At 49.4% G+C, this 134,483-nt stretch overlaps 10 protein-coding genes and 1 pseudogene across 30 annotated transcripts; 5 read left to right on the top strand and 6 right to left on the bottom strand.

Annotated features, from left to right (window-relative positions):
• Window positions 1–342: 342 nt before the first annotated feature.
• On the top strand, window positions 343–4,106 carry PPOX (protoporphyrinogen oxidase). Of its 4 annotated transcripts, none has more exons than XM_041003232.1 (13): window positions 343–769; window positions 855–949; window positions 1,071–1,205; window positions 1,305–1,453; window positions 1,648–1,780; window positions 2,077–2,221; window positions 2,316–2,506; window positions 2,922–2,982; window positions 3,153–3,271; window positions 3,352–3,462; window positions 3,553–3,702; window positions 3,800–3,842; window positions 3,928–4,106. In XM_041003232.1, exons 2-13 carry the CDS (start codon window positions 863–865, stop codon window positions 4,068–4,070), a joined length of 1,467 nt encoding a protein of 488 aa, XP_040859166.1. In that variant the 5' UTR covers window positions 343–769; window positions 855–862; the 3' UTR covers window positions 4,071–4,106. The 4 variants fall into 4 exon arrangements, with proteins under 4 accessions (XP_040859166.1, XP_040859167.1, XP_040859169.1 ...); XM_041003233.1 differs by having other exon boundaries at window positions 344–769; window positions 1,338–1,453; XM_041003235.1 differs by lacking the exons at window positions 343–769; window positions 855–949 and having other exon boundaries at window positions 1,134–1,205; window positions 1,322–1,453.
• A 124-nt stretch (window positions 4,107–4,230) lies between these two features.
• On the bottom strand, window positions 4,231–11,418 carry B4GALT3 (beta-1,4-galactosyltransferase 3). Of its 7 annotated transcripts, none has more exons than XM_041003239.1 (8): window positions 11,338–11,418; window positions 10,362–10,507; window positions 9,719–9,993; window positions 9,004–9,239; window positions 7,944–8,134; window positions 7,714–7,836; window positions 5,146–5,250; window positions 4,231–5,019 (listed from the first exon to the last, which is right to left on the bottom strand). In XM_041003239.1, exons 3-8 carry the CDS (start codon window positions 9,978–9,980, stop codon window positions 4,746–4,748), a joined length of 1,191 nt encoding a protein of 396 aa, XP_040859173.1. In that variant the 5' UTR covers window positions 9,981–9,993; window positions 10,362–10,507; window positions 11,338–11,418; the 3' UTR covers window positions 4,231–4,745. The 7 variants fall into 7 exon arrangements, with proteins under 7 accessions (XP_040859173.1, XP_040859176.1, XP_040859174.1 ...); XM_041003242.1 differs by having other exon boundaries at window positions 9,719–10,016; window positions 10,362–10,436; window positions 11,338–11,409; XM_041003240.1 differs by having other exon boundaries at window positions 10,362–10,436; window positions 11,338–11,409.
• A 10,340-nt stretch (window positions 11,419–21,758) lies between these two features.
• Window positions 21,759–28,328, bottom strand: ADAMTS4 (ADAM metallopeptidase with thrombospondin type 1 motif 4). Its single transcript, XM_041003351.1, has 9 exons — window positions 27,684–28,328; window positions 26,237–26,560; window positions 25,887–26,019; window positions 25,244–25,414; window positions 24,353–24,639; window positions 24,058–24,244; window positions 23,608–23,783; window positions 22,581–22,756; window positions 21,759–22,185 (listed from the first exon to the last, which is right to left on the bottom strand). Exons 1-9 carry the CDS (start codon window positions 28,326–28,328, stop codon window positions 21,759–21,761), a joined length of 2,526 nt encoding a protein of 841 aa, XP_040859285.1.
• A 3,410-nt stretch (window positions 28,329–31,738) lies between these two features.
• NDUFS2 (NADH:ubiquinone oxidoreductase core subunit S2) lies at window positions 31,739–44,580 on the top strand. Of its 2 annotated transcripts, XM_041003173.1 has the most exons (14): window positions 31,957–32,072; window positions 32,636–32,742; window positions 39,070–39,260; window positions 40,727–40,847; window positions 40,990–41,102; window positions 41,320–41,394; window positions 41,559–41,636; window positions 41,783–41,868; window positions 42,101–42,220; window positions 43,077–43,206; window positions 43,401–43,496; window positions 43,638–43,721; window positions 44,132–44,189; window positions 44,357–44,580. In XM_041003173.1, the coding sequence occupies exons 1-14, from the start codon at window positions 31,978–31,980 to the stop codon at window positions 44,392–44,394; spliced, it is 1,392 nt and encodes a 463-aa protein (XP_040859107.1). In that variant the 5' UTR covers window positions 31,957–31,977; the 3' UTR covers window positions 44,395–44,580. The 2 variants fall into 2 exon arrangements, with proteins under 2 accessions (XP_040859106.1, XP_040859107.1); XM_041003172.1 differs by lacking the exon at window positions 44,357–44,580 and having other exon boundaries at window positions 31,739–32,072; window positions 44,132–44,350.
• Window positions 44,581–45,103: 523 nt separating this feature from the next.
• FCER1G (Fc fragment of IgE receptor Ig) lies at window positions 45,104–48,537 on the top strand. Its single transcript, XM_041003174.1, has 5 exons — window positions 45,104–45,273; window positions 47,411–47,502; window positions 47,659–47,694; window positions 48,028–48,048; window positions 48,168–48,537. Exons 1-5 carry the CDS (start codon window positions 45,225–45,227, stop codon window positions 48,228–48,230), a joined length of 261 nt encoding a protein of 86 aa, XP_040859108.1. The 5' UTR covers window positions 45,104–45,224; the 3' UTR covers window positions 48,231–48,537.
• A 2,375-nt stretch (window positions 48,538–50,912) lies between these two features.
• APOA2 (apolipoprotein A2) lies at window positions 50,913–51,999 on the bottom strand. Its single transcript, XM_041003299.1, has 3 exons — window positions 51,918–51,999; window positions 51,540–51,672; window positions 50,913–51,151 (listed from the first exon to the last, which is right to left on the bottom strand). Exons 1-3 carry the CDS (start codon window positions 51,967–51,969, stop codon window positions 51,034–51,036), a joined length of 303 nt encoding a protein of 100 aa, XP_040859233.1. The 5' UTR covers window positions 51,970–51,999; the 3' UTR covers window positions 50,913–51,033.
• Window positions 52,000–53,052: 1,053 nt separating this feature from the next.
• On the top strand, window positions 53,053–58,774 carry TOMM40L (translocase of outer mitochondrial membrane 40 like). Of its 3 annotated transcripts, XM_041003229.1 has the most exons (10): window positions 53,053–54,411; window positions 54,634–54,880; window positions 55,164–55,231; window positions 55,522–55,614; window positions 55,907–56,008; window positions 56,154–56,259; window positions 56,447–56,569; window positions 56,672–56,748; window positions 56,948–57,050; window positions 57,179–58,774. In XM_041003229.1, the coding sequence occupies exons 2-10, from the start codon at window positions 54,766–54,768 to the stop codon at window positions 57,316–57,318; spliced, it is 927 nt and encodes a 308-aa protein (XP_040859163.1). In that variant the 5' UTR covers window positions 53,053–54,411; window positions 54,634–54,765; the 3' UTR covers window positions 57,319–58,774. The 3 variants fall into 3 exon arrangements, with proteins under 3 accessions (XP_040859163.1, XP_040859164.1, XP_040859165.1); XM_041003230.1 differs by lacking the exon at window positions 55,907–56,008; XM_041003231.1 differs by lacking the exons at window positions 55,522–55,614; window positions 55,907–56,008.
• Window positions 57,932–65,996, bottom strand: NR1I3 (nuclear receptor subfamily 1 group I member 3). 8 transcript variants are annotated; one of them, XM_041003228.1, is made up of 8 exons: window positions 65,992–65,996; window positions 61,909–62,021; window positions 61,436–61,566; window positions 60,173–60,342; window positions 59,818–59,957; window positions 59,448–59,593; window positions 58,946–59,051; window positions 57,932–58,105 (listed from the first exon to the last, which is right to left on the bottom strand). In XM_041003228.1, the coding sequence occupies exons 2-8, from the start codon at window positions 62,013–62,015 to the stop codon at window positions 57,976–57,978; spliced, it is 930 nt and encodes a 309-aa protein (XP_040859162.1). In that variant the 5' UTR covers window positions 62,016–62,021; window positions 65,992–65,996; the 3' UTR covers window positions 57,932–57,975. The 8 variants fall into 8 exon arrangements, with proteins under 8 accessions (XP_040859162.1, XP_040859156.1, XP_040859158.1 ...); XM_041003222.1 differs by lacking the exon at window positions 65,992–65,996 and adding an exon at window positions 59,248–59,364 and having other exon boundaries at window positions 58,946–59,066; window positions 61,909–62,284; XM_041003224.1 differs by lacking the exon at window positions 65,992–65,996 and adding an exon at window positions 59,248–59,364 and having other exon boundaries at window positions 61,909–62,284.
• LOC121171539 lies at window positions 62,860–75,349 on the bottom strand (annotated as a pseudogene). Its single transcript, XR_005886147.1, has 2 exons — window positions 75,304–75,349; window positions 62,860–63,571 (listed from the first exon to the last, which is right to left on the bottom strand). The product of XR_005886147.1 is annotated as a carnosine N-methyltransferase-like (transcript).
• A 4,399-nt stretch (window positions 75,350–79,748) lies between these two features.
• PCP4L1 (Purkinje cell protein 4 like 1) lies at window positions 79,749–110,291 on the top strand. The gene is made up of 3 exons (XM_041003268.1): window positions 79,749–79,757; window positions 108,577–108,631; window positions 109,239–110,291. Exons 1-3 carry the CDS (start codon window positions 79,749–79,751, stop codon window positions 109,379–109,381), a joined length of 207 nt encoding a protein of 68 aa, XP_040859202.1. The 3' UTR covers window positions 109,382–110,291.
• A 15,600-nt stretch (window positions 110,292–125,891) lies between these two features.
• On the bottom strand, window positions 125,892–130,654 carry MPZ (myelin protein zero). The gene is made up of 6 exons (XM_041003298.1): window positions 130,517–130,654; window positions 128,170–128,336; window positions 127,732–127,945; window positions 127,371–127,506; window positions 127,119–127,179; window positions 125,892–126,998 (listed from the first exon to the last, which is right to left on the bottom strand). The coding sequence occupies exons 1-6, from the start codon at window positions 130,581–130,583 to the stop codon at window positions 126,897–126,899; spliced, it is 747 nt and encodes a 248-aa protein (XP_040859232.1). The 5' UTR covers window positions 130,584–130,654; the 3' UTR covers window positions 125,892–126,896.
• Between the last annotated feature and the right edge of the window lie 3,829 nt (window positions 130,655–134,483).

Here is a 134,483-nt window from a genome sequence, read left to right as displayed (position 1 = left end):
TGGGCGGCCCAGTCTCCCGTAGGCCCCATCTGTTGCTAACATCAAAAAGCTGTTTGTGGATCCACCTCCCTGAGGACTGGCTCCAGTGTCCCTATCTATTCTCTCTATACAACCAAACCTCATGAGGCCCTGCCTCCAGGGCTGTCACCCTTATCTGGATCTGCCTGGGACGCTGGAACGGGAGAATGCAGGATTCAGCCCGCCCCACGAGGGCTCCCCCCACGCCAAGTGCAGGGTAGGTTATGGCCACTCTTCTCCCGTTTGGCACCAAAGCGGTTAACCTGTAATTCTACAAGGCAAGTCCGGCACGCCCCCATTGCCCCGTCGGGCGGAGTCATCGTCCCTTCCGTGTTTTCATTGGTGGATGTAAGTCAGGGCCTTCGGAATCCACCAATCCCAAGGTAGAAAAAGCAGGGACGGGGGCGTGTCGCGAGAATCCGGTGGACGGAGAGTCGGAGGGGCCGCAGGGCTTGGGGGCGGGAGCAGTGGGCTGCAAGCACCTGTTGGCCTGGTGAGGCTCGGGCGGCTGACCCCTCCCGGGGGCGGGTCGTCCGCATCCCTGCAGGAGCCCTGCAGAGCCCGATAGCGTGGGTGTGGCCCCTATCGCCCGCCCGGTGGAGTGAGCGCCGGCGGGGTGAGGCTGGAGGGCCCACACCGCCTGGTTTGCTCCCACTCTGCTGCCTCTCGTGCAGGAGTCCGGGCCCTTGGGCCGGGACCTCGTGCTTTCACTGAGCCACCCGCGCGCGCTTCCCGGGTTTCCTCCGAAACGGTGAGTGGCCGGCCTGGAACGCGGGCCCGACGGGAGCGCGGGGCGACCCTGATCTGCCTGTACGTCTGTCCTCCCTTGCCCGCAGGCTTCCCAATGGGTCGCACTGTGGTCGTGCTGGGCGGAGGCATCAGCGGCTTGGCCGCCAGCTACCACCTGAGCCGAGCCCCGCGCCCCCCTAAGGTGAGTGTTTCACCCGTTGGCGAGGGAGCATTCCCCTGCAGCCAGAGCTGGGTGGATCCTGGCCCGCCCTGCACCCCCGCCACTGCAGGTGGGGCCGCAGTGTCGCCCTCTCATTTGCCAGGTGGTCCTGGTGGAGGGCAGTGAGCGTCTGGGGGGCTGGATCCGCTCAGTCCGAGGGCCGGGTGGTGCCATCTTTGAGCTTGGACCTCGGGGAATTCGGCCGGCCGGAGCGCTGGGAGCTCGGACGCTGCTCCTGGTGAGAGACACGGGGCGTCGGGGTTGTGGAGGGGCTTTCGCCAGGCAAAGGAGTCGCGGGAAAAGGCGTGTGTACTTGGTGGGTGAGACCTTGCCTTAGCTTCTCCCCTTCCCGAGGGCGTGTGGAGAGCAGATTTCCGAGCTTGGCTTGGACTCTGAAGTGTTGCCTGTCCGCGGAGACCATATAGCTGCCCGGAAGAGGTTCCTGTATGTGGGCGGTGCTCTGCACGCCCTCCCCAGTGGCTTCAGGTAACGCCGGCACTCCCTCACTGCGCAAGGTGCTTACACATCCCTCAAATGCCTTCATTTCTTTATTGGCTTGTCAACCTGCCAGGCAATAGCGGAGAATGAAGGGAAATGGTCCCTTGGGCGTGGGTGTTGAGAGAGGAGGGGAGAACCACGAGTAACCCCTCCTCCTCCTCACTGTGCATTCCTCCGCGCAGGGGGCTCCTGCGCCCTTCACCCCCCTTCTCCAAACCTCTGCTGTGGGCTGGTCTGAGGGAGCTGACCAGTCCCCGGGGCAAAGAGCCTGATGAGACGGTACACAGTTTCGCCCAGCGCCGCCTTGGACCTGAGGTGACCCTGCTCGGAGCCCCATGCCTCTCCCCTCTGAAACCTCCTGCAGGGATCCCTGCTCAGACCCAGGCCCCTAAGGGCTCCGCTGTACCACCTGGGGATACCCACTCCTCTTCATGTCCAGAAGATCCTCCAAGCAGTGTGGCAGTGGATGTCTTTGCTTCTTCCCTTCTTTCTGTTAGAGGGGTGGGGAAGCTGCAAGTCGAACCCTCCCACCCCCATTCCCTAGTAATCAGGGGCTGTGGAAATGAGCTCAGCTCATTCCTTGGCCTCTCAATTCCAGTCTCACCCTTAAGGTGGCATCTCTAGCCATGGACAGCCTCTGCCGCGGAGTGTTTGCAGGCGACAGCCGTGAGCTCAGCGTCAGGTCTTGCTTTCCCAGCCTCTTCCAAGCTGAGCAAACCCATCGTTCCGTTCTCCTGGGGCTGCTACTGGGGGCAGGTGAGGGACACGTGGATTTAAGGACAGCCAGAGTGAGGGGCTGGAGTGGCAAGGGCTGCTACCCTCATGGTCCTTTGCTTCTGTTTCACCACAGGACGAAGTCCACTGCCAGACTCAGAACTCGTGCGTCAGGCCCGGGCGGAACGCTGGAGCCAGTGGTCACTCCGGGGTGGACTGGAGACGTTGCCCCAGGCCCTCAACACCCACCTCACCAGTCGAGGAGTCAGTGTTCTCAAAGGCCAGCCAGTCCGTGGGCTCAGCCTCCAGGCAGGAGGGCGCTGGAAGGTGGGTTGCTCCCTGGTTAACTTGTATCAGTGTATCTCTCTGTGGCTGAGTGGGTCATCAGGCTAGGGCTGAGAGGCCCAGAGTTACTCATTGCTTTTGCTGCCTTGGATGTTGCTCAGATATGGGCTACCTCTAGTTCCTGAGCCTTGTTCATGAATCCCTTCAATGCATGTGCATGGTTAGAAGCTGTGCTTTGAGGTGGCTTGGGAGGTGCGGGGGAAAGGGACCATGCAGTTTCACTGCTGACTGCTGTCTGGCCTCCCCTCCCAAGGATCAGAGGGGTGTTTTTGTGCAGACTACACAGTCACTCAGTGTCTTCTTCCTGGGTCCAGATCCAGGCTGTCCCACCACTCGAATGCATCAGAAATTGAGTTCTTATGATCTGTGTCTCTTTCCAATGTTTTCGTCCTCTCAGGTGTCTCTTGGGGACAGCAGTCTGGAGGCTGACCACATTATTAGTGCCATTCCGGCTCCAGGTAACAGGATCGCCACCTTCGCCTTCTCCATTCAACATAGGCTGTGGCTATAACCTTCTTGGGCTGGGACCACCCCGCACCCACGAACTGGCCAGCCCAATGGGAGCTGAACTCCAAAGAAACGGCAGTGGGGACTCCTCCCAACTTGCGCCTCCTCTGGTCTCCCACAGCACTGAGCAAACTGCTGCCTGCTGAGGCCGCGCCTCTGGCTCGCGTCCTGAGCACCATCACGGCCGTGTCAGTGGTGGTGGTGAATCTGCAGTATCAAGGAGCCCAGCTGCCTGTGCAGGTAGGACCTGGAGGACAGGGGCTGCAACACGGGTGCCCGGGAGCCCTATCATCCTAACCCACGGATTTCTTTCCCGCCAGGGATTTGGACATCTGGTGCCATCCTCAGAAGACCCAGGCATCCTGGGAATCGTGTATGACTCAGTGGCTTTCCCTGAGCAGGATGGGAGTCCCCCTGGCCTCCGAGTGACTGTGAGAAAAGAAAACTTGTTGAGTGGAATTTCCAGAGGGTTCCTTTCCACCCGTGCTCAGGCCGGGTCAGTGCTCTGCTTCCTCCCTTAGGTGATGCTGGGCGGTTCCTGGCTACGCGAGCTTGAGGCCAGTGGCCGTGTCTTATCTCAGGAGCTGTTCCAGCAGCAGGCCCAGGAAGCAGCCGCCACACAGTTAGGGCTGAAGGAACCACCAAGTCATTGCTTGGTGCATCTCCTCAAGGTGAGCTGGCCAGGGACTGGTATGCTTGTCACCAGCTGTCAGCCAAGGCCTGGGACCTCAGTCATAAACTTTCCCCTATATCCTCTCCTCTTCCCAGAACTGCATCCCTCAGTATACACTAGGACACTGGCAAAAACTGGGTGAGTTTGGGAAAGCAGCTGGGCTGAGGAGGGTATGGGAAATCAGACCCCTGACTATAACACTCCTCTCCTCCTTTCCTTCCAGAGTCAGCCATGCAATTCCTGGCTGCTCAGAAGCTGCCCCTGACTCTGGCCGGAGCCTCCTACGAAGGGGTTGCTGTCAATGATTGTATAGAGAGCGGGCGCCAGGCAGCAATCCGTGTCCTGGGCACAGAAGCCAAGAGCTGATCCCAAGCTCCCAATGAGGAAAATAAAAAGTCCTTGGTATATAGTTCAGTCTGGCTGTTGTGTCCCTGGAGGGCATAAGGACAGAATGTGTGTAGGTTTGGGTGGGGGGATGGATAGAGGCTGGTAGAGTCTGCCTGGGATGTAGAAAGCAGGAGCAGAGGCAAGACAAAGTCCTTTATTAGAAAATATATCAAAATCCCAGCCCCCTGAGTCAGGAGCAGAAGAGGCAGCTGCTCTAGCCCGGGCAGACGGTGCCCTGGGAGGGGCTTCCTTCACCAGGCAACTTCCCAGGAACCATAAATAGAATAAATATTCACAGAGGTCCCAGGAGAAGCCAGATTGCTCATGGAAGAGACTGTTCTCCATGGAAGAAGAAGAAGGGGCTCGGGGTCCAGCCCTGCTCCTATCCCAGGGCCCAGGGACCCCCGGGGACTTGTCACTTAAAATCATGACATCAAGGATTCACAGTCATAAACCCTGGCAGGTGACCCTAGGAGGAGGGCGTTCCACCCAGGTCTAGAGGAGCCCAGCTCCAGTCCAGCAGTACGAGGCTCCCGGCAGAGCACTCGAGTTCAATGTCCTCACATCCCTCTGAGAGATATGAGGGGCTGAGGGGGGCGGGGCAGTGCAAGCCCTCTGACTGGTTCATGATCAAGGTGGACAGGAAGGAGAAAGTCAGTGTGGACCACTGGGCGCTGTGTGGTTGGCAGTAGGTAGCAGGCCGGGCCTGACTGGGGGCCGGCGCTGCAGCATCTCCTGTCGGAAGGCCTGGGAGGAGCCAGGCGGATAGCGGGGACCAGCAGCAGCCTGCGGACCCCGAGGGTCAGTCCCAATGTCTGCGGTGATGTTGGTGTAAAGAGGACCCAGTTCTCGGGCCAGCAATCGGTATGTCAGCGAGTTCATCCCGTCTTGTGTCCAGGAGTTCTGAGTCCGGACCAGGAGGTCAAATCTGAGGGTTAGAGGTTGGAGACTGAGACCCAGAAAGGGAGAACCAGGATTCTTTAGGAATTTCCTGGCCGGGGCAGCAGAGCCCTGTGGCTCCAGTAGCCATTCCCCGGCAGTCCTCCCTCCCTACCTGTGGGGATTTTCCTCGTTGCCCTTATCTCCTCGGTGCTTCACCATCTTATAGTGTCCCACAGATGCTGGGGGCCGAGAGATCTTCATGCCAGCCAGGCGCACCCTGTGGGGAGAGGGAGCGGCTCTTGGAGGGTGCCAGGGGACGAGAGCTGCTGACAGGCAGACAGCCAGAGCTCAGGCCAGCAAGGAAGGGGTTACATGTGTCTGTACAGGAAGAGCAATGCAGTTCCCAGTTAGGTGGAAAAGATGTGAAGGGTAGACACTCTGAGGCAGATGTGGCCCACTAACAGGCCCTGAACTTACAGAGAAGGAGAGTGAGCTCTTGTGAGGACAGATGGAATATGTCACCTTTAATACCATGCCCACTCAACACCCCAACCCAGGGTATTCTCGCCTCCTAGGCCCTGGAGGTGGCAACACAGATCATCTCGTTCCTGGCCACTAATGTAATCTGACCACAAGGAGTGGCATGCCCCCTGCCACACGCAGCTCCCTCACCCCTTCTGCTCCCCAACTCTCCATCCCTGCCAGAGGCCCACATGGGTCTGCAATCCCCAAACCCTCGCCTCTGTAATAAACAAGAGAAAAATGAATGATCTTGTTATTAAATAATAATAATTAAAAGAAAAGGTGTGAAGGAGAGAAGAAAATCAAGCAGAGAAGGAAACAGCAAGAGGCTATGTCAAGGCTGGATGTTTGGATCCTCAAGGCCCGGTGCTGGGACCCTGGGACAGCTGGCAGGCGTGGGTCTGTACCTCATAATGTGGCCTCCTGAACAGTTTCCAGGAGCTGCCCTTGTAGGAAGGACATGAGAGGCCATTTTGTTAAAAGGATAGGACAAGACTGAGTGTGGCAGATCAAAGCTCAGTAATTCTTTGGAACACTGACAGAGCTACCCCAACAACCATATTAAAGTAAGGGGCGAGGGCCCGGCGGCGTGGCCTAGCAGCTAAAGTCCTCGCCTTGAACGAGCCGGGATCCTATAAGGGCACCGGTTCTAATCCCGGCAGCTCCACTTCCCATCCAGCTCCCTGCTTGTGGCCTGGGAAAGCAGTTGAGGACAGCCCAAAGCTTTGGGACTCTGCACCTGTGTGGGTTACCCAGAAGAGGTTCCTGGATCCTGGCTTCAGGTCAGCATAGCATCGGCCATCGCGTTCACTTGGGGAGTGAATCATCGAATGGAAGATCTTCCTCTCTGTCTCTCCTCCTCTCTGTATATCTGACCTTCCAATAAATAAATAAATCTTTAAAAAATAAATAAATTAATTAAGGGGCGAGTGGTGTTGTGAGGCAGCACGTTAAACAGCTGCCTGGAAGCCTGCAGGCTGTATCTCACATCCCATGTTGGAGTATCGGTTCAAATTCGAACTACTCCACTTCTGATCAAGTACGTGGGTCCCTGCACCCACATGGGAGACCTATGGCATTCTGGGCTTCTGGATTTGGCCTGGCCTCAGTAAAGATCTACTAATGGATGGAACATTTGCCGTCTCTCACTGTTTGTTTTTTTTTTTTAAGATTTATTTATTTCTTGGAAAGTCAGATATAGAGAGGAGGAGAGACAAAGAAGATCTTCCATCTGCTGATTCACTCCCCAAGTGGCTGCAACAGCTGGAGCTGTGCTGATCCGAAGCCAGCAGCCAGGAGCCTCTTCCAGGTCTCCCATGAGGGTGCAGGGTCCCAAGGCTTTGGGCCATCTTCAACTGCTTTCTCAGGCTAAGAGCAGGGACCTGGATGGGAACTGGGGCCTCCAGGACACGAACTGGCTCCCATATGGGATCTCAGTGTGTGCAAGGCAAGGACTTTAGCCACTAGGCTACCACGCCGGGCCCTCACTGTGTGTTTGTATTGCTCTTTCAAGCAGATAAAAATAAATTATATATATATTTAATGGAACTGGATAATCAGGACCTAAATAATTCTTGATACCCAGGGCGAGAAGCGAAGGCAGCCTGGCTAGGAACTGAAAGAATGACCACATCTGGCGTTTGCTGGGTGCTTTGCATACATTCAGAGGATGGGAATTCACATTGGTATGTCATCCCAGAGGACGCAAGGGGGGAGGGCACGCAGCAGTTCCAGCATACCAAGCACAAGTATTCACACCACAGTCATGAATCTAGGTCAGCTAAGGCTGAAGGTTAGAATGTTTCACATGCTAAAATTAAAAAAAAAAAAAAAAAGAGTTGGCCTCATGCCAATGGCAAGACCTTTTTTTTTTTTTTTAAGTGATTCTGAGCTACACAGATCAGAGCGGCTGCTCACCCCCACCTCCACGCCTCACGAAGCAGTCTGGGCAGGGGGACTAAATTGTCTCAAGCCCCTTTCCAGTTCTGGACTGCCTGACACTGTTTCCTACTAATCACACCTCTCCCATGCATATAACCCACCAGACCGACAGATCAAAGCCTGACTGAGTAGACCAAGGCTAAGGGGAAGCAACGGGCCGAGTGTAGGGTGTGCCAGACCTGGAGCCCGAGGAGTTGAAGGGCTATGGCTCTAGATGGCCTTAAAGGACAGGACCCCTGGCTGGGATGGGAAAGGAGGTGACGGCAGGAAGTCTGACCTGGTAGCGATGTCATCGTCCTCACCACCCCAGCCCCAGTATTCGTTGGGGAAGCCATTTATCTTCAGGTACTGGTCAGGAGTGAGCGCCGAGACCCCTCCGAAGTATTGTGGGTACGGGAGGCTGGAGAGTGAAAGATTCTTTAATCCTCGAGCCTTCTGGGGAGGCATCCATGCCCACAGTCCTCTGGGCTCCCCTCCCCCCTCCCTCTCACCCTCTCCTCCCACTACCTGTATCCAAACTTGTTCATGGCAACAGCAACGTGGCGGGGCCCACGGGGGTCACACACATACAGGTTGTGGTCATTTTCTGGCAGGAGGTCCACGTCGTGCAAGAATAGACAGTCCCACTCTTCATCGCGCAGGGCCTCTCGCACCCCAACATTCAGCAGCTTTGCCCTGTTAAATGTTCCATTTCCAGCCTACAAGACGACAGCGGAAGAGTATCAGGCCATGTCTTTGTTAGCCTTGAGAAGAGAGGACTGAAGAGAAAAAGCATTCAGAGGATGTCAAAGTTGAGAGCGGGGCAAGCCGGATGACGAGCAAGGCAAGCTGTTTCATTTTTTCCATTAGTCATTAAACAAATTCTTGCATATCAGTATGTGCCTGACAACCTACCCACAGGTGGAACAGCTAGTAAATTACTGCCCTTTGCCTCATTTTTAAGAGAGTAAAATACCTTGCTCAAGGTCACCCATGACACATTCAGCAGAACTAGCATTTTAGACCAAATCTACTACAAGTTACTCAACAAAGGAGAAATCAAGGAAAGGCATGGGACAGTGAGGATATCCCAAACAGGATAAGAAGTGTGAGATTAATAAGTCTGGGGCCTGGCACAGTAGCCTAGTGGCTAAAGTCCTGGCCTTGCACACGTGCCAGGATGCCATATGGGTGCCAGTTCTAATCCCAGCAGTCCCAGTTCCCATCCAGCTCCCTGCCTGTGGCCTGGGAAAGCAGCCGAGGATAGCCCAAAGCCTTGGGACCCTGCACCTGTGTGGGAGACTTGGAAGAAGCTCCTGGCTGCTGGCTTTGGATCAGCACAGTTCCGGCCACTGCAGCCACTTGGGGAGTGAATCAACAGAAGGAAGATCTTCCTCTGTCTCTGCTCCTCTCTGTGTATCTGACTTTCCCATTAAATAAATAAATAAATCTTAAAAAACAAAAACCAAGTCTAGAAGAGTAGGGCAGCTGATTCTCCACAGTCAACAGTTTGACCTCCAAAAGTTATTCCAGCGACCCATGAGAGTGACTTCCTTAGGAAAGAGTATGGAGTGGTGCTCAGAGGTACCTGGTGGATGACATAGATGCCATAAGCAAGCTGCTGGCGCTGCAGGAAGGGGTGCAAGTGGTAGAGCAGCAGACGCAGGTGATGCTCCCTGGCACGATGGGGCACAATAATGGCTGTCCGGGAACGAGGTTCACACCCTGCTGGGTGGTATCGGCCCCCTGGTTCCACCCGGGGATTCCGTGCCACAATCTCTGCCAGCGATGGCACCGGGCTAAAGGACACTGACACAGGACCCACTGTTGGGAAGAAAGGGCAGTGTCAGGGACCCGAAGGACAAGGAGGAAAGAATGAATAACAGTGCCCTAGTGGCTGTGTTCTGGGGTTCACTTAGAAATCTCCTAAGCTTGGGTTCCCCCATCACTGGGACAACACACCTCCTCTGTCCTCTTATTTCAGTGTAATGTTCTGCCTCACAAGGTTGGAATCTACAGCTGGGGGAGGGAGAGAACAGGACTTCCAACTAAATCATTAAACCAGGGCTCATCTATAAGGGAAATAATTCCTAGCCTGGAGCAGCAAGGGCCCATAAATGGGCAGGCAGTGGAACGCTGTGACCCAGAACAAAGGGGGTGGCAGGGAGGTTCTGCATTCAGTCACCTCTACCTTATTCCCAGCCCACCATCAGAGTACATTCCACTCCTACCATTCCATGCTTGCCCCAGGCTGTCTGTGCCCCGCAGCCTGTCCTTTGATTCCCCTTTTCTTTGACACTCACCTAGGAGAGGAGACCGTTCAGGGCAGTAGGGCAGACCTTGAGGAGCCAGAGGACCCCCTGGGGCAACAGGAGCCCCAGGCAGGTGACTGAGATTGCTGTAGACATCACGGGGGTGAGAATAGTCAAAGGTCGGGCCCTGTTCTCGGCCAAACAGGGCACTGAGGCTTCGGAAGCCCCCCAGTGACAGGTACATCATGACAGCCAGCTGGGAGCCCACGAGCAGGGCCAACGTGCAAGGCCGCTCCAGCAGCCTCCGCAACATCCTGGGCTGAGGTCTAGGGAAGGAGAGAGGGGAGCTCTGGGGGTGGGCAGGAAGCCAACAAGCCAAGCAGGGCAATCAGTGAGTAGGGATGAGGGTGATGTCCAGGGTCAAGAACAGGTACAGACAAGGAGCTTACAGGACAGGTGCACAACCATACAAGGGAAACAGTGTAACCACCAGCTGCCCTGCCACCAGTCACTCCCAACCCAAGTCTGACTCCCCCACCTCTCCCCAGCCACTCCCACCAACTACACTCAGTAACCAACTTCCCAAGAATGCTTACATCATTTAAGTCCCCAAATCCATGTCAAAGAGTGTCTGGAGAACCCCTCTTCTGACTGTAGAGTGTGTGTGTGTGTGAGGGGGGAGAGATAGACTCACCTAGGTTCACGCTGTCTTCTTGGGGATCATGGGGACTCCAGGGGGGTCCGGGGGGGTAGAGATGTGAGGCATTATCTAGAATTGGAAATGTCACACAGGACAGAGCAAGGCCCCATCCAGCACTCCCACAGCGAATCTTGGGCCAGCTGCAAGAGAAGTGGTTATGGATAACCAGCCACCTGCCTGGGCAAAGATCAGGAAGAAGGTGCAGGTGGTTTCTCAGCAGGGGAAGTGAGGGAAAGAGGGAAAAGTGGTTGGAACAAAAGCATCAGACTACGAGAGAACACTCGCCTCCTCCTGCCTCGTGCTATCCTAGAGCGGCAATCAGGTTCCTACTTAACCACCCCCTACCCCAACTCCAACAAGCCATTTGTCTGGGGACACGGCAGCTAATGGAGGAGACTGAACCCCAATCCGAAAGACTGTGGCGCGGCCTCAGGAGAACTCAGGGCGAAGCAGAAAACAGGCTTCTTCCGCTCTTCACCTGCTAGGGAGCCAGTTCCTCAGGTGCAGGGTGCCTGACCACCTGGGACCTGCACGCAATCGGTCCCAGAGTGCAGGGGGAGCAGGAGCAGGTGGGGGTGAAGTCCTCTATCTTCCCTACCCTCCCTGTCCTGGAGAGGGGATGAGGAAAGCGCTGCTGCTCAAGGAGAATGGGAGAGAGGGAGCTGAGGCCGAGGCAGCCGGGATAGGGGGTGGGGGCAACACCTGGGCGGTCTCACCTGGAGGGGCGTGGTCAGCGCTCTGCAGGGGGTTAGAACCCAGTCGGGTCGCAGCACGTTCTGCCCAGGCTCATCTCCTCTTGCGTTTGCCCTACCTTGCAGCCTGAGCCCATCCGGCCCCCCGTCCAGATTTCCATCTGAGATCCAGTCCCTGCTCAAGGTTGTCTCTAGCCTTTATCTCAAACTTCTCACCCTCTTGACCGCCCGGACGTTTCTGCGGGGCCTCATCCCTCCACCGTCCCCAGCCCACGCACCTCGTCTTCTCCCCGTCATCACCGCCACCCCAACAGCCGGGCAGGTTTCGCTGCAGCCATCTTGGAAGCGGGCGCTGCGGGCGGGGCCTCGCGTCACGGGGCGGGACTGGGGGGCGGAGCAGCAGGGCCGGTAGGGCTCGGTGGTCCCAGTGTCTGATTTTTGGGGGGTTGGGGTCCGAGCGCCTGGTCGGTCGTTCCTGGTCGGTTGCGGGGGAAGCTGGGTGCTGGAATCAATGCGAAGGAGAGCAGAGGAGAGAAGACTCCTCTGCAGACTCCTGGTGGAATTCCATTTTCCACCCTTCAGAATTTTGCAATCAGTAACTCAGGTCCTTGGTTTCTCCTCAGGCCCGAAACCGACCGAGAGGCCGACGGGACAGTTTCTGGGTTTCAGATAACCTCAGTGGCAGCCGCAGCCGCAGCTGGCTGAGTCCCTCTCCTGCTATGTTAGCGGCACTTCTTAAAGCCTGGCGTCACTTTAGTATATAAATCGTTTCTTGATCAGATTCAACGTTGCACTTTGTTCCTGGTTTTCTTCAGGTCCTGAAACAGAATCGGTTGCATAATGAAACAATGAAACATTGAAAGTGGAGGAAAGAGCAGCGTCTGCTTTAATATAAAAATGTGCTTCCCCAGATATCAGAGTTGCACATTGGTGTGCAACATGTTTCATCTTGTGGCTCCCACTGCCTCCTGCCATATTGTGCACCTTAGCTGATGTTGGCTCCAGGGACACAATACAAGGCTGGATCAACTCCGTGTCTGCCCTAGAAAGACACATGGGTGCATGGAGGATGGAGGGATGTGAACAATATAGTGTGACAAAGGATAACTCAGAAATGACACCCATTCACCCATGGAGAGTCCGGGAAAACTGCCCAGAAGTGACAGTAAGGCGCCCCAGGGGCTTGTCTATAAGCATGTTCTTTTCATTTGATAAGGTTCTGTTCTCATGGGCGTTCAACTACCACACGGTGTGGGTAACTGGCCTGCATGTAAATTGTCCTGTCTGCTACAGTTCAGTTAACTTACTACATTGTTGGGTATGGTGGGTTGGTTCTCTATTTTCCTGTTCATTTTTGTGTTTGTAATCTGAAAAAAAGTGTGTCTGGTCTGTTCTCTAGGTTTCCTCTTGTACCAGTTACAACATTGCCACTTCCTTCTTGAGTTTAAAAAAGTAAAAAAAGGGCCAGGCGCGGTGGCTCAAGTGGTTAAGGTCCTCACCTTGCACGCCTGGGATCCCATATGGACGCCGGTTCTAATCCCGGCGGCCCCTCTTCCCATCCAGCTCCCTGCCTGTGGCTCGAGGAGGCCCAAAGCTTTGGGACCCTGCACCTGCGTGGGAGACCCGGAAGAGGCTCCTGGCTTCAGATCGGCATGGCATCAACCATTGCGCTCACTTGGGGAGTGAATCATCGGACGGAAGATCTTCCTCTCTGTCTCTCCTCTATGTATATCTGCCTTTCCAATAAAAATAAAATAAATCTTTTAAAAAAAAAAAGATCAAGGCACTTTCATTTTTCTGGTATTGATAAACCTGTCTCCTGAACTGAACCTTAGACAGGCTGCACTGAGTCTCCTTTATTATTAGGTCTTGACCTTGGGCCGGTCTAACAAGTTTTAGAGGAATCCTGCTAAGTCAGTTTATCAAGAAACCTTTCCCTCCCCCCACATCTAATCACTGTCACCTGAGGTCAACAGGAATCTTGTTCCTGTTAGGCAAGAAATTCCCTACCCTTGATGCAATTTTCCTTCCATCCATTGGCTTCTCCTGCTCAGGCACTGTATAAATCCCTCCTTTGGGCTGGTGTTGTGATGCATGTTCTAATGCCAGCATATCACATGGAAACCGGTTCAAGACCTGGCTCCTTCACTTTCCATCCAGCTCCCTGCTAAGGACTAAGAAAAGCAGCGGAGGATGGCTCAAGTCTTTGAGCCCCTGCACCCACACAGGGCACCTGAATAAAGCGCCTGACTCTGGCCAGGTGCTGGCTTATTGCAATCATTCCAGCAGTGAAACAGCATATGGGAATTTGCTCACTCTCTGCGGTCCCTCCTGTCTCCCTCTCACCCTCACTCCCTCCCTCTAAAAAGGGAGGAAAATTTCTTGGTTCTCCTTTATGCAGGTCAGCTACATGGCGCTTCATACATTACAAGATCAAAAATGGATGCTTTAAGCTTGGTATTTGGCCTATTTGCTTAAGACACTAATGAAGGGGCCAGAGCGATGGCTAAATGGCTAAATCCTCCACCTTCAAGCTCTAGCATCCCATAGGGGCGCTGGTTCATGTTCCAGTTGCTCTGTGTCCAATCCAACTCTCTGCTTGTGACCTGGGAAAGCAGCACAGGATGACCCAAAGCCTTGGGGGCCTTCACCTGCACAGGAGACCCAAGGGAAGCTGCTATCTCCTGGCTTCTGGCTTCAGATCGGTTCAGCTCCAGCCATTGTGGCCATCTGGGGAATGAGCCAACTAATAGAAGATTTCTCTCTGTGTTTCCTTCACTCTGTAAATCTGCCTTTCTAATTTAAAAAACACTAATGAAAACACGTGTCCCATATCATAGTGCCTGGAGATAATACCTGGCTGCAGAGGCTGGTGCCATGGTTTAACAGGTTCAGCCTCCATCTGAGGCGCCCATCCCCAGCTGCTCAAATCTCAGCTGCTCTGCTTCCCCTTCCAGCTCCCTGCCTGTAGCCTGGGAAAGCAGTCAAGGATGGCCCAAAACCCTAATCCTCACCCTTGGGACCCTGCATCCAAGTGGTAGCTCCAAAGAAGCCTCCTGACTCCTGGCTCTGGATGGGCCCAGCTCCAGCTCTTGTGAGCATTTAGGGAGTGAAACTGCAGATGGCAGATCTTTCTCTGTCTCTCTGTATCTCTCTGTAAATCTGACTTTCAAATTAAAAAAAAAAATCTTAAAACAGAAACAAAACCTGCTTCAGCTCCTGCCTCTGGCTTTCTGCTAATGCAGACCCTGAGAGACAGTGGTGATGGTTCATATGAGTGGGTTCTGGCCCCCAGTGAGGGGACTTGGATCAAGTTCCCAGCCCCTGGCTGTCTCTTCCTCATAAATAAATAACTTCTTTTTAAATTTTTATTTATTTGAAAGGCAAAGTGGCAGAGAAAGAGATATTTTACCCTCAGTTCACTCTCCTTGTGGCTGCAACAGAATTGGGCCAGGCTGAAGCCAGGCGCCTAGAACTCTGTCTGGATCTCTCCCATGGATAGCAGGAACACAGGAAGTTAAGCTGTCTGCTGCCTTCCCAGATGCATTAGCAGGAAGGCTGGACTGGAAGCAATTGGGATGCTGGAGTTATAGGTGGCACTTAACCCTGTGTACCACAATGCAAACCTCAGTTTGCAGGTTTCATGGTCAGGTTAGTTTTGGCCTGTTTTGTCTGGGAGGCTGAATGAAGAATTGCTACTCTGTAAGATAATGGCAAGGTTTTGGTTAGTTCTGTTTTCTTTCTTTCACTCCCCCAGTGGTCACAACAGCTAGAATTGAACCAATCCAAAGCCAGGAGATAGGAGCTTCTTCTGGGTCTCCCACACTGGTGCAGGAGCCATCCTCGACTGCTTTTCCAGGCTACAAGCAGGGAACAATATAGTGGGAAGTGGAGCAGTTGGAACACGAACCAGTGCCCATATGGGGTGAGAATTTAGTCATTGAGGTATCATGCTAGGCCCTTGGTTCTATTTTCTAACATTGTAGGGTTTGGTTACACAATCCAATTATTTATTTATTGAACAAATAAGTGAAATAACAATTCTCAGTGGGAGGATAGATCAATTAATTTATTTTACTCTTCATACTTATTTTCAGGGCATTTAATGTTTTGTTGAAGACTCATTTGTTCTTTTTTGAAAGGCAGATTTTACAGAGAGAAGAGACAGAGGGAGAGGTCTTCCATCCACTGGTTCACTCCCCAAATGGCATCAATGGCTGGAGCTGAGCAGATCTGAAACCCAGAGCCAGGAACTTCTACCGGGTCTCATGTGAGTGCAGCGTCCCAAGAACTTGAGTTGTCCTCTTCTGCTTCCCCAGGCCATAAGCAGAGAGCTGGATCAGAAATGGAGCATTCAGGACACAAACTGGTACCTGTATGGATGCCAGCACCAGATGGTGGAGGATTAACTTGTTGGCCCAAGATTATTTTTTAAAGTGCAGTTAGAAAGAGTAGCAGTTGAGCGAGAGCGAGCAAATGAAAGAAATATCTTCTATCTACTTGTTCACTCCCCAGATTACTGTAATGGCCAGAACTGAGCCAGATGGAAGCCAGGATCATGGAGTATCATCTAGTCTCCTTCATGGGTGCAGGGCCATCTTCCATTCATTATCAGAGAGCTGGATCTGAAGTGGGGCAACCGGGACTCGAACTGGTGCCCATATAAGATGTTGGCATTGCAGGCAGAGACTTAGCCCACCCACAATGGTGGACCCAAGGGTAAAATTCCTAAGTTGTTTATCTTCTCAATGAATATTTGCATCTACAGTATCATGTATCTCTCTATGAACTTGGATGTGTGTATGTCAGAGTGTGCCCCTGTGTAAGCTTGTGGGGCCTGTTGCTGATTGATCAATTGTGAAAGATGCATAAATCCACTTCCTATCCCTGCCTTTCCTTCCTGGAGCTACTTAGTATACTGGGCCTGTCCCCATATAAGGTCCATTCTGGGGAAGGTGTTCAGTGTTGTTGCTCTCTGGCCTCCTGACCCCCCTCCTTCTTTCTCAGCATTTTTAGAACTGATGGTTTCCTCCAGCTGTCAGCTGGTTACTCTTGTTGCCAATGATTTTGGCTTTTCCCCAGCAACAGCCAATGGGGGAGATCTTTAATTGGCTCAGAAGCATCCTCTTAGTCAATAAAATGTTAATACATGAAAACCTACTTCCTTTCTTTTTCCTTCTCCATTAGCCCCAACCAATGAAATGCTGATTTTGTCACCCACCCAGTGTCAATCTGGTACTGTGGAAAACAAAATACTGTAATACTGTACGGAGATTATGGAAGCGGGGCCAGAGACAGAATGGGAGTGTAAATACCCATGCCATAGCATTCTGGCTCTCCCATCTCTACCGCAAAAATAGTGCTTGGACAAATGCCCAGATTTCCTCTGCTCTAACCACAGAAACAGACAATCTCAGTGGAAGGAAACGCTTAGAGAAACTGGTCCAACTTATTTATGGCTTCAACCCCGTCCCTACGTCAAACACACGCACACCACTTGTCATCCCGTAAAACGCCTGTCCAAAATCGGCTTGGACTTCTCTCTGAGGACGGCATTCCCTCGTCAGCTGTTGGCTCTCCTTTGTCCGGCTCCACACTGTGCCCTGTGTTCCCTCACTAAGATGAAACTGCCTCGTCTCAGTGCGTCTTTCCCCCTTGTTAAGCTTTCTTTTCCTGCCAGAACTTGGTGTGCATTCCAGCTCAGGCCCGTGAATGCTGTCAGCAGACTGCGTGGACAAAGGTCACCTTGGCCAGTCCAGGGAGGCACGCTCTCCCCACATTCCTAGCAAGAACTTGCTGGACTCCTGACTCCAGGACTGAGGATTGAGAGCAAGGTCTGATTCTTCCAGATCTCACCCGGGGTTGAAGGCTACAATGCCCATTGCTTCTTCTTGAAGAATTAACTCTTGCTGCCCCCCTTCCACTCTATACTCCCACCCATCTATCCAATCACAGATATGGTCTATATAATCAGTCTCTTTCTGGGGAAAAAAAAAAATTCATTACCAGTAAGAACCCTACTCAGCAGACAAAAGGCTTCTTAAAATAACACTTATAAGTGACCAACTTTGTGGTGTGATGGATAAAGCCATCGCCTGCAATACTTGCATCTCACAGGAGTGCCTATTCATGTCCAGCTGTTCCATTTCCAATCCAGTTCCCTGGAAAAAGTAGCAAGAGATGGCCCGAGTAATTGGGCCTTAGCCACCCACATGGGAGACCCGGATGAAGCTCCTGGCTTCAGCCCCGCTTCTGCTATTGCAACCATTTTGGGAAGCGAGCCAGTGGATGAACACTTCCTTCTGCCTCTTGTTATCTCTCTGCAACTCTCGCAAAATACATAAATCCTTTTTAAAAAATAACATATGGGGCGATACTGGTGTGATACCCTAGTGGCTAAAGGCCTTGCATCTGCTGGGATCTGATATGGGTGCCAGCTCTAATCCTAGCTGCTTCACTTCCTTTCCAGCTCCCTGCCTGTGGCCTGGGAAAGCCATAGAGGATGGCCCAAAGCCTTGAGACCTCACACCTATGTGGGAGACATGGAAGAAGCTCCTGGCTCCTGGCTTCAGCTGGGCTCAGCCATGGCCACTTGGGTAGTGAACCAGCGAATGAAAGATCTCTCTAAATATCTCCTTCTCTCTGTAAATCTGACTTTCAAAATAAATAAATAAATAAATAAACATTTTAAAAAAGATTTATTTATTTTTATTACAAAGTCAAATATACAGACAGGAGGAGAGAAAGGAAGATCTTCCCTCCGATAATTCACTCCCCAAGTGAGCTCAACGGCCAGTGCTGAGCTGATCCGGAACCAGGAGCCAGAAACTTCCTTCCGGGTCTCCCACGCAGGTGCAGGGTCCCAAGGCTTTGGGCCTTCCTTGACTGCTTTCTCAGGCCACAAACAGGGAGCTGGATGGGAAGCAGAGCTGCTGGGATCAGAACCAGCGCCCATATGGGATCCTGGCGCGTTCAAGGTGAGGACTTTAGCCGCTAGGCCACACGCAGGACCCAACTTTTTTTTTTTAAATAGCACATATGAAAAGTGATTTACAAAGGGTGTAAAGTGATTTATAAGTGTGAAAGTGATTTACAAAGGGTGTAAAGTGATTTACAAGTGTAGAAGTGATTTGCAAAGGGTATAAAGTGATTTACAAAGAATGACTGTGATTTCTCTGGGATAGTGAGGTGGACTATGACCTTTAGATGCTTCCTTGGGTCCTACCCAAGGTTCACCCTCTTTTTTTGTTTGTTTTGTTAAATTTCTATTTTGAGTTTTTGAATTTTATGGTACAATTTCATATAGACTGGGATTCCCCCCCACCAAGCTCCTACCCCACCTGAGAGATTTTCCCCATGTTGCTACAGTAGTATAGTCTTTCATAAGGAGTCTGTAAGGACTTATTCCAATATCCCACCCTGGACCCTGCGCCATTCCTTCTTCCTCACAGCTCACAGAATTCGCGCCAGTCCAGCCATCCACCAATCAGATGTAACCTGGCATTCCACCTGATAATCTCACCCCCAATCTCCCAGCCCCTTCCCCAACGCCACCCACTCACCAATCATCCCCAGGCATTCACCTGCAGGCACCAATCCCCTGGGGCCTTGACCTCAATCCCTCCGAATCCCCGCCCCCCACACCTGGCAGACAAAAAAGGCCCCCAGGTGCGGTTCTTTCTCTCTTGCTCTCTCGGTTCCTCTCCCCTGCTCTTCCTCTCTCTTCTCCTTTTTACCTCCCTTCCCCCCCTTCCCCTGTTCCTGCCTCACTCGGTTCTCTCTCTCTCTCTCTCTCTCTCTCTCTCTTTCTCTCTCTCTCTCCCTCTCTCCTTCCTTGTTCTCCCCCTCCCCCTCCTCCCCCCTTTCCCCTTCCCCTATTCCTGCCCCGCTGGAATAAACTTCCTAAGATAATGTCGTTGCGTCTGGTGTTTTCAGCTCACGGTAAAGAACCAGGTTGCGGGAATTAGCTGCGCGTAAAGTATCGTAATACCCTATGACCTAGAACTAGAACTCTAACATTCTTCTAAATAACTAACAGAGTCAGAATTCCATCAGTCTGTTATTTAAGGGTTCACCCTCTTTTAACCTCATAGCCCAGGTAGCCTGGGACCTCATCCCTACCGGGTTCTTTTGACCCCCTAGCTTAGAGTTCCTCTTGTGGCCCTGTTGTTTCTCTGTAAAGAGAATTCTCGTGGATTCAGGGTGCACTCCCCTGTTATCCCTGTCACAGAGCTCTGCTTACTGTACCAGAAGTGCAGAGTGCTGAGAATCACACGTCCATAACGGTCCAGTGTTGCTAACCTGACCTCATCCCATCCCCTTGTTGGTAAGAGCACCAGAGAAGAACTGAACATTCAAGCATAGCAGTGGGAGCTGCAATTACTGGGGAAGAGAATGTGGGCGGTCTCTTTCTCCTACTGCGCAGGGAACAGGTGCTATGCCCCGTGGGGTACAGTACAAAGCCCCAGGTGAGGCGCTGTTGGTTGAGAACTAGCTTAGCCATGCCCAGCTCCAGAGGGCACAGTACACCTGCCAGGGCTTTCCTCAGCCCCACGGGCAGTGTCCAGCAGCCCAGCTAGAGGTTGCCATGGCAGTTAAATGCCTTTGGTTTCTTCATTTCCCCCACTTTTCCCATTTCTCACTCCAAAATTTCTTTTTGTTGTGTTGTTAATTTTATCTATAGTTCCTCCCTTATCTTCACGTTGAGCCTTGTCTCCTGTCCCTAGCAGTCCCGTTCTACCACTTAGAACTCCACTTTGTCGCAGTTGACCTGCCACTCGACCACTCCTTTTCTGTCTACGACATATGCAGGACTGACCAAGTTCTTTCTCAGGAAAAGTTGCCAGGGCCAGTGATTTAGCAGGTAAATCCGCAGCCTGTGGCGCTGGCATCCCATATGGGTGCTGGTTTGAGCTCCACTTCTGATCCACCTTCCTGTTAATGTGCTTGGGAAAGCAGAAAAGGATGACTCAACTCCTTGGGCCTCTGCACCCATGTGAGAGACCCGGGAGAAGCTTCTGCACCTGACTTTGGACTGTCCCAGGTCTGGCTGCTGTGGCCATTTGAGGAATGAACATGCAGATGGTAGCTCTATCTCTGTTTTTTCCCTCTCTCTGCCTTTCAAATAAATCAACTAATCTTTAAAAAAAAAAAAAAAAGTTGCCTGCTCCAATGGGAGAGCAGAGCTTCTCCAGGACCCTAGTACCCCTCGGTTCCTCTGCCACTACGCCTGGCCCCTCACCTCCTGTCCTTTCTCACATCTTGTGCGCTGTTTCTCTTATTTAATTTCATTCTAACCTCACGTCACAGAAGAAAGCTTTTTGGGCTTACACTGGCTGATTCTGGGGACACTGTCACAGTCAATGAGTTGCCATAAGACTAACCTCTCACAGAGTCCTAGCCCTCACCATTCTGAAAATCTTAATTTTCGTACCTAGAACAACCCTGTGGGACAGGTGTCAGTGGTCCCATTCAGTGTATGTGTGTAGCCCAAGGCTGTGCGTCAGACTCACCCAGCGCCACCCAGGCTGAACTGCAGCTCTGGTTCTGTGAGCCCCAGCTCTAACGCGCTGTCTTCCCCACATTGCCCCCATCCCCTCCTCCCCTGGCACCGTCACTATGAAGTGCTTGTTGGTGTTCACACAGTCTTTTTTGTTCTTGTGCACCGTGTGTGCAGCCAAGCGTTTCTGGTGTCTCCTTTGTGGGACTGGGAGCCTCCAACCAGAGACGAGGCACGCATTGCCTTGTCTCTGATCAAGCCTTGCCAAGCACAGAACCAAATCCGGCAGGCAGGCAGGCATCACGGATGTGGCTCTCTGCCACCTTCAAGTACGTGGCAGACCTCTGCAGAGTAGACGTGGGCAGAAAGGTGATAATAACCAACAGCAGGTGTCACATGTTGAGCACTTGCCAAGTGCTGGGCATTTATGCTAGCTCTTTATTTACATTACTTAATCCTTGCAACACATTGCTAATGGAGGTATTATTATTGGCAAATGAGAAAACTAATGCTCAGAGATGTGGGAGCCACGGTGCAGCCCACATCTGTCTGACTCCAAAAAGGAGTACATAAATAGCAGAACTCGACTTACATAATAAAAATATGATCACCTCTCACTCCCCGGAGGCCTGTCCTGCCCATGCCTTGTTCTCCTCTCCCTGGAAGTTAACACTCAGGGACAGGGAAGCAGGGTAGGTTGCACACCTCCCACACCAGCACACACATGTTTTCGCACATGCACACACACACACACACACACACACACACACACACTCAGGTAACTTCTGATAAGCACCACCACCCCAGATTTCCTGGCTAGGGTGGGGGCTGTAAGGGGTGGGGGTTAGCTGCCCCAGGACCCCAGTCCTCATCCCCTTCCCTGGTGCTAAATAAAAGTGAATAAATACTAAATAAATACAACGAGGATCCAGGCCCACCCTGCTTTCCCCCTCCCTCCTGTGACCAGCAGGGTGAAGGGGACAGTTTAGATAAAGGGGACTGTCTGCCAGTTTCCCCCGTGCATCTGCCCACCAGGAAACCAGGGCAGGGCCAGCCTGCGCGTTGGGCCGCGGGGAGCTGCGGGACTCACCCTGGGGTCCCTCCTCCACTGTGTCTCAGCAGGAGGCAACCGCGAAGCCCCCTTGTCCTGCTAGTTAGTTCAAGGCCCGGTGCCCAGAATGGGCAGCCGGGATGGTGAGGTTATTTTCTGCCTGCCCAGGAGCGCCGCCGGAGGATCTCCAGAATTTGTGCCCTGCGGTGCAGCCAGTCCTGGGGCGTGGGACGCGGCGCGGAAGGGGCCGGCCGGGGCACGAAGAAGCTGTATCGGAGACGCGCGTTCTGGGGGTTGCCGGCCACCAGGACCTGCAGTGTCAAGGGCTGGGCCAGCGGCCCGTGGCCCGACAGCGTCTCGGAGGCCGCGGTGGCCCCGCTGTAGCGCAAGCTGACGGCTCCGGGCAGCACCACGTCGGTAGCGGAGGGTGTCAGGGTGTATTCACCGTTGAGGGCGTAGGAGCCGTCGGAGAGCTTCAGGGCCAAGTAGATGCTCCGGGGGCTCGGGGCTCCCTGCTGCCGGACAAGGATGTGCGTGGCTCCCGCCGGGATGGTGACCACGTTGTTGTATCCGTACCTGTGTGTGGAAGGACTGGATGAGGAGCCAACATCTTCCCAATGGCTCAGCCTCCGAGAGCAGTAACCATCTGACAAGTGTGTGGATTCGAACTGCCTGCAAATGTGCGCTCTTCTCTCTGGACTCTGAGGGGCCCTTCTAAGTCCTGCCTCTTGGTGCCCTGCCAGTTTCCACTCTCTCCCTCAGAGCTCACCTCCCACCAAGTCTTCCCTGATACCCACAGTGGTCCCCAGCTTTCTGCACCCTGGGGCACACGGAGCTGCAGCCACCTCTGTCTCCCAGCTAGATGGTGGGTGGCTCTTGGGGACCAACAAACAGCAGTGGATGAGTCTGCCTGTATACACCGGGCCCCTGTGTCCAGGAGGATGGAGGGAAGAAGCAAATGAGGCAAGAACCTGAATTTCTTGAAGGAACCCGACTGCTTGCTACAGCTGGAGCCGTCACCGCCACACACCATGCACTTATCAAACTTCTTCTTGGAGCCGATGATGCGGTCACAACCGGCATGGATGCAGCGGCCCTGGACGCAGACGGAAGAACTGTCCGGAGAACAGGGGGTCCCGTCCACCACCTGAGGAGACGAGAAGGTGCAGAACAAAGGGTTTTTCCTGATTCGAGAGAGCAGTGCCTCATCAGAAGAGCTCAGTGAGGTAGGGATGTGGGTGTTGGGATGGCAAAAGTAATTGTAAAACCGCCCTTATCCAAGCACTGGCTGAGAGTCAGGAGGTGTGACGGAGACCACACAGCCGCTATTTGAGGTTTCCAGAGATGAAACTCTGAGGCTAGAAAGATGCAGACTCTGGCTAGAGGTTTCACGGATGGCCAGCCGAGCAGTTACAGAGGGAACTGCGGGCGAGGCCTGAACTTGACAGTACCATCCCCAGACGGACACAAGGGGGCGCCCAAACCGCAGGAAATCCGCAAGGCTAAGGGCGAAGGGAGCCAAGCACCTCCAGCATTTGGCTTCCTCTTTCTTCAGCCTTCAACCCACCCCCTTTACACAGGGGTCAGGGCAGGGACGTTGGTGGTCTCCAGGAGGCCTGCCCATTGAGGGACTGGCCGCGTGAGCCGAACAAGGCTCCCACGGTGAGTGTGACAGGGTCAAATGGACCTGGGATGGCAGCGCGTTCACTCAGAGGGCCACACATTGTTACCAAACGCTGCACTCAAAAGTGATAAAGAGAGGAAAAGAAACAGAGCAGGCTGGTCAGCCTCAGTGGTCAGTTATCCAGAGTTTGGAGTTTGTTTTTGCCAATGCAAGGTTTTCACGAGTCTGCATGACTCGTTCCTTCTGGCACAGCCTGGGGAACGCCAGTGAGCATGGTGGTTGGTACTGGTTGTTGCAGGGTTATTGACAGCAGGGAGCAGAGGGGCCATGAGCACATGCGCGCACAGAGGTGCCAGGGACAGCCCGCTCCTCACCCTTGGTTCCAGCACGTAGTAGTAGCCGAGTGCTTGGGTCTGGCAGGTGAGTTTGCACTGGTCCCGGGCGGCCACACCCGTGTAGCGAGGGACCCAGTCCATGGGCCCTGGGAAGTTCTTGAAGAGGTCAGTACGGTGGTTGTAAGCTGCACACTGCTCCTCACGGAAGGTCAGTGCTACCAGGAGGAGATATGGACAGTCAGGGTTCCTCTCTTCTCGCTCTGCCCACGAGCCTCTCCCTGTCCCCAGCCCTCAGGAGACAGCTAGCCACCTCCTTCACCACAAGATGTCAGGGCAAGTTCCCATGGGGTGGGGGAATGACAACCCCCAACCACAGAAGCAATCGATACCTCCTGGGTCCCATCTGCAAGGGGTGGTCCTTCTTGCTTCATCCCCTTCCCCACACATCCTGGGGGGTTTTCATCTTTCCCAGGCCCCAGCAAGACTCACCTGAGCCGGTCGGGCAATTTTCAGTGTTGCAGGAGCGGAAGCGGGTACGGCGGCCCTCACAGTACTTGCCACCATTCTTTGGCACAGGCCTTGTACAGTCCCGGGAAGAGAACTGGACGCCACCCCCGCAGCTCCGAGAACAGTCACCCCACGGTCCCCAGGGGCCCCAGCCACCAGCCTGTGGAATCTGTGGTGGCACAGAAGGGAAAGGGGAGGGTGGTAAGGGCACTACGACCTGGACTTAGGACCAGTGCCCCCACGCCCTTGACCCCAGTCTCCTGCCCTGGGCTCTCACATTGAATTCCTGGAGCTGGTCCACATGGAGGCAGCGGCCCCCCATGCAGGCCTGCGCGGGTCCGCAAGGGGTGCCATCGGCCCAGGGTGAGTGTTTGGTCTGGCACATGGCATGGCCGTTGAGGTGGCCAGAGCACCAGAGGGCGGCACAGGGTGGTGGCAGCTGTGGACAATGGTGTGAGTCGGGCCCGAAGGTCAGCTGGCACTGGCGGTCGGCGTCATAGTCCTTGCCAGGGAAAGTCACCGGCAGATGCAGGGGAGCCTCCGGCTTGTCTAGGAGACAGTGTCCTACGAAGGGGGTTGGGCACTGAGTCAGCAAGGGCTTGAGAAGGACAGTTAGCACTACCAGCTGAATGCCCAGAGCTCCTGGGGGGCCGGCTTGCTGTCTCCTGGGGGCTGGCAGAGGCTTTCTGCAGCAGCTTCAATCTCTGGGCTGCTGAGTGTGGCTAAATGCTTGGCCAGCATCGTAGCAAACATTCCCACTGTTGTACGCACTGTACACACCTGCTACCACTCCAGCACGCTCACACCTCTGCATGCATCTGGAGAACACAGGACAAAGCGCCTTCCCCTCCTCTTCTCTCATCACAGCTTGTCAAAGCTGTGCCCAGTGGCAGCCAGCCTGCTCTTCTTGCATACTTCATTGACTGACAAAGCCTCCTCACTCCCTTGCCAGCTGGCCCGTGCAAGTGTTACACAGTGCTGGCCCTTAGAAGGGCAGATCTAATTCCATGGAGCCAATGCTCTCCTCCCTGAGCTGTGCTAGCTCATCGTGGAGGAGGCGGGAGCCCTGTAGAGACAGCAGCCTTGTTCACCCCACCCCACACTTGTGGCTAGCAGCTGTGAGAGTTGGGGGAGGGTAGGGGGCGGGGGGGCAGGGACAGGTGCTCACCGTAGCCATTGTCCAGGAAGTTGGTGATGAAGTGGGCACTGCAGGGGGACCAGGGCTCCTCAGGATCTACGTGTGCCATCACGGGTGCCATGACATGGCGGGAGGTACTACTGTGCCCATTCAGATCGGTGCACTGCTTGGAGTTGTCGTGTAACATGTTGAAGACATGGCCTGCGACAAGACAGAGGCTCTGCTAGTCCCCCGTGGGTCCCCTCTCTGTGCTTTAAGGGGCTCCCACTGTCAACTGGGTGGCAGCTGTAGATCCATTTCCTGCCCCCCCTCCCATCCCCTGCTGGCACTCCTGGGCTCCTTAGTACGGGACCATGTCTGCTCTGTCCTCCCTCTCTCAAAGGGTAGCCCCCCCACCCCGCCCCGTAGCCAATACTCTCAACCCTGAAGCCACTCATTCCTCCACTGACTTCACTGCACACACAGAGCCACAGGTCTTTGTCATTTCATAGGAAAAGCTCAACATCTAAATGTTTCTTTATAACCAAAGCAGAGAAGGATAAATGACCCTGGACCCAGGTCTGGGAAGGGGAAGAAACCCCTTGGGACTCCCTTGGGACTCCTCACTCCCCCTGTACCCTGTTCCCTAATCTTGTTTTCATGCAAGCCCCAAGCACCCCATCCTCCACCTTACCCAGCTCATGAGCCGCTGTGAAGGCTGACTGGAGTCCATCATCCTCCACCACAGCACAGCTCCGAGCAGGGTCACACACGGTGCCAACATCAGCCATGCCCAGAGTGTCGCAAGTGGAGACCCCGCACAGGTCCTGCAGGTAGGTCACAAGAGGCATGTGAGAAGTCAGGACAACAGGCTAAACTGGGCCAACACCCCAGATGAGTGGGTACCCGGGCACTCAGTACCAGCCCCACATAGGCTGGGGCCAGGAGCTGGGCTGTCCAGTTCTGGGGCATCCCATCCCCACGTGCTGGAGCAGGGCAGGGCGTGGCCTGGGCCTGTAGCAGTACCAGACAATGGGCCCTTACCTGCCGGGTAAACAGGATGGCCGTGTCAAAGTGGTCCGGGTCCGAGTCGTTAGGGGTGTTGAGGCCCCGCTGCCAAGCACAGAAGCTGCGTAGGGTCTGGGCAGCACTGGGCCCAACCTGGGGCCCCTCCTCGCCTGACCCCAGAATCACCAGTCGGGTCACCACCAGGTTGACGGGGTTACGGATGCTTGGGTGCTTGAAGGCCTTGGCCGCCGCTGCCATGACCGTCAGCAGGTAGCGCTTCAGCCCCGCGCCGTGAAACGCAGCCATCTTGTCGTCGGCTACCACCAGGGTCTCCACGAATCTACTCAGCGACGCGAAGCGCTGGAGAGGAACAGGATCCTGAAATAGCCTGCCAGACCCCACAGAGTCGCTTCTCCCCTCCCTCGCTTCCTGGGTCTGGAACTCTGCTGAGCTGGCCAAGGCTCCACACCCCCCTCCCCCCACACCCATGGGATTCCTCACTCACGGGTCTGGCTCGAGACCTCCCCCAACCCCCACCCCCAGTCCCAAATCCCAGGGCTTTTGCGTTAACTCTTAGGAATCAGCTGTCAGTTCTGAGAAGGGGAAGGGTGGGGTATGCCACGTCCCAGGGCCGTGTGGGCCCCCGGGAGGTGGAAAGCAGCTGTGACTGCTGGCCTCCTCCCCGGGGAGGGGCTTTGGGGTCTCCCAGGCCCAAGTGTGGCTGGGGCCTGCAGGCCGGGGGCTGGAGGGCTGGGCTGCAACGTGTCTACCCTGTGTGGTGGGAGGAACGATTCAGTCAGCAGCCAGGGCCCGGGCCAGGGCCAGATCATAGCGTGGCGGGTGTGGAAGCAATGTCTGGTCTGGATTAAAGCGCGAGGGAGAGAGGGAGGAGGGGAGTGGGAGGGAGGAAAGGATGGAACCTTAGTTGGCCGGGCTGTTGGTCCGAAGTGTGGCAAGGGAACTGACCAGAAGGAAGGATGCGGCGCCTTGCCTGCCCTGCCCACTCCTGTCCCCGTTTGCCAGGACCATGTTAAAGGCAGCACCAGCAGCCTGAGTCCCACCCCTCGGACATCAGTCATCACTGCTTTAGCCGGAGGCAGGGGTGAAAATTATTGGGCAGAGAACCAAGTCAAGGCCAAAGCCAAGCCCAGCGGCAGTTAGGAGAGCTTCATTGTGGAGGTCCATGCCAGAAGGGGAAGCCAGGGCCAGGCCGGGGCACGGGAGGGTGGGGGAATGGTTAGTCTGACCCACTTTGGAGGACCCTCGGAGAAGATCCGTGGCCCTGTTCGTACAGGGCTGGGGCAGGGCAAGAACAGAGCCCTCCCCAAGAACGGAGGGCAGCGGAGAGAGATAGGCAGGCAGAAAGAAGGGATGGACATGGAATGAGCAGAAGTGGAAGTGGGTGGAGAGAGGGTGGATGGGGGTCAGTAGGACAGACGTGGTGGGAGAACGCAGCAGGACACGGGGCTCTGGGGCTGCCTACCTTGGCTCTTCGGGGGCCGGGACCAGGGTTCCCGGGAGGGGCCTTGACGTTGCACATGGGCCCCTGGCCACTGGCAGGACTCTTCCGGCGTAGGATGTGAGCTCCAGGTCCCCCAGCAGAGTTAAGCGAGCCCCCTTCCAGAGGCTCCAGGTGAAGTTCAACCCCTCGATACTGCAACACTCCCAGCAGGGCTCCCCCATCCCAGTGAAGAGAGGCCACCGATTCTGGATCACCGTTGATAGTGCCGGTCAGGTAGGTGCCTGGCTCCGCCCCGCCCAGCAGCTCGGGCGACCGGCCCAAGTATTGCACTGTCAGCCCCTCGACCTGCACGCCGGGATCCTGTTCCAGCTCTAGCAGCAGCGTCTCCCCAAAGGCCGGCAAGCGGTATAAGAGCCTGGCAGAGGCACCCGGGCCAGGAGGGACGCTGCCGTTGAGCTTCTCTGGAAACACGATCTCCTCTTCCCGGGGGAGGAGGCTGGCTGGCCAGGCTGAGGGCAGGAAGGAGGCTAGTAGTAGCGGCAGCAGCGGCAGCGGCCACACCAGTCTGGAGCGGCGGGGCCCGGCAGGGATCGGCGGGCGGGGCTGGACTCCCCACAGCCAGGGCCCCGCCAAGCTCCTCCCGGGATGCAAGCCCGCTCGGGACATGGTACTGGTGCTGCAGCTGAGAGGGACTGAGGCCGGCCGTCTGGGGGCACCAAGTCCTCCACAAGCCTGGGCTCTGCAAAGCTTCTCTCTGCAGCCCCCGGAGGCTAGGCTCCGAAGCAAGAGTTTTCAAAGGGGCTGGAGGACCTTCAGAAGAAGTGGAAAGAATGTATCCCTTAGGCTTAGGGAAGGTGCCCCGGGGGTCTGCTCCTCCGGGTCTCTCTGATCCTGTGCTCCCCTCTCCTGGATCTTTGTCTCCCTGCCCGTGTCTTCTGCAGCTTCTCTGGTCTCTCGCTCTCTATGACTCTGTCTGGCCCTGCCTCCCCGCGCCGTGCCTTTGTCTTGGCCTCTCCGTCCTGTCTGTCCCGTGTCTGTGAGTCTATGGGTCTCCCCCTTGGGCTGTCCCCAGCCTGTCCAGCTCTTTTAAGCCTCCAGAGCTTCTGCGATTGGCTGCTCTGTAAGCCACTCAGTCGGGAGCTCTGGCGGTGGGACGCACATGCATGTATCATTGCTTCCCCAAATCCCTAGTTTTTGTTTTGCTTACAAAAAAAAAAAAAAAAAAAAAAGTGGGACTTGCCCAGAGGAAGGGAATCTCTTAGCAACCGGATGGCTTATGGGCACCGGGCCAGCTGATGACATCGCCTCTTCCCAAATCCCACCATCAACTCAGCTGCCTCTTCCCCTTTCTGGTGCACCAGAGCCCCCAGGGGAGGAGGACGTTGGGGGAGGAGGGTAAGGAGTCAGGGCAAAGGGCCTGGCCAACGGGGCAGAGAGAGTCACAGAGTCACGGTCCTGGGAGAATTCCCGCTCCTACTGTCTGACCCCAGTAACCCTTGCCCCCTTTCTCAAGCCTCCTTCCCCCAGCTTCCTGCTTTCCAGGGTGAAGGTGAGGGAAAGATGGCAGGAGACAGGTGAGGACCTTTCTAAAAGAAAACACAAGAGCCAGTGATGGGACGGTTACTGCCCAAAGGCAGGTAGGGTGAGACTTCTTGGAAAGGACCAGGCGGATGGCCAGCAGGAGGGGCTAACAACTTTCCTTGGCATAGAAAGAGGATTCATGGCGGCACCTCCTAATGATTAGGTGTCTTTGTGGGACTCCCCCTTCCTGAGTTGCCAGCAGCCAGCAGCAGCTAGGCAGCCCCCATTGCCCCTCAGGGCTTCTCCTCCACACTTGCTGATCCCCCTCTAGTTCCTTCCCCCAGTGTCTCTGCCCCTGCTCCTACCCACTCCCAACTGCCCTCACCCTGCCCCCAGCCCCGAGCCCTGGCAAGGCTAGCTCTCTCAGGAAGCCAGGTTGGCACAAGGAGGGAATCCCCACCTGGCTTCCTCCTCCAGTGTCATTTCGCCCTGAGAACACAATGGTTCCGGTTCCAGGACTAGCTAAGGGATCTTTTATTTCTCATTGCCCGCCGGGCAGGGAGAGAGTTGGAGGCAGCCACCGCTGTGGGTTAAGGGGAAATGAGGGTTAGAAGAAGAAACAGGAATCTGGCACCTGGGGCAGGGGACAGTGGCCAGGGAGGAAGAGGCAGCGCTGGAGGGAATAAGTACAGGATTCTTGGGGCTTGGACTTGGATGGGGATTTAGGAAAGAGGTCTTGGGGAATGGACCCTCCAGGTAAGGAAGTAAAGAGGGCTTCAGGAGTGGGGGCACTCTCTGCCCATCGCACCCCATGGCCACTCCTTTCCCCAGGAAATCCCCAGGAAGGAGAGCGTGATCAGTCATCTCCTCCCTTTCCCAGGATGGGCCCCCTCCCCGCCACCTCTGGCTCCCCTGCCCTATTCATTGCCTGGTCACCTCCTGTCCCCCATATCCACCACAATACTTCCTCCCCCACTCCCTTCCTGCCCAGGTCACTAGTATCTGCCCCATGCCCATCACTTCCCCCGCTACCCACTGCCTTGTGCCTGCCAGACTGGTCTCTTGTCCCACTACATGCTCTGACTGTTCCTAAACAGAAAAGGCCGGGGAGGGTTCTAGGGAGCGGGAGGTGGTGGAGGAGGCTCAGACAAGGGAACAAGGTCCACAAGACCACAAGGGACAGGGGCAAGAGGAGCTGTCACCAGAGGACTCTTACTGCCCCATCCCACCCCCCCATCGGAGATGAGGACAAAGGGGATGACTTAGCAGCCAGAGACAAAGGGCTTCAGAGTCACAACAGCAGTGTGTGTGTGGGTGTCGGCAGCAGGGAGCGGGCACAAAGCAGTCAGTGTCCTGGGCAGCCCCCCAGGAACCCTCACCCAAGTCCTGGCTCGAGCTGCCCCAGGGCCAAGCAGTCCAACACCTATCCTGACTTTTCCCAGGCTGGGATTAAGGCAAAATAAATGCAGCTCCCTCATTTCCCCCCATCACCACATCGGCTGTTGAAACTGCAGAGGGAAAGAAGGCCCTGGGAAAGGGGATGAGGCAGGCCAGGGGACCAAGCTCTGCCTGGGCCTCTACAGGGGCTCCAACATCTGCCCCCAGGGGGCATGGTCAGTTCCCACAGCCAGGGATCTGGCCCCACCCTTTGGTCCGGTTCCCATTAGGTCAGTTCCCAGGCTAGAAGTCTGGCTTTGCCTTCTCTACAGTTAAGGATTCTGTCTCCTCCACTCCCCTGGTCTGTCTGCCCCACCCAGCTGCGCTGCTGGTGGGCTGCGTCCCAGGGACCCTGCCTAGGGGAAGTCTGGGGCAGGCCTCTTTGCAGACTCAGGGTGGAGGCCTGGTACACGGGTGGGTGGCCCAGCTGGAGCTGGCTTAGAGTGGGGGGAAGCCAGGAACCTGCCCTCCAGGCTGAAAACCCTTTGTGCAGAGCTGGGATGAAATGCTTGGTCCTACTACATGTCTGTCCTGCTGTCCACTCCAGGGAAGGGCTGTGGCAGAGTCAGAATGATCCAGGATGGAAATAGGACGGGAGCCCTCTTTAAGGATGCCTCCAGGATCTGTAGGTTCAGGATAGCGGGAGGGAGTGGGGGTTATCAGGGTCAGTCAGAGGACCTCAGCTCTCCCATCTGGCAGGAGGTGGCTCCAATATTCCCAGGCACCCCTCCCCCTCCAGGAATGCTGGTGGCCTTGGCGTCTACTCTTTTTTTGTTTGGGCTTGGCAGCAGCTCTCAGACCCGCCCAGCCCCACTTGGGCCCCATTTCCCTATCCCGATTCAGGACATCTGGAAAATTAGCTGGCTTTCCCGGCTCCAAGTCTTTGGGATTCTGCGATGGCGAGGTAATTGGCAAAGTCTGGGGCTATCCCAGAAGGGCAGGGCTCAGACATAATTGGAAAGCAAGACTACAGCAGGAGGGTGGCCAAAGCGGAAGACAGCAGGCAAGGAACCCCGTGCGAGTGCACGCCACGACGGGGAGCGAGGGCGCTTTCCAAGACGTCCGAGGCGCCTTGACGAGAGCGCGCAAGTAGCCAAGTTTCGCTCGCTCCCGCCTAGAAGAGCCAGCTGGGAGTAGTAACCCGGAAAATGCCCTCAGTAAAGATGACAGCAATCACTGTTGTTTAAGCCTTAGTGAAGCCGACGCATAGAACCCGGATGTTGCCAGTTCGCTATAGACGATCCTGCCAGTTTCCAAGAAGGCCGATATTCGTTGTGTCAATAGGAGAGAAGCCCATAAGGAGGCGCGCGGGAGTCACTTCCGCCCGGTTCTCCTCTCAGGCTGCAGCCCGAGTAAGATGGCGGCGCTGAGGGCGCTGTGCAGCCTGCGAGGCGCCGCGGTCCAGGCGCTGCGTCCTGGAACTGGCGTCCGACTACAGATTCAGCCCAGCAGGTGAGACCAAGCGCATCCCCAGGACTAAGTGTTTTCCACTCTCGGGACTTTCTCGCGGACCTTGTTGACCTCCTAGAAAAGAATGACCCAGGCCTGTGACTCCTCCCTCGCTCATGCCCGATTTTCGGCCCCAAGCTGCGGTTGCGTCCACTCCAGCCATCAGCGAAGGGGGGTCTTGATGTGTTTCTGCCAGGAGTGCAGTTAGTGCAAAGTGGGAGTCGGCCGCTCGCCCTGAGAGACTCGGGTGCCCTCTCCTGTCACACCTGAGCAGAACTCTGCAGAAGTGCAGATGCCCTTCCCTTGGGAGGTTAGCATTGACCTTGAGCAAACGGCTCTGGCCTGTGATGGAAGCAGGAAGGACTTGCAGGGTGATGCGTGCAGTGATCGCAGGAACGCGTTGTTAGCGGCAGTAAAGCTGCTGTGGAGTTGAGCCGTTACTCGAGCTCTGTGTCAGGGACTTGCATTGATGGGACAGTTTTCCTGGGGCCTCCTAGGAATGAATGGGAACCGGGGAAGGAGGTGCTGCACAATGTCCTAACTAGGATCGTCCTTTAACTCTCCAGAGGTGCTCGGCAGTGGCAGCCAGATGTGGAGTGGGCAGAGCAGTTTGGGGGTGCTGTTATGTTCCCCACCAAGGACACAGCCCACTGGAAGCCTCCACCTTGGAATGGTGAGTGCCCAGACTGCGGTTTCAAACTATACCTGTCCCCACTCCAGACAGCTTCGTGATTGGCTTCTGAGCCCTCCGTTGTGGGAAGGTTTTTGCTCCTTCCTTCTTTGGCCCTTCGACCACACAGTGCAGCAAGCCTAATGGTAGTGATAATATAGCTAGAAAAGGAACAGAAGGGCATTCCAGAAAAAAAAAGATGTTGACTGCAGCCAGCAATCCAGGGGTTCCCATCAAAATTACATCTTTTAAAAAAATTATTTATTTGGGCCCGGTGTAATAGTGTAGCGGCTAAGTCGTAGCTTCGAATGCACCGGGATCCCATATGGGCACCGGTTCTAATCCTAGCAGCTCCACTTCCCATTCAGCTCCCTGCTTGTGGCCTGGGAAAACAGTCGAGGACGGCCCAAAGCTTTGGGACCCTGCATCCAGCGTGGGAGACCCGGAAGAGGCTCCTGACTTCGGATTGGCTCAGCTTCAGCCGTTGTGGCTGTTTGGGGAGTGAACCATCGGATGGAAGATCTTCCTCTCTGTTTCTCCTCCTCTCTGTAAATCTGCCTTTCCAATAAAAATAAATAAATCTTTAAAAGAATTATTCATTTGCAAGGCACAGTGACAGAGAGAAGGAGAGATTGACATCTTGCACCTGCTGGCACGTTTCTCGAATGTCCGTAGTAGTTGGAGCCCTGTCTCCCACAGGGTGCTGCTCTCCCAGGCACATTAGCTGGAAGCTGGTTTGCAAGCAGAGGAATTTGATCTGCTACTCCAATGTGGAGTGCTAAACCTTTTGCACCGCTCCACCTGTCCCAAATTAAAAACTTTAGCCTTAACTTTTTCTGGGTTCAGTTTATTTGCATGTGCCTTTCTGCGCAAGGTAGTTTTCCCACTGGTGCAGATAAAATCTTCTGAATTAGAAACCATTTTTTCCTCATCAAAGCCGGCTCTTTTGACTTCTTGATTTTTATCAGGACTGTTATTCTCCTAATCCTTCAGGATTGAAAGTGTTTTTGTTTGTTGTTTGTTTATCTTTAGCTCTTGTATGTTTCTCTCTTTACTCTCTCTCTCTTTTTTTTTTTTTTAAGATTTATTTATTTATTGGAAAGTCAGATATACAGAGAGGAGGAGAGACAGAGAGGAAGATCTTCCGTCCGATGATTCACTCCCCCCAAGTGAGCGCAACGGCCGATGCTATGCTGTCTGAAGCCAGGATCCAGGAACTTCGAACTTCTTCTGGGTCTCCCACATGGGTGCAGTGTCCCAAAGCTTTGGGCTGTCCTCGACTGTTTTCCCAGGCCACAAGCAGGGAGCTGGATGGGAAGTGGTGATGCTGGGATTAGAACCGGCGCCCATAGGGGATCCCGGCGCCTTCAAGGCAAGGACTTTAGCCACTAGACTACACTGCCGGGCCCTACTCTCTCTTTTAAGATTTTGTTTTTATTTGGAAGGCAGATTTTTTAGAGAGAAGGAGAGATGGAGGTGATCTTCCATCCACTGGTTCACTCCTCAAACAGCTGCAATGGACAGACCTGAGCTGATCTGCAGCAGGAGCTTCTTCCTAGCCTCCCACATGGAATCAGGGTCCCAAAGCTATGGGCCATTCTCTATTGCTCTTGTCTAGCCATGGCTGTTGCAGACATTTGGGTAGTAGACCAGTTGAATCAGAAGTGGAGCAACCAGGGAATGAACAGGTGATTAGCCAATACCACTGCATCCTGCCTCTCCTACTTTTATTGTTTTTTCTAAGATTTACTTATTTTTATTGGAAAGGCAGATTTACAGAGAGAAGGAGAGATAGAGACTGGTTCACTCCCCAAGTGGCCACAAAGGCCAGAACTGAGCCAATCAGGAGCTAGGAGCTCTTCCAGGTCTCCCACCTGGGTGCAGGATCCCAAGGCTTTGGGTTGTCCTCTGCTGCTTTCCTAGGCCACAGGCAGGGAGCTGGATGGGAAGTGGAGCACCCGGGACATGAACCAGTACCCATATGGCATGCTACACTTGGAGGATTAGTTAGTTGACCCATTATGCTGGGCCCTCTTGACTCTTTCAAAGATTTATGTATTTGAAAAGCCAAGCTAGAAAGGGCCAAAAGACAAAAAGCCAAAGAGATCTTGCATCCTCTGATCTACTCCCCAAATGTCTGCAACCGCCGTGGCTGGACAAGACTGAAGCCAGATCCCAACAACTAGATTCCCTATGTGGGTGGCAAGGGCCCAGATACTCCTCAGGCCATTTGCTTGCATTTCCTTAAGTGCACTAGTAGGGAGCAAGATTGAAATGCAGAAACTGGGGGGGTTCCAGCGTGGCTAATGGCTAAAGTCCTTGTCTTGCACATGCAGAATCCCATATGGGTGCCAGTTAATGCCCTGGCTGCTCCAATTCCCTTCCAGCCCTCTACTTGTGACCTAGGAAAGCAGTAGAGGAAGGCCCAAAGCCTTGGAACACTATACCCGTCTGGGAGATCCGGAAGAAGCTCCGGGCTCCTGGCTTCAGATTGGCTCTGTTCCAGCTGTTGCGGCTACTTGGGGAGTGAACCAGTGGATGGAAGATCCATGTCTCTCCTTCTCTGTAAATCTGTCTTTTCAATTTAAAAAAAAAAAAAAAGGAAGGAAAGAAATAAGGAAATAAATGGAGCAGCTGGGACTCAAGCTGGTACTTGCATAATGGATGTAATTGTCCCAGGTAATGGCTTAATCTGTACCCCAGTACTCCCAATAGTGACCCCCCGTGTCTCTAATTTTTCTTGCTCTTCATGTTTCTGTCCCAAGAAGTCATCAGACCATGTAATGACTATGTAATTTTTTTTAGTGATTTCTGTATTTATCTGAAATACGAGTTAGAAAGGGAGAAGACAGATTGTCTATCTGCTTGTTTGCTCCCTAAATGTCCTGGGCCAGGGTAGGCAGGAGGACCCTGGAGCTCCACCCAGGTCACCCATGGAGGTGGCAGGGGTCATCTTCTGCTCCCTTCCCATGCACGTTAGCAGGATGCTGGATCAGAAGTGGAGAAACTAGGAGTCCAAACAGTGTGCTTGTGGGATGCTGCCATCATAGAGGGTGGCTTAACCCCCTACAATGTCAGCTGCCGGGTAGTGCTTCCTATTTGGTCCTCTCTGCCTTCTAATCTTTACTGCCATCACTCCTCATCAGATTTATCTTGTATTAGAGCTCGAGTGTTTCAGGAATCTGTTCACTGGGCTTCTGCCATTGCTGCTGTGCCGTTTCTGGTTATCTTACACAATGTCATCAAATACTGTTTTACCATGTCCAGTCTGACTTGGTCCATCACTGCTGCTACAGTTTCACTGAGGCGAGCCTGCAATTCCCCGACAGAATCTGTTCCCAGAACAGATTCTTTCATGTTCTGGTGGGTGCGGCAGCCCAGCCCCTGCTTTGCCACTTGGCAGTGGGTACTGTGGCCTAGCCAAGCCAAGCATAGCTTCCAGTGCCAGCTTGCGTGAGAGACCCAAGTCTCTCACATGGAGAGGTGCGTTGGCCTGACCTAGACATGGCCTCAGCTCCCTTGTGTACCTATGGGTGCAGTGGCCTAGTCTGTGCAAGACCCCAGAAAGCATTCCCTGTCGAACATGCTCTCGGCCACTCCCGGACCCCTCCCCTGGGCAGTGTGCAGCACTTCATCACATGTGCTGGCCCAGAGTTGCCCACTTTCCCTACCCATCCAAAAAAAAAAAAAGGCAATGCTGGTAGAGTTAACACAAATTTGGTATTAACCAGGGCCAGGATGCCCACGAGCTAGTGGTTGCTTTTCTCTCAACAGTGTAACACTTGCCTAGGTACAAGGCACCTTAGGCAGTTGCCTACAGCTGGGGTATATTTTACCATGTCATTTGTTCTTTTGCTTAAAAAATTTCACAGCCAATTCCAAAAACAGTAATAGGGGCCAGCACGATCGTTCAATTAGCTAATCCTGCACCTCCAAGTGCAGCATCGTATATGGGCACTGGTTCGTGTACTGGGTGCTCCACTTCCCACCCAGCTCCCTGCTTGTGGCCTGGGAAAGCAGTCGAGGACGGCCCAAAGCCTTGGGATCCCGCACCCATGTGAAAAACCTGGAAGAAGCTCCTAGCTCCTGACTCCTGGCTTCAGATCAGCTCAGCTCTGGCCGTTGGCAGTCATTTAGGGAGTGAAGCAGCAGACTGAAGATCTTTGTCTCTCCATCTCTCTGTAAATCTGACTTTGCAATAAAAAGTAAACAAAACAATTTTTTTTTTAACCTGTTGCAAACAGAAGTTTATTTGCGAAGGGACCAGATGAGCAGGGAAGGGAGGGAAGGGGAAAGCACCTCCAGAGAGAAAACCAGGAGGTAGGGTGCCTCTCAAAAAGAGGAGGGAGAGAGAGCAAAAGTTTGTGTGTTTGTTTGTTTGTTTGTTTTTAAGATTTATTTATTTAAAAGGCCAATTTTGTAGAGAGGAGAGAGAGAGAGAGAGAGAGAGAGATCTTGGGCCATCCTCTGTTGCTTAAGCAGGGAGCTGGATTGGAAGTGGATTAGCTGGGAGACGAACTGATGCTCATATGGGACGCTCACATTACAGGACAGAGGATTAGTGTGCTGTGCTACCACACTGGCCCCATGCTAAGTATTTTGTAATACATTATTTCCATTAATGCCTGCAACAATCTTGTGAACATATGTGGTGTCCCATTTAGGTGTAATTTATGGTACTGAGAGACTAAGGTTTGATTAAGGACACACAGGCGGTCTTGTAACTCAGATCTGACTCCAAAGCCCATGGTGAAATATTTTGGTTGAAAGGTGAGCTCTTGTTTTAAATCTAAAATGCACTTGCCAGTGAATAAAGTGTCTGCAGCATTTCACAATATTGTAAGGGGTCAATAAAATGATGAAGTGTCTGGCCCATGTAAATCCGCTGAAATGTTACTTGTTACTAAGGTTACTGGGGTTGAACCATTACCCTCTATCGCCTCTTCACCTACTTTTTGGAAAGTGTTTATACAAGTTCCCCAGATACTTAACTCCCTTCCTCCCAAGATGTTCTTGTGTTGATGTCAAATCCTGGAATGCCTCTTCTCCCCTCTACTTCTCTGAATCATTTCCTGTATCTAAGAATCACTTCGCAGGCTACTTGGGTCATCAGCATCGCATATCAGAGTGCCTGGGTTCAAATCCTTCCCCCACTCACAATCGCAGCTTCCTGCTAACGCACACCTTGGTGATGGCTCAGGGTCCATCAGGGTCCCTGTTACCCAGGTGGAAGACTTGGGTTGCAGAGGTTTGGGGAGCGACCCAGTAGACGGGAGTTTTTCTGTCTCTACCTTTTGAATAAGGGAATACAGTTGAAGAAGAACCAGCTCAGAACCAGCTCATCTCGTGTCCACATGCAGTGTTCAGAGTGGTCTCTTCCTTTAGAGAGCTGATGACTAGAGTGGGCGTTGGGCCTAGCGGTGGAGATGTCCGCCCCCGCTGTCGGACGCCTGTGTTTGAGTCGCGGCTCTGCTCCCGATTCCTGCTTGCTGCTCATTGGCAGCAGGTGTGGACTCAGTGGCTGGTACGCCTGGATCGATTGAGCTCCTGGCTCCGACTTTGGCCTGGCCAGCTGAGCCCTAGCTTTTGTGGACATTTGTGGAGTGAATCAGCAGATGGGCGCTCTCCTACATGTTTGTGTGTATCTCTGCCTCCCAAGTAAATTAAAAGCAAAAAAAAAAAAAAAAAAAAAAAGGCAGCAACAACAACAAAAAGAGCTAATAGCTAAACCATTTACTTGGTAACTTAACAAATGTGACTTACTAATTTTTCATGTGTACTTATTTCCCAAATTAAACTGTACGCTTCTTGGGGATAGAAACTAACCTTTAATCATCTTAGGCATTGAAGTCCAGTTTCTTAACTGGCTGGCCACTCTTCAGGTCCATTTGAGGGAGAGTATATCATAGTAGTTAATGTGGGTCCCACAGTTGAATAGGCAACATTCAAATTTCCTGCTCTGTTTCTTAACTAGCCCTGTGGTCTGGAAACCATTGCAGCCCTCTGGCTGGTTATTCTAATAAAATGGGGATTGTAATACCTGCTGCTGATGGTTGCTCTGAGAATCAGATTGGTTGAATAATAAAGTTCTTACAGTAGTAAACGGCAAGCTGGCACACGGGAAGGGCTGTATTCAATAGCTGTTAGCATTATTAAAAAGGTATTTGAGAGACATGGGAAGAGGGTTTAGCTGTAGTGATCCTCTTCCTGCTTCCATTGGAAATGAGGACATTTACAAGATCTGGAAGGCCTGTGGGGAGAGGCTAACTCCTTCCTGTCTCTCGTGAGTTCCTAAGGGGATTACTGTTTGGACTATTTCCTACTTCTCAGATGTGGACCAGCCCAAGGATACAATGGTGTCGAACCTGACCCTGAACTTCGGGCCCCAGCACCCGGCAGCCCATGGAGTCTTGCGGCTGGTGATGGAGTTGAGCGGGGAGATGGTGCGCAAGTGTGACCCTCATGTCGGGCTCCTGCACCGGGGCACTGAGAAGCTCATTGAGTACAAGACCTATCTGCAGGTGTGGGGACGAACTGGGGCCTGCAGCGGGGAGGGAGATGGCAGGGGTAGCCCCCTGAGGTTAGAAGGGCGCTGTTCGAGCGGGGTGGGGGCGGAAGGGACGTGGCAGGGAGTGCTTGAGCCACTTGGGTTTAGTTTACCTGGCAGCCATCGCTTGGAGCCAGAGTGATGCTGGCTGACTTTTGGCTGGCCCCTTCACATGTACTCTCGTGCCTCAGTTTCCCTCTTCTCTCACACGAGTGCGTCAGAGTTGATGCTCTTAAGGGCAGAGAACGAGGAAAGAGACGTCAGATCTGTAGAGTCCACAGCTGACTCTTGTATCAGCTAGCTGTCTGAGTTTGTTTTTGAAACACTCAGTGAGTCAGAGGGATCAGGAGCGGGTCTGTGACCAAGTGTGCCGTCTTGAGGAGAATTGCGTGACTCAGCTAGTTGGAGGTCAGAGAGTTGGGTTGGGGCTAGGGACCTGAAGTTTTTCTTACAGTCATAAAGAAAGTCCTGGTAACAGGGTGGTGGAGTTAGGGTCCAGCCCTAACACGGGGTAGGAGTGGACAGCCTGTCACGGAAGGTGGGTCTCCTGGGGAATCGGCACAATGATGCTTGCTAGTCCCCACACTCGTGGGTTAACGCACGTCACAGTGACTCTGGGGCAGGAACGGGCTGTCCCAGAGAGGGAAATTTTAGCTCCACCTTTTTCCTGGAAGCCAAGGCCACTGCAGCCGACAGCCAGGCCCTCACTTTCTTAACATTCTGGGAAGGACCATGCCCGCCTGGTACTCCATCTTTCCTCAAGCCCCCTCTCCCGGATAGGCCTGGGACAAAGCGCCTTCCTCCTGTGTAAGAGACTGGAAGGAGGGAGACTCAGAACTCCCAAGGCACTCATCATCCACCGAGGCGCCCCTCTGGCCAGGGGACCGTTGACAGTGGTGTGCTGGCGCCTGTTCTTACTGGCTCGCAAGAGCCCGCTTGTTAAATGTTGAGGAATTTTATGAGTTAGTTGCTGAACACAACCACTATTAGTGACTCAGTTATATAACAGGCTTATGATTTAATACATGATCTAAAACAAACAAGATAAGAAAAGCTGAAAGCTCATCACCTTCAGGCTTCTGCGTTTTTCTGTGCCGAGTCCTTGTATCCGTATAGTGGCCACACTGACCAGTGCTGCGACTATTCTGCCTAGGACTGTATTCTTACATAATATCAATCTCAAAATTAGCCATAGTTTTCCCGTGGCACACTGGCACACGTGAGAAATCAGGATCCTGTCCTACTCAGGAAAGCCAGTCTAAACATTTGTCAGCGTGCCACTGGTTGCCGGGGTTTGGTTCCGCCCGGCCGGGGCATCTGGTTGAGAGGGGTTGTGCAGAGTCGGCTTGCGATGCCCGCTAACAGCAAAGCTTGCAGCAGCCAGGTTGTGGGGCCCCCCCAGGCCTGCTGGATGTGACCCAGACCTCTCCCCTCTCCCAGGCCCTCCCATACTTTGACCGACTGGACTACGTGTCCATGATGTGTAACGAGCAGGCTTATTCTCTGGCAGTGGAGAAGTTGCTGAACATCCAACCCCCTCCCCGGGCGCAGTGGATCCGAGGTACGCCTGGCCCTTTCCAAAGCCCGCTGAGCACGGCGCAGCGCCCCCTTGCCCGTCTCTGAACCCAAGCATGGTGGTAAGACCCCAGGCTCCTCACCCTCATCGTTGGCCCCTAAACCCTCTCGTATTTACTCCTCTCCAGTGCTCTTTGGAGAAATCACGCGGCTTCTGAACCACATCATGGCTGTGACTACGCATGCCCTGGATATTGGGGCCATGACTCCTTTCTTCTGGATGTTTGAAGAAAGGGAAAAGGTAGGAGAGGGGTGGAAGGCTAGTAATAGGCAAGGAAGTACGGGAAGATATGAAAACGTTGATAACGGGAGAAGAAGGAATATTGAAAACTTGGGTTGTTTGCTTAGGGACTCTGTTGTGGTTGAGCACAGGCAGTCAGAAGGTGGGGGAGTGAGCCCAGGTTGTTGGCCTTAGGGGTCCAGGACTTTGTCACTAATTCCCAGTGTGTCCTATCAAGATGTTTGAGTTCTATGAACGAGTGTCCGGAGCACGAATGCATGCTGCTTACGTCCGGCCAGGTGGAGTGCATCAGGTGAGTGGGCTCCGTTCCTGGCCTGTTCCCTTGGCGGCCACAGGGGGGCAGTGCTGGCCAGTGGAAAGGCTGACTGAGCACACCCGGCATCCCCTGGGGTGTGGGAGCTGGCTTACCTTGCTGGAGCCTGTGTTGGGTTTAGGATTACCTTCTTGGACTTCTAGGACCTCCCCCTCGGGTTGATGGATGACATTTATGAATTTTCCAAGAACTTCTCTCTTCGGATTGATGAGGTGGAAGAGGTAAGATAGAAATTGATGGGGGGTGGGGGGGGAGGAGGCAGGATCTCATTTTCCTCAAATAGGGCTTGTAGGCTTTTAGTCACCAGTGGTAAAGAAATACAGAGATATTTGAAGAGTATGAACACACCAGCCTTCTTGATCAATAGATGCTGACCAACAATAGGATCTGGCGGAATCGGACGATCGACATCGGGGTTGTGTCAGCAGAAGACGCCCTTAACTATGGTTTCAGGTGGAAGGACTTGTGCTTCTCTCCACGGGGGTGGGCTGGGGGCGGGGGCGGGTTGGCGGCGATCCGGCCTAATGTCTTGGCTCACGGCGATGTTTGATTCCCTTCTGACCATGCTCAGGGTGGACGTCCCATGGCTGAGGAGGGTCGGGAGATGAGACTAAGGAATAATGTGTCTGCTTTCTTGGGTTGTGGAGAATGGTCCTTATTTCCATCCCCACCCCCCTTTGCACAGTGGCGTGATGCTGCGGGGTTCAGGCATCCAGTGGGACCTGCGGAAGACCCAACCCTATGATGCGTATGACCAGGTGGAGTTTGATGTTCCTATTGGGTCTCGAGGAGACTGCTATGATAGGTAAGGCCCTTGTCCCTTCTCAGCTCACTGTCTAGCTGCTTTCTCCCCTGCCTTTTACTTTTTAAAGATTTGTTTGTTTTTACTTTAGTCAGAGTTATCTATAACATTGGAGATAGGGGGAGAGACAGAGAAAGAGAGAGCTCTTCTGTCCACTGGCTCACTCCCCAAGTGGCTACAACAGCCGGAACTGGGCTGGGCCGAATTTGGGAGCCAAGAGTTTCTTCTTGGTCTCCCGCATGGGTCCTGCCCAACTTTTCTTTGCTACCTTCTTCACCGTGCTTCTATTGGAGCACATATGTGAGCTAAGCGAGGTTGCTTGCCAAAGCGCTTTGCACGTTTGTGGCATCTTAATTTACCCCTACATTTTTCCTGTTTTAGAACAAGTTTAGACTGCTTGTTACAGCTGGAAGGGCTGAGGCATGAAAGCCGGGGATTACTCTGGGATGATTCTGTACGAGTGGTTGAGATTGGAGTATTCTGGATGCAGTGTTCCGGTTGCTGGAGTCTAAGCTTCACATGGCTCTTCTGTTTACTGACACTTGAGGAACGTTTGCTGTTTTCCTGGGTTTGACTTCATTTGCCTCTTACTCATTCTTAATCCAAAAAGTGCTGCAGGGGATAATTAAAGAAGGGAAGTACTACAGTTGGTAGTCTGAGAAATCAGGAGAGGATTACGAGAAAGACTCAATAGAATTAAAGTTCTTCAGGTTTTATGTAGGCCACCAAGCAGCCAAGAGTGAGGAAAGTTTACCTGACTCTTTGGCAGTTGGCTAAAGGTCATCCTCCGTAGCCCCAGACCCGCTGCTCTGACCGACCGCCCAATCCCTTGCTCTGAACCCCGTCTCATCCACTTCAGGTACCTGTGTCGAGTGGAGGAGATGCGCCAGTCCCTTCGAATCATCCTACAGTGTCTGAACAAGATGCCTCCCGGAGAGATCAAGGTGGATGACGCCAAAGTGTCTCCACCGAAACGAGCAGAGATGAAGGTTGGCTGCAGGGAGAGGGCAGTGCGGGTGTGGGAGCGAGGCCGGGGGCTGGGGAAGAGCATCCCGCAGCTCTGCTCTGGCGTGCCGTGTCTTCTCACTGACTTACGTGGGTGTTCAGTCTCCCTGAGGTGGAGGTTGTTTTCTGTGGCAGAGCGTGGCTCTCATCTGCTCACGTCCCTTCTTCCTCTCCTCAGTCTTCCATGGAGTCCCTGATTCATCACTTTAAGTTGTACACTGAGGGCTACCAAGTTCCGCCAGGGGCCACGTACACCGCCATTGAGGCTCCTAAGGTAAGGGGGATGAGGGAAAGGACGAGGCTGTACATGGAGTGTACACATGATGACAGGTGTTCACCAGTGCGAGAAGATGGGGTTTGGTGTCAGAGAAAGATGTTCTATTTACCAACGTGCCCAACCTTCCTTCTTGGACAGGGCGAGTTCGGGGTTTACCTGGTGTCTGATGGCAGCAGCCGTCCTTACCGGTGCAAGATCAAGGCTCCTGGTTTTGCCCATCTGGTAAGAACCAATCCCAGCGAGTCTTAAGAGTTTTTAAACATTTGTGTTGGTTTATTTGAAAGATAGAAGTGGGTGGGGAGAGAGAGCAGTAAACGCAGAGAGAGCCTCCATTCCCCAGTTCATTTTCCAAATGGCTGCAATGGCTGGGGCTGGCCCGGGGCAAAGCCAGGAGGTAGGAACTCCTGTCCGTGTCTCGCCTGTAGGTGGCGGGTCTGAAGCGCTGCTGGGACCAGCACCCAGGCACTTTGCTATAGGATGCTGGTAGCCTGAGTGGCGTGTTAACTGCTGTGCTAGACGCCCACCCTGTCCAGTGCTTTTAACAGTTTATTGATCGAGGTTGAGAATTTGGTGACCACCCTTTCTCCTCATCCCTCCAAGTTCTGTCTAACACTCTTGCTCCCTCTTCCCAGGCTGGTTTGGACAAGATGTCCAAAGGGCACATGCTGGCAGACGTCGTTGCCATCATAGGTAGGAGGACTGGACAGAGGGGTTTGGGACTCCCATTGGGGCTGTTGACTGTGTCTTGCTCAGTCATCACAGACTGTGGCATGAACTCAGGAACTCCATCTCTCCGGGCACAGTCACAAGTGCTGAGCCTTGGCTAACAGCGCTTTCCTGTCCATCTCCTGACCTAGGCACCCAGGATATTGTGTTTGGAGAAGTAGATCGGTGAGCAGGGGACGTGTGCTCTCCCTGGATGATCAGCGTCCGCTCTGGAGCCTGTTCTTCCCCGGAAGTGGGGCTGTGCGTGTTTATCTGTGTCTAACAGGTGCATGTACGCTCAGCTGTTGGGCTTTTTGTGCATGTACCAACAAAGCAAAAATTATAACAATAAATTAGCCGCCTTGCGGTCCCTATGCCTACAGTTCTGATGTGGTTTTTGTTTGTTTTGGTATCTTACTGTCCTTCACCCTGATATGAAGCTTTGGAGTTTCTGGTAGCGCTCTGTTTCTCCTCCTGGATTCGGGTCTTGACAATTTTCCTGTTCCTCTCCACCCCCTTCTTGGACTCTTGTATGTTCCACTTCTCCATTCCCCCATTTCCTCTTTCGCCTTAGTGCCCTCCTGCCCAGACTTTCTCGGTGCTCACCCAAACTGGTAAACTCAAATTAGGGCTGGGGGTGAAGTCCCAGATTAGAGAAGGGGCTGTGCTGTTACCTGAGTGATCTTGAAGGAGCAGTTTGTCTCAGATCCTTATCTGAACAGGGGTGGAGTGAAAGGGGGAGGTAGACCACCTCTCTGTAGTCTCGCTGTGTCACTAATGGGGAGGGTCGGTCCCTGCAGGGCTGGAGCTTCGGGACCCATGTCTCCCAGCTCCCCTCTTCGGCCCTTCCGGGAGCCGCCCGGTCTCTAGTGCAGGAAGGGGAAGGGGCCGAAGCAGAGGGGAAGGCGTGGCAGGAAGGGGGGAACTCTGTGGTCAGGGAGCCACTGGCAGAACACAGCTGCGCAGTGCTGGCTCGGCGACTGGCCCATCCTGGCTCGCATAGCCTCAGCCCTGGCCAAGATGATTCCCGCAGTGCTCTTGCTCTTGCTCCTGTTGGTTGAACAAGCAGGTGAGGGGGTCTCAGGGTTGGGGAGCTGGGCTGCAGGGCAAGAATATGAAGGCCAAGTTGAGCATAGGCGGAGGAAAGCCAAGAGCGGGCAGGTGGGTGCTGAGGGGGACACGCAAGCCTAGCATCGGGATCACAGTCCCCTCCTCTGTTGTCCACATCCTACTTGTTCCAGATGAGCTTTTTGCCTTTAGAATTGGTAAACCGTCAGTCTGGCAGCAGAAAAGGCCAGTAGTGTGGCACGAAGAGCTAGCTGGTCTGCGGCAAAGCTCCATTCCTCACGATCAGCGTTTCCATGGGGTAGCCTTGGTCTTGTCACTAGCAGGTTACATGCACAGAGCCCCCTTTAGGGAGGCAGGTGTAGCCAGACCCCTGACAGGGCTGTGTCTCTGGGTCACTGCTTCCATGCCATTCTGTTAGCAGCTTGGGGAAGCTGGGCTGCCCGATCCACCCAGTTTTAGATCTGAAAAGCTGAGTAGAGGCAGAAATGGGAAGGTCTGAGCAGTTGTAAGCAGTCCCTATGTGTGTGTAAGAGCGCTCACTTTTTGCTCGCTTTGGTGCTCGAAGGGTGTCTATGGCACCCGGGTGCTGGGCAAGGAGGCCTAGTCAAGTTTAAGGAAATTGTAAGAGAAGACCAAGGTGGAGCTCCAGTGACCACGTTGAGAATCGGGGAGAGGGGTTCCAGGAGCTGCTGGTGTCTGCTGTGGGCCGAAGGGGAGACGGGCCCCGAGCCGTGAACGCAGGCCCTGAGTAAGTCACTTAGCTTTTCCATGTACTGATCTTGTCGTAAAATGGCGATGATGTGTCCCTTGCAGGGTAGTTTTAAGACTTGTGCAATACGGGGTGTGTCAAAGCGTTATAGGACAAAAAAAACCAAAAAAATACTTTGGCCATGTCACTGTTTGACCCATGTGGGTCACAGTCCTTCTGAGAAAGTCAGCAGGAGTCTCAGGAGCCCAGGCCCTGTGTGATTTTTCAAATTGCACAAAACTTCCCCTCAGAGGCCCAGGGTGAGTAACAGGGCAGAGGAGCAGGACATGGAATCCGTACTTTGTGGTCATTCCCTTGCGCTCAGGGCCATCCTCCTGGCTTGTGTGCAGCAGCTGGCCGTGGCGAGTCGAGGGCTAGGAAAGCTGACTCGGGTTTTTACACATTGAACTGTCTCTCTGGGACTGAAAGCCATGAGGCTGAGGCTAGGAGATGACCAATAATAGAGTAATTGCCCTCCCTCCCTCCCTCCCCCCAGCTCACATCCTTCCTGTCCAGCCCTCAGCCACAGGTCACAGGACCCGGCAGAGACTCCCGTGTGGTTTCTTCGCTGAGATGTGCCACTGCCTCTCCCTCCCCCTGCCCCTTGGGCTGAGGTTTTGGTGTTGGCCTAGTGAGCGTGGATGTGTCCTTTGGGGAGGATGAAATGCTCAATGGCGCCTGCAGAACCCACAGCAGGAAAAAGAGGCTGGGGGAAGTCCTCAAGTCTGTCTGCTGTTGTCTCTTCTTTCTCCCCTTCTTCATTCTCTCCTTTGCCTCCTTCTCTTTTCTTCCTTCCTCCCTTCTTTGATGTTTAAAATTAGTTTGAAAAACAGAGTTACACAGAGAGAGAGAGATTGCTTTCATCCGCTGATTCACTGTCCCTAGGGCCACAGTGACCAGAGTTGGGCCAGTCCAAAGCTGGGAGCATCTTTCTGGTCTCCCATGGAGGTGCAGGGGCTCAAGCACTTGGGCCATCCCCCCATGGCTTTCCCAGCTTATTAGCAGGGAGCTGGATAGGAAGTGAAGCAGCAAGGACATGAACTGGTGCCCGTATAGGATCCTAATGCTTGAAGGGACCTGAGCTGGCACGCTGCTGTGGGATGCTGGTGTTACAAATGGGGGCTTAACTCACTGTGTTACATTGCCATCTTCAAATCCCCAGTTTGTAATTCCTGTAAGTTCCATCACACTTACAACCTTCCCCTTTCTTTGAGTGAGAGAAAAAGGGAAAGGCAAGCGAAGCCTGGGTCCAGAGAAGATTTAAGTTTCTTGCCATAGGGGGCTCCTTTCCAGGCCCTGTCCTACCTCCTAGAGGCCTCACCCTTCCCCGCTCTGAGCACCAGGGGGTCCCTGGTGTGCTGACCCCCATGGGTACCCTCTGTCTCCTCAGCGGCCCTGGGAGAACCCCAGCTCTGCTACATCCTGGATGCCATCCTATTTTTGTATGGTATTGTCCTCACTCTGCTCTACTGTCGGCTCAAGGTAAGGCAGGACGGGCTGAGGGCTACAAGGGCTGGGGGTGGCAGTAGCGATGTGGGTTTGAGAAAGGGGAAGAAAAGGGGCTCCCCTATGAAATATGGAAGGAAGAGGGCTAAGCCAATAGCTTCCCCATTACTGATTAGTTTTCTTCTATTCCAGATCCAGGTGCGCAAGGCCGCCATAGCCAGCTATGAGGTATGGACCTTCCCATGGCCTCAGACTCAGTCCTCCTGGGACTCTAGTCCCAAACCCAAGACGCAGGCGTGCGTCTCAGGTCTTGCCATCTCACACTGCCACCCTGCCATATAGCCAAGCCATGGTTAAACATTTGGCAAATGACAGAGAAGAACCAAGCATGGGATCATGGATGAGTGTGTTTGTAGTCAGGTGGGCGGAGGTGTATTCATGACCTAGTGTGGCCTGGAAGTCCAGCTCCCCTGGGCACACACTGCCCTGGGTAGGAACGGCGGGAGGCTGAGGGACCCTGAAGCAGGTGTCTCTAACACCATGTGCCTTTTGTTTTTGCAGAAATCTGAGGCCGTTTACACAGTAAGTGAACCTGCCTTCTTCTCTTGGGAAGTCAGCAGACGAGGGTGATCTTTGGAAGGGGCAAGGGCTATGGGAGTGGATGGGCTTCATTCCTGATGGTCCTTCACTTCCACCTCCAGGGCCTCAGCACCCGGACCCAGGAGACATATGAGACTCTGAAGCATGAGAAACCAGCACAGTAGCTTTGGAACAGTTGCCTTTGGTTATGGCCTTCTTCAGCTTCTAGTTCCCCTCACAGCCCTCGTGGTTGGTCCCGCATATGCCTCCATCCTGACTATGCCAGCTGGCCCTACTCTGTAACCATGCTGAGCCCAAATTAATGTACCTCAGTGGTTTCTCTTCCCTGTCAAAGACTCAGACTCTGCTTGGTGATGTTGATAATCTAGTCTCACTTCTTTGCCCCAACCCTTCTTTCCCAATCCCCAGCACGGGCTAACTAATGGCAAGGGAGTGTACCCAATAAAGCTGCCACAGACTTGGCTATATTCATTCATGTATCATGTAGCTATGCGGCCTTGACTAAGCACTAGGCTTGATTCAGAACAGAGACAGTCTTGAGTAAGGCAAGCTGAGCTGCTGACCTCACAGATCTCACCGTCTAATAGATTTCAGAAGGGCTATTTTGTTCAACTGAGGGATGAATGCAGGGTTTGGCAAGAGGATGAAATCTGTGATCACGAGCTGTTCTGGGTCAGAGCTGGAGCAGGGAAACTAGAAGCATGTACAGACCTTAAGATCTAAGATACGATTTCTACACCCAGCATGACATTCTGCATGTCATAACTGAACCTAGGTTGGACTGTGGGTAGTCTACTCAACCCCCCATAGTCACCAATACAAATAGACCCAATCTTGTGTGTGTAGAAGAAATACTGTGAACAGGGCTGTGTGAAGCTCCTTGGAACATTGTTGTTGTTGTTTTTTCAAGTGCACAAGGATGGTTTATTCAAGCTCAGCACATCTGAGCCTGGGGTCTTTGTTGAGAGCAGGCAGCTGGCCAACGGACAGGCCAGCCAGCTGGCTGGCACCAACACCCTTTACCAGAGTTTGGCCCCGAACAGCACATTCATAGGGTTTTTATAGGGGCAGTCCACAGTAGCTTGAAAAGGGGAAATTCACACTAGCCTGCAAAGTGAGGGGAAAAACCACACATTCCCTATCTATCTCGGCTGGCCAGCCCATGCCTCCAGCAACCAAAGTAAGCACCCACTTAATTACTTGGAGCCACCTGTGAGATAACCAGACTTAGGTGGGCCTTGATTTGTAAGAATTGGGACCCATCAGTGCTAAAGGTCACATAGGCCATTTAGCCTGCAAACTCACACAGTCTCTTAACAGCAATGAGCCATGAGCAAATAGTTGGGATTTTGACACTGAGGTTCTTCATTCCCCCATGTTATTGTTGTTTTAAGATTTATTTATTTTGGGGCCCGGTGTGGTGGCCTAGCGGCTAAAGTCCTCACCTTGAATATGCCGGGATCCCATATGGATGCCGGTTCTAATCCCAACAGCCCCACTTCCCATCCAGCTCCCTGCTTGTGGCCTGAGAAGGCAATGGAGGACGGCCCAAAGCCTTGGGACCCTGCACCCGCGTGGGACCCTGCAGGAAGTTCTTGGCTCCTGGCTTCAGATCACCACAGCACTGGCCGTTGTGGTCACTTGGGGAGTGAGTCATCGGAGGGAAGATCTTTCTCTCTGTCTCTCCTCCTCTCTCTCTATATATGACTTTGCAACAAAAATAAATAAATCTTAAAGTAAGATTTATTTACTTTTATTGGAAAGGCAGATTTACTGAGAGCAAGAGAGACAGAGAAAGATCTTCCATTCACTGGTTCACGCCCCAAATTGTTGCCAAGGCCAGAGCTGAGCTGATCTGAAGCTAGGAGCTACTTTCACAGGCCACAAGCAGGGAGCTGAATGGGAAGTGCAGCAGCCAGGACGTGAGCCAGAGCCCGTATGAGATGCTGGCACTTGCAGGCAGACAAGTACCAACTAAACCATCCCACCAGCCCTTTCTTGGAAAGTTTTAAGGGAAAACTGAATTTTCTTTCTTTTTTTCAAATTTTCTACAAAGTTTCTGTTCCTTACTTATAGGAGTCCTTTTTCTTTTCTTTTCTTTTCTTTTTTTTAAGATTTATTTTTATTGGAAAGGCAGATATACACAGAGAGGAGGAGACAGAGAGGAAGATCTTCCATCTGATGGTTTACTCCACAGGCAGCCATAGTGACTGGAGCTGAGCCGGTCTGAAGCTAGGGGCCAGGAGCTTCTTCCAGGTTTCCACATGGGTACAGGGTCCCAAAGCTTTGGACAGTTCTCGACTGCATTCCCAGGCCACAGGCAGGGAGCTAGATGGGAAGTGGCGCTGCGGGATTAGAACCAGCGCCCATATGGGATTTTGGGCGTGTTCAAGGCAAGAACTTTAACTGCTACGCTTGTGCTGGGCCTAGAAAACTGAAATTTCAGTGAGTTCTGAGGCAAGATGGACCTTAGAGTGCCAGGTGGGGTTTAGAAAGAGAAGGAAAGACAGAGAGAAAGATCTTCCATCCCCTGCTTTACTTCTCAAACGGCTGCAATGTATGCAGCTGAGCTAATCTTAAGCCAGGAGCCAGGAGCTCCTTCTGGATCTCCCATGTGGACACAGGATCCCAAGCCTTTGGGCCATCCTCTACTGCTTTCCCAGGCCAAAAGCAGGGAGCTGGAAAGGAAGGGGAACAGCTGGGACATGAATTGGTGCCCATATGGGATGCTGGCACTTGAAGAGGGAAGATTAGCCAATTGAGCCATGGTGCAGTCCCCTCCTTTCTCTTACTTCTCCCCCACTACCCTACTTCTCACAGTCCCCTAAGCACACCACACTCACAGCTTGACTCCTTAATCATTTATTGTAGGAAACATGGATAGGTAAGGAGGGGAGGCAGGTGCAGGGACTGGGCAGTGGACGTTCAAGGGGCCAACTGGAGTTGGAAGACAATGATGTGGACCCCTCATTGGGCAGTGGGCTGCTTCTTGAGGTTCATGAGATTGTTGAAGAAATTGACGAGGTCAGTTCCGGCCTTCTTGATCAAGGGCGTCAGCTGCTCCTGTGTCTTTTCAAAGTAAGCCCTGGATGGGGAAAGGTTAACAGGTGACCTGCGGGCATCCTAGGCACTGTCAAGGTCATTTTGTTGGTGGAAAGTCAGAGCAGACTGAACCACATGCCCAGATCCTTGAGCCTGGTCCATCCTGGCATGGCAAACACCAAGGAGGAGAGGCAAGCCCTCGGGACAGGCCCCAGAGATGCCAGTTCCCACTACCACTATCTGTCCGGAAGGTGCATGAGATCTTTGGGTGATAAAGAAATTTATCTGTGCAATGTAAGTTTAATTCTCCCTAACCCACATCCTTCTGTTCAGTTCCTGCAGGAACTTCCAGCTCCCCCCACCCACGCACCTTTTTCTTTTTCTGCATCCTCAGCCCCACAGCCCTGGAACTCCCTTCCGCAAAGACTTACTTGGTCTGGGTCTGAAGCTCTGGGCTCTTGGCCTTTTCCATGAGGTCCTTGCCAAAGCCGGCGAAGGTCTCCAGGTACTGAGAGAACAGGCTCTGCAGATCCGGCTCCCTTGCCTGTCTTCGAACCAAAGCCCCTGTGCAAGAGCATGCACACACACACACACACACACACACACACACACACACACACAATTTCAGCTGGGTTCTTGAATCGTGGCCTCCTGTTACCAACCCCAGCTCTCAGCCTCCTCCCCAAGTTGGCTTCCAGCTGCTTCTGTGGGTGGGTTTTCTGGGAACCCCAGGCTGAGGAGCTGAGGCAGAGGGGGAGCCACGACTGCCAGCACCTGCTCCCTGGTGCCCCTCCCTGGGTCACACCCACCTTCAAGGCTACAGATGGTGAGCAACAGCACAGTCGCTGCTAGCAGCTTCATGGTGGTGATGGTGCAGAGATGGTCTAGAAGCAGTCTGAAGACAAAAGGGACACGGAGGCCAAAGGACTCAGCCCCTCCTCCAGATCTTGTCCCCAGTGCCTACCCGGTTGCTTCCATTGCTACAATTTCAGCCCAGTCTTCTCTGGATGCTGGTCCCTTACCTTACTTCACACCGCTGGATGTCCGTTGCTGTCAGCGCCCCGGCTGGCAGGAGAAGCACGGGGTTATATGCCTGAGGCTTCTCCCACCCCCTATCAGGTGACAGACATTGTATGGAGACTCATGGGGTGGGACCATGTTGGAGTAGATAAGTTGGAGCAATGGGGGAGGAAGGGCAAACGCAGGTTTGGGAGGGGGGCTACGGCGATGTGGGGGGAGGCAGGGAGTACAGTCCTTACTGGAGGCCCAACACTGTGTCCCAGGTCTGTCTGAGATCCAGTCTTGTGGAGTTTGGAGCTAGCGGGCGGTCTTTGGAGTTGATAACAGTGGCCAGCAGCATCCCCCCACTGTTTCTCTGAGGCCTCTGACCTTAAGCCATTACCCCTTGACAACTTTAGTCCATGAGGGGTGTTAGTCGCCTTCAGTGCCACATGACAGAGAAGAATCAGGGAACAAAGGGAAGGAGTTAAAATCAGGGTGCAGCTTTCCTCTCTCCTTTTAGGAGGTATCCCTTCTACACCCCTCCCTGGTGGTGCTTTCCCGTTTCTACTTCTTTTCCCATTTGCCTGTTCACTTTGCAAATAAAACCTTCCTGGGGTAAAATAGAGGGGTGGAGGGAGTAAACCTAGTGCATTGGCTCCATTGGCTAGTCTTCCCTCTAAGCATCAGACCCCATATTGGCACCGGGTCTCCTGGCTACATGCTCCCTGCTTGTGGCCTGGGAAAGCAACAGAGGACAGTCCAAAGCCTTGGGACCGTGCACCAGAAGAAGCTCTTGGTTTCTGGCTTCAGATAGGCTCAGCCTCAGATAGACCACAAGGGCCACTTTGGGGAGTGGACCAGCAGATGCGAGGTCTTTGTCTCTTCTTCTCTCTTTAAATCTCCCTTTCCAATAAAAATTAGTAAATTAAAAAAAAAAAAAATCAGGGTGGGGAAGTGGAAAATGGGTACCAAGGGGCATGAGGGCCAGGGTCAGAGGGCAGCTGTGAGTGGCCGTGTCCCTGTCCCAGTTAATGTGTAATGAGGGGATATGGGTGGGGGTGGGGTGGAACCAGAGCCCTGATCAATGTGAATACCCTACTCTCAACTAAGCCAGTTCTGGAAAAACAGCCCCTGCTGTCCCCTCTCTGCTGGACGGTCCTATGAAAGAGGCAAGTAGGAAGCTTCCACCAGGATAAAGGTTGAAGGTTTTCTGGTCATCTGGTCACCTTATCTGTAGCTAGTCAACACTGAGTCAGCAGGAGCATCCTCAGCCCTCCAGCTAAGACCCTGGCCTGGATTTGAGGGAGGGCAGAGGTTTATCCCAGCTCAAAGCACCAGGGTGAAATCAGCTAAAGAGATAACAGAAGTATTTGTGCCTTCACCCTTTTGACCTCAGAACCCATTCCTATAGATCTGGCACACTCCAGGGAGACCTTGGGGGAGGTGTGGGAGCTAGGAGAGAGGGGAGTGAGCAGAGACCCCCAAATCTTACTCCGACTCCTGCTGTTCCTCTGTGGAGACTGGGGAACTGGAAGCTCACGCCACTGGCTTGTCCTAGCCCTGCGGTGGAGAGAGCCTTGGGGTGGAGGCCCATTCTTAGATTTTTGTGGCCAACGCTTTCTGCGGACTCAAAGCGGGAAGGGTTAAAATGAGAGTAGCCATTGCAGGAAATAATTGCTCCCGGTTTCACAGTAACTGCTTGTTCTAGAGGGCCAACTTTGATAGGCTTTGGACTGTCCAGAAGGGAGGTGTAGGTCCGTGCCCGGGGAGAGGGCCGAGCTTGGGTAGTACTCATCTCGTGAAGAGAACTATGGGGCCCCACGGGAAGCTGGGGGAGCCCTAAGGTCCAGGATTCTTCCAGGTTATTTTTCCCCACTTTTTTCGGGTTGGAAAGAAGCTTCAGCGGCTCGAGCTGTAAGACTGCTCCCCCTAGCGTCCGACACCCTCAAAGGCTCTCGGCGACCTTCGAGAGGCCTGGCGGGCTAAGGCCCGCTACTTAAGTCTAAGGAGCCACCAATCAAGTTGTGCCCGCCTCTGCAGCACGGAGGCTGAAGCTCCCGGGCTCTCAGACCTGCCACTCCTCCTCGTCCTCCTCTCCCATTGGATCCCGGGAGACTGAAGCGCCGGGGAGGGTTGGGTCTTTGCTATCTTTTTTTTTTTTGCCAGGGCCAAATATGGCGCCCGTGGCCATGCTAGAGATGCAGCATGAAGCTGCAGTTCTGCCATCACTCAAGATGGCTGCCCCCATCAAGATGACCGGGGTGTGCCGGGAGGAAAGGGGCAGCTGGACGGTCTGAGATGGTAAGGATTCCTGCTCCCTTGTGGGTCTGGTCTTGGGGCCTGGAAATGAAAAGTGGAGAGGCACGGCAGCTAGGTGCGGTGTGCCATCGAGGCTGGGATTACACAGATTGAGAAAGGACAGAGGGGTGACAGGTGGGGTGACGGATCAAAGATCTGGCGGGAGTGTCCCTGGGGTTCATCCTTCCCTGTTGCTGCTCGTTCATTCTACTGTTCCTTTTCCAGGTCTAGCGTCGAACCATGTGGAAGTTTCTGGGACTGGGGAACCAGAGGATGAAGGGTGGCACCCGGGGTGGATAGAGGGTGCAATAGCTTCTTTTCCCAGGCTAGCCCTCCCTCCCTGTCCTCTGGGCTAAAATGGGGAACACATTGGGCCTGGCACCGCTGGGAACTTTGCCCCGCCGGAGCCCCCGCCGAGAGGAACCTCTGCCCAACCCTGGGAGCTTTGATGAGCTGCACCGACTGTGCAAAGGTGAGACGTTGGCATTCGGGTGTGTAAAACTGAAGGGCCAGAAGAGGGGAAGGTCCTGAACGCAGGTGTCCATGAGTGGGAACGGAGAAGGAAGGGAAGCTCGCAGCTGGGGCATGCGGCCGCAGGGAGGCTCAGGTGCTCAAGTCCAGTGGAACGTTTTCCTTGCTGGACTTGAAAGGAGGTCATGCCTCCAGAGTGCTTCCTGTGGGGCTGAAAGGAGAGACGACCTTCCGGGATAGGCGTTCTTGTCTGTGGCTGTTCCATCCCTCTCCTCCCCCTCCAGATGTATTCCCAGCACAGATGGAGGGAGTGAAGCTCGTTGTCAACAAGGTGCTGAGCAGCCATTTCCAGGTGCCCCATTTCTTCGGCCTCTCCTTACGTTCCTCCCTGCCCACATCCCTGGGTCCTTGTCTCCTGTCTCTCCTAGTCCAGCCTTGGCCAGGCTGTGTGGGACGAATGAGGAGGACATGAGGTCCTCTCTAGCCTCCTGACCTCCCTTGCCTATGGGACTTGCTGCCTGGTGACTCTGCATAGACTGGACTATTTGGGATTCTCCTCTGGATGGGGGAGAGGATGCAGGGTGGCTGAGGGGTGCGCATGGAACTGGCAGACACTCTCCTCATGGGCTCCTCTCTCCTCAGGTGGCTCACACAGTGCACATGAGTGCCCTGGGTTTGCCAGGCTATCACCTCCATGCAGCCTACGCAGGGGACTGGCAGCTTAGCCCGACGGAGGTGAGGGCCCTCCACACACGAGAAAGCTCCCTGATTGTCTGTTTGGGACTCAGGCCTTGAGGAAAAAGAAATGTGTGTGTTTGTGTGTGTGTGCGTGCGCGCACGCAAGGATGGGAAATGTCTTCTGAATGGGAGAATTGCAGAAATACTTAACCTGAAGTGCCAAGAGTTTGGATTTGTGTTTCCACCAGGGGGCGCTGGATACTACGACCGAAATCCTATAGTATTTGGGTTTAGGCTGAATGATGCCCCATAGACACACTTCAGCCTCTCTTTCTCTACTCTTCAACAGGTGTTCCCCACTGTGGTAGGGGATATGGACAGCAGTGGCAGCCTCAACGCCCAGGTCCTGCTTCTCTTGGCAGAGCGGCTCCGAGCTAAGGCTGTCTTCCAGGTGACCCCCAGTTCCTGCTTCCAACCTCGAAGGCCCTCCCTCCTCCTCCAGGAGTGTGTTGCCCTGGAGGACCCAGGGGAGGAATTGAGAGGCCACGATGACCCCAGAGAGGGAGGGCCACTTGACTTGTTGCTCTTCCACCCAGACTCAACAGGCCAAGTTCCTGACATGGCAGTTTGATGGCGAGTATCGGGGGGATGACTACACCGCCACTCTGACCCTGGGAAATCCTGACCTGATTGGGGAGTCGGGTAAGCCACCAGGATTATCTTCCCTGTCCACTTGCTAGTGTGGCTACACCTTACTGTCTTTCTGTTTGGCTTAGAGATTAGAAAAGGAACGTTCCACAGGCAGCCTGGGGTTGTTGGTGTGAGGGTTTGGCTTGGACTGTTGTCTCTGTGTGGCTGACATCCTGTGTCTCCCCACTCCCCTCCGCAGTGATCATGGTCGCTCACTTCCTGCAGAGCCTCACTCATCGGCTGGTGCTGGGAGGAGAGCTGGTCTACCACCGGCGGCCGGGAGAAGAGGGGGCCATCTTGACCCTGGCTGGGAAGTACTCAGGTACAGGGCGAAGTACGGTGGGCAAGGGCAGGGGTGTGTCTGGGCTTTGCCTGTGTCCTCCACTGACACCCGTGTCTCCTTGTGCTTGGGTTTTTTTAACAGCTCTCCACTGGGTGGCTACATTGAATGTGGGTTCAGGTGGGGCCCATGCAAGTTATTACCACAAAGCGAATGAACAGGTGAGGCTGCGGCTCTCCCCTTCTCGCCCCAGCAAGTCAGTCATGAACCTCTGCCCCCTCTGGACCACTCTGGGTCCTGCTACCTTGGATTTGTCCTGCCTACACTACGTGCCTGCCTGCCTCAGTTGCCGCCATCCCTGTAGGGACCCTGCTGCTCTCATGAGGCCGATCCCGTCTCCTCCTTGCCTCTGACCTTCAGGTGCAGGTTGGAGTGGAGTTTGAGGCAAACACAAGGCTCCAAGACACAACCTTCTCCTTTGGTTACCACCTGACCCTGCCCCAGGCCAACATGGTGTTTAGAGGTGAGGGTTACCGTGATGACCTTGGCTTCTGGAAGGGATTGGGGCTTCTGGAAGGGAGGGATTCTGTAGTTCCGCTGTCTCTTGCAAGCCCTGCGATGTCATCGGGCTGGTGTTCTCTCCCCTGCCAGGCTTGGTGGACAGTAACTGGTGCGTAGGTGCCGTGCTGCAGAAGAAGCTGCCCCCGCTGCCCGTCACCCTGGCCCTCGGAGCCTTCCTCAATCACTGGCGCAACAGGTTCCACTGTGGCTTCAGTATCACCGTGGGCTGAGCCTGACCCTGAGCCGGCCCCATGACAGCTGGAACCTCTGGGGCAGGTGCCCTATGGCTCAAGACAAGGCCCCCTCTCCAGAGCCCGCCTTGCTGGGCTGCCTCTCGATGCCCGGAGCAGAGTGGGGCGGGGTCCGTGCCCTCCTCAGCACCGGGGCAGCTGAGGAGCCAGTGGTTTGAGGCTTTCCTCTTGGCCACCAGCTGCACTGTGATATTCCCCATGCTCTTGTGGCTCTGGACTGAAGGAACAAGGATGAAGAGGAGTGTCCGACTGAATCCCACCCCGCTCCGTTCTTCATTTCCCTGCTTTCATCAGCTTGTCACCCTTTCCTCTTCCGAGCAGCAATGTCTGCATGGGATTAGCCCTGTCTTTTTCACCCCAGAGTGTCCTGAGGCAGGGGGAGTGGGGCTGGGACCTGCCCTTTCCCAGGAGGCGCTTTCTTCCTAGTTCAAAGGCTCACTCCTTCCCTACTTTCTCTGTTCCCAGAGAGCATCCTGAGCTCTGTGGTCACCCTGCTCCCCCAGGACCACAGCAAGAGGCAGTTACCACTTTAGTCTTTCATTGCACCCCCTGGGCTCCCTTTCTGCCGGCCCCAGCTGCGTTCCCTTGGCAGTCCAGGGTGTGCAGGTGGGGCTGGGGAGGGCACCGAGCCCGGCCTCAGCTGCAGATCTCCTGAAGCAGCGGCATCAAGGCCCACAGTCCCTGGATGTGCTGTATCTGGTACCGGTACGCATTGTTGATGCTGCGAAGCTCGACCAACAGTCCCAGCAGCTTCGGGTACAGAAACCTTTGGGAGAAGCAGTGGGGTGATCAGGGAAAGAAGAGCAAAATGAGGCAACCCAGAGTTCCGTTGTCCTAAAGCCCTATTCCCCAAACTGTCTCCCGAGCCCCCTGCCCGGTGAAGCTGGGTCTGAACGTTAGGGGAGCTCATGCTCTGATGTGACAAATTCATCCAAGATTACGAAGGTCCCCAAGGGGCCTCTCTTCGACAGTGTTGGTTTTTCCTGAGGGCCAAATGTGGCGAGAGTCCCAGACTTCACAGGAATTTCTGTTGCATGGAATCTGAGGGTCTGGTCTTCTAGAACATGCTCTAGGAGGTGGCTGTGTTCCAGGGTAAAAAGCATCCCTTTCTGGCCAAATTGACTCATTGAGGAATGCTCCAGAGCAAAGCAGCATGTTCCTCAGGTGGACCATGGACTACGGAGCTGGGGAATGGTTTGTGACTGAGAGAGCCAATCACAACTTCAAGGGGAATGAAGAAGGAGTTGGCCTCCTGGAGAGGGGAGGAAGGACCAAGGCAAAAAGTCTGGCTGCTCAGGGTCTTTAGAAGTCGTGTTAGTCTGGAGTAGGGGTGGGGAGGCGACAGATGCCATCAGTCTCAGGAATGCGGTCACGTGAAGCCTGTGAACTATTTTGCATCTCTACTGAATAAAAAACAAATCTGGATAAAGTGAAACCAGTCAGCAGTAATGCTGGAACTGTGTGGGATGGGGTTGCCTAGAGGGAAGGGCTAGAACCCAAGGGACTTGGTTTCCCAAAGAAAAAGGGGTTGAAAAATGCTTCTCCCAAGCTGAGCAATCCCTCTAACCCTTGGTGTGAGCTCCAAGCCCCAGGGCTCCCGCCGTACCTATCCCGAGGCTGCGGCTGCTGGCCTTTGATGTAGCTGTCCAGAGTCAAGGCCATCTCTTCTTGCAGCTGATTAATCTCTTCTCTCTGAGTAATTCCAGGTCGGTCTGCAAGATAGAGAGCTGGGAAGACCAGGTAGTGGGATAGGGCAGTGGCGGGCATGCCCAGCCCATCGGAAGCCAAGGCTGGTACAGATCCCATGTGGGATGTAAAAGCTGGAAGGCCTAGGACAGATGTGGCTGAGGAGCCGAGCGTGGGCAAGGGCGGTGGAGCCATGGGTTCTGGGCTTTCAGAAACACTCACCAGGAGAGAAGAGCGCCATGGCAGCCATGAGCACATACTCGGGCTCCTGCAGCTGGAGTCGTCGCAGCGTCCCGTGGAAGCGAAAGAGCAACTCCAAGAACTCCTCCTGGAAGCCCACTATGGGAGACACCAGACTTAAGAACCTCCGGGCCCCCTCCCCACATCCCACACCGCACAGACACCTGCCTCCGGCTGCTCACAGTGGGCTCCATCTTCCATTGTGTAGCGAAGAGGTCCACAGAAGAAGTTTTGTGTTTGGAGACAGAAAGTGGTGTTGAGTATGATGTGACAGATTTCCACGGCAGCTCCCTTGAGGAGGTAGATCTGGTCCTCTATGAGCAGGGATCTGTTGGAGGTGGCAAACAAAGGCATTTGAGCCTCAAACCTGGGTTTCACAGAAGGAGAGCGATACCCACCTTCAACCTGCACCCTTACAAGCAAAGTGGGGCATGCAAGACCTGTGGCTGGGGAAGGCTGAGGAGTATGTGTGAGTCCGGGCAGTGGCTTAGAGTAGGGGTATGCAATATCCCGAACCATTGACTCCCTGAACAGTAACAGGTGGCCACTCACCGGAATAGGGGCAGATCCTTGGTGAATTTGATGATTTGCTGCACCATGTAAGTGTTGATATCCGCAAAGTGTGTTAGCAAAGGCAGTGCAGGGACCAGGGTGGGCGAGGGCTGGTGGTGGATGAATAGATACGCTGGAGGCTGTGGAAACGTGAGCATGAGCCAGAGGCCCCTGTCACTGGGTTCACCCATCAGCCCTTCTTGTGGGAGGCTTCCTTGCTGAGGAACCTGCCCAGCCTGGGGTTCTGCCAAAGGCCTGTCCACTGTGCTGGCATGAGGCACACATCCTACTCCCTCAGGCCAACCCCTCTGGACACCCTTTTGGGCATTGTATTCCAAATCCTGTACGTGCTCACCTTGAAATGCACAAATTGTTCAAACATGGTGCCCATGTGGCGGGTATGGGCCCCCAGGAGTATCTGGACCAGTTCTTTCTGCTCCTTACTCAGCTGCACAGGTGTTTGCTGGGCCCGCCGCTGGGCCTGCTTTGCTCTCCGCAAGGCCAGGGCTTCGGCTGACATTATCACTGTGCCAGGGGAGACAAGATGGAGCTGTTGATCTAGCACCTCTGCCACTCCCTGAAGGTGGGGGGATCCTGCCTTGCACAGTGAAGGATGTGGGAAGGGATGGGAGTTCCCAAGGCTGCTTTGGGCTTAGCTGGAGTCTCACAGGTTCCAGGTGGCAGAGCACTCACTGCGCGACTCGCTGTGAGGCACTGCAGCAAAGCTGTGCACCATGGGAGAGAAGGGAAGGCTGCCCAATAAAGCAGCAAAGGCGTTAAGAGATGCTAGCTTCCCAGAGGAGCACTGTGGAGGGTCTTGGTAACTAGAGCATCATCCAGTGCTGTTTACATAGCACGATTTCAAGGATTCCCAGATTAAATCTCACCGGGTGAAATAATTCCATGGTAGACAGGACAAGTCTGAATTTCATATTTTTTTTTCTAGAAACATAAAGAAGCTTAGATTAAAGGGACAGGTCCACAATCACAAAACAAGTTGATGGGGACTGAATTCAAATGTCTGAATTCAATGTCTGCAGTTTCACTGCTTCATGCTGAAAAGTAGTGTGATGGCATGAAAAAAGCAAGAGTTTGGGAGTCAGACAAAGTTTGAGTACAATAACTTTTTAGCTGAATGAAGCTGGGCAGGTTCTCTGAACTCCAGCTACATTGTCTATTGGCAGCCTAATCTAGTTGTCTGGCATAAAGCATTTATCAATCCAATCATTGTTAGGTAAAGTAGGTAAAAGGCACCATACTTCAGAGAGAGAAGGCAAGCAAACCACTTGGCTATCTAGAGGCAGGGCAATTAGGACTGAAAGGTGCAAAATTTCTGGGGAAGTGATTGGTTCGAGGATGGCTTTGAAATCAATGTAGGTAAAATGGGTTGATCAAGGGGGAATAGTGGGAAATAATCCAAGGTGTAGGAGTTAGACCAACAAGATTGCGCATTTGAAGAGCCCCTGGAAGCCATTGGAGATTTTGAGCAGAGTAGTGACGTTATCCAGTGAACTCACTAAGTGTTTGCCTGCTATGCGGACAATGTACTAACTGGGAGCAATGACAAAGCAGAGAGACACAGCCTATGGATTCTTGGGGTAATGGGGAGCCAACTCACTGTCTTTTCGCATGCCAGCAGCGAGACACTTGTGCAACCTGCAGGCTGGGCAATGGCGCCTCTGGGCCCTGCTAACCTCACAGCTTCCAGCAAAGGGGCAGGTGAGACCAGGATGTTTGTTGACGGTTCGTCTGTGAGAAACAGAGATGCTGTTAGGGTGTTGGGTGGCAGAGTGAACAGGTGGCAATCTGGCGAGATGAACTTGTCTGAGCTGTGCCCAGAGTCCCTGGCGAGGCTAGCATTTCCACGGGGGCACAGGATCACTGAGGAAAGCCTAGTTGATGTAGGACTAGCTAAACATTGGAACCCATGTTCTCTGGTATTGTGTTACCAGTTCATACAGTGTTGTGGTTGGCAAAGTTAGGGTGCTGGCCACAGGAATAATGTAGCTGCCCAAGCTTGGGCATGTATCAGGGTTTAAAGTCTAACTGACGGGCAGTTTGGGGTGATTTCCAATGAGATTAGGTTCTTACCTGAAGAAACCCTTGCAGCCTTCACAAGTCAAGGCGTGGAAATGGTAGCCCGTGGCTCGGTCACCACATACCACACAGTTCCTTGGTTCATCTTCCCCACTGAACATGACTACCTCAGGAACCTGAGTGTAGGCAGAGCTAGTGGTCAGTTCTGGGTCATCCTTGATCCTGTTCTCCTTTCTGTAAAGTCCTTTCTGGAGGCTTCAGTGGACCAAATCCCCAGCAGCACCTGTATTTCATAGGCCCTGGTCCCCAAAGGGTTTCTTACCCACTCCTCGTAAGCAGCTTCCACCTGCAGACCACAGCAAGGACGTGAGATGCCTCTCCCAGAACTGCCACGTTTACTCTGCTTTCCTTTTGATCTCAGCAGCAGCCAGCAATTAGAGTTAGGGATTGTGGCTTTCGGTACCTGAACAAAAGAGGCTTTGGTTGTGTGTGGCTGCCAGTTCTTCTTAGTGACTGCATAGTAGGGTACAGACTCTGGACCCGGGGCAAAGGCCTGGGTAGGAGGTTTCTTCCAGCGTGCCCACAATACTGATTGGTGGCACATGGGGAGGAACTTGGTGGGTGGGGACCTCATAATATCCTGATAGAAGTTGCTTTTTTATCAGACTCAAAAGCTAATTTGAATATTTTGGGGATGGATAAAATGTTATCAGACTCATGACCATCTTCCCTACTGCTGAGTTTTAGGCTGGATCTGCAGCTATTTCTATCTATGGATTCTAGACAAGCAGAGAAAGAGCTATTTCACATGCACTGTGCCAAGAGCAAAGGGATAGGTCTAACAATTACATTAGGCTCTCAAAAAGAAATTTCTTCAAGAGAGACTGGAGCCTATGGGTGGATACTTGATCTTTGGGCTAAGATGCCTGCCTCCTATATCCTGGTTTAATTTCAACTGCCTGCCACCCAAGTGGGACATTCAGATTGAGGTTTTTTTTTTTTTTCTTTTGAGGTTGTGTCCTGTCATCACAGATTGTTGATTTTCAGCTGTTTATTTCAGTATTTTTCTTACTAGACTTTTTACTGGGCAATGTCACTGCAGACCATTATTGTGGCTTACGGACCACAAACAGGACACACTCATAGTAGTATTTCATCATCGAGAGATCATTCACAGTATATGTTGACAAGACAGATTCCTTTTCCACCTCTACTTGGAATCCATACTGCAGAGCAACGTTTTTTATGTCCTCATAGCTCAATTCTATGGAAAGCTCATTTGCCAAATTTTCAAAGTGGTACAAAAGAGGTCCTAAATTTATCCAAATTCCACCTGGCTTGAGTATTTTCCATATTGTATCGATATAATCAATCACATTGTGAGCTGTGTCGATGAAGAAACAGGTAGCAGTGCAGTCCCAAGTATTGCATTCTGAATAGATCTCCTGAAAATCTCCTGCAGTCATGGAAAAGTTGGACCCAGGAGGAAGGCCGTGCGGGTCCACGTCAGGGAAGAAGATGGGTCGGATCTGGTCAGCTGACCTCCGGCTATTGCTGAACTGATGGATCCAGGGGTAAAGTTTGTATTTGTTAATTTCAAAGCATCTGTTGAGTACAAAGTTGGAAGAAAACAGCGTGAAAAAGCTCTACTCGTTTCCTTGACAAGCGTAGCTGAGCATGGCTATCTCTCAGCTTCCGACTTTCGCCTGGCCCACCTCTAATTGTTGTGGTAGTTTGGAAAGTCAAGCAGTGGATAGGGGCATCGCTGCCTCTCTAACAGAACTACTTCATAATAAAGAGCCCTGTGCAAAGAGGGAAGCCTATTTCCATACTAAGGAGAGCTGAGAATTAAATCAGAATAACCTCTAATAAATTTCTAGTACTCACCACAGCCAGGGCTAGGCCAGGCTGAAATCAGGAGCCAGGAGCTCAGTCAAGGGTGGGAGGGATTTGTTATCTTGAGCCATCACCTGTTCTCTCCCAGGTTGTGCAATCGACAGCAGAACTGAGACTTGGACTCAAACTCATGCACCTTGCTGTGGAATGTGGACATCTTGAAAAGCATCTTTTTTTTTTTTAAGATTCATTTATTTTTATTGGAAAGTTAGATCGACAGAGAGGAGATACAGAGAGAAAGATCTTCCCTCTACTAGGCGGTAGGCGGCTGCAATGGCCAGAGCTGAGCCGATCTGAAGTCAGGAACTAGGAAGCTTCTTCTGGGTCTCCCACACAAGTGCAGGGTCCCAAGCCTTTGGACCATCCTTGATTGCTTTCCTAGGCCACAAGCAGGGAGCTGGATGGGAAGTGGAGCAGCCAGGATTAACACTGGCATCCATATGGGATCCTAGCTCATGCAAGGCGAGGACTTCAGCCACTAGGCTACCATGCCAGGCCCTTTGACAAGTACCTTAACCACTGGATCAAACGCCTGCTTACTGCAACTCACAGCAGCATAAACAAGGTTGGACAGGGAGGCAGGCAATGCACGATGAAAAAAAAAATTTTTTTTAAATGAGACAGTCACAAGATGAAGATTATAAAAGTAGATGGTCAGCAGGAAGCCCCCTTATTAAGGAAGGAAGCTGACCCAGAAGGCTCACTGTCTTTAACCTTGCACTGAACTGCTCAGTGAGTCAAATTACAGGAATTAATGTGGTACAAACTTGGATAGGCACGCCCCATATTCACGCTAATCAGTCAATGCGTGATGATCAAGAAGCAACATCGTGACCCAAATACAGCATCAGTACAGGAGTGTCTCAAGGATATTCTCAAGACACACAGTTCTGTAGTCTTGGACCACTGCCCGACCACAGACCTTTGCCAGCAGGCCTGACCTTGGTCGCAGACAATTGCTCATAGACTTCAGTCCTAGCCTCCAGTGATACCAGTCTGTGATCTCAAGATTTCAGACACGGTCCATCTTACCTTTCTTGATAAGTCAAGCTGTGCTTTGCAAACTGCCTATGACACTCACACCATAGATGCTCAATGACTTTTGAACACCCTTCCCCCCTCAAATGATGTACCTAGTATTGTCTGGAGTTAAGATGAGGACATCCAATGAATAAGTATAAGAAACAGAAATACAGGTCTTCCCTAGGATGGTAGGATTGTTTAGGACTTTGTTTCATTGAAAGATATTTTTGTAAATATGTATGTGTATGTGTTCTCCCAACATCTACGAACTGAAAAGTTATTCCAAAAGCTGTTTGAGGACTGGCCCCACGGCATAGTAGGTTAAACTTCCACCTGCAGTGCCAAATCCCATATGGGCTCTGGTTCAAGTCCTGGATGCTACACTTCTTACTCAGCTCTCTGATAAAGGCCTGGGAAAGCAGCAAAAAGATGGTCCAAGCATAGGGCCCTTGTACCCGTGTGGGAGATCCAGAAGAAGACCCTGGCTCTCAGCTTTGGACCAGCCCAGCCCCAACTGTTGTGGCCATTTGAGGAGTGAACCAAGGGATGGAAGATCCTTCTTTTTGTCCATCCTTCTCACTCTATAAATCTGACTTTTGTTGAGAGCTAAGGAGTTGATTAGCATTTGTTAAGCTTGGCTCCTGCAGGAAGTGGGCTTGGAGGCTAGTGGTACCTTGTCTGTCAGACTCATTAGCATCCGATTGTTCTGCTAGAGGCTTGGGGGAAAAGTATATATGACTGAATAAAGGGAGGCCAGAGAGAGACCTCTTCCACCACTACTGGTCTCCTGTCGGTGTCTGATTCCCTGACCCTCTCCGTGTCCATGCTACTGGCTCAGCTGGCCGGAACAACTTTGAAATAAAAATACATAAATCCTTTAAAAAGGAAGTTATTTGGGTGTTTTGATGATTGGCAGTTTCTTGGATAAAACTCATATGTTGGAAGAGTTTGACCCTACACATGCTAGAATGAAGTGAAAGTTTGCCTTCCAATGTGAAAGGTTTTCCTTCCTGCAGATTTCCCAGTGTGTTTGCTATTTCTGCACCATGCAGTCTTTTTCGACTAGATATTTACTTTATTTTTTCTCCTTTTCCTTACTGTTGTCTTTCACTTGTTGAATTAAATTATAATTTTTTTTAAAAGTGAATTAAAAGGCCCAAATTGAAATCAGAATTATAAACACCACACACACACACACACACACACACACACATACACACGTGGTGGGGAGAGGAGAGAAAAAGAAAGTGAATTTAAAAGGACCTTGTGAGACTGGCATAGGGGCATAATAAGCTAACCCTCAGAATGCAACACAGTGCCCCGTATGGGTGCTGGTTTGTGTTTCAGATGCTCCACTTTTTCTTTTTAATTGTTTTATTTTGGTAATCTTTACATGGTTGATTAGGGCACAAAGGGTCAAGGGCTATAGGAAAGTGGGTAAGATCATTGTTTCCACATTTTTTTTCTGTGTCTGGGGTAAGGAGGGAGATAAAAGGAGAAGCCCCTCCAGCCTCCCACCCATCCCAGGTCCCCGGTGTGGGGCATACTTCGAGGGTCTTGCACAAGTGGTTTTGCTAGTTCAACAGTTCTGAATGCTGCCAATCTCGTCATTCCAAGCACAATGAAATCTCTCCAGAATCTACTGGCTGACATAGTTCACCTTAGAGTCTCTGCCCATATGTTCACTGCCAGCACATGGCTGGGTTAGTTGATTGATTCGTTCTGTCCTCTGTTGTGGTACCAAGTGTCCTCTGCATGTTCCAATGGACTGCCACGTCCTCCATGTGCACCTGGATATGCTGTCCATTGTTCTGTCACATGCACTCCATGATCAGACCATAGAACCTGCACTTCTTTCATGGTTCAGGTTCTGAGATCAGCAGTTCAGTTAGAGGGTCTGGCACAGTCTGTCACCTCAATCAGCTTTTGCACGTTTGTGGTTGCAATTGCTAGGTCAGTTCTCTTTCTAGCTCTGTCTTCTACACGAATCAATGGGTGTTGTAGTCCAGCTCGATCCTGCCCACCACACATTTGGCTACACAAACCAGTGGGAGCTGCAGCCTAGTTGGGGCAATTCCCAATAACCCCTACCAGGCCCACCCCCTGCCCTGGTCCCTGTGCTTGCCAGTATGTATAGCAGACTGGTCCAGTCTGTTCCACATATCCCATTCAGCTCTCATGTCAATGGGCATTGAAGCCTAGCTCAACCCAACCAGCCCTACTATCCAGCCCACACACATACTGGCAGGTGCCTTTCTGTCCATACACCGCTGCCCCATTCTGGTTTTTATGCTCTCCAGTGGAAGTGGTGACCCCAGAGGGAGCTGCCCACTATTTCCCTCCTGGGCTCACTCCCACATCATGCACTCTGCAGGTGGTTCCACAGTTTAACTCGACAGAATTAGCCCCCTGTGCCAGCATCTGCAGCTGATGCTGTGGCAAAGCCCATCCAACCCTCACCCACTCTGATTTATGCTTACACCAGTAGGAACAGTCAGCCCAACCTGGCTTTGCCCTGATCTAGCTCACATGAGGCTCACAGGTGTTGTCCGGCTGCTCCACTTTTCATTCCGCTCCCTGCTTATGGCCTGGAAAAGCAGCAGATGATGGCCCAAGTGCTTGGACCCATAATAGCCACATGGGAGACCTAGAACAACCTCCTGGCTCCTTACTTTGGCCTGGGCAAGCTATAGCAATTGTGGTCATTTGGAGAGTGAATCAGTGGATAGAAGTGCTCTCTCGGCCTCTCCTTCTCTCTCTCTGTAAATCTGCTTTTCAGAAAATGTTAATTGAGCCAGGCAAGATAGCTCAGTGGCTAAATTGTCACTTTGCATGCGCTGTGATCTTATATGGGTTCCAGCTTGTGTTCCTGCTGCTTCACTTCTCTTCCAACTTCCTCTTTGTGCCTGGGAAAGCAGTGGAAGGTGGCCCAAAGTTTGGAACCCTGCACCCACGTGGGAGACCTGGAGAAAACTGGTTTCTGGCTTCTAGCTTCAGATCAGCTCTGCTCTGGCTGTTGCATCCATTTGGGGAGTGAACTAGTGGATGGAAGATCTTTCTCTCTGTCTCTTCTTTTCTGTGTAAATCTGCCTTTCCAATAAAAAATAAGTAACTCTTGAAAAATGAATTTTCATAAAAATTTAAAAGGACCTTGCTTAGGTTTCTGGAGTGAGCTAATGAAACCCTAAATCTCAATATCCAATTATGTGTAACTTTGCATGTTTTTAAATTTAAATTTATTCCTCCTGCTTAAGGCAACTGCATAGGTTGCTTTGTACCTGGGTAAGTGTTACACTATTGGATAAAAAGCAGCTAATTCCTAGTGGACACTCTGGGTCTGGCTAATGTCAAATTTGTGTTAACTAAACCAGTATGCTAACATAAGTCACCTATTCTGTTTATTTATGTATTTACTTTAAAAATATGTGGGGGGATTTGGCACTGTGGGCCCCCAGCTTGGGCCAGCCACGTGAGTGCCATTTGATGCTGGGCATCCCATACGCTCTCAGGCCCAGGGATGTGGATTGACCAGGGCAAGGGGCAAGGGGATGTGTGGGAGTGAGGATTGCTGAGGGAATAAGTTACAGGTGAGGAATGACTTCTGAGGGTCTTCCACTGACAAGGCCACTATACTTGCTGACCATGAAATGCAGGTGTCAGAACTGGGCCTCCTCAGTGGCTTAGATGGAGCAGTGGATGGATACCCAGGTGTACATGGAGGATATGGCAGTCCATTGGGACCTGCAGAGGATATCTAGTACCATTGCTGAGGATAGAGGGCAGAACAAATTGGTCAACTACTCCAGCCAGGCATTGACAACAAATATCTGGGCGATTAGAGCCTGTAAGGTAGACTATGTTAGCCCATGGGCCTTGGAATGATTATCTCATCCTTGGAGCAGCAAGATTGACAGCATTCCAGAACTAGCAAAACCACTTGATTAGACCCCTCAGAGCATGCTCTACGTCAGGGATCCTAGGATAACCTCTGGTGGCCGTTTCCCATCCCTGGGTTCTGTGGCAATTGGGAGGCTGGGTGTAGCTTCTCCCCTTATCTCTTCCCTTCCCCCAAATGTGGGAAGAAGAAAAAGAAAGTTTGGAAACAGTTGTCTCACCCACTTTTCCCTAACCCTCAATCATCCCCACCATAATCAACTATGTAAGCATCATCAAAAATTAAATAGTATTTTTAAAAAGATATGTGGGGAAGGCAGGGGACACCAGTCTGGGACATGCTGTCCTATCCCCCAGGCCATGGGGGGGCGGGGGCTACAGATTGCCCAGGGAAGGGATTCTGGAGATGTGTTGGAATGGAGGCCACGAGAGCATGTTTAATAGGGAGGAGTGACTTCTGGAGGCTTCCATGGATTGGGTCATTACACATATAGCTAGGTGAGGGAGTTAAGACAGGATGGCTTGGGGCGGAAATCAGAGGGCACGTCTAAGTCGGGCCAAGGCTCCACCTCAGGTGAGAAACCTAGGCTGGGCTAAATAATATTGCCTACAGCCCACTGTTGCACTCTAAAGACAGGGCTGGGGGAATGCCTTGCTGGGCTAGACCATAGTACCTGCCTACAAGTGTTGGAATAGGGGGTGGCCCACATCAGACTGGGCTGCCTGAGACACAAGAGAACCAGATTCTGTAGAGGACTTGTGGGCTTACTTCTGTGGGACTGCAGAAACTGCTGGTTTGCACAAAGGTTTGGGAGTGGTGACAGGCTAAGCCAGGCTGGATCACAGAACTCACCAACACTAACTGGAGCAAGGGCTGGGCCAGGCTACAACATCCACTGGCATAAGCAAAGGCTGGGACTGAGGGCAGACCATATCAAGCAGGGCTGAGGCACCCACCAGCATGTGTGAAATCCGGGGTTCGGAGCAAGGCTAGTAAGGGAACTTGGGGAAATCTGCTAGGCTGCAGCTCCTCCTGGGGAGCACAAAAGCCAGGGCTGGAGGTAGGCCAAATCAGGCAAGGCTATAGGAGCATGTGTGTGGGCGGGTCTGGGAGCAACCAGGCTGGCATGCCTGATAGTCAAGATGGTGTGTGGGTTGTACCTAGCTAGGTTAGGCTGTAAAACCAATGTGATTGCTGAGACTGGGGGAAGGCCATGCCAGGCTGGGTCAAAGCACCCAGTGGCAAGTGCAAGATCTGGGGCTGGGAATGGCCTAGGTATGGAAACTTTGGGGACTCCCCTACTAGGCCCCAATTCCCACTGGGGTCATGGATGGACTGGGTCTACAAATGGACCAGGCTGGGCTAGGTCCCAGCACCTAGCAGTGAGAGTTGTAATGGGTGTGGGCTGGTTGGGATAGGCTGTAGTACCTGCCAAGTGAGTGCCAGGACTGGGGATTGGCCATATCAGGCTGGGCTGCACCACCCACTGGCACACATAAGATCTGGGGCTGGGAGTAGGCCTGGTAGGGGAATTTGGGGAACTCCCCTGCTATGCCTAAGTTTCTGTTGGTGAGTACGAGAACTGGGCTGGGCTGCACACCCATTGGCATACATGTGGGTTGGGTCTGGGGGTATGTTGGGCTAGGCCAGTCTGCAGTATATGCTAACATGAATGAGATCCAAGGAGGCTTGCAGGCCAGGCCAGGTTGCACCACAACACCTGATAGTTAATACAAGGACTGAACCTGGGAGTGAGTCAGGCTGGGTCAGACTGTCCTAGACTACCATACTTTCTGCTGAGAGCTTGAACTGGGGTAGGCTAGGTTAAGCCAGGCTGTACCACTTGCCAACAAATCCCAAGACTGGGGGCAGTTATTCCAGACTGGACTGCAGTACCCACTGGCATGCACAAGACCCTGGGCTGGGAGAAAGCCTGGTAGGAGAACTTGGGGAACCCCTCCACTAGGCCACTGCTTCCATTGGTGAGTATGAGAGTTGGGACTGTGGGTAAGCCAGGCTGGTCTAGGCTGCTGTACTTGCTGGGGCATATTAAAGCCAAAATGGGTGAGGGTTGGTACGACTCGGTCACAGTATTTGCTGGCAAGTGCTGAGACTGGAGTCCTGGCATGCCAGGCTGGACTGCAGTACTGCCTGATAGGTACAGGATCTGAGGATGGGAGCAGGCTTCATAGGGGCACTGTGGGCACTCCAGTGCTAGGCTTGGGACATCAAAAGCTGCCTCCCAGGCACATTAACAGGAAGCTGGATCAGAAGTATAGTTTAATTGGGACTTGAACCAGACATACCTGAGGATGTAGGTATCCTACATTCTTATCCTTAATTATACAAAGACCAAAATACCCAACAGTTTATCAGCGGACTTAACCAGGATACCAAATAGAGATCTCAAATTCAATGCATCCAAAATAGATCTCATTGCCAACTCACCTCAAACTAACTTCTGTATTACCTAAATTACTGGCTATCCAAATGCAACAAATCAACAAAAGTATAGACTTTGGAGTCATATAGCCTTAGGTTCAAATGCTGACTCTAATTCTTACTGGCTGAATTACTTATTTTGCTCCCTCCTTAACAGACATGACTGAGACCCAGTACCCTGGAGCTGTAGGAATCAGACACCCCAGCTCAGGGAAGGGAGGCCTCCTCTTCCTGGATCAGCACTGAATGCTTACGTCTGCCTCTTAGCTGGCTGGACAACTTGCCCTTCACCTGGACTCTGAGAATTACCCTGAGCCTGTTCTGTTTGAGGAAGGCCACCTTGCAGTTCTCTGAGATGGGGTTGCCTTCGAGACAGACCTCTGAGTGCTTCAGTGTACAGAGATGCTCCCCATCTCCACACTCCCTCCTGGGGAGCAGAGGGAGACCGGAAGCTGCCCCAGGAGGCCCTGGCAACCATGCTGAGTGGACTCTTAGGGTTAACTCATAGCTCCACTTTCTTCCAATATGTCTAACTCAGGTCAGGCTCTGTGCCATTTTGCAGCCTGGTAGGCTGAGTTATCTGAATTACATTTCTCTTGTTAAGAAAAGTTATACTCATCCCGAATGGTAGGGAACACGAAGTAAAGTAATGTATGTAAAATTTCATGCACAGTGCCTAGGACATGGAAGGAAGTCGATACTTATTTATTATTTTACCCTCTTTCTTCCTCCTATGCCTCCACTCTATCCTGGAAGCAGGTAGAAGCTAGGGAAGCTGTCACCTGGTCTCTTTTCTTTCTCTTTCCACTCATTAAAAATGACCAGCTGTCAGGACCTTTTATTTTAAGATTTAATTTTGGGCCCGGCGGTGTAGCCTAGCGGCTAAAGGCCTCACCTTGAAAGCACCAGGATCCCATATGGGCGCCGGTTCTAATCCCGGCAGCTCCACTTCCCATCCAGCTCCCTGCTTGTGGCCTGGGAAAGCAGTTGAGGACAGCCCAAAGCTTTGGGACCCTGCACCCGCGTGGGAGACCCAGAAGAAGAGGTTCCTGGCTCCTGGCTTCGGATCGGCATAGCATCGGCTGTTGCGCTCACTTGGGCAGTGAAATCATCAGACGGGAGATCTTCCTCTCTGTCTCTGCTCCTCTCTGTATATCTGACTTTGTAATAAAAAATAAAGTCAGATATACAGAGAAGAGGAGAGACAGAGAGGAAGATCTTCCGTCCAAAAGTTCACTCTCCAAGTGGCCGCAATGGCTGGAGCTGAGCCAATTTGAAGCCAGGAGCCTGTTCCAGGTCTCCCACATGGATGCAGGTTCCAGAGTTTTGGGCTGTCCTTGAAGGCCACAAGGTGGATGGGAAGTGAAGCTGCTGGGATTAGAACCAGTGGGATTAGAACCATATGGGATCCCAGTGTGTTCAAGGCGAGATCTTTTACTGCTATGCTATCACGCCAGACCCTATCATGATCTTTTATTCCTGGCTCCTGACCACTTGCCCACTTATCTCTTAGTGAAGTTCTAGCCCTCATATATGTATTATTATTATCTTGCATTTTACCTTATGAATTTTACCAGAAGAATTTTCCCTGGTTCCTGCTTCATCTCCTTTCAACCCATCCTTCATGCTGTTGCTATTTCAAAAATGCAAATTTGATCATGTCTGTGTCTTCTTGTCTTTTCCCTACTTAAAATTCTTTATTTGCTTGCCATCACCTTCAGGAGAAAATCCAATCTTGTTTGCATGTCACACAAAGTTCTCTGTATCTTCACCTACTGTCCCTTCCCTTGACCTTTTCATCACTGTGGCCTCTTTTATTCCATCCTTGCTTCCTTTGTCTGACCTAGCAACATCATACTTTGGCTCTAGATGTGCTCATGTATTTAGAGTTCCTTGAACAAGCTGTGCTCACTCACCTCTGAACATCTGTCCTTTTTGTTCCTTCTGGGAACTGCCTGACATCCTTATTTCTAAACACTTTCCACTGGTCCTCTTGGTCAGCAAATCCCCTCTGGGAGCCTGTGGGTTAGCCTCTGGGCACACATTTGCCATAGAACTCTTCACATGGAAAAACAAAGGTTTCTTTCTGACTCTGAGGTGTGGAAATCCAGAGCTGTATCTTTTATTTTTAGATCTTCAGGGTTTTATGTACTGCAGGCCCATTTTATAAATGTTGATGGAGTGAATCAATGCGTTAGGATGTGAATGAATGAAAAATCTGATTGCAAACTCATGTATTTCTCATGTGGCATCAAATGCTATTATTTGTGGCATTCATTTATTCAATAACTATTGAAAAGACAGGTTATTCCATTGGGTACCTACCTTGTGCCGTGCAACTGGCTAGCACCTGTATTCCACTGCTGTGCTGTCTGGATATGTCCCTTTTTCCCTGTTTGCTGCTGTCCTTCACAGCTGATCATCCTTGGCAGTCTTATCTTTCTGGCAGGATTCCTGTCAGTATTCTAGTCTGTTTCCTGATCCCATCTGACTCCTGAGCCATTTCACCTGCTGCTTGTTTCTACCTGTCATTTTTTTTGCACTTGACATCCAGCTGACCTCACTCAGGTGTCTGATGGCTACCACGGTGGTTGGAGAAGGGCGGAGTTTACCTCCAACCAAACCTGAAACAAATGGCAGAATTTTGGTGGGCCTCTCAGGCTGGGAGACCAACATTATACCAATGAGGGGCACAGACCTATATTGCCCCACCAATAAGGGCTGAGGCAACCCCTGTGTCGGCTTCTGTGTCAAGGAGAGTTAAGAAACCCCCTCCCTGTCTCTTCTACTCGCTCTTCTTCCTCTGCAGCTCATTCCTTCATGTCTGTCCTTTCTGCTGCACCGGGAAGGGAAGCCGGAAGCCATCTAAATTCTTTTCAAGTATTTGGCTGAGTTATTCTTTCCCTGGTGGTTGGCAAATCTAACAGTGTCCATTGAGCGAAATTTCCAGGGTAGGCTTGACCCATCCTGTTTGGTATTTCAAGTACTAGCACAAACAGTTCTTTGAACAGGAAGGGTTGCTTTTATCTGAGCCTTATAATCTGTTTTTAATCTTCTTTAAAGTCACCAAGGATGGGCTGTAATCTGTTGAATTCAGTGGAATTTCTCTTATGTTCCCCTCTCAGCTTCCCCGCAGCCTTTGACCCCCACCTGACTACCACATTCTCCTCTTTGAAACTTTGCTTCCCTGAGCTCTGTGATGGTATGTGTTTTTGCTTCTCCAACTCTATTCCTAAAACTCAGTTTTTCCTTTGTTTCTTCTCCAACGGTCTCTTTTCTGAAGCCTATAGATGAAGAAAGAGCACGAATTTTTCTCTAGGGCTGAAACAACCTTCCCATCCTTCTTCTCTGTTCTTCCCTAATGACTCATCTATTTACAGAACTCTGGTAAAAGGTAAAAATAGCTAACGTTTTAACATCACAGTTTACAGAGTACTTTTATGTGTTTTATTTCATTTTTCTTCATCTCAGTATGTGATTGCCTCCCAAATATACTACTCTAGTACCATGAATTCCTGCTGTTCACGGTCACCCCTGATGCCTCAGTGGGTTAAATCCCGCTCCGTTCCTTTCTCTGCACTGCCACTACTCTTGCCTACACTTTTTTTTTTTTTTTAAATTGTGAGACTGGGTGTGAAGGAGAGAGAGGGAAGAGAGAGAGAGAGAGAGAGAATTTGCAGGTGTACAGATGAAATGCCTACAACAGGTACTGCCGAAGCTGGAAGCCAAGAAGGCAAGTCGGCTGGTGCACGTTAGTGGCAGGAACCAATTCCTTGTTCCATCACTACTGACTCTCAGGATTTATCTGAGCGGGAAGCTAGAGGCAGGAGATGCAGCCTGGAATCAGGCCCGGGAACTCTTGCTGCGGTGTGTAGGGGTCTTAGTTTTCAGGTTAAATGCCTGCTCTCCTGGACCAGCTCTCTTTCATGGTACCTGTAATGGAATCTTGCCTTGGCAATCAGGTGACTGTCTCCTACTAGATTTAAGTTCCGTGTTGCAAGAAATGTTTTTGCTTCTAACACCTAGTATCAAACACCTAGCACAGATCTTGGCCATAAAGTGGACCTAATGATGAATGACACAGTAATTTTCTCAGGTTCTTAAATTTCAAAAGCCACATTGAATCTTCCCTTAAACTGTCTTAGCTAGTAAGCCTTATTGATTCCTTCTGTCGTATGTTTCTTATGCCGCACCTTCATTTCTGTCACTGTCATCATACTTGCTGATGCTCTCATACATCCATACTTTATAGAAATGCAACATTACCATGTGGGCCTCCCCACTCTTGATATTTGTCTTGTCAGATCAATCCTATATATTCTCAGAATAATCTAGAAATGCTATTTGTGTGAAAATTAAGCTTAGGGTTCGGCATAGTGACCTAGCGGCTAAAATCCTTGCCTTGAAAGCACCAGGATCCCATATGGGCGCTGGTTCTAATCCCGGCAGCCCTGCTTCCCATCCAGCTCCCTGCTTGTGGCCTGGGAAAGCAGTCGAGGACGGCCCAAAGCTTTGGGAGCCTGTACCCATATGGGAGACTTGGAAGAAGTTCCTGGCTCCTGGCTTCGGATCAGCACAGCACCGGCCGTTGCGCTCACTTGGGGAGTGAATTATCAGATGGAAGATCTTCCTCTCTGTCTCTGCTCCTGTCTGTATATATGACTTTGTGATAAAAATAAAATAAATCTTAAAAAAAAAGAAAATTAAAGTCTTTCCCCCCGGGGCCAGCAATGCGGCACAGCGGATTAAGCTGCTTGGTTTGCCTGCATTCTGTATTGGTGCCAGTTAGAGTTCCATCTACTCTGCACTTCTCATTAGCTTTCTGCCAATGTGCTTGGGAGGCAGCAGATCTTGGCCCACATACTTACATTCCTACCACCCACATGGGAGACCTGGATGGAATTCCTGACTTCTGGCTTCAGCTTGGTCTAGCCCCAACCTTTGCAGTCACTTGGGATGTAAACCTGCAGATGAAAGATCTTTTGTTATTCTGCGTTTGAAATAAATAAATAAGTAAACAAACAAATACACTCCTACATACATGAACAAATGAAAGTTTCACCCCCTATGCAGTTGCAATAGCCAGGACTGGGCTAGTCCAAAGGCAGGAGCTAAGAAATCCATCCAGGTCTCTGACATGCATGGCAGGAGCCCAAGCACTTGAGCCACCTTCCACTGCTTTCAATAGGCCCCTTAGCAGGGAGCTCGACTGGAAATAGAAGAGCCACTTTGATCCTGGATGCCTGTATTAGCAAGTGGTGGCTTACCGTGTGTAACGCCTTCCCAGCTGATTAATCTCCCATCCAAGATACTAACCAGGCCCGACCCTGCTTAGCTTCCGAGATCAGACGAGATCGGGCGCATTCAGGGTGGTATGGCCGTAGCCACCAGCTGATTAATCTTAAAGTTCTTATCCTGACATTTAGGATACTCTGATCAATCTCTTCAGACTTCACTATGAACTTGAATTTTCTTTCATTATTTTTCTGTTGTTATGATTCCAATTCCAGAGAAGCACATCTTTCTTTCCTCCCTCTTTTCCTTTCTCCAATATTCCTGTAAGGTGGCACTAAATCTCACTCCCCCAGGAAACTTTTGACTCATTTGGCTCCTAGTTGACATCTTTCATCTTTGATCTATTACTATCTATTATCACACAATTTATTGTTTTAGTATACTTGAACATTTAATCATCTGTGACAGGGATTGGCAATTTATGACCCATGATCCAAATCTGGCCTGCTGCTTGAGAGCTAAGAATGGTTCTACATGAAAGTTTAAAAAGCGGAGTATTTCAATAATACATGAAAATTATGTGACATTCAAACCATAGCATTCAAAACACAGTTTTATGATCATATAGCCCTGCCTATTGTTTGTATGTCATCTATGGCCCCTCTTAAGCTATCCTGGGAGACTTGTGTCATCTGGGAAAACCATCTACATATGGTCTTCAAAGCCTAAAGTATTTGTCATCTGAATGTTACAGAAAAAGCTCGCTGACCCCTGACCTAGGATCTTGGCTTCTTTTTGTAATCTTTTCACAGCTGTTTAAGAACTTTGCTGAGGTCTCCTTCACTGCAGATGCTGTTTTTAATGCTAATTATCTGTTCAGGAGCAAGGCAGGAGTGGGATTGGAGGAGCTGGCTGCCGAGCGCGAGTGGAGCTATGCTAGTTGGACTCTAAGTAACTTGGGCGACTGGTTTGCTTTTGGAAAGGGAGAGTCCAAGGATCTCAGGTGGGTAAGGGACAGCAGATGGTCTGTTCTCCATCTTCTCTGCTTCTGAACTGGTGGAGAAAATGTAAAAGTACAGTGGATCTAGCTCTAGAACAAGTTGTTCAAGGACTTGCTGCAATCTGGCTGTTGAAAAGAGATCCTTGGTTTCTGGCTCAGCGATTAATGACTTAGTTATAACAGGCAATGAAAGAAACTAACCGAAGGGTGTTAACTGCTAAAGCTGAATGTGTTTGGCCTTGGCTGACTGAAGCTGTAAGTAAACGGGGAGGTTTTACAATGCCTGGGAGAATCATAAACATGAGAATTTAGAGGATTTCTCTAAAGAAGAAAGGAGAGCCAGGTGAACAAGAGTAGCAGCCAAAGTCATCAGAAAGTTCCTGACTTTTAAGCCAAGTGGTCTATTGCTTTTTCCTCTTCAAAATTAAAAATTTTAAACTTTCTTTTTAATGTTGTTTATGTAGTTGAGAGGAACGCATGCACATGGGGGGGCCTCTGATTAGGGTGGGAAGGGTCAGGTATGGAGGAAAGTGCTTGGGATACATGGTTCAGTGTTTTTTTGTTTGTTTGTTTGTTTTTCCTCTTCTGTGTTCACAGGGAAGGAAGGGAAGGGAGGACCCGCTCCTTGCTGTCAAACTACATCACCACCCTGGATGGGGCACTGTTCTTTGACCCTTTAGAGACCCCGATGTGGGGAAGAATGTTCCAAGGGTGTTGCTTGAGTGGTTTTGATAGTTCCGAGAAGTTGTTGGTTTTGCTGCTCCAAGTTTGAGAAAATTTTTCCAAGGTGTATTGGTTGACAAAGTCCACCTTGGTTTAGCCACAGACCCAGGAACACACATATAGGATACCATTATTAAAGGCAGTGTCTTTACCCACTATGCCACAATACAGGTTCTGCGTAAATTAATTTTGAGTGGGAGCTTATTACATATTATTGTGAACACTGGGGGATTATTTTTACATTTATAAAATTTTTATTTATTTGAAGGCAGAGAAGGGCCAGTGTGGTGGCACAGTGGATTAAGGAGTTTGTGATGCTGGCATCCCATATCAGAATACTGGTTGGGGTGGCGGCTGTTGTGCTTCTGTTTCATTCTTTGCCAAAGTGTCTGGGAAAGCGCGGAAAATGAACCAGGTGCTTAGGTATTTGCCATGCATGTGGGAGACATGGATGGAATTCTTGGTTCCTGGTAACAGCCTGCTCAGCCTGGCTCAACCTGGCTGTTGTGGCCATCTGAGGAGTAAATCAACAAATGAAGAGTTCTCTCAATCTGTCAGTCTGCTTTTCAAACACACACACACACACACACACACACACACACACACACACACAGAGACAAGACAAGAGAGACAGATCTTCCATCCATTGGTTCACTGCTAAATGTCCACTGTAGTGGGGATTGGCTCAGACCAAAGCCAGGAGCTGGGAACTCACTCTGTGCCCTCAGGTGGTAGACCAAAGAACTTGAACCATCACTACCTGCTGCCTCCCCGGGAGTGCCTTAGCAGAAAGCTGGGATAGGACATGAAGCCCTGATGGTGTAACAGCTGGACAGGTATTTTGACCATGGCACAGAACTGGCACCCCTGAAGGAGCTCATCTTTTTGGTGCAGGGTTTTTTGCTTGTTTGTTTGTTTTGTTTTTTGCATTTCACGGGAGATGGGATTTGATGACTTTTTGGGTGTTTTCCAACACCTAAGATCCCTGATCTACCATGTCAAATAGGCCTTTCACAATTTTCCTGTTCTTCGTCGCAGAACACTGTCCATTTGTTCCGCTGTTTCATTATATACATCCGATCTTCCCACTACTACATCTTCGTCTGGCAAGTCTCTTGGCTTCCCCGGTTTCCTCCTTCCCGCATATCCTCTTCATTCCCTTCCAGGTCTTCTTTTCTGTCTTTCCTGAGCTCATCACGCTCCTTACTCTCCCCTGCCTCCTTCCTTCTTTTGTGGACTAGTCCTTCCCTCTCTTCCACGGCTCCCCCTACTTGATTTTCCGTCCTTTCATCCCCCGACGGCCTCCCCCTCCTTCCCGCTCTCTGCCTGTCTTACCCTAGTTTGGAAATGCAGCAGACCTCTGGACCTGCCACTATTGGATGCCAAGGGCCGTCACTCTGCAATAGGAAGAGCTCCTATTGGTCTGACTGGAGGCGGGTACCGGAGCTGATTATAAAAGGTGGGGCCAGCGGCTCCTGGCAAAGGCTCTGACAGGACGGGGTCGTGAGGGGACGCTTGGCGGGGAACTGAGAGCTGAGAACGTGCACAGCCAGCACCGGAGCAGCGGTTCTCTGCACTCCGGGGTAGCCGGGCTCCTGTCTCAGAGCACAGAAACTCCGTCGCCCGCTCAGCCCCTCGAGCCCCTCGGCTCACCTGTGCGTGCCGCGCCCCGCCGCCGACATGAGCGAGGTGAGCGTCGGGGGGCTGCGGCGGGGAGGAGGCTGCGGTCCGGGGTCCCAGGGAGGCGAGGGAGAGTGCGGCCCCCGGAGCTGCAGAGACCCTCTGGGAGGCTCCCCTCCGCTCCTGGGGGGAAGCTCTCACTTCGAGGTGCGGGGACGCCATTGGAAGAAGGGACGCTGTAAATCCCCCAGCTGTGGAGGGCGCTTTTGGGGGTGCCTGGAATCGGCTGTGAAGCGACGGGGACTGAGAGCCCTTTGGGATGCTGGCCTCTGCTTCTGTCTTACACTTGGAGGTTTTTTTCTGATTCCCTAGCTCCCTTCACTTCTCGCCGTCCTCCCTCCCCTACCTAGGGCTGTGGATAGCATCCAACAAGAACTCCATCCCTGGCCGCCTTGGGATGACCACTTTCCCACGTCTTGGAAAGGGGTGTCTGGCCCTTTGCACCTTCTGTCAGGAGCGTGGGCGGGATCCTTTCCTATCTTCAGAAGCCCCCCCGCAGTGGAGGCATGCCCAGCTCCTGCAAGTGTAGAGGACTCCCTCTGCAATGCTGGCCACCTCCTAGATCTTCAGGCAGGTTCCCTGGTGTTCCCCGGAGCTGGACCCAGGCCACTCACCGCTGTTCTCGGGATCAAAGGAGAAGCTCTGACAGACCTCTCCTATTGTCCGACTATATTTGTAGGCGCTGTAGCAGAAACAGAAGCAAGCAGGACCCTTCTTAAGTGTGGTCAGCCTGAGCAGTGGCCCAGCATCTCACTGATACACCGGACCGCAGCTGTGCTGCTTACTGGCGGTGTGACCTCAGGCGAATGACAAAACCCCTCTGGGCTCCGGCTTTTTTATTTGTAAAAAGGGTAGTGGGACTTGTTCTGGTTAACAAGGGAGTGAACGTGCAGAGTGGGCTTTCAGTCTGAGTTAGCGGTTAGCTCCCTGATTCTCTTTTCCCAGTTAGAGTATTACGGAAAAGTGACCACAAGGAATCCCAATGACATGAGGGTAGTTGAAGGAATGGACTGGATCCCAGCTTAGATAGAAAGATGGAGGATTTTAGTAAGAACTGTGTAAGCTCCTACCAAAGTGTTCATCTGGGGAGCCAATTAGTGTCAACTGCTGTGTTGTCTTGGTTGCCATGTTCACTAAGTGTATCCTGGAAAATTCAGCTATTCCAGGGGGCTGTGGAAGACTTGAACTGGTCTCTAGTCTCTCCACTGGCTGGGATTGTGGTCATGACAGTCTTTGAAAAAGAAGGGGAAGGGAAGCCTTTTCCAGATCTAGTATTTCAACTATGAGAAAATGGATTTTCTTTACCCACTTTTTGCAGAAATCTAGGGTTCAAGCCACTCCTTCCCTCGCAAACATTTCTAAATCTGAGAGTTGTAATCCAAGCCATCCCCTGGGAGTTTTTCATGAGGCTGTGCCAACATGAGCATTTGTGCTTTGGCAACGGGATGGGGGGTGGAGGAGAGTGCATGACAAAGGAGCTGACCTTTAGGGTGGTGGTTGGTGGAGTGCCAAGGTTGTTTTGTGACAAGGAAAACACTCTGGTACTGGAGGGAGTTGGTCAAGTCTTGGGCCCCTTCCTGCTTCGGCAGCAGAACTGGGCTAGCCTCGGTTCATTGAGTCAGAGGTTTGCCTGAGACTAACTAGCAGTGTCTGCAAGGCTGCCTGGCCTCCCAGGCTGTCAGAACAAACTGCTTTGAACTAGCAATTTAGCTGTCCAAGCTGCCTCTTCATACTGAGCCAAGCCTGGCTTCAGGGATCAGTATTTATAAAACCCCGAAGCAGCCACCTGGGTGTACAGAGGTCAACTGTCTCTGAACCAGCTCTCTGAGGGAGTCTCTGGGCTTCCCTAAGGGGCAAGACCCCGCCGGTCATCCTCCTCTCCTGAAAGCTATGGTGAGCAGCCCAAGTGTTGTCAGAGCTTGGGAGCTGAAAGGAGGGAGACTTCAAACTGCTTCAGTTCCCCTCCTCCCAACCCCGGGCCAGGGTCTCCTCCTAAAGATGGCGGGATGCAACCCATGGAAGCCCTGTGTGCCCCAATCTTATGTAAGTTTCACATCAATGCTCCTACCCCAATTGTTTGCACCCTTGTTTCAGGGAAACTGCATGAAAGGTGAGGGTGTGGGATGTCTTTAGGAGATTTCCATTTCACCTGAGGAACAAAAACTGGGGAGGATCCTACAGATTCTAGGAAGAGGAGCCAGGTAGGGGTTCCTGGGATTCCTGGGGCAGCTCTGCGGCTTGGCCCTGCCTCGGTGGCTCTTTGCTATCACTCAGTACTGCAGCAGGACATGTCCCTGGGAGTGTGTATGTGCGCGTTCCTGTGCAGAGGAGCTGCAGGGGCTCATCTCCTGCCTGTCTACGGGCACAGCTGCAGGCAGGACGTGTTTGCTGGAGATCGCTGTCTATCTCTTGTAGTTTAATCACTTTTCCCCAGTTTCAGTGAAGGATGGGAACACGAGGTGCATTCAATCCCTGAGGGCTTTTTCCTATCATTTCTTGGCATACCGTGTAGCTGACTGCTTCTTCTTGCGATCCTGTTGCTTTTCTCATCTGTGAAATGCCTGGCGGGAGGAATCTTAGACACAGCAGTCATCCTGCTGTGATGCAAGTCATGGATTATTGGTGACCATCCTCCTGGTGCCTCTCTTGGGTTTTGGCTGCCAAGACAGATCAACTAGAAATCTCATTAGAGGAGAGCTTAGAACTGGTGCTTATTCCATTATTCTGTTTGCTATCTTCTTGCCTAATGGGCCTGGGATATCACACTTTGGGGACCACATTCTCTTTCCTTTGCACATCTGTGCGCCTCTGCAACCTTCTTCCCAATGGCTGTTCGGTCAGCCTGGTACTCCCCAGTTAAGTCTTTTGTAAGACTGTTGTTAGGGAACCTGATAGGGCCTTAGAGACATCAATTCAAGTTTCTCTTTGTGTTATTTTAATTATTATTGTGGTTCAGTTGGACATGCAAAACTGAAGGGCTAGCTACTTGTCATTGGAATGCCTTGTGCCTCTGGAAGCACCTGTCTTCTAGAGTAAGGAAAACCAGAATGTCGCTTCCTTTTCCTAGTCATCCATTTATATTATTGGCTTTAATTGCTTGGCCAGCACCCTCTGTCTTGTACAAGTGGACAGCTTTGTCATCTTGTCACCTGACAATATGAATGGTTTGCTCCCAAGTGGTAGCTGTGATAAAACCTCTAACCATGTCAAGACTTTATAGGGCTGAAGTCCAAATGCGCCAACTCGATGCATCTTTCACGTCTCTCTGGAGAAAGTTCACTGATGGATGGGAGTGTTGCTGGTGGAGAGATAATAAATCAGTAACTTGTCTTTATAAATAACTTGTCTTTATGAAATGATGCTTTTGTGAATGCCTTCCTCCGGATTTTTTCTTTTGTCTCTATTTCCAAGTTGCCTTTCATGATTCTTTTTTTTTTAAATTTTTATTATTTTTTTTATTGGAAAGGCGGATATACAGAGAGGAGAGACAGAGAGGAAGATCTTCCATCCGATGATTCACTCCCCAAGTGAGCGCAACGGCCGATACTATGCCGATCCGAAGCCAGGAGCCTCTTCCGGGCCTCCCACACGGGTGCAGGGTCCCAAAGCTTTGGGCCGTCCTCGACTGCCTTCCCGGGCCACGGGCAGGGAGCTGGAAGGGAAGCAGGGCTGCCGGGATTAGAACCGGCGCCCATATGGGATCCCGGGCGTGCAAGGCGAGGACCTTTAACCACTTGCGCCACCGTGCCGGGCCCTCATGATTCTTTTTTTAAAAAAAGATTTATTTATTTTTATTGCAAAGTCAGATATACAGAGAGAAGGAGATACAGAGAGAAAGATCTTCTGTCTGATGATCCACTCCCCAAGTGAGTGCAACGGCCGGTGCTGCGCCGATCCAAATCTGGGAGCCAGGAGCTCTTCCCGGTCTCCCATACAGGTGCAGGGTCCCAAAGCTTTGGGTCGTCCTCAACTGCTTTCCCAGGCCACAAGCAGGGAGCTGGAAGGGAAGTGGAGCTGCTGGGATTAGAACCGGCGCCCCTATGGGATCCCTGGGCGTTCAAGGCAAGTTACTTTAGCCGCTAGGCCACGCTGCACCGGGCCCCATGATTCTATTTTGTCAGGAAAGAAAAACTTACTTCTGAGAAAATTCTTCAAGATACAAAGGTGTTTTGGGGTTGGCAATGTGGTATAGTGAATTAAGCTGTCACCTTTGATATTGGCATGTCATGTGGGTGCTGGTTCAATCCCAGATATGCCGCTTATGATCTAGTTCCCTGCTAATGTGCCTGTGAAAGCAGCAGAGGATGGCTCCACCATTTGGCCCCTGCACCCATGTGGGACACCTGGATGAAGCTCCTGTCTTCTGACTCTGGCTTGGCCAAGCTCAGCCATTGTGGCATATGGAGAGTGAACCAGCAGATGGAAGATGTCTGTCTTTCCTCCTCTCTCTATAACTCTGCCTTTGAAATAAATAAACTTTTTAAAAAGAAAAGCCAATATATCTTCCACCAAACAAAACCCAAATAACACCTCAAAATATCTTAGAGACATGATTTTAGATTTGTTAGGGAGTTCTAAAGATCACCTGCCTCAGGCTTCTCATTTTACAGATGAGGAAACTGAGGCCCGAAAATGATCTGAGTTTTCATAGTGCTAAACTGAGACTAGCATACAGCACTGCTAGCTTTTCATCCTGAAAGAACTTTCCACAGGATTCTTTCTAACTTGTTACTCCAGTGAAAGTAGATGATGTGATTTGCATGCAGTTTTTAATCAATATTTTAGATGCTTTTTGTAAGAAGTATAAGGTAGAGCCCAGTGCAATGGCTCAATGGCTAAATTCTCACATAGCAAGCACTAGGATCCCATAAGGGTGCCAGTTCATGTCCTGGCTGCTCCACTTCCCATCTAGCTCTCTGCTTATGGCCTGGGAAAGCAGTAGAGGATGGCCCAAATTCTTGGGACTCTGAACCAGCATAGGAAATCCAGAAGAAGCTCCTGGCTCCTGGCTTCGAATCGGATCAGTTCTGGCCATTGTAGGGATTTGGGGAGTAAGCCATCAGATCGAAGTTTTTTCTCTCTTTCTCTCCTTCTCTCTGCAAATATGATCTGTCTTCCAAATAATTTTTAAAAGAAATATAGGGTATAAGTATGGTTAAATAAATGCTGAGCAACAGAATAGAGAAGGAGCGACCAACTTAGGATACCTACTTAGGACCTCTATAAAGTCGCTTTCATCAGCAGGGTACACTTTGGCAGAATACAAGGCATGGCAGTTACTCTCCATTCTTACGCAGGAGGCCGAGTCACGGTAAGTGTTGGTATGGTGACTGCAATGGAGTGGAACAGGTGAGTTGATCAGAGCGAGGGAGCAGGGAAACCTGGAGGATTTCATTGTACAGGTTCCATTTCCATCGTTGGTTCCCAAAATAGCAGAACGTCAAGGATCAGAAAGAGAATTTTTAATTTCTAAACTTTAACAGCAGTTCTCTTAACTCTGATTCGGAGGACCCAGTGTAGGAAAGCAGGTATTAAAGTAAACTTGGTGCACTGGGTGATCAGGCAGATTCTGGATATTTAGTCCTTCCTCTGGCCGCTTGACTTCCAAGTGAGGATTAGAGTCTGGGAGGACAAGGATCCTGAAGAAAGGGAAAGAAGGATGTTTTAGACTGGTGAGCTATGTGATAAAACACACTCAGACCCCAGAATCCCAAGCATCTTATTTCTTTTTCTTTTCTTCTTCTTTTTTTTTTTTTTGTTTTTAATTTGCCTTATTTTATTTATTGGAGAGTCAGATATACAGAGAGGAGGAGAGACAGAGAGGAAAATCTTTCAGCTGTTGGCCCACTCCCCAAGTGGCCACAAAGGCCAGAGCTGAGCCGATCTGATGCCAAGAGCCTAAAGCCTCTTCTAGGTCTTCCACGCAGGTACAGGGTCCCAAAGCTTTGGGCCATCCTTGACTGCATTCCTGGGTCACAAGCAGAGAGTTGGATGGGAAGCTGGGCTGCTGGAACATGAACTGGTGGCCATATGGGAATCTCGGTGTGTGCAAGGCAAGGACTTTAGCAGCCAGGCTACCGTGCCAGGCCCTAACCAAGTGTCTTATTTCTAAGATCACACTCAGATCTGCTGTTCGAACTACATTGACTTGCCTCAGAACTACTATTGTTGCATGAGTAAGCCAAGGCAGAAGCAGATCCAAAACCACTTTTTCCAAGAAATTTGCATCCCTGCAAGGTGCCTATAAATAAATGCCTAGAAACCTAGACCTTCTCACATTCTCCTCACTGCAGCTCAATTTCTGCTTGCCCCCAGACTGACTGCTGCAGTGCCCACTCAGGTTTCCCAACCCTTCACTCAAGGCAAAGGTGCCACTCACCATTCTGTTGTCCTTGGTGATGCTTTTCTCCCACACAAAGCCCTCCAGCTGAGTGTTTGCTTTGTAGGCTGTGGGGGGATTAATAACGTTTATTTTGAGATATTAACACCATGGGTGGAACGAACATTGAAGATTATAGTAATAGATGATGTTTTGGCACTAGTCTCTCTCCCACACCCTCTAACCCCCAGTATGGGGTAAGGCACGGCTCCAAGCCATGTGCAGAGTACCATGAATAACCACTCATTAAACCGTGGCAGCCCATGCTGGGGGGAACGGGTTGGGTCTGTTGACTCACTGCATACCATGAGCTGGCATGGCCAAGGAATTCTGCTTCTGACTCCAGGGGGTTACTGCTATTCCAGGAAACAGGGGTGGGGGTAGCTAAGGGAAGAAAGACAAATTGGGGGGCTTGGTTGCTAGGACAGTTTCAATCCTATTTTTATCTTAGTGGGCATCTAGGTTATATTCCCTGTGTATGTATGTAAAATTTGGAGGAAAGATTCTTAGGTTTTTTTTTTTTTCTGTTAGTATCTTGACAGTGACCTTGAACAAGTCTTTCTGAAGCTGTTTGAGGACTGCAGCTGGTAGCTGCACAGAAAGAATTGAAACAGTTCCAACAACACTCCAAAAACAGAAGTCTAGAGTCATTTAGGGTCGCCAGGGGGATCCCAGAGGGTTCTGTAATGTCCTTTAGCGATGACCTTCATTTAACATTGAGGGGAGAATATGTCAGTAGGGATTTAAGGGTGTCTGGGGCTCGGGAGTGGGAGCAAAGCCTTTTTGATGCCACTTGGAAGCAGATCCACTAGCTCCAGTCTCCCTTCACATCCTGTACCTCTAGTGAGCAGTGAGTTTATGAAGCCTAGAATTTATGTCAATACAAAGACTAGAAAAGAGCTCTTTTTGGGCTCATATTTAGAAGTTTTAGAATTCAAGCTCTTTTCGGGTTTCTCTGTCCTGCACCGTAGGATGGATTCTAAGGACCTTTGCCTAGTCATCTAAGCTAGCCAATTCGTGCAGTACTATACTGGTTTTAATGTGTTTTTGTTTGCCCTACATTCAAGCTGTGTCATAGAAATGCAGAGTATAGGTGGTCCAGGTGAGATGAGGTGATCCTTGTTCCCGTTTATTGCTACCTGTGATCCTTCTTTAAAAAGCCCAGTGGGATGAAGACTATGGTGAAATCTGGATATTTATCCTTCCCAAAGATAGTTCTAGCTCACTGGTGGAGCGGGGAGGATGACAGTATCTTCCTTCTTCTGGTGACAATGGTTGCTGTGGCAACACCATTAAAGATGAAAGCAACAAAAGAAGGAAGAAATACAGCTGGTGAAGGGGGCAGGGTGAGTTGGCCTAAAGCAATAGATACCTATTCCCCAATAGCAGCAGCGGCAGGAAGCACCCAAGTTGCTATGGCTTTGGCTGTCTGTAGGTGCTTGCCAAGACAATACCTCGTGAGGCAAGGGATAGAATTATGCAATCATCTGTGTGATACAAAGGTGGATAGAAGCACTTGATTAAAGAGATAAAGTGTATTTGCTCTTGATTGCTGATCTCCTTCCTAGATTCTATAACTTAAGAAGAAAGGAGGGTTAAGAGTTTGCAGAGGTTTACAGCCATTCTCAGTGTTTTGGGGGACAGATATTGGAAGGATTCTTCATGAAGTTCTCATGATCGCAGAGTGAACACCTCCAGGGCTCTTGGCACAACTCCAGTATTCTTTGCCTGCTTCCATTCCACTTGCTGAAGATGTACTCCATGGCAACTCTACTCTTTGATTCTAGAACTTTAATCATGAGGTATTCTAATAACTTTACCTAGACATATTAATTTGTTTTTCTTTTCAATTGAGAGGCTAAAAGAGAGAAAGAGAAAGAGAAGAAACATGGCAGCTTCCATCTGCCAAAATGCCCATGGTAGACTTCAGCTGGAGCTGAGCTGAGGACTAGGTACTCGGTCTGGGTCTCCCATGTGAGTGTCAGGAGCCCAGCTGCTTGAGTCAACATCACTACTGCAAAGGTGCTGCATAATTCGGAAGTCCAAGTCAGGGAGCAAAACCAGGGACCCAGCTATGGGGTGGGATGCTTAACTGGTAGACCAAATGCCCACCCAGAGACCTATTGTTATATTCAAGCTAAGGGTGTATTATTTCAGACTAATAATTATTCATTTTAATTTAGGCTAGGCATTTATATTTACTGGGGTTTCAAAAAGTTCGTGGAAGTTTCACATCATGCTTTAAGTCTGTATTTTTCATGAATCTTTTGAAGCCTCTATTTACATTTTCTTTAATTCTTCCCAATTTTCAAGAAGGTGTTATCTCTCCTCTACTGAGGAGGGGTCTGAGCAAAGCAAAGCTAAATAGTTCACTCAGTGTCATACACCACACATGGCAAAGCTGGGGTCTGAACAGACCAGATGCAGGTGTAGGGTATGAACCTGGATCTTACTCCATCTAATGTGTCACATGGCCAATCCAGGGATCTGAAGCCTGAGGAACATCTGATTCACATGAGCAAACATCTACTGAGCACTTACTATGTGCAAGACAGGTTGTAGTTGCAGTTATAGATAACACACAATTTACAAATGGAAAATATGAAATGTACCTTTTTTTTTAAAAAAAATGTACTTTCAAGGAAATCAAATCTCATGTGTGTTGCTGAGGATAAGGAAAGAGAAATAAGACGGGGAACACGATAGCATAGCTCATAGGGAATAGCCTTTCTGAGAAGGTCTTCCCTTCACTATCAGCTCTTCTTAGTCACACATGTTGCAGTGTAAAAAAAAAAACGTGATTGACTTCTGATGACGTCTACCACAACCTCAGATATGTCTACAAGATGGAGGCCTTCAATTATGTGAAAATAAATTTGATTTCAGAAATTTGGGTGAGGTAGAAAATAAAACAGAGTGTGAACTCCATTCATCCAACAAACGTTTAGTATAGATGGTGTGCAGGGAATAACTAGGAATGAATGATCTAAGAGGTGACAGAGACAAGAGAACCACATGCCAGGGTTCTGAGGGAGGAACCTGGTGTGTTCCAGGGATGACGTTATGGAGGCCATCAATGGCTGCACAATGTAGGGCCTTCTAGGCCATGTTAGCAGTTTTGTTTATCCTAAGATCATTGGCAACTATAGAAAAATGATTTGTGCTAGGATATACAGTGGTCTGAATGTTTATACCACCTCCTGAAATTCACCTATTAAAATCCTAATCCCCAACGTGATAGCATCAAGGGGTGCCTTTGGGAGGTGACAAGTGGTGAGCGTGGTGCCCTTAGGAAGGGATGAATATTCTTATGAAGGAGACCTCAGAGAGCTCCTCTGCTCCGGCATGTGAGAATGCAGCAAGAAGAAAGAAAGGGGCCCCTGCTAGCACCTCAGTCTTAGACTTCCCAGTCTCCAGAACTATTAGGAATACGTTTCTGTTGTTCATCAGCTACCCAGTTTATGATATTTTTATTATAGCAGCCTGACCTAATACAGGGTTGTAACAGTGGAGAAAAGTGAATGGATTACAGGATAAATTTAACAGGATTTAACAGTGAATTGTTTTATACAATGTGGAGCAAGGAAAGGTAAAAGCAATAATTTCTAGGTTTCTGTATTGTACGACAGGAATACTTCTAGATGACTCTCATGCATGTAGGATGATAAATTCAGTTTTTAAAATGTTATTTATATGAAAGCGTCACAAAGAGAGAATGAGAGACAGACACACACAGAAACAGAATCTTCCATCCACTAGTTTACTTTCCAAATGCCCACAACAGCCAGAGCTGGCCGGGCTGAAGCTAGGACTCAGTAAGTCTGCTGGGTTTCTCATACTGGTAGCAGGGACCTAAGTACTTGGATCATCATCTATTACCTCATAGGCACTTAAAGAGGAAGTTGGATTACCCACTTTCCTCCAGCCCTTGACCCTTCTCACCCTAATCAACTATGTAAAAATCATCAAAAATAAAATGTAAGGAAAAAGAAAAAAAAATGGAGGAAGTTGAATTGGAAGCAGAGGTGGGACTGCATCAGACACTGATACGGGATGCAGGAATCCCAAGTGATGCTTCCAACTGCTGTACCACAGCACCTACCCCATGAATTTAGCTTCAGGCTCCTTCTGCTTAAGGTCCATGTAACATATCCAAGGGGATATTTTTTTAAAGTTTGGAGGGGAGATCTGAGCTAGACATATCATTTGAATTCTTAGGACATTCTATACTATTTAATATGGTAGCCAGTAACCATAGGCAGTTATTGTAGTTTCATTAAAAAAAAAAAAAAGACTTACTTATTTGTTTGAAAAGCAGAATTACAGAAAGAAAGGGAGAGGCAGAGACGTCAGGCATCTTCTGGTTTATTCTCTAAGTTACTGCAATGGCTAGGGGGAAGCCAGGCCAAAACTAGGAGTCAGGAGCTTCTTCCAGAGTTGAAACTTAAGGATCTGATTTATTTATTTTCATTTTATTTGAAAAGCAGGCGGAGGAGAGAAGACAGAATAGGAGGAGAAAGAGATCTTTAGTTCAGTGGTTTACTCTCCAAATCCCACAACAGCCAGGACTGAGCTGGGCTGAAGCCAGAATCCGGAAACTCCATCCCGGTCTCCAGCTTGGGTGGCAGGGACCCGGATCCGGTCCATTAGTGAGAAATTGGATCAGAACAGCCGAGACTTGACATTACTCTGATCGTGGCATGTGGGCATCCTCAGGTGGAGATTTGACTGCTGTGCCAAGTTCTAGTCCCTGCACTGGTTTTAGCCAGACAGCACTGATTACCTAAAGAGGTCATTTTAGTGGAGCAGGAGGAGTCGAGGTTGAAGTGGGATGGAAATGTGTAGGAGGTGAGAAAATGGAAACTTAAGTATTTCTTCTGAGAACACAGGTCTGAAGCAAGACAAAGGAGGTCCCTCTGTCCCACTCCTCCGACCCCTGCCCTTCCTTCCTTCCTTCCTTCCTTCCTTTCTTCCTTCCTTCCTCCCTCCCTTTCTTCCTTCCTTCCTTCCTTCCCTCCTTCCCTGCATGGGCCGGTACTGCGCCAACCCGAATCCAGGAGCCAGGAGCCTTGAGCTTCTTTTGGATCTCCCACGGTGGTGCAGGGTAACAAAGCTTTGAGTCATCCTCGACTGCTTTCCCAGGCCACAAGCAGGAAGCTGCATGGGAAGCGGGGCTGCCATGATTAGAACCGACACCCATTTGGGACTCCAGCTAGTTCAAGGCGTGGAGTTTAGCCGCTAGGCTATTGCACCAGGCCCATCCCCCGGTATTTCTAACCTACTTCCTAACTGCTCCTTTGTTTTCTTTGCTAATTGGTTGACCTCTATGGAGAGGATTAAAATTGATGTAGGGCCCAGCACGGTGGCGCAGTGGTTAAGGTTCTCACCTTGCACACATGGGATCCCATATGGGCGCCGGTTCTATCCCAGGGGCCCCGCTTCCCTTCCAGCTCCCTGCCTGTGGCCCAGGAAAGCAGTCGAGGACGGCCCAAAGCTTTGGGACCCTGCACCCGCGTGGGAGACCCGGAAGAAGTTCCTGGCTTTGGATCGGCATAGCATTGGCCGTTGCGCTCACTTGGGGAGTGAATCATCGGACGGAAGATCTTCCTCTCTGTCTCTACTTTCTGTATATCCGCCTTTCCAATAATAATAATAATAATAATAATAATACATCTTTAAAATTGATGTAATTTGCACGCAATAAAATGTACCTTTGTCAGTGTGTGGTTCTGTGAGCTTTGACAAAGTTTATAGCAGTGTAATCACTATCACAATCAAGTTAGAGCAATCCCATCTTCCATGAACCCCTTCTTCTCATTGTATTCCCCCTTCCCATGACTCTAGCCTTTGGCCATCCCTGATCTATCTGGTGTAGTTTTGTTCCTCCAGGAAATGCTAATGGGGCCTGGCATGATAGCCTAGTGACTAAATCCTCACCTTGCATCCACCGGGATCCCATATGGGCACCGGTTCATATCCTGGCTGCTCCACATCCCATTCAGTTCCCTGCTTGTGACCTGGGAAAGCAAGAGAGGATGGCCCAAAGCTGTGGGACCCTGCACCCGTATGGGACACCTGGAAGAAGCGCCTGGCTTTGGGTCAGCTCAGCTCTGGTCATTGTGGCCTCTTGGGAAGTGAACCAGTGGGTGGAAAATCTTTCTGTCTTTCCTTTTCTCTATATATCTGCTTTTCCAAAAAAAAAAAAAGAAAGAAAATTAATTTATATAAAACAAAATAGAAATGCTAATGGCGGATGTTACAGTGCAGCAGGTTAAATGCTACTTGGGACACCAATATCCCATATCAGAGTGCTTGGCATGGTTTTGGCTCTATTTCTGACATAGATTCTTGTGATGCACCTGGAGGCAGCAGATGATTTTCTGGGTCTGCCATGTGGGTGCAGGGGCCCAAGGACATGGACCATCCACTGCTTCCTCAGGCATTTTGACAGAAAGCTGGATAGAAGTAGAGCATCCTGATCCCTAACTTGCATCTATGTTGGATCCTATATGCATTCTATACCACTGTTCATAAGATATTTGAGGTTCATTTACATTGTTCCATGTATCAATAGTTTTTTTATCATTATATTTTTGTAATCTTTACATTGTTGATTAGGGTAAAAAGTTACAAGGGCTAAAGCAGCCCCACCCAGTCTCCCATCCACCCCAGGTCCCGGATGTAGGGCATGCCCTGAGACCTTTGCTCAAGTGGTCCCGGTAGTTCACCGATTATGCATTGCTGCCAATCTCGCCACTCCAGACACGATGAGGCTGTTGAATAATCTCCTGATTGACATAGTCCATCATAGAGTCTCCCTTTGTCCAGTGTTTCGCTGCCAACATATAGCTTTGGTGTTCTATCTTCCATCTTTTGGTTAAGGTTCTGAATCTGCCATTTCGGTTGAGGGGAATAGTTTATTTTTTAAAAATGCTGACTGATTGTACATTATATGGATGTACCACAATCTGTTTCTCTTCTCTGGTGAGAGACATTTGAGTTGTTTCCAGTAAACTATTGTAACCTAAACTATTATAAACTATTATAATCAAACAATTACAGATTTGTATGTGGACATAAGTTTTAATTTCATTTAAGTAAATAGCAAGAAGTAGGATACTGTGTTTTATGATACGTATATACTTAAGAAACTGCCAGATGGGACCAATGTTGTGGCCCAGAGTATTCAGTTGCAGCTTATGACTTGGCATCTGTATTCGAGTGCTGGTTCAAGTTCTGGCTGCTCGGCTTCCAATCCAACTCCCCGCTAATGAACCCAGGAAAGCAGTAACAGATGGCCCAAATACGTGGGCCACTGCCATGCAAATGGGAGACCTGGATAGGGTTCCTAACTCATAATTTAACCCTGCTGTTTGTGTTCATCTGGACAGTGAACCAGCAGGTGGACGATCCCATTTCCTTTGTCATTCTGCTCTCAAATAAATACATAAATCTTTAAAGAAAAAGTAGTGGCAAAAATTCTACATTTTTAGCATCATGTATTAGAGTTCCAATTGTTCCATATTTTTGCCACCACATGATATTATAATTGTGATTATAATGGGTATGTAACAGTATCTCATTAATTTTGATTTGCATTTCTTAAAAATGATTTTACGCAATTTTCATGTGACAATTTGCCATCCAATTGTCTTCTTTGATAAAGTGTTAGTTCAAATATTTTGTCTTCTTAAGAAACTATATGTTGTGGCCATTATGTTACAGTAGATTAGCCTACTGCTTCCAACACTGGTATCTTAGATCAGAGGGCTCGTTAGAATCACAGCTTCTGTGCTTCTAATTCAACTTTCTGTTGAAGAGTGCTTGGAATCCTGTGCTTGGAATCCTGCCACCGTGTGAGATACCTGAACGGAGTGTCTGGCTGTTGGCTTTGGTACAAACCTGACTGCTGCACCCATTTGGGGAATGAACCAAAAGATGGAAGAATATCCTCTCTTTCTCTCGTTCTCTCTCTCTGGGTCTGCTTTTCAAAGAAATGTATCTTAAAACACAATGGGCCAGTGCAGTGGCTCAATAGGCTAATCTTCTGTTTGTAGCACTGGTGTTTCATTTGAGCACTGATTCTAGTCCCAGCTTGCCCCACTTCAGATCCAGCTTCCTGCTTGGAAGAGCAGCAGACGTCGTTGGGCGCCTCCCTACCCCCACTTGGGAGATCTGGATGAAGCTCCTGACTCCTGGCTTTAATTTTGCTCAGCTCTGGTCCTGTGACAATTTGGGCTGTGCACCAATGGATAGATCTTTCTCTTTGTCACTCCTTCTTTCTGTAAATCTGCCTTTCCAGTATAAAATTAAAACAAACAAACATGTATTTATTTTTGAAAGACTCATTTACTTTTTATTTGAAAGGCTGAGAAGGCTGAGTTACTGGTGGAGAGGTGGGGAAGGAGGGATAGAGCGGGGAGTAGAAGAGATGGAGAGATAGATCTTCCATTCACTGGTTCATTCCCCAAATTGCTGACAGAGAGCGAGAGGAGAGAAAGATAGGGAGGGATCTTCCATCTACTAGTTTACTCCCCAAATGGCCACAGTGGCCAGGGAAGAGCCAGCAGAAGCAAGGAGCCTGGATTCCATCTGGATCTCCCACCTGGACAACAAGGACCCAAGCTCTAAGCCATCTTCTTTCACTTTCTCACGCACATTAGCAGCAACTTGAACCAACACTCGCAGGGGATGCTGGCGTCATAGGCAGTGCCTTAAGACACTGTGCCACAACTTTGGCCCCTATAATTTTTTTTTTCCTTTAAGATTGTGCTTTTGATGTTCCTAAGAAATCTTTGCCTTGCCCAACGTTGCAGAATGTTTCCTATATTTTCTTTTAAAAGTTTCATGGTTTTATATCCATTCTGAGTCTTTTTAAAAAATATTTTATATAGAGTTCAAGACATAACTCGAAGTGTTTTAGAGATATCTGTTTTGTATATGATTGATCATTTGTTCCAGTACTATTTGTTGAAACAACCTCCCTAATCTTTTAATATTTGTATTTTTAAAAGATTTATTTTGTTTTTATTGGAAAGTCATATATACAGAGAGGAGGAGAGACAGAGGAAGATCTTCCGTCCGATGATTCACTTCTCCCACTGTCTGCAACAGCTGGAACTGAGCCGATCCTGAGTCAGGAGCCAGAGCTTCTTCTGAGTCTCCCATGCAAGTACAAGATCCCAAGGCCTTGAGCTGTCCTTGACTGCTTTCCCAGGCCACAAGCAGGGAGCTGGATGGGAAATGGAGCTGCCAGAATTAGAACTGGCACCCATATGGGATCCTGGTGCATTCAAGGTGAGGAACTTTAACCGCTAGGCCACAGCACCAGGCCCAGGAGAGGTGCTTTTAAAAATTATTTAAAAATTATTAAATTATTCACTTTTTCTTGCTTTGACAGCACATTTATTTTAAAAGCGATTTATTTGAGAGACGTAGAGACAGAAATAGACAGGCAGAGAGCTTCTGTCTACAAGTTCATTCCTTCTGTGCCCTTCCCCAGTAAGGCTGCAGCAGAGTGAAACCTGGAGCTGAGTACTGGTCCTGATCTGTTGTGGGTGATAGGAACCCGCACTGCGGCCTCCCAAAACACGTGTTAGCAGGAGGTTGGAGTTCAAAGTCAGGGATCAATTCCAGGCACTTCAACGCAGGATGTAGATGTCCCATTCTGAACTGCTACACCAAATACTCATCTCAAGGGAGAGGCCTTGTGTGTAGGACAGGGAAAGGAACGGATTAGCAAGATTCCAGAAAAAGGAAAGAATGCGATCTGGGGCTAGATGGAGGGCTGTGACCTCTGAATGCTGGTGAGCGACCTGGGAGGAAGTAGACAAGACGACTTTAGGGTGCTTTCTTTGTTGGAAGGCCATTTTGTGCTGCTATAGCAGAATATCAAATACAAAGAAGAGAAATGTATTTCCTGACAGTTTGAGGGGCTGGGAAGTCCAGAATCAAGATCCTGGCACCTAATGAGAGTCTTCTGCTTGTGTCATCCCATAGGAGAAGGGAGAAGGACAAGAGGATGTGTATGCACAGGAGCGAGCAAGGAAAGAGTTGAATTTGCTTTTGTAACACACCTATTCTCATAGCAGTGACATTAACCCAGTCGCAAAGAAAGAACCCTCATAAACCAATCACCTTTTTAAAAGACTTTTAATTAATTAATTATTTAATTAATTGACTTTTGTTGGAAAAGCACATTTACAGAAAGGAGGAAAGACAGGGAGAAATATTTTCCATCTGTTGGTTTACTCCCCAAGTGGCTACAACAGCCAGAGCTGAGCTGATTTGCAACCAGGAGACAGGAGTTTCTTCTGGGTCTCCCATGCAGGTGCAGGATCATCCTATGATGTTTTCCCAGGCCACATGCAGGGAGCTGGATGTGAAGTGGAGCAGCCGGGACATGAACTAGCACTCATATGGGATCCCAGTGGTTGCAAGGTGAGGATTAGCCACTAGGCCACTGTGCCACCACCCTCCCCCAATCACCTCTTAAAAGTCCCATCATTCAACACTGTTGCACTGAAGATTCCATTCATTTCCAATACATGATCTTTAGACAGCACACTCCAGCCCTATCAGGGAGAAACAAAAAGGCAAGTGTTGCCTTCTTGGGGTAAGTATTAGGGAAGGAGAGAATGTGTAATGCCCTATTCCCCTCTACAGTCTCTAAGACTAAAGAAGAAAGACCCCTAAACCAGTAAGCCTCTCCTTTATGTCTTCTCCCTTGGGAAGGAAGGATCTGCAATTTTAAACTGCAGAGGAAACCAGAGAACGCTCATGGGGAATTAGCAGCTACTGCCAGGATGATGGAATGGAATATTGTTATACATGAGGTGCAGAGGTGAGCAGAAAAGGCACACAGGAAGGAAGGCAAGGAAACAAACTGGGCCCTCTAGGGAAAGAGAAGAGTAGATGTGCCTCGCAGTTGCTAATTAGTATTTTGTGTGTATTAAAAAGTGACAAACACTTAGTCCTGTGTGGGTGGTGAGGCTGAAATGAACCCGGCTCTGTGCTTGCTAGATGCTTTGAATAACAGGTTTGAATTTAAGCAAGGAAGTCATTTGGAATTACGTTGCTGGCATGGTCCTCTAAGATCATTTGAATGGCTAGCATTGTAAATGGCATCTTAACCTGACCCGGCTCCATGACACGGGTCATAGAATTTCATTTTATTAATGATCACATATAGGGGCTGGCACCATGGCATAGTAAGCTAAGCCTTTGGCTACAGTGACTGTATCCCATTAGTCCCAGCTGCTTCACTTCTGGTCCAGCTCTCTGCTTTTATTTATTTATTTTTTAAATAACGATTTATTTATTTTTCCTTGAAAGGAATAATTACAGAGAGGAGACAGAAATGTCTTCCCTCTGTTGGTTCACTCCCCAAATGGCCACAACAACCAGAGCTGGTCTGATCCAAAACCAAGAGCCAGGAGCTTCTTCCCAGTCACCCACGTAGATTCAGGGTTTCAAGGACCTGGGCCATCCTCTACTGCTTTCCCAATCCATAGCAGGGAGCCGGATTGGAAGTAGAGCAGTCAGGACACAAACTGGCACCATATTGGCTGCTGGTGCTTGCAGGTGGAGGATAAGCCACGTGGGCCATCATGCTGGCTCCCAGCTCTCAGCTTACAGTCTGGGAAAGTAGAAGATGATTTTAGTCCTTGGGCCTCTCTCTGCACCCACGTGGGAGGTCTAGAAGAAGCTCCTGGCTTTAGATAGGCCCAGCTCTGGCCATGTGGCCATTTGTGGAATAAACTGGTAGTTGGAAGATCTCTCTTATTGTCTCTCCTTCTCTCTGCAACTTTGCCTTTTAAATAAAAGTAAATCTTTAAAAAATTATATATATGTATTTGTTAGTTGACCTAATTACCCTGTCCATCACTTTTCTGTGCATTAAAAAAAAAATACTAACTCATCAACTCATCAAATCTTTCTAACAGCCCTATAGAATATGTATTGTTAGCGTTCTGATTTTACAAAAAAGAGAAAAGAACTATTCTATCCAGAATAGTTGATTTTCAGGGCTGCTTTGTGGAGCGGTGAGCTAAGCTGCTGCCTGTGATGCTGGCATCCCACATGAGCATGGGTTCAAGTCCTGGCTGCTCCACTTTTGATCCAAATCCCTGCCAATGTGCCTGGGAAAACTGCAAGCAATGGCCCAACTACTTAGGCCTCTACTGCCACTTGGGAAACCCAGATGGAGTTCCTGGTACCTGGCTTTGACCTGGCCCTGTCTTAGTAGTTGTGACCACTTGCGGGGTGAACCAGTGGATGAAAAATATCTGTAACACACACACTCCAACACTGCCTTTCAAATAAATAATCTTCAAAGAAAAAAGTTAATTTTCTTGTCTAAGGTCATAGACCCAAGTCACAAAGCTAGGATTTCAACCCAGGCAGCATGAATCGTGTCTATACTCTTTTTTTTTTTTTTTAATTATTATCATCATTTTATGATACAGTTCCATAGGCCCTGGGATTTTTCCTTATCCCCTCCCCAGGTCTCCTCCCACACCCCACAGAGCTCCCCTATATTATTACTATAGTATAGTTCCTTATAAACAGTCATATGTCTGTCATTGTGGGCATAGACAGTGGCAGAGTCCAGCATCCTCTTGTCAAGATATAGTTAACAGTTTCATTGGGAGTCCATCTTTGATCTGAAAGTAGAGATGCATACTGCATTGTGTCCTCACATCTGGATATGATAGTCTCCATTTCACAGTTACTGTACATCCCCGTAAATGAAATGTCATAATACAAAATTAATATCAGGAAGAAAAATAGAAATTCACAACGCCATGAAGTTAAATAACATGCTACTGGATGTGGTAGTCTCCATTACACAGATACTGTATATACCCTTAAATGAAAAGCCACAAAACAAAATGAACAATAGGAAGAAAAAAGAAATTAAAAATGCCAGGAAGCTAAATAACATGCTGCTAAATGATTAATGTGTTGCTGAAGAAATGAAAAAGAAAATCAAGAACCTTCTTGAAGAAAATGATGGTACTATATGATCTATGAGTCAGTGAAGAATTTAGTGAGAAAGTGTTTTGAAGAGATAAAACTAAAAAAAGCAAAAACAAATAAAGCATCAAAATCTATGAGCATATAGTTTCCACTGAACTTTGCTGGTTACATATGTCTCCTGTAGGCAACAAATAGATCAGTTTTGTTTTTTAATCCAGTCTACTAATCTATGATGTTTGATTGATGCATTTAAGCTGTTTAAACTCAGGGTTAATATGAATGGTTGGTAATTTGTCCTGTCATTTTAGCAATAGGTTGTTCATTGGTTTAGTCTTCTGCTGTTATTTTATTGGGATGTTCTTCACATTTGCCTTTGGTTTTGGTAGGCGCTATTCCTCTTCTCTGTCAAGAGAATATCTTTAAGTATCCTTTTTAGGCAGGATTGGAAGAGGCATAACTTTTCTTTACTATGAAAGAATTTTATTTCATTTTCAAATGCAAAGGAAAGTTTTGCTGGGTACGTTATCCTGGGCCTCCTTTTTTTTCCTTTTAGAATCTGGAATATGTCATTCCATTTCTTCTGGCCTGTAGAGTATCCTGTGAGAGGTCTCCTGTGAATTTAATTGGCATTCCTGTATATGTCAATTGATATTTTTCATGTGCACATTTAACGATCTTTTCCTTATGTTCAATTGAAGAGAGTTTGATTATCAAGTGTCATCGCTTTAAAAAAAATCGCTTTTTTTAAAGATTTTTTTAATTAGAAAATCAGATATACAGAGAGGAGGAGAGACAGAGAGAAAGATTATCTGTCCATTAATTCACTACCCAAGCAGTTGCAACAGCTGGAGCTGAGCCAGTCTGAAGCCAGGAGCCCAAGCCTCTTTCAGGTCTCCCACGCAGCTACAGGGTCCCAAGGCCGTCCTCAGCTGCTTTCCCAGGCCACAAGCAGGGAGCTGGATGGGAAGTGGAGCTGCCGGGATTAGAACCAACACCCATATGGGATTATGGCACATTCAGGTTGAGGACTTTAGCTGTTAGACTATTGTGCCAGGCCCAAAGATAGCTTTTGGTCAACCCTATTGGGAGTTCTGTGCCCATCCTGGGTGTTGTGTCCCAATTCTTTCTCTGGATTAGGAAAATTTTCCCCTATTATTTCATTAAACACATTTTTAAAAAAGATTTGTTTATTTATACTAAAAAGACAGATATACAGAGAGGAAGGAGAGACAGAGAAAATCTTCCATCTGATGGTTCACTCCCCAAGCAGACGCAGTGGCTGGAGGTAAACCAATCCAAAGCCAGGAATTTGGAGCTTCTTCCAGGTCGGCCATGCAGGTGCAGGATCCCAAGGCTTTGAGCTGTCTTTACTGTTTTCCCAGGCCACAAGAAGGGAGTTAGATGGGAAGTGGGACAGTTGGGATTAGAACTGGCACCCATGCTGCAGCATCAGATGGCAGAGGCTGGCACTGGGGACCAATTCTGTTAAGTTAAATGCCATAACCACCTGGAGAGTGCACAATACAGAAGTTGAAGTGGCCTAGTAGGGAGATAGTGGGCACCTCCCTTGTGGGTGACCACTCCCACTGGAGAGCACGAAAACCAGGACAGGGGTGGGGGTGGCTAACAGAAAGGCACCCAACAGCATGTGTGTGGGCTGGATAGTAGGTTGGTTAGGTTGAACTAGGCTTCAATGCCCATTGACATGTACGAGAGCTGAATGGGATGTGGGACAGACTGAACATGTCTGCAGCATATAGTGGCATGCACAGGAACCAGAGTAGGGAGCAGGCCTGGTGGGGGTTATTGCTGGTCACTCCAACTAGGCTGCAGATACCATTGGTTTGTGTGAGGACTGAGTATGAAGTGGCAGGATCGAGCTGGACTGCAACAACCATTGGTTCATGTGGATGACAGGGCTGGAGACAAAACTGACCCAGCAATTGCAACGACCAGCATGTGCATAAGCTAATGGGGGCGATGAACTGTGCCAGACACTATACTGGCATATTCAAACAAGAATCAGGTCTGGGATCACCTCAGATGACGTTTCTTTGGAGATCCTTCCAACTGAACTGTTGATCTCAAAACCCCAACCATGAAGAGACTATGTCAGCCAGTGGATTCTGAATAGGTTTCATTGTAATTGGAACGGTGAGATTGGCAGCAGTTCAGACCTGTTGAGCTATCAAAACTGCTTGAGCAGGACCCTCGGAGCATGCCTCACATTGGGGACCTGGGATGGGTGGGAGGCTGGGTGGGGCTTTTCCCTTTGTCACTCTCCTGACTCTAGATACAGGAAAAAAAATGATATTAGTGTGGAAACAACGGTATTACCCACTTTCCTGTAGCCCTTGACCCTTTGCACCCTAGTTAACTAAGTAAGATCATTTAAAATTAACTAATTAATTAAACAAACAAACAAACAACAACAAAAAGAACCCGGCGCCCATATGGAATCCCAGCACATACAAGGCAAACACCTTAGCCACTAGTCTACTGCACTGGGCCTCTTTCAGTTCTTGAATACTTTTTTTTTTTAGCTTGACCTAGCTCTGCTTCCAGCTTTTTGTTTATTTCACTCTGGTGACAGGAATTATCTCCAATTCTGAGATTCTTTCTCCTGCTTCAATCCTTCTATTTTGGAGATTCTCCACTGTACTTTAATTTGCTCTACTGTATTCTTAATTTCTGATATATCAATTTTCACTTGATTCATTTCCTGTGACATATTACTTAAATTCCTTGAGCTCCTTTATTACATGTTTCTCATTGTTGTTAGAAAGCTTTATAACAAGTGCTTTGAATTCTGTATCCCCCTTTTTCTCAATGTCTTCCTCAATTAACTCTGAGGTTGGCAAAAGCTTTTGCTCCTTTGCAGGGGGATCTTCAGTAATATTCATTGTGCCTTTGTCTCTTCTTTTGCTCTTGGTCATTGTGCTTCTGGTTAGCAGATTCTTCTCCTTGGGTTAGGTTTCTAAGCTGTTTCATCCACAGGTCTACAATGTGATTTTGTTTATTGTGGTTGGTACACTGCTCTTTGTTTGCAGTCGCTTGTGCCACTCCCTCCAGTGACTTCCAGGTCTAGGTTCTTATGTTAGATTTCTACCATGGTCTCCATAGCCTCTCCACTGCCTGTGATACCGTGCTGAGGCTGCAGTATTGTCTGTACAACCTTTCTCCCACTTTTGTTAAGGCAATTCCCAGGATTAGGGAGACACCAGGAGTCCTTTATATCTAGGTTGTTGGTGATACTGATCTTACTAACCTGTTGACCATTAGATATGAGGGCCACATGGACCTATTTTGACCCATATGATGCCTAAGTAGGTATTTTTTCCCTATGGGACCAGTGCAATGCACTGAGCTCAGTGAGTTCTCTCCTAGCTCAGCACATGCGCAGCTCACTGTTGTCCTTGCAGTCTTAGATTCTTTGCCACACTGTACAAAATGGTGCCTGATGTGCCACTGCTAGAATTCTTGATCACCAGATCTGAGGGCTACCTGGACCTGTCTTGGGTGAAAGCTGTCGGATGTCACGTTGTTGCAGTTCACTGAGCCAGAAATGAGTTCATTCCCAGCTTAGTGCCTGCACAATCCTGTCCCATAACCTTTGCCTCCTTACACAAAATGGTGTCGAGTTCGGCTCAAGGGAGCAGAATGGGCTGTGAAATCCACCCTGTTCCTACACTGTCTGGGACCTGTCACTCTGTCTCTGCGCCTAGTCAAAATAAACAGACCAGCAGGATGGGCAGTTCTTTGTCTGGATTCACCTCCTAAGCTCCCAGTGAATGCCCCTTCCCGCCTTGTTGTTGACGGAGTTCTGGCTGCTGGTGCAGTTCAGATTGCTAGTCAGATCACTGGGTATTGGTCACTGCACACCACACCATTGTTTTCGCTGCTTTCCTGTGTCTGCCAGTCTCCAGGTACCCCTCTGCTGTAGTTCTGTCCTCTCATATTTCCTGAAATGTACCCTCTCTGCTTCACACTGGCTAATGATTCTCCTTGGTGTGGTCTTAAATGCCATTCAAGCCTCCATTCAAATGTCAGACTTCGGAAAGACCTTCCCAAGAGCTCTATTTTATTTTCTTTCCATGGTATTTGTCACTAACTGACATATTTATTTAATGAGTGTGGGGACATTTCCTTTGCTTACTTCTGCATCTTTTTGGCCTAGAATAACCCTTGGTATTAGGCACTGGCATTTCTGGTGAATGAGTCTTTGCTTTCTTAAAACTATGCCATTTTTGAATGCATAGCACACAAGTGAAGTGACCAATAAATATTTATCAAAGTAGGATGGAAGGGCTGAGGTTTGGTGTAGAACTTAAGACCCCACTTGATCTGTTTGCATTCATGTTGGAGTGCCTGTGTCCAAGTCTTGGCTCCAGTCTTAATCCCAGCCTTCAGCCAGTGTGTCCTCGCCATCACTGCATTGAGTTTCTGAATCCAAGTTTTGTTTTGGCCTGGCCCCAGAGTCCCAGGTGTTGCTTGAATTTTGGGATTGAACAGTGAGTGAAGATCCTATCTCTGTCTCTCTTTCAAATAAAATAAGTAGATAAAAATTTCATTAATAAGTTCTACATAGGAATGACTCATCAAAAAATGACCAACCAATAACAACACCAAGGTTGAAAACAGTATAATCTAAAGTACTTCAAGTGAGGGGCTAGCATTGTGGCATAGCAGATAAAGCCACTGCCTACATTGCTGGCATCCCATATGGATACTGGTTCGAGTCTCAGCTGCTCTACTTCTAATCTGGCTCCTTGCTAATGTGCCTGGGAAAGCAACAGAGAATGACTCAAGCTCTTGGGCCCCTGCACCCACCTGAAGATCCAGAAGAAACTCTTGGCTCTTGGCTTTGGACACTGTTCCAGCTGTTGCTACCAAATGAGAATGAGTCAGTGAGTGGAGGGTGTCCCTCTGTTTCTTGCTTTTCCTCTCTGTAACTTTGCCTTTCAAACAAATTTTTAAAAAATAATCGTTTTTTAAACAAAACATAAGCTGAATTCTGTCAGCTTTTAAAAGCAGAAGCTGTTCTTTTGACAGCACTCCCACAAAGATTTGCATGTGTAAAATGCAGGTCAATACTGTACACTTCCTTGAGCTGTTCCGAAGATTAGCCCATGTCTGTATTTTTCCAAGTATAAAGCATTGGGAAGTGTGGAGTCTGGGAGCATCAAGTAGCCTATAGAAGTGATCCTTTCTCAAGATGAATTGTGCCTTGAAACCAATGAATGTTCTGTGAAGTGGCTCTATTAATAGAGTTCTGAGGAAGGGGAATTACTACTATGTTTAACTTTCCATCTGAGCAGGGAAGCTGGAAAAGAAAAATTTACATCAGCTGACGAGTCTCATTTCAGATTCATGACCTTCTGCTTAGGAAGGCTGTCACAGGACTGCTCCCTACTGCATTCACTTGGACTCCCCCAAAAGAGTATTTCCTATCCTTCCCCTCTTCTTTTCCTCAATACTTCTCTCTCTTGGATAAAGACCTTGTTACTTATTTTACTTCAAAGACAGAAGCAATTATGGCAGGTCTTCCACATGTTCCCAGCTGCCTGCATCTGGAGCCTCATGCTCTGCCTTCCCTACGGTAACCATGGGCTGATTTGTGCTACACAGCCCCTCTTCCAGGCCGCTCCTCTAACCGTTACATTGGATCTCATCCCCTCTTTCTTGTTCCAGCAGTGATGCTTGTTTTCCCTGAAAGTTTGCCTTCTCTGCTGTATCATTTCCATAAGCATACAAACACTTTGTGACATCTATCATCTTTTTTTTTTTGAAGAAAAGATTGATTTATTTTAATTGGAAAGACAGATATACAGAGAGGAGGAGAGACAGAGAGGAAAATCCTCCGTCCGATGATTCACTCCCCAAGTGACTGCAATGGCTGGAGCTGAGCCAATCCGATGTCAGGAACCAGGAACCTCTTCCAAGTCTCCCTCCCTGGTGCAGGGTCCCAGAGTTTTGGGCTGTCCTGAACTGCCTTCCCAGGCCACAAACAGGGAGCTCGATGGGAAGTGGAGAGCTGGATAGGATTAGAACCGGCACCCATATGGGATCTCAGTGCGTACAAGGTGAGAATTTTAGCCACTAGACCACCATGCCAGGCCCACGTCTGTCATCTTTAAGTAAAATCTTGTGACCTAATAGCACCTTAAAGCTATACCACTCCATCTGCTATGATTTTGGTGTGTCTTCTCAAACTCACCTGCGGGCCTTCACGCCCAATGTCATCTGTTGGTAGTTTGTGCAGATGGAGTCTTTGGGAGATAATTAGGATTAGAGGAAATCATGAGGGTAGGTGCCTCGTGATGGCATTAGGGGTTTAACACAAACAAAAAAAGAGAGTGGTGTTGGCATTGTGTGTGACTAAGCCACTGCTTGCAATATCAATCTCCCATATAAGCACAGTTTTAATGCCCAAATGCTTCTTTCTTTCTTTCTTTCTTTCTTTCTTTCTTTCTTTCTTTCTTTCTTTCTTTCTTTCTTTCTTTCTTTCTTTCTTTCTTTCTCTCTTTCTTTCTTTCTTTCTCATTCATTCTCTCTCTGTCTCACTCTCTTTTTCAAGACTTTATTTTTATTTATTTATTTATTTTTTAAAATTTATTTATTTATTGGAAAGTCAGATATACCGAAAGGAGGAGAGACAGAGAGGAAGATCTTCCATCCGATGATTCACTCCCCAAGTGAGTGCAATGGATGATGCTATGCTGATCCAGGATAGCCAGGATCCAGGAACTTCTTCCGGGTCTCCCACACAGGTGCAGGGTCCCAAAGCTTTGGGCCATCCTCAACTGCTTTCCCAGGCCACAGGCAGGGAGCTGGATGGAAAGTGGAGACTCTGGGATTAGAACCGGCATCCATATGGGATCCCGGTGCATTCAAGGTGAGGACTTTAGCCTCTAGGCCACGGCGCCAGCCCCGAGACTTTATTTTATTTTTATTGGAAAGGTATTGTATGTCACACTTAGAGGTAGAGGATTAACCAGTTCAGCCATCACACAGGCATCAAGATGCTCCACTTTGAATCTAACTCCCTGTTACTGTAGCTGAGAAAGCAGAAGATGGCCCAAGAATCTGAATCCCTGCAACCCACATGGTGAAATTAGTGGATTTCCTGACTACTGGCTTTGACTTGGCACAGCACTGTCTATTGAAACTATTTAGGGAATGAATCAGTGAATGGAAGATTTGTTTATTCCTCTGTTTCTGTAACTGTCATTCAAATAAAACAAAGAAATCTTTAGAAGAGAGAGACTAAAGCTAGCACACTTGCTATCTGGCCGTGTGATCGTTTTTGGCTTATGATTTTGCAAAAAGAAGCCTGTGTCCAGGTGTTGGTGCCATGCTCTTGATTTCTGAACCCCAAGAACCGTGAGCCACTGCTGGTGTTCTAGTACAGAGAGCTAAGCTGCATCTTGTGACATCAGCATCCTATATGGTCACTGGTTCAAGTCCAGGCTGCTGGCTGCTGTGCTTCTGATCCGGTACCTTGCTAATATGCCCTGGGAAAGCAGTGGATGATGGTCCAAGAGCTTGGATGGACCCTGTGACCCATGTAGCAAATTATAATGGAGTTCCTTACTCCTGGCTTCAATCTGGCCCACATCTGGCTGGCGAGTGAACCAGCAGATGGAAAAATCTCTTTGTCTCTATATCTCCTTTTCTCTGTCACTCTGTTTTAAACATCTACTTATCTAATTTTTTTCAGCCACTGGATCAAGGAGAACAGTGTCTCACTAGCTATGACTTTTTTAAAAAGATGTAAAGCTCTGAAGCCTCTTGTACATCTCCCACGTGGGTGCAGGGACCCAAGGCTTTAGACCAGCCTCTATTGCTTTCCCAGGCCATTAAGCAGGAAGTTGGATCAGAAGTGGAGCAGCTGGGACATGAACCTGTACTCATATGGGATACTGTCAGTGCAGGTGAAAGATTAGCCAGTCGAACCATCATACAGGTCCCTATCTATCTAACTTAAACGAGAACTGTTAGTTAAATAATTTTTCATTCCTTTAAAATTACCTGTTCTCAAATATTCAGTTGTAATGACAGAAAATGAACTAAGATATCCTCCATCTCTGTTGTATAGCAGCTGGGGCATGAACCGGCACCCATATGGGATCCCAGTGCTTGCAAGGTGAAGATTTAGCCATTGAGCCACCGTGCTGAGCCCTCTCTTTTGTTTTTTTAATCTCTGCAATGTTCATTACTGGAATGTCATAGGATTTGGTCCTCTGAATGCAGTTCCTTAGTAACCTCATTCAGCCTTGTGGCTTTATATGCTGTCCATGTGCCAGTAACTCTCCAATGCCCCTGGACTGTAGCTTTAACTCATCTTCACTGTCCAACTGTGTATTAAGTCATTTCATCTTAGAGAATTAATAGGTCTCTCAGACTTGTTCAGAAGCAAGCTCTGGGTTTTCTTCCTATGACCTGTTCCCCTTTCTGTCTTTTCCATCCCAGCAAGTGACAACTCCATTTATTCAGTTTCTCGGGCCAATGCTTGGAAGCATCCTTGACATCTCTCTTTACAATATCATTTATCCAAACAAATCACATTGGTCATAGATTGAAAATATATACCGAATATCACTACTGAAACCACCTCCTGTATTACCATGCTGATTCAAGCTATCACCATCTCTAGCTTGAATTTCTTTATTTCTTTTAAGATTCTTTTTTAACTGGAAAGTCAGATATACAGAGAGGAGGAGAGACAGAGAGGAAGATCTTCTGTCCAATGATTCACTCCCCAAGTGAGCGCAATGGCCGAAGCTGAGCCAATCTGAAGCCAGGATCCCAAAGCCTCTTCCGGGTCTCTCACATGGGTGTACAGGGTCCCAAAGCTTGGGCTGTCCTGGACTGCCTTCCCAGGCCACAAGCAGGGAGATGAATGGGAAATGGGGCTGTTGGGACACAAACTGGCAGCCATATGAGATTCCAGCGAGTGGCCCAAAGCCTTGGGACCCTGCACCTGCGTGGGAGACTCGGAAGAGGTTCTTGGTTCCTGACATCGGATTGGCTCAGCTCCAGCTGTTGTGGCCGCTTGGGGAGTGAACCATCAGACAGAAGATCTTCCTCTCTGTCTCTCCTCCTCTCTGTATATCTGCCTTTCCAATAAAAATAAATAAATCTTAAAAAAAAAAAAGTGAAACAGCCAGGAATTCAATTGGCCCACTGCACTACATTGCTGGCCTCTTGTTTCTTTGTCTGTGTATTACTAGAATTTAAATTCAGTGGGACAGTATTTCTCTGTCTGCCTTGTCTTCCACACTTTCCCTAGCATCAGTAACTATTTGACAGATGACTTCTAATAACTTTGTTCTGCTCCCTGATCTCAAAATTCACTTCTTCAAGAGACTAAGGCAATGTGCATAGGAGAGCTTGAGAACGTCCGAGGGGCCTGAGGGAGTGGCACTTCAGTACTTCCATGAATGTCAAATATTCTTTTCTTCCTAGCTTAACACCAAAACATCCCCAACGACCAACCAGGCATCTGGCCCGGAGGAAAAAGGTGAGTGGGGACATTGGCTGGGGGAGCTTGCAAGGAGTGTGAATGCACGGTTGTAAATATGGGTAGGACAGTAACTCTAGAAGCTCCTTAAGATAGATAGGAAAGGAATAAGAATGTGGGTAAGGGAAGGAAAGGACTAGGTGAGTACTACTTTGTACATTTATTGTCTCTTTTTAAAATGGGAAAATGAGAAAAAAATGATGTAAACCTATCAGTATTTACTCCTTGATTTTGGGAATTGAGTCTGAATTGATTGGGAAGACAGATACTATAAGAAGAATTCCATTTGACAATCCCGTCTGTCTCTATCTGAAGGAGGAGGAGACTAGGGAATGTAAGTCTACCTTAGGGCCTATAGTATTTAGGAATAAGTGATAGAAGGCATTTGTCTTTTGTTCCAAGGTAACGAAGCTCCCTGAGTAGCTAGTTAATCCCCAGCCTAGGCGCCCAGCCTCACATTTTTAGGTGTGTTATGAAGCATTCTTATTCCTAGTGAGGTTCAAGGAGTCCCGCCTCAACTGGACCTTCACCACTGTATTTGGGACCTGGAGAAAGGAGCTGGAGCAGGACAGCTGAACTGATTAATGAGTTTCCCAACTATCCACAGGGAAAGCTGGTCATGCCAAGAAGGCTGAAGAGGAAGAGGAGATTGACATTGATCTGACAGCACCAGAAACAGAGAAGGCTGCCCTTGCTATTCAGGGCAAGTTCCGGCGATTCCAGAAGAGGAAAAAGGACCCCAGTTCCTAAGTGGCCAGCCTTGTCTCTCCCCCTGATCCCTTCACCCTCTTTTCCACAGCCCTAACTCCCATGTATTTGTGTTTCTTTGTCCCTGTAGCCTCTTGGTAAGGCAAGTTCAATCCTTAAACATTGTTTTCTCTGGCACCCTCAAGCTATCACAGCAGCAGAGACACGAGGAATGCATGGAAGGTGAAGACTTGCCTAATGGTGGACCAGTTGATTCTTGGTATAAGGCTGTCCTTGATCAGTAGCTATTCCTGCCTTGTGAGGCTGAAGAACAAGAGGCTTTGCGGCTGAGAGGGGGCTCCCCTGACCAGATGGGAAGGAGGGAAGGGTCTTCCGTGTAGGGTGCCTGAAGGTGGGGCTTATGCACTGTTCTCCCACTTACAACGGTCACACTTCAGGTAACACGTTCTTTCTCCTTCAAATTTCTCTACACCTCTACCTCCCACTTCCTTCCCATGATCAAAGTTGTAGTGGTGACTAGAACACCCATTTTCCCCTAAGTAGACCCAAATCAAGCAGCTTAACCACATTAGTGCATGCTCAGTAGATTAGTTTCCGAAAAAAGGAGGTGTTTTTATGTTTAGTTTTGTTTTTGTTTTTTTCATAATTTAGCTCAGGACCATAGGGGCAGATAGAAGTTCCAGGGGACCCAGACAGGGAGGTGAGATTTAAATAAGGAAAATGAAGAAAGGGGGAGATCTCTGAAGCCACAGGTTACTACGGGCAAAATGTACAACCTGAAGGGTTCTTGGGCTTTGCTAACCTGCCTACCTTTAACCCCTCCCCAAGTCCAGCCATTCCCAGAGGCTACACAAACCAAGTGACCCCTAGAGCTCCCACCTGCCCGCTGTGAAGTCAGGGCAGAAATGGAATAACCACTCTGTGATTTTAGCATGTCTAATAATGTTAACAATAAAAAGAAACCTTAAATGAAGTCATTCAGCCTCTGCTAACGTTTGTCTGCCAGCACACACACACACACACACACACACACACACACACACACACACCTGCCACCACTTTGGGAAGAGTACAAACGTAAGGTTGATGACCTGAGGGTGATAGAGTGACTGTGTAGGTTATCGGGCTGCCTCGGAAATGAGCCACGCCTGAGCAGTTTTCAGAACTAAGCCTTCCTTCCTTCTTCTGACCTTGCTCTCACCTTGAGTTGTCACCCATATTTGCTCTCTCTGCTGCTGTCACCGCCCACCGTGTGCACCTGCAAATGTGTTCATCCCTTTCTCCTTGCAGCTGACAGTGTGCTTGGGACAGATCCCTGTGGAGGCAAACCTGCCCTCCTTGTTCCCTCTCCCCAGATGCCTACCCTGGAATTCCCTCTGCCTTGGCTTCCTCCCACATCCTCCTCTCCCCTCCCACTGTTTATCAGACTTAAGGGAAGGAGAAGAGAACCCTGGGCACTGAACAGCACACTGTTAAACTAAAGATTTTGAAAACATTTTTAAAAATATGTATTTATTTAGTTAAGAAAACTCACTGCTACCCTCTGGCTCATTCTCCAGATGCTTGCAAAAACTGGGACTGAACTGTGTGGGAGCTGGGAGCTCATCTCAGATCTCTCCCATAGGCTACAGGAACCTGATGACCTGAGCTGTTACCTGCTGCCAGCTGTACATTAGCAGGAAGCCGGAGTCCAGGTGGAGCTGGGACTTAAACTTAGGCACTCCATTATGGGAAATGGGGTCCCAACCGGTGGCTTTAATTGTTATAATCAATGCTTGCCTCACATAAGACTTTAAACCCTGAATTAAATAAATCAATGGCTTTCAAGTGAGCTTGTATTGTTGAGAAAATATCCCTTTACATTGAAACTAGAAGCCAAATGGCTGAAGATTGAACAAAGAATGGCCTATCTTAACTATTTACTTTTTTCCAATTTTTGTTGTAGTAAGATATATTTAACAAAATTTGCCACATAACAATTTTTAAGTTTATAGTTCAATGGTAGTAAATTTCTTCATGCTTACAATCGCTAACACTTTTTATCTCCATAGCTTTATTCCTCTTGTAGAAGTAGAATTCCATATCCTTTTTTTTTTTTTTTTTTTTTTTTTTTTTTTAAAGATTTATTTTTATTATTTTTTCATTGGAAAGGCGGATATACAGAGAGGAGAGACAAAGAGGAAGATCTTCCGTCCGGTGATTCACTCCCCAAGTGAGCGCAACGGGCCGATACTATGCCGATCCGAAGCCAGGAGCCTCTTCCGGGTCTCCCACACGGGTGCAGGTTTCCAAAGCTTTGGGCCGTCCTCCACTGCTTTCCCAGGCCACAGGCAGGGAGCTGGAAGGGAAGCGGGGCTGCCGGGATTAGAACCGGCGCCCATATGGGATCCCGGGCGTGCAAGGCGAGGACCTTTAACCACTTGCGCCACCGCGCCGGGCCCGAATTCCATATCCTTTCAACAATATTTCCCATCCCACTTTTCCACTCTTCTACCTTCTTCCTCTGGGATTTACCCTTACTTCTTTTTTTTTTTTTTTTACTTTTTTTTTTAAATTTTATTTTATGCGATACAGTTTTATAGGCACTGGGGATTTCCTCCCACCCCTCCCACACCCCTCCCCCCATAGTGGATTCCTCCACCTTGCTGCATAACCTCAGTTCAATACCCTTACTTCTTTTTTTTTTTAAAGATTTATTTTTATTATTTTTCCATTGGAAAAATATGGAAAAAGGCAGATGTACAGAGAGGAGAGACAGAGAGGAAGAGCTTCCATCCGATGATTCACTCCCCAAGTGAGCGCAACGGGTCGATACTATGCCGATCCGAAGCCAGGAGCCTCTTCCGGGTCTCCCACGCAGGTGCAGGGTCCCAAAGCTTTGGGCCGTCCTCAACTGCTTTCCCGGGCCACAAGCAGGGAGCTGGAAGGGAAGCGGGGCTGCCGGGATTAGAACCGGCGCCCATATGGGATCCCGGGCGTGCAAGGCGAGGACCTTTAACCACTTGCGCCACCGCACCGGGCCCAATACCCTTACTTCTTAATATTTGTCCTTTCCTTCTTTTTGTTTGTTTAGGGGATTTGTTAATATATTAGATTCTCAGGGTCGCGGCACCTGCATGATCATTACTACAACAGAATTCTCATGTTAATGAGAATAGATTCATTGTAGTTTGTAAATACAATTCTAAGAATATAATAGCATTCCCCTTAAGACATGTCTTCCCTGGAAGGCCATCTGTAACACAGAATTTGTATACAGCAAACCCAGGGCTCTTCTAGAACAGAATAGTAACTCACTGGAAGGGCTGATGCTTAAGAAGAGCCTCCTCTTGATGCCAAACAGGAGGAAGCATTCCTCTTACAGTGGCAGCATTATCATAATGGAGGCCTCATAGACCAAGGAGAACCTCATTGCCACCCTTGACACGTGTCCGGTGTGTAAATCACAAGTTCCTTTGATCTGTGGATGCCAGATGAGGATTGACTGGTGCTGCATCTTGATCTGCCCCAGGGACACTTGAGTGATGCAGGCTCCCTGTTCCCAGGGAGGTGGACTTGTGAGAGCTGGCGGGTGCTAAGGCAGTGGTGGAATTCCCTGCCAGCAGCCCCTCACGGAGACACTGCTGCCTGGAGGAGAGCTGGTGACCCGGTGTTTGCCACATTGATCAGAGCTTTGCACTGAACATAATATGGAAATCATTTTTCCCTCACCAAAAGGAGTATGCTTGTCCTCACAAGTATTTTTAATAAGGGGCATGGTAGCAGAGGCAGGGCCATTGCTTTGGGATAGGTAACACTGACCAAGAAGGTTTAGGCATCTTTTACTGAACCAATGGTAGTTGGTTCAATAAAAATAATAAAATTTTGCACTGAACATAATTTTTTTTTTTTTCTCTCTTAGGGTGCTTATCCATCTTCCTACCTTAGGCACTCAAATTGAGCCTTGTCTCTAGCGTCCTTGTAACTGTTCCTTGGGACACTGGGCTTGACTTAGAATCTTCTCCTTGAGACTGTCAAATCCTGCTTCTCCTTCCTGTCCTTGTACCTGCTGCTGGAGAAATGACCCTTGCGTCATAATCACTGACGAATTATTGTTGAATGCGTTGTTTCATGCAGCCACAATTGTAAGTGAAAACTGCTGTAAATTCCCTAACAAAAGAGATAACCATAACAAACAGAAAAATAACTTATGTTTTTCTTATATTTAACACCTCTGGACACCAAATGTGTGGCTTTTCTCTTCATATTAAGCAGTTTTCCATCTTTCCATCATGACACTCTCTGGCATTAATGTCAGCTGCAAGTCCTAGCTTGCAGCTTGAACTTCTTCCAACCAGCTGTAAATCAAGGGTTCCTATGAGTACCAGTGTGAATCCTGGCTGCTCCACTCCCGATGCAGCTCCCTGCTCATGTGCCTTGGAACGCAGACCATGATGGTTCAGGTACTTGAGCCCCTGTCACCCTGTGAGAGGGTAAGCTGAAAGGTCAGTCTCCTGGCTTCAGCTGTTTTATCGTATTCAGCTGTTCTAATGTAGCTGTTTGAGAACTGAACCAACAGATGGAATGATTTTTTTTTTTCTTCTCTCTGTTTCTCCTCCATTGTCAATGTAGCCCTGTCTCTTGAATAAAATCATCAGTTAATGAGAGCGACAGCAACACTGAGCCTGGATAAGCGAAGGGCAGCCAGCCACACTGATTGTCCAACCTAAGTTGTCCAACATCCAAACTAACTTCGAGGGCAGAATGAGTAGAGATTCCTGGGCTCAGACACATCTACACGGCCCCTCAGGTCGGGCAGATCTGGACCCTCTCTGGTCTCTTACTCTTGGTGGGGAGAAGCAGATCCTGCCTTACCTGCCTGTTCTAGTAGATGTTTCCCAGAACTGTGAATGCCTTGTCCTCTTCATCCATGTGGCCATGTTCTCTGGAATTAAATGTATTGAAGTGAAATGGAGAAATGTGACTCACAACTTGAAGTGTAAGGACTGATATTTGAACCTAGAAGAAAAGAAGTGTCAACAGGCCCACATTAGGGTACAACAGTAAGCAGATGTGGGTATACCAAAGTGAAACTAAATTCCCTCAAGGAGGGCCCCAGGACTCATTTCTCTTAATCAGTTCTTATCAGGAGGATGCACTGCCCCCTAGGGGATGATTTGGGAATCTGGGGAGTATTTTTTGGCAGTTAATAATGCTTTGTGTGGTGTTTCTCTTAGGACAGTGCTTCACAGGAAGGAATTGTCCAGTTGGCGAGGAAGCTTAATGGCTAAAGTCCTCAACTGCCTTCCCAGGCCACAAGCAGGGAGCTGGATGGGAAGTGGAGCTGCCGGGATTAGAACTGGCACCCATATGGGATCCCAGGGCGTTCAAGGCAAGGTCTTTAGCCATTAGGCCACGGCGCCAGTCCCCGGCTGTCTCACTTTAGATCCAGCTCCCTGCTGGTGGTCTGAGAATGCAGCAGAGAACGGCTGCAGTCCTTGGACCCCTGTACCTACATGGGAGAGCCTTTGGACCACTCGGCTCTAGCTATTGTGGCCATGATGTGAACCAACAGATAGAAGATAAAAGATCTCTTTCTCTTTGTCTCTCCTCTATCACTCTGACTACCAAATAAAATAAGTAAATACTTTTAAAAAGAAAGGTAGGAGGACTGAAGTTAGAGGGTTTTCTTCTGCTGCTTCATTCCTTAAATGTCTACCATAGCTGGGACCGGACCAGGAGCCGGGAATTCCATCCAGATCTGGAAGCTGGAGTCAGAAATGCAGGCAGGGTTCAAATCCAAATGGGGTCTTAACAACTGTACTGAATCCCAGTCCCAAAGGAAAGCCTTTTCAGTAGAGAATGGTGGTGCCTGTGCTGTGATGGGGTCCGACTTGAGAAGCAGTGATGTGCTGGACCGCTGAGCAGGGAGTTAGCCCTGGTCCCTGGGTGGGAGTTGGGGCAGTTGAGCCCTTTGATTCAACTAGAATTGGAATTGGAAGTGGAATTAGCAAAGGTGGCACTCTAAGCCAGGTGCTGCGCTTAGTACCATGGTTTACATCTTGTATTTTAGTATATTTTTTCTTTTCTTTTAAATACACCTAGTGAAAAGATATCAACCAAGGCTCAGGCCTGGTGCGATAGCCTCATGGCTAAAGTTCTCGTCTTATACCTGCTGGGATCCCATATGGGCGCTGGTTCTAAAACCGGCAGCCCTGCTTCCCATTCCCATTCAGCTCCCAGTTTGTGGCCTGGGAAAGCAGTCAAGGAGATTCCAAAGCCTTGGGATCCTGCACCCACATAAAAGACCCAAAAGAGGTTCCGGGCTCCTGGCTTCAGATTGGTGAAGCTCCAGCTGTTGCTGTCACTTGGGGAGTGAATAATTGGATGGAAGATCTTCCTCTCTGTCTCTGCTCCTCTCTGTACGTCTGACTTTCCAACAAAAATAAAATAAATCTTAAAAAAAAATTCCAAGGCTCTGGAGAAAAAATGTTTGTCCTAGACGACAGAGAAAGAGCTACAGCAAGAATGTAAAAGAGTCTGACTTGGTCCTCGTTTCAGATCTTTCTAGAAACGGGAATAAATTTCTAAACTATTCATGATTTTGACTCTTTTTAAATAAGCTGAAAGATTTGGATGAGTCAGAGATTCTGCTCAACTTTTATTCTACATCGCAAGCATTTGCATATTACACATCTTAGAATCAGTCCGTCTGCTGCCTCAGCGTGTGTGTGTGTGTGTGTGTGTGTGTGTGTTGAGCATGTACTCAGTCCCAGACTCCAGCTTTCACAAGCGGGGATATACATTTAGCTTCCCCCCGACCAAGCGGCTGCTTCCTCAGGGCAGGTATTCTGATCGCCTGTGTCTCCCGAACAGGTGTAACTGAGCAGTGACAACTCTACTGCTTCAGGGGGTCCTAGCTCATTGGATAAAATCCTCCATGCTTTTTAGCAGCAATTTCTCACAATAACGTTGTAAACATTACCTGCTCCATCCAGCTCACTACACATTAACTGTCTCCTGGGAAGAACTAGGTAGCATTGGTTTTGGTAAGGCTTCTTTTTTAAGCTGTGTTTTTACCTTCTTTTTTCTTTCTTTCTTTTTTTTTTTTTTTTAAGAGGGAAAAGTTACTAATCACATGGTGATTTTTTTTTTTATTGGAAAGGCAGATATACAGAGAGGAGAGACAGAGAAGAAGAGCTTCCGTCCGATGATTCACTCCCCAAGTGAGTGCAACAGCCGATGCTATTCCGATCTGAAGCCAGGAGCCTCTTATGGGTCTCCCACACGGGTGCAGGGTCCCAAAGCTTTGGGCTGTCCTTAACTGCTTTCCCAGGAGCTGGATGGGAAGCGGGGTCGCTGGGCTTTTTGACTTCTTTTTTTTTTTTTTTAAGATTTATTTATTTTTGTTGGAAAGTCAGATATACAGAGAGGAGGAGAGATAGAGAAGATCTGCTATCCCGCTGATCAGCTCCGCAATGGCTGGAGCTGAGCTGATCCAAAGCCAGGAGCCAGGAGCTTCCTCTGGGTCTCCCATGTGGGTGCAGGTTCCCAAGGCTTTGGACTCTCCTTGACTGCTTTCCCAGGCCACAAGCAGGGAGCTGGATGGGAAGCAGGGCCATTGGGATTAGAACTGGCGCTCAAATGGGATCCCACCATGTGCAAGGTGAGGACTTTAGCCACTAGGCTACTGCGCTGGCCCCCAGGCCTTTTGATTTCACGATTCATACTTTACTCTTGTTGGTCTCCTGAATTCAGGAATGAGCTGTGGTGGACCTGTGCACCTGCTTGGAAAACTGGTGTGAGTGAGCCCAGCAGGAAAAAAAGATCAGACAACATCAGGTCACTATGAGGCCTGCTTTTCACAGCATGAACTTGGTGTTAATTTGTCATTAAATGGAAAAGGTGTTATGTGACGGTGAATTGGACTGGGCCTCTGGGAGCTTCTCATCCCTCCAGTTATGTCAGTGAGGGTGTTTCTGCGGAGATTAACATTTGAACCAGTAGACTGAGTAAAGTGGCTCACCCTCTCCACTGCAGGTGAACCTTGTCTAGTATGCTAAATGTCTGATGCTTTGGTCATCTTTTTTGTTACTACAGTGAAATACCCAAGGCCACTAACTGTACAGATAAACTGTTCAGAATTTTAAAGGTTCAAGTTTAAGATTTATTTATTTATTACCATTGGTTTCACCCCTCATGAGGGCAGTGATGGTGTTGGGAGAATGCATCTGAATGATGGATCACATGGAAAGTCAGGAAGCCATGAGACAAGTTGGACCTAAATGCAGGCTTTTATAACAACCTTTGTATGAGAGCCACCTGCTGAGGGCCTGCTCCCAGTAACCTCAGGGTCTTCCACTAGACACCCACCTCGTCCAAAAAAAACACCCTGTAATTGGCTTAAATTTCCATCCTCTTTGTACCACTAACTGAAAACTTTGAGGTTCAAAGTCCAGGGTTGGGTAGCAGTTAAGATGCCACATGGAATGCTGCACCCCATGCCAGAGTGTCTGGGCTTGAGTCCTAGCTCTGCTCCTCATTCTACCTTCCTCCCAGTGCACAGTTTGGGAAGCAGCAGTTGAGAGTTCAAGTGGTTACACCAAAAATGGGAGACCCAGGTTGAGTTTCTTCTGGCTCTTGGTTTCAATCTGGCTTACGCCCAGCTGTTGGGAAGCAGTGACACCTGTAGTCCTGCATCGGTTTGAGGGAGTCAAATATTCAAATTTCCTAATTTTAGGCATCTTTACTGCATCTTATTATACATGCACAGAATTTTTGTTTCTCAGCAACTTCAAGTTCTGCTGGTTTGGAGATGTAGTCCCAACAGGAGACTGCTTCCACCAGTGAACACAGGAAGGAAGAAAAAAGGATGGATGGAAGGAAGGAAGGAAGGAAAGAGGGAGAAAGAAAAATAGAAAGAAAGAAGGAAGGAAGAACAGAAACCTGATCATATGAGGTTCTTGGTTGTACATCACAGCTCCTTGACCAACTACAAAAAAACAGAATTTGTAGTGACTTGACATTTTTTCTATTTACTTGAATATTTTGACAGATTTGCCTCTGTTAATTATTGTGTCTGTTTCCTTCCTGTGTTTATACTACTGTTAATTCTTGGATGTAAACTTTACAGTCTGCTTTCTCTGTCACTGACTGTTTGCTGGACCTGAATGAGTTCAAGCAATGTCAAAGACACATGCAGTGACTGCCAGCCAGTGGGAGAACAGTGAGAAGTTGTACTTGCATGTAGTCTGTCCGTGCTTTTCTTTTCTTACCCTCACTTCCACGCATATATGTTTTTAGAATAGCGTAGCTATTTTAATACAGGAGAATAAGTCCATATGTCAAGTGGTCAAGCAGGGAAGAACTTGAGGTGAGCCTATAGGAAATGAGATATTTAAAAAAAAAAATCCATCTGGCTTACAAACAGATTTTTTTTTCAAATTCTTAAAGAGAAGACCATCCCCAGAAATTCTTGTAAGTGTGTTCATCCACACGAACTTCAAAAATTAGGTTCAGATCCAAAAGTAGCCCAACTGGAGATGATGGTGGGGGCTTAGAGTGGCACAGCAGTTAAGCTCCTGCCCAAGACACCTGCATCCTGTATCAGGGTGCCTGGGTGGAATCCTGGTTACTCTGCTTTTGGTTCAGCTTCCTGCCAATGTGTACCCTGAGAGTCAAGAGATGATGACAGGCTGAGTTTCAGTCTTCTAGTTCAGCCAGGTTCAGCCTTGGCTTTGCAGCCATTTGGGAAGTGAGCCAGGAGATGGAAGATCCACTTCTCTGTTACCCTCTCTCTGTCTCTCTTATTTAAAAAAATGGAAACAAATACATAAGAATCCTAAGAAAAAATAAATCTTGGGTCCAGCTAGTGGCTTAGAACTCGCCTTGCATGCGCTAGGATCCTATATGGACGTCAGTTCGTGTCCTGGCTGCTCCACTTCCCATCCAGCTCCCTGCTTGTGGCCTGGGAAAGCAGTCAAGGATGGCCCAAGACCTTGGGACCCTACATCCATGTAAGAGACCTGGAAGAGGCTCTGGGTTACTAGAATTGGATCAACTCACCTCCAGCCATTGTAGCCACTTGGGGAGGGAACCAGCGGATGGAAGATCTTTTTCTCTGTCTCTCCTTCTGTTTGTATATCTGCCTTTGCAATAAAAAATAAAATAAATGGGCCCGGCGCGGTGGCGCAAGTGGTTAAGGTCCTCGCCTTGCACGCCCGGGATCCCATATGGGTGCCAGTTCTAATCCCAGCAGCCCCGCTTCCCTTCCAGCTCCCTGCCTGTGGCCCGGGAAAGCAGTTGAGGACAGCCCAAGGCTTTGGGAGCTTGCACCCGCGTGGGAGACCCGGAAGAGGCTCCTGGCTTCGGATTGGCATAGCATTGGCCGTTGCGCTTACTTGGGGAAGATCTTCCTTTCTGTCTCTCCTCTCTGTATATCGGCCTTTCCAATAAACAAAATAATAAAAATAAATCTTTAAAAATAAAATAAAATAAAATAAATTGTATTAAAAAAAAAAAGAAATATTCAGGTAGGTGCCATGGCATTTAGGTTAAATTTCTACCTGCAGTGCTTACATCCCAAATGGTCACCGGTTTGAGTCTCAGCTGCTCCACTTTGGATCCAGCTCCCTGCTAATGTGCCTGGGAAAGCAACAAAAATGTCCTTGGGCCCCTGGTCCCATGTAGGAGACTGGGAAAAAGCTCCAGGTTTTGGACCAACCCAGTTGCAAAGTGTGAACCAGTGTATAGAAGGTTTCCCTCTCTGTAAATCTGTCTTTCAAATAAAAATAAATAAAAGATTTAATTAAAAAATTCAAATATTTTATTTTCTTATTAGAATAAAAGTAGCCATTGGGTTTCCAATGGAGTAGTTTAAAGATACATAATGATGGAAGACAGTTTTATTCTAGTAAGTCTCCTTTTGTAGGATAAAATGCATAGAACCAAGTGGGACTCAAACCAATGCTAGGATATGGGATGAGCTTTGCAGTCCAGCCCCCCAAGCAGTGTCCTAACTACTGCCCCACTTGAGATAAAGGATATCTTTATTTTTTTTAAAGATTTATTTTATTTTTATTGCAAAGTCAGACATACAGAGAAGAAGACAGAGAGGAAGATCTTCCGTCTGATGATTCACTTCCCAAGTGACCACAACGGTTGGACCTGTGCCAATCCAAAGTCAGGAGCCATGAACTTCCTCCAGGTCTCCCATGTGAGTGTAGGGTCTCAAGGCTTTGGACCGTCCTTGACTGCTCCCCCAGGTCACAAGCAGGGAGATGGATGGGAAGCAGGGCTGGTGGAATTAGAACTGGTGCCTATATGGGATCCTGGCATGTTCAAGGTGAGGACTTTAGCTGGTAGGCCATTGTGCCAGACCCAGGATATCCTTTTTGATACCATTATGCTCTTTCCCATAAGTTAATGTCATGAATTGCTAGTAGATTTGCTAATAGTTACACATTCTTCATTCCCAGAATTGGTACTTCTTGGCCATAATTACTTTATCACTGTAAGATTGCACTTGTTAATGTTTTATTTACATCTTTTGTATTCATGGTTTGAGTTACAGTTTTTATTTTGAGATTTTCATTGAAAGTCACTTTGAATTATCCAAATAGCATGTCTGCAGAAAATTAATATTAGCGATGCACTGGATATAATAAATAGCTTGTTTAAAAGTAGCAATTATAGAGAATGTGAAGTATCATATATGACAAAGCCATTCTTCTATATGTGAATCATTATTCTAGGCTTTCTTCAATCATTGGTGTAGAGAGAAATAACATGCTCCCCATTTGTGGGAATTGTGAGAAAGGAGCTTAGTCTTGGGTCAGCTCATGGAAGTGTGTGGAAATGCATAGGAAGAGTCTGTAAAGCACTATTCCAGGGAACCAGGAATCCAAATGAAACTCTGAAACATTGAAACAATTGACGGTGGGCATTTGTCCTTGTGGGTAGGACATCATTTGGGATGCTGACATCCTGAACGGGAGTACTTGGGTTTAGATGCCAGTTCTGTTCATAGTTTCAGCTTCCTGCTAATGTGAACCCTTGGAGGTAGCAAGTGATGACTCAAGTATTTGGGTCCCTGCCACCCATCTGGAAGACCCAAATGGGGTTCTCATTGCATGGCTTTAGCTTGACTGGCTCTAGATGTGGTAGGCATTTGGGCAGACAGCCAGCAGATAGGATCTCTCTCTCATTCTGACATTTAAGTATATAAAATCTTTAAAAGCCACAACAACTTGGAAAACAGCTTATAAAACAGGGAGTTGATGACTCTTTCAGAGCAAAACTGTAATGAAATGAAACGCTATGGGCTGTGCTAAATCTCAGAAGGGACATTTAACTCATCTGAGTCCCAAGAAAGGGATGTTTAAGCACAGAACCCAGCTGCGGCAATCTAAATGATCATGGGCATTAACTAACAAAAAAACTTTAACTTATATGTTTCTTTTATTTTTTTATGTTAACTATTTTATTTTGTTAATAGACAAACATACCATAATGTCACAAGTTTCTATTTCTTGCTTGCTTATTTTCTTACATAGATAGATAGATAGATAGATAGATAGATAGATAGATAGATAATCTTTACATAGTTGATTAGGTCACAAAGGGTCAAGGGCTACAGGAAAGTGAGTCAGACCATTGTTTCCACATTAATATCATTTTTTCTGTATCTAGAGTCAGGGGAGAAACAAAGATGGAAGCCTAACCCAGTCTCCCACCCATCCCAGGTCCCCAATGCGGGGCATGCTCCGAGGGTCCTGCTCAAGCAGTTTTGATAGCTCAACAGGTGTGAACTGCTGCCAATCTCGGCGTTCCAATTACAATGAAACCTATTCAGAATCCACTGGCTGACATAGTCTCTTCATGGTTGGGGTTCTGAGACCAGTAGTTCAGTTGCAGGGATCTCCAAAGAAACTTCATCTGAGGTGATCCCAGACCTGATTCTTGTTTGAATATGCCAGTATAGTGTCTGGCACAGTCCATCGCCCCCATTAGCTTACGCACATGCTGGTCATTGCAATTGCTGGGTCATTTTTGTCTCCAGCCCTGTCATCCACATGAACCAATGGTTGTTGCAGTCCAGCTCGATCCTGCCACTTCATACTCGGTCCTCACGCAAACCAATGGGATCTGCAGCCTAGTTGGAGTGACCAGCAATAACCCCCACCAGGCCTGCCCCCCTGCCCTGATTCCCATGCTTGCCAGTATGTACTGCAGACATGTTTAGTCTGTCCCACATCCCAATCAGCTCTCATACATGTCAATGGGCATTGAAGCCTAGTTCAACCTAACCAACCAACCCTACTATCCAGCCCACACACATGCTGTTGGGTGCCTTTCTGTTAGCCACCCCTGCCCCTGTCCTGGTTTTCATGCTCTCCAGTGGGAATGGTCACCCAAGAGGGAGGTGCCCACTATTTCCCTACTAGGTCTCTCCCACTTCCTGATTATGCACTCTCCAGGTGGTTTTGCAGTTTAACTTGACAGATTTAGCCCCCAGTGCCAGCTTCTGCCAGCTGATGCTGTGGCAAAGCCCAACTAACCCTCACCAACTTTAATTTTTGCTTGCACCAGTCAGAACAGTCAGCCCAGCCTGGCTTTTCCCTGATCTAGCTCACATGAGGCCCACAGGTGTTGTAGCCCTGTGGTCCGGTCTGCCCCCATCCCAGCTCACGCTCTCCAGTGGGAGTGGTTGTCCAACAGGGGAGCCCTCCACATTTCTTCTACTGGCTTTGTCCCCTCCCTCCCTGATTCTCACATGTGCTGGTTGGGCGCTGCAGCCAAATCTGGTACAGTTCACCTCACCTTGGTATTTGGCAGTGGATGTTGTAGTCTGACCTGGCCCGGCCACCACCAATTCCAGCTAATGCTGGTGAAGGTTAAAGCCCAGCTCAGCCCACCAGGCATCCAATCCCAGCTGTAATGTATACTGGTATGTGTTGCGACCTAAGCTGGCCCGACCCACAGTCTGTTCTGGTGGTCAGATTTGCCAGCGGGTGATATAAACTGGTTCAGCCTGGTCTGTCCCCCACCTATGCTAAATGTCTGCCAGTGGGTACCTTTCCCTGGCTGGTCTGGGCTGCTCCCTATCATGGTTCTTTTGATCACCTGTAGGGATTGTGTCCCAACAGAGGAGTTCCCCAAGCTCCTTCGTAAGAACCTCTCCCATTGCTGGGTCTTGCGCATACTGGTGGGTCCATGGGCCAGCCCTACTTAGTCTACTTCCTGTCCTGGCAGTTACAGAGGCGTTTCCTTACTGCCTTCAACCCATTCTGGTTCTTACTGTTGGATGTTTCAGCCCAGCCAAGGCTCATCCATACCCAGACACAGCTCACACATGGCTTATAGGGGCAGAGACCTAGGATAGTCTGTCCTACATCTACCCTGGTCCTCCAGAGCACCAGATGGTGTTGGAGTCTAGCCCAGCTCAGTGGATTTAGTCACAGTTCACACTTGTGCCTAGGGAGATTGCAGCCATATCCAGAGCAGAACTCAGCCCCCATTCTGGCCTCTGCACTCTCCTGTGGGAACTCCAACCCAGCAAGAGTGTACTCTCATAGCTCCCCAACCAAGCCTATTCCCAGCCATAGATTATGCGCGTGCCAGTGGTTACTCTCACCCAGTTGGCTTAGCCCCACACCTGTCTCATTCTTTGCCTTCGATGCTGTGGCCTAGTATCCCTGGCTCATGCAGACCAGTTGATGTAAGAGCCTAGTTTAGCATGACCCGTGCTCTATCCTGATTTCTGTTCTTGCTTGTGAGTTGAGGTTTGCTCGGCCCTGCCCAGTCAGCCCCCTTTCATAACCAACCCACACATTAGCCAACAGTAGGAGCTACTTTGCCCAACTTGCCTGACCCCCCAGGCCTGGACCATGTGATCATCAGTGAGAGTTGTGACCCGCTAGAGAAGTTTCCCAAGTTCCCCCAGTTGACCCACTCCCAGACCCAGTTCTCATACATGCTAGTGTGTGTTAGGCAAGGGCCCTGTATAGTCTGGCCTTCCATTTTTGCCTTGTATGAGCTGGTGAACATTGCGGCCTGGTCCACTCCACATCCTGTTTCAGGATGCATATTCAGGTGCTGCTGCCTTGACCTGCTCAGACTATTGTTGGTTTCTTTGCCCGTGAGTGATGGCAGGTTCATTCCATGGTCACATCAAGCTCAGCCCATCACCACCCCAACTCGCGAGCTAACCTGTGGAACTTGTATTTCCACAGGGTTGTGCCCACTCATCCCCCACAGAATCTATCACAAGACCTGGTTCTCTCACGTGCTGGTTAGTGTCTTGGCCCTGCCAAGTATGACCCGTCCCCTGTTCCACCACTCAGTCAGGCACTGGTACCTAGTTAAATGTTTCCAACATGACCGAGTTGTTACTAAATGCTTTCTCCTAGCCCCCCAATGCCAAAAGCTATCTATACAAGCTAATAGCTTTTACCTTAATATGAATTTGGATGAATTTTTCTTTTAAAAGAAATAGAGAATGTCCATCAAATAAATGGAAGCCCTTTGTGCTTTGGCAAAGCTAGTGTTAGGCACATCCTTAGCTTCTCAATAAGAAATTTCCTGTGTGGGAAGATCTTGGGGGATATTTTGCTATCAGTGCTCCCAGGGATGATAGTTAATGAGCTATGTTAAGAATATAATTAAAATAGTCTACTCGGGGTCTGGCGTGATAGCTTAGTGGTTAAAATCCTCGCCTTGAATGTGCCAGTATCCCATATGGGTGCCAGTTCTAATCCCGGCAGCTCCACTTCCCATCCAGCTCCCTGCTTGTGGCCTGGGAAAGCAGTCGAGGATGGCCCAAAGCTTTGGGACCCTGCACCCGTGTGGGAGACCCGGAAGAGTGAACCACCGGACGGAAGATCTTCCTCTCTGTCTCTCCTCCTCTCTTAATATCTGCCTTTCCAATAAAAACAAATAAATCTTAAAAAAAGATAAAATAGACTATTCACAAAGCCAAGTTGGATATGTATTTATGGACAGATGAATGAGACTAATGTTTAGAATGCTTACTTCTTTAGGCAAGAACTAGAAATGCTTTTAAGGAGCTGGCTGTAGTTATGTTAACTGTAGATGTGGTTTACAAGGTTTCCATACACAAGAGTTCACTGGTTTCCTGCAAACTCCAGGAATGAAGTAGGGTAGGTGGCATTATCTCAGTTGTTTACAAATGCATAAACAACAAAAACAAAACAAAGTCAAGTGATTTGCTGGTCACACAGCTGCTGTGTGGCTGGGATACTTTTGAGACGCAGATCTTGGTGAAGAGAGATTCAGGGTCTTAAGTAAGAGGAAAGATTGACTCCACTGACACACAGTATATGCTTATTGCACCTTTGGGCAAGGTACAAAGCATCGTGTGAGCCCATCACCGAGTTCTTCCCGTCAGATTGCACAAGCCCGTGCTGGGAGAGGCAGTGTAGTGTGGGAGTTTGGAAATGAGAGAAGAGGCAGAGATTATTCTCACGAGAAACAGGAAATGCAACATGGAAGCAGCAGTTTCTGGAAATGTCAGTGTTTATTAAACATTTAGGGACATTTGGAGGTTTGAGAAGAAATATACAGAATGTAGAAAAATTCTAAGAATCTCCTATGGTTGGGAGTACAGTCGCTTCCTTTCCCCGTTTGATTGTTTAAAGCCATCTCTTCATGCTCATATTCCCTTCCTCCAACCCCTGACCTGTAAGGATCCATTTCCTCTCTCTCATTCCTTGCCTATGCCCTTGAACTTCAAAACAGTGCTCCTAAGTGGTCAGGGAGTGCTCATCCAATATCTGAGGTTCCAGACTCAGGGGCCCCTCTGGTTGGGCTGGCTCTGGAGAAGGGCTTAGTGGGGTGTGGGGATTTGCCGCATGACGTCATCGGTCCTCGGTCATGGGGGGGATAAGGGCAGAGCAGGGCACAGGTAAACAAACAAAAAAATGGATTAAAATATAAAATAAAAAAAAGATCAATAACCTAAATAAACCCTGAAGGAGAGTCTGGTCTGAGTGATGGTGGGTGTTAGCTGGAAGGACACAGTGTGGCGCTGGGCTGCCTGGTGGAAGGGGACAGGGGACCGGAGAAGGAAGAGTGGAGGACAGCTTGGGGGCCGGGTGCAAGGGAGGGGTGACGTGGAACAGAGGGTCCCTTTCTTCTCGGTGCCGGGGGGCCAGGCACCAAACACACAGCCCTTGGGGACTGGGAAAGAGTAGGCTCCCAGAAAGCCAGGAGGCCAGGCTGGGGGAGGAGTGAATTCTGGAATAAAACTTACATCTCAAAGGTAGGCGAGGACAGGCCAGGGCTGGGGAGCTAGGGAGCAGAGCACCTAGACGGGTGAGAAGAGGAGCCTAGGTCCCCCTGCTCGGGCAGGGCCTGAGAGGGGAGGTCACTTGTCCGAGTCCAGGCCCATCATGTTCTTGAGGGCGTTTTTGAGGCTGGTTCTGCTGGGGGACTTGACAGCAGGCCGGAGCTCCGAGCTCTGCTCATCCTTGCGTAGCTCCATCTCGATGACTACCACCTGAGCGCCTTTGGAGGCCTCCGGCCCGGACCCCCGACCCCCCGCCCGGCCCGCTAACCGCTATTTCTTATCCTTGCGAGACTCCCCCAGTCCCTTAGACTTCTTCTCGCTGGCAGCTTTGGTGCTTCTGCTGTGGTCCAGCATGGCGTACAGCACTGGTGTCTGCGAGGGAGGGCACGAGCATCAGCCACCGAATGGCTGCCCTTGACCCACACCTCCCGGCTGCCCGGCACTTCCCGGGGTACTGTTCCCCAGTTCGGCCACGCCTCAAGTCCCGCTAACCTGACGCCCGCGTTTGGAAGAGTCCTTCGCAGATTTGTGCAATTTCCCCTTCTCCATTGCGCTGCAGATTAAAAAGGGTGGAGGGGGCGAGTGTTACGGCTTGGACATCGCCAGAGTCCCCTTGCACAGAGCGGACCCTGCTGGCTCTTTTTGCGGAGGTCCTCTCCTCCCTCTCTACTCAGGGAATCTGTCTGGCTGGAGGTGGGGCGGGGGAAGAGGCTTGGGGAGAGACGTCAGACTTCCGCCCTTTACCTGAGCCTCCTCTGCAGGGTCGCCTGCCTGCGCAGCCAGCAGTACCGAACCAAGTAGAAAAGCAACAGCAGCAGTAGCACCACCCCGAGGACGCCTCCGATCACCGCTCCTAGTATCACCCCGTACCTGGTAGGCACTAGCAGGGCAGGGCAAAGAAGTCGCTCACTGAGTGGGAACCCGTCTGTGCGGCTCCCAGTGCCAGATCTATTCTCTGTGGGTGGGACAGAGACTCCGGAAGAGGGCTACTTTCTGCCCACCTTCCCAGACTCTGAAGATCCTAAGCCAGGCATTTGGCTTCTTCCTATAGTCTATCAGTCCTCCGATTCCCTCCCAGACACCCCAACCCTGCCCCTTTTCACACCTTTTTCAAAGACATAGAGCGTGACCTGAGAGGTCTTGCCCACTATGTCTGGTGGGTTTTTGACATCACATGTGAAAGTGCCGTTGTCACTGTAATCTAGATTGTGTATGACAATGGAGCCATCCTTCCAGCGAGGGTCTCCTACCCACTGGATGCGCTCTTTGAAGGTCCCCACCTCGTCGATGTAGGGCTGCCCCTTGGCATAGTGGAAGATCTAGGAGCAAAGAGAGGAAGGATGTGACAGGACCCACGTGAGGACAGAGCCGGGAAGACACCAATACCAGGCTCAGGGTGGCTGACAAAGTGCTCTCACCTTGCCACACTCAGGGTTCTTATGGGATATCTCTCCCCATCCCACCCCAGCCCAAGTTCTCTCTTCTTTGGTTCTTGAAGCAGCTTTTCTGTAATCCGGTCCCAGGGTTCCCCCCAGGCACTCACCGAAATGGCATCTCGGCCCCCTTCAGGCTGGAAGCGCCAGGTGAAGGAGATGTCGTCTGAGACCCACTCACTGGACCAGAAGGAGCAGTGCAGGGTCACCTGGGAGCCCACAGCACCATGGACCTCCCTGTCCGTGTAAACCACAATGGCCTGGGCTGGGTATAGCACTGCAAGCACAGAGGGGGAACCAGATCCAGATGTGGACCCAGGAAGGCATCAAAGAGGAAGTGTCATGAGTCACGGGTCCACGCCCATGGCAAAGACTGAGAGAGAAACAAGGCATTCTGGAGCCTAACTCAGGGGATGTGTATAAATGCCATGTCTGGCCAAGCTCTTCAGCATGTCTGCAGAGGAAGCAAGAGCAGTAGAGACAGAATGTTCTGGACAACTTCCAGAATTTGGACCATCTCCAAGTTTCACTTTCCATTTGGGTTAGAAGCTAAATGTCAGGTTTGAAAGGTTTTCAAATTATCATAACATACAGGTGAGATATATCATATTCTTCCTATAAACAATTGTAGTGGTAGAGAGCCAGTGAGCACTCCCTTGGTACCCTCCCCAGCTAGTTCCTTTGTTGCAGTCTCTTCCCAGGCACAACTGCTGTGACCACTTTAAGATGCATACTTTCCCATCTATGAACTCAGTAAACTCAGGGTACATGTGCACATGCGTCTTTGTTTTGCTTTCCTTTTTAGCACTTATTATATTCTACTCTTAAAACACACACAAATACATATATATAGGTATAGCTGGAGGAGTTTTCCATGTTAATTTACAGACATCAATTTTATTGTTAATAGCTGCATAGTATTTCGTAGCAGAACAAATATACATTTCTTGCAGGAAAAATATATGACAGTAACTAGAGAATTGCAGTCTACTTCCCTGCTACAACTGTCCTTCCCTTGGAATCGTGGCTCACCCTCGGCTAAGGAGGCCTTGTACTTCTCTCAGGGGAAACTGACTACAGAGAAAGACTCTTAGGCCAAGTCTCCTATGACAATATGTGCCCCCTCTGTGGTTTGACTCTCCTCGCCCTCCTCTTGGTCATTCTGGCCCACTGCCACCCCCAAGACTCACCCACACAAGACCATTCCTGGGAGACTGTGTATGTGGGCTGGCCCTCGATGGGGGCAACTGTAGACCCTTTTGTTCCATAAGAGAGGGAGGAGGTAGCCAACCAAACAAAGTCTCGTTGTCTAACCAATGTTGCCTCATGTGGACTCATGCCACCCCTCATCCTGTCTTCCACCCTAGCATGCAATGTCATTACTCATCTCCTGGGATTTGTATCTTAGAACCTTCTTGGGAATCTCCAACATAGCAAGGGAAGTTACTTGTTGGTTCTAACTTCTATTCCTCCTCTTTTATCAACCATTGCCTGTCTCAGTTCTACTCGATACTTTGAAACAGAATTCTACTTTCTCATACTTCAAGGTACTCACCCTTCATTTCCTTCATGTGCCCTCTCCCAATCTCCTATTCTTAACATTTTCTCAAGATATTCCAGAATAGTCCGGTACAGCCCAAAAGAGTCTAGGTTCTGGGTTTAGGACGCAATGCACTGGCAGCAAAGAATCCTGGACATTCTGATCCCTCCCTTGCTGTTTTCCCACCCCACTGCATGTTGCCTACAGCTCACTCATTGCACCAAGAATCAGGACAGAACAAAAACGGAAGGACCCCTTCCTGTAACCCTCTTTGTATCTTCTCTGGCTCACCCAACATCTTCTAGGGAGCAAGGAAGAGGATGATCAACTTGTGAAGGGTGTCAGCTTTAAAGGTGTGCCGTCCTAGAACTTCATCAAAGCTCCCATTCCATCCCATTCCATTCACCCACATAACAGACAAGGAGCCACAGAGAGAAACTGAGGCACACACAAAGGATCTGAACAGCTAAGACCACAGACCAAGAGTTTCCTCCTTTGATCTTGCTCCTTGATTTTTCTTTTTTTTTTTTTTTTTTTTGGTAAACTATGGCTGTATTAGTAGGGTAATGGCTGGAGACCAGTCCAAGGGTTTGATCCTGCTCTGTTCCATGCTCTAACACTACTTCTTACCAGGTTCTCAGCCTGGCTCTGGGGGCTCTAACATTGCTGACTTCCAACCTGGGTGCGTCCAGCCATGTTTTTCACACCTTCTTTTACCATTTTACCACCATGGCATACCTTTACTGCCTTCTTCCTAACAATATACCTTCCAATTTCCCCCCTCTGAGTGTAATAGTGCCTTCCTACTCCTGCTCACTCTTCCTTTCATTGCAGTGGGAAATGCAGCAAAGGCAGAGGAAGCCTGCTGGGAGACACCCTGTGTCCCAGGACTCCCAGACTGGGGCAGCATCACTTACCCAAAGAAGAGAAGAGTAGTACAGCCAGGACAGGGCTGGGGCTGGATGAGGGCGCCCCAGGAGCCATAGCTGGGGCTGGGGCAGGGGCTAAAGCCCAGTGCAGCTGCAGGGTGGGGAGAGTGGGGGACAAGGAACTGAGCGGGGGTTTCTGGAACCCGCTTAAAATCCCCTGGGGCACCAGTATGAGGGGGCTGTCCTGAGCCAGTAACCAATTGCAGCCTGGCATGTGCAGTTAAGAGGTGGTGGGGAGGGGAGAAGCATGCAAGGAGCAGAAGGAGCATTGTATACCCTGGGTGGAGGGGTAGGGGGGACACATACCACCCCATACACAGAGGGCTTTGTGTCTACTGGCCACCCCCTACTTCAGGCTGGAATGTTGGGGGGTTGATGAGGGAGAGGGACAGAAAAAGGGACACAGACATACTTCTCTGAGGGATAAATGGGCCGAGAATCTGAAACCAAAGGCCATGAAAACTGATTGCTTCTTGGTTTGGCCAAGAGACCCTGGAGCTAGATGCAGATTTCCCCCAGACAACTCCGAAAAAGAAAATAGGATATATCATGTTAACTTGCTTAACATGGACTATACTACAAATCCTTTTTTTTTTTAATTAAAAAACTGTTTATTTTATGTGAAAGGTAGAGAAACAAAGATCTTCTGTCTTTTGGTTTACTCCCCAAAAGCCTTCAACAGCTGGATGGGTCTGGCTCTGGGGGCTGAAGGTGGCAGCTGGGAATTCAATGCAGGTCTTGCACACGGTGTCAGGGACTCAGCTACTTGGACCATTATCTGCTGCCTCCTAGGTGACTCTTGGTTGGTAGCTCTTCTCCACTAGAACATTCCAAGGAAGAAATCCTGCATCAAGAAGCTCACCAGTGTCTCATGCTGCAGTTTAAGGCCATCTCTATGCAGAACAAGGCAGCAAAATCCTATTGTGTGACAGCTGAAAGAAGACGGGGGAATGCAGGTAATGGAAACAGGAATGATAATTATTCCATCCAGCTTCAAAAAGCAGAAAAGACTCAGAGGACAACGCCATCAATAATCAGCTCTGTAGCAAACCACAAAGTGTGCTTTAGTAATGAACCAAGTGCTCAGAGTACAAAGAAGGGCACACACAGTCCAACAGCAGGGAACTGAGTAAATTCATGAGATTAAAGGCAAAAATAGGGGCCAGTGTTGGGACGTAGCAGGTTAAGTTGCTGCTTCATGTGCCTTAGTGGCCACTGGCTATCTGCATTTCCTACCCAGCTTGTTGGAATGCATCTGGGGGCAGCACATGGTGAACTTGGTACTTGGGTTCCTGTCATGGAGTTCACGGCTTCTGGCTTTGCCCTGACCCAGCCCCAGCTGTTGAGAAGGAACCAGTGACTGGGAGATTGATCTAATTCTCTGTTTCTCTGTCACTCTGCTTTGCATAAAAGCAAAACATAACAACAAATCTTATTTAATGAAAGGAAAGTTTGGAGGTAAAGATAGTCTTGTCTAGGTGGCAATGTTAGAAATGGACTGGTCTCAAAGGATGTCATTTTGGAAAACAGAGATGAGATGAAGAAGGGAGGGCAGCCAGACACAGCACAGGCAAAACACCAAGCTGATGGACAAATACTCAGTGATTTAGGGGAATCTGGGGTGCTATAGCAGGAAATGAATCTGAGCAGAGAAGTTTCACAAGCTAAATCTTCACAAACTAACACGAAACCTTCACAAGCTAGTTAGTGAAGGTCTTGAATGAGCCACTATAATGGTGGACTTAATTTGGTATGTCCTGAGAATTTGCTAAAGGTGAAATTAGGGACAAGAATGTTTCCATGACTAAAGTTTTAAGATGAATCTGGCCAAAAAGTCTTGTAGTCGGAATTCTCCCTTGTATCTCTCCTTGCAAAGTTGGCTTTTTCCCTGAACCTCCCATACTCTGATTTAGTATTGTTTTTAATTTTTTTTAAAGATTTATTTTTATTGGAAAGTCAGATATATATAGAGAAAGACAGAGGAAGATCTGTCCACCAATTCAAGTGGCTGCAATATCTGAGCCACTCCGATCCAAAGCCAGGTTCATTCCCTAAGCTGCCGCAACGGCTGGAGCTGCATTGATCCAAAGTCAGGAGCCCGGAGCCTCTTCTAGCTCTCCTATGTGATTGCAGGTTCCAAGGCTTTGGGCCACCCTCACCTGTTTTCCCAAGCCACAAGCAGGGAGCTGGATGGGAAGCAGGACTGACGGGATTAGAACCGGTGTCCATATGGGATCCCGGGGCGTGCAAGGTGAGGACTTTAACCACTAGGCTAGGTTACTGTGCTGGGCCTGCATTGTTTTCAATTTTTTTTTTCTTTCCCTTCTTTTCTCTCTCTGTAGACCTTGACTAGACAATTCTTCCTGCTTACCATTTTTTAAAGATTTATTTTTGTTTGTAAGGCAGATTTTAAAGATAGAGAAGGTGGGGAGAGAGAGAGAGATCAATCTTCTATTCTTAGACTCACTCCCCAAATGGCCACAATGGCTAGAGCAGAGCTGATCTGAAGTCAGGAGCCAGGAGTCAAGAGCATCTTCTGGGTCTCCCATATGGGTGCAGGAACCAAACCATCCTCTGCTGCTTTCCCAGGCTACAAGCACAAAGTTGAATTGTAAGTGGAGCACCTGGGACATGAACCAGTACCCATGCGCAATGCCAGTGCCACACAACCTGTTTACTTTTAAGATAAATTTTGATGATAGGAGCTTGACTTATTCAATGTTTGGTTGAAATTCAGTGTGATCTATTGCCTATGTAGGTTAATTTGAGTGGAAAAGCCATGGTTCTTCTTGTAATAGGCTTAATGTCACCCAGCACCTTTCTGGCATCTTACACCATAGTTCTGATGGGTTTAGTGACTAGTATTAGATTTGGGTTATGGAGCTGTGAGTATTAGGCTTAATCATAAATTCCACAGGCAAAAATCAACATCATAGCTAACTCCATCTCCCCAGCAGTACCTAACCCCTTCTTGATTGGCCACCCCTTTTAACATACACCTTTCACAGAGTTGATACTCTCTTAGTTGTGGTTCTTTATTGATTGGTTCTGCTGGGGTTATAGTTTTCTTGAAGACAATATACATGCCCACCTCTTTGATTCTCTTCCAGCACATTACACAGGCTCTGGCAAAAATATATGTTAGGTGAAATTTTATTTATTGAGCTAAGTGAAAGAGGTATTCTTTGGATATTATTATAAGGTTCCGAAGGGCCACATAGGACCAATGACTGGAGTCAAATATCAGGAAATTGTATTTTTTAAAGATCCATTTATTTTTATTGGAAATACAGATTTACAGAGAGAAAGATCTTCCCAAATGGTCACAATGGCTGGACCTGAGCCAATCCGAAGCCAGGAACTTCCTCCTAGTCTTCCACATGGGTGCACAGTCCGAAGGCTTTGGGTGATCCTCTACTGCTTTTCCAGACACACAGCTAGGCAATTATTAACACTTTGTTATTTATTTATTTACTTATTTATTTTTAATGGAATTTTAAAAAATATTTATTTTTATGGCAAAGGCAGATACACAGAGAAGAAGAGACCGAGAGAAAGATCTTCCATCTGCTGGTTCACTCCCCAAAAGGCCACAATGGCCAGAGCCCAGACAATCTGAAGCCAGGAGCCAGGAGCTTCTTCCGGATCTCCCATGCAGGTGCAGGGTCCCAAAGACTTGGGCTAACCTCTGCTGCTTTCCCAGGTCACAAGCAGGGAGCTGGATGGGAAGTGGAACAGCTGGGACATGAACCAGTGTCTATGGGATCCCGGGCATCTAAGGCAAGGATTTAGCCACTAGGCTATTTTCCCAAGACTGTCATTTATTTTTATTTGAAAAGTAAAATTATAGAAAGGAGAGTCAGAGATCCTCCATTAGCTAGTGTACTCCCCAAATGACCACAATAGCCAGAATTGATCTGATTTGATCTGATTTGAATTGAAGCCAGGAACCAGA

The sequence above is a fragment of the Ochotona curzoniae genome, unplaced genomic scaffold (assembly GCF_017591425.1).
Source record: "Ochotona curzoniae isolate NIBS_2020 unplaced genomic scaffold, NIBS_Ocur_1.0 scaffold_2683, whole genome shotgun sequence".
In the NCBI taxonomy this organism is placed as follows: Eukaryota; Metazoa; Chordata; class Mammalia; order Lagomorpha; family Ochotonidae; genus Ochotona; species Ochotona curzoniae.
The sequence above is the reverse complement of the archived record's forward strand: the minus strand, read 5'-3'. Positions and strand labels throughout refer to the sequence as shown.

Bases quoted from the DNA above. Each gene is read 5' to 3' on its own strand.
- PPOX (XM_041003232.1), top strand. From the start codon at position 863: ATGGGTCGCACTGTGGTCGTGCTGGGCGGAGGCATCAGCGGCTTGGCC. The intron at 2,222-2,315 runs GTGAGGGACACG...GTTTCACCACAG, and splicing joins GGGGCTGCTACTGGGGGCAG to GACGAAGTCCACTGCCAGAC. The intron at 3,272-3,351 runs GTAGGACCTGGA...CTTTCCCGCCAG, and splicing joins GAGCCCAGCTGCCTGTGCAG to GGATTTGGACATCTGGTGCC.
- B4GALT3 (XM_041003239.1), bottom strand. From the start codon at position 9,980: ATGTTGCGGAGGCTGCTGGAGCGGCCTTGCACGTTGGCCCTGCTCGTG. The intron at 5,251-7,713 runs GTCAGACTTCCT...CTCTCCCCACAG, and splicing joins GACGATGACATCGCTACCAG to GGTGCGCCTGGCTGGCATGA. The intron at 5,020-5,145 runs GTAGGGAGGGAG...TCTAACCCTCAG, and splicing joins AACGAGGAAAATCCCCACAG to ATTTGACCTCCTGGTCCGGA.
- ADAMTS4 (XM_041003351.1), bottom strand. From the start codon at position 28,328: ATGTCCCGAGCGGGCTTGCATCCCGGGAGGAGCTTGGCGGGGCCCTGG. The intron at 26,561-27,683 runs GTAGGCAGCCCC...GTTCCTCTCCAG, and splicing joins CCGGCCCCCGAAGAGCCAAG to CGCTTCGCGTCGCTGAGTAG. The intron at 26,020-26,236 runs GTAAGGGCCCAT...ACCTACCTGCAG, and splicing joins CCATCCTGTTTACCCGGCAG to GACCTGTGCGGGGTCTCCAC.
- NDUFS2 (XM_041003172.1), top strand. From the start codon at position 31,978: ATGGCGGCGCTGAGGGCGCTGTGCAGCCTGCGAGGCGCCGCGGTCCAG. The intron at 41,395-41,558 runs GTGAGTGGGCTC...TTGGACTTCTAG, and splicing joins GGCCAGGTGGAGTGCATCAG to GACCTCCCCCTCGGGTTGAT. The intron at 43,497-43,637 runs GTAAGGGGGATG...CTTCTTGGACAG, and splicing joins CCGCCATTGAGGCTCCTAAG to GGCGAGTTCGGGGTTTACCT.
- FCER1G (XM_041003174.1), top strand. From the start codon at position 45,225: ATGATTCCCGCAGTGCTCTTGCTCTTGCTCCTGTTGGTTGAACAAGCA. The intron at 47,503-47,658 runs GTAAGGCAGGAC...CTTCTATTCCAG, and splicing joins TGCTCTACTGTCGGCTCAAG to ATCCAGGTGCGCAAGGCCGC. The intron at 48,049-48,167 runs GTAAGTGAACCT...TTCCACCTCCAG, and splicing joins AATCTGAGGCCGTTTACACA to GGCCTCAGCACCCGGACCCA.
- APOA2 (XM_041003299.1), bottom strand. From the start codon at position 51,969: ATGAAGCTGCTAGCAGCGACTGTGCTGTTGCTCACCATCTGTAGCCTT. The intron at 51,673-51,917 runs GTGGGTGTGACC...GCTCTTGCACAG, and splicing joins CACCATCTGTAGCCTTGAAG to GGGCTTTGGTTCGAAGACAG. The intron at 51,152-51,539 runs GTAAGTCTTTGC...TTCCCCATCCAG, and splicing joins GAGCTTCAGACCCAGACCAA to GGCTTACTTTGAAAAGACAC.
- TOMM40L (XM_041003229.1), top strand. From the start codon at position 54,766: ATGGGGAACACATTGGGCCTGGCACCGCTGGGAACTTTGCCCCGCCGG. The intron at 55,615-55,906 runs GTGAGGGCCCTC...ACTCTTCAACAG, and splicing joins GGCAGCTTAGCCCGACGGAG to GTGTTCCCCACTGTGGTAGG. The intron at 56,260-56,446 runs GTAAGCCACCAG...TCCCCTCCGCAG, and splicing joins TGACCTGATTGGGGAGTCGG to TGATCATGGTCGCTCACTTC.
- NR1I3 (XM_041003221.1), bottom strand. From the start codon at position 62,015: ATGTTCAGTGGGGAAGATGAACCAAGGAACTGTGTGGTATGTGGTGAC. The intron at 61,567-61,908 runs GTAAGAACCTAA...TGTTTCTCACAG, and splicing joins GGCTGCAAGGGTTTCTTCAG to ACGAACCGTCAACAAACATC. The intron at 59,594-59,817 runs GTGAGTGGCCAC...CACCTCCAACAG, and splicing joins AAGGATCTGCCCCTATTCCG to ATCCCTGCTCATAGAGGACC.
- PCP4L1 (XM_041003268.1), top strand. The intron at 108,632-109,238 runs GTGAGTGGGGAC...AACTATCCACAG, and splicing joins ATCTGGCCCGGAGGAAAAAG to GGAAAGCTGGTCATGCCAAG.
- MPZ (XM_041003298.1), bottom strand. From the start codon at position 130,583: ATGGCTCCTGGGGCGCCCTCATCCAGCCCCAGCCCTGTCCTGGCTGTA. The intron at 128,337-130,516 runs GTAAGTGATGCT...CTGTGCTTGCAG, and splicing joins ACTACTCTTCTCTTCTTTGG to TGCTATACCCAGCCCAGGCC. The intron at 127,946-128,169 runs GTGAGTGCCTGG...CTTTGCTCCTAG, and splicing joins GGGGCCGAGATGCCATTTCG to ATCTTCCACTATGCCAAGGG.